This window comes from Larus michahellis, chromosome 8, assembly GCF_964199755.1.
Source record: "Larus michahellis chromosome 8, bLarMic1.1, whole genome shotgun sequence".
NCBI lineage: Eukaryota > Metazoa > Chordata > Aves > Charadriiformes > Laridae > Larus > Larus michahellis.
The window spans coordinates 26,209,023-26,327,360 of record NC_133903.1 but is presented as its reverse complement, the minus strand read 5'-3'; the positions used below and the strand labels follow the sequence as shown (position 1 = coordinate 26,327,360).

Genomic DNA, 118,338 nt, shown 5'->3' with positions numbered 1-118,338 from the left:
CAGTAATTAGTGCTAATTGAGGGGGAGGGGGGGTGGGTTTATTGACCAACTAGGAGAGGTTCTTCCTGTCTTTTCTGGAGAACGTTGAATGTAAACAGAGTAGAGATCCGGGCGGCTTTCCAACGAAGCCGGGGGTAGGGAGGGTCTGCAGTGGGATTTTTATGGTGGAATCACCTGAGCTGGGCAAACAGTGATGCTGGGGAGCACCAGGCTATAAAGGGCAGCTCCTCTCCTCTGCCAGCTACCCACGAGAAGCCATTATTTCTCCCGATCCCCAGAGAAGCAGGTGAGGAAGGGGACCCTCGTGGGGTGGCGAAGGCCCTTGGACGCTCCAGAGTGGCTGGTGGGCGAGCAGGAGCCGGTCCCATCCCTGGCAGCTGAGCGCTGGACGGGCCAGGCTGCGATGGCACAATTTTCAGCCCCGCGGTGACTTTTGTTGCTGCTTCTTTGAGGGGAAGAGGAGCTGAGCCCGCGAATCGGCCCCGGTGCCTGGGGATTAGCCCGGATAAAGGGGAACGGCGCTGATGTGGCTGATTTGCCTCCCCCGGCCTGGCTCTGGCAGCGCTACCAGCTTCGGGGGGGGACGGTGTGTGGAAGCTATGCTGTGCACGTAGTCCCTGCAGCCCCCCCGGTCCCCGCTGCTGCTGCCCGGTGCCAGGGCAAGGCTGGGGTCCCCGTGCCCGTGGCAGCGCTCTCCCCATGTCCCCTACAAAGCAGCTTGGATCTCCTGCCGTAGACGGGGACTGGTGGGGCCGGGGGTCCCCACCGCCAGCGTGGGCTGCGGCTGGATGGTGGGGTGCAGCATGTGCCAGGGAGGGGAGGGGGTGGCGCAGCCCCCCGGTGCTGCCATCTCCTCCCACTGGCTGAGAGGGGGCCTGATTCAGCCTACAGCAGGGTGGGTTTGCACCCTCTGGGTGCAGGCAGCACCCCCTGTCCCCGAGGGACCTGCTGTGACCCTCCCCGAGCTCTCGCAGGGGATGCTGCCGGGAACAAGGAGGATGGTGGCAGCAGCCAGACTCGCCCTCCTGCTGCTGGGCTGCGCTGGGCTCCTGTGGCCGGCCGGTGAGTACCACCACCCGGGGGGCAGCCGCTTTCCCGGCGAGGCCGGGAGGGAGCCAGGCTCCTCTCCAGCTAGCCATGCCGCCTGTCCCCCATCCCTCCCCGTGTCCCTCCCTCCGCAGGTGCCCGGTACATAGACTACTGCCCTGCGGGCTGGTCCTACTACAAGCTCAGCTGCTTCAGGTACTTCAGTCAGCTCCGGACCTGGGACGAAGCTGAGGTAAGCCCGCTGGGGGATGTATATGGTCGGGGACACCCCCCCTGTCTCCCCGGGGGTGCGCCGGCACTGATGGCTCTCCCCGCAGAGGCAGTGCCAGGCCAGCCACGCCGGCGCCCACCTGGCCTGGGTGGAGGAGCCCCGAGAAGCCACCACCCTGCAGAAGGTCATCTCCTACTACCAGCGTGCGCAGCCCGTCTGGGTCGGCCTCTACAGGCGTGAGGTGAGGCAGGGGGTGACGGGGCTTTGGGGGGCAGCGAGGCCGTGCCTCTGACCCCCCTCTCCCCGCACAGAGCCAGGCCTGGCAGTGGGCAAGTGGGGACAAGTACAGCATCACCAGCGGGCTGGCCGGGAACGGGGCTCGAGGGGGGACCTGCGGCATGCTGACCCACCTCAGCGGTGAGTGCCTGGACACCGTGTCTGCTGGCATCCCCCCCCCACCTCAACTCTTCCTCCACCTGCGGGGCTGGTGCCACCCTGGGGACTGCGGCTGGTGCCTCTGTCCTCACTGTGGCCCCCGCCGGCCCCCGGCCCGTCTCTCCGGCAGGCTTCACCGTGTGGTCCAGCGCAGACTGCGCCCAGCAGCATCACTACATCTGCAAGTTCACCCCCTCGCACTGAGCACGGCCCGCGGGGGGACCCCGGGGAGGACCCCACGCCGGCGATGCTCCTTCCTTGCCGCCTCTGCTCCTCTCTCCCCCACTCCTAGAAATACATCTATTAAAAAAAAACCCAAGCATGCAAGTGCTGCGTGACTTTGGTGCTGGTGCAAAGCCCTGCTACAGTCCACTCGCAGGCGTCTGGGTGACAGCAAGTGCTGCCATGGCTTCCCAGGCTTCCTGGCTGCCGGGGGCTTCCGTGCTGCCCATGCCTGTGGAGCCATTTGGGAGCTGCGGGGCCACCAGCTCCGCCGTCTGGGTGCTCGTGTTTTACTCATCTCCGGCCTTCTGGTGCTAAACAGGGCAGGAGGACGGGATGTTCCTGGGGTGCAAGTGTAGGGGATGTTCCTGGGGTGCAGGTGTAGGGGACAGCAGCGTCCCCAGCGTGCAGGCATGGAGGAGAGCGGGGGCACAGATGTGGGAGAGGATGGGAGCTGTCATGGGTGTGCAGGTGTGGGGATGGGTCCCCCCCCGCCAGGTGCAAATGGGTCCACGGGGGTCCAGGGGCTGTGATGCTGCCCTGTGGCCATGTTGACAGCAGCACTGGGGCCAAAGGTCCCTTCTTGTGTCACCGCGGTGTTGCCACAGGCATCACGTGTCTGTTTGCTCTGCTGTTTTGAAGATGGCTCTGCCCCTACCCAGCTCGTGGGGTTTTTTGCCCCCCCGGGAGCCATGGCACGTGATGGAGGTGGACCACGTCCTGGACGGCACGGATGGTCCTGGCACCAAGCCCCCGGCTGCCCTCTGCTCCCTTCCCAGGGCCGCGGAGGCAGTCGGGGAGGCCACACAGCACCGCGTGGTGACCGCAGCTGTGCCGGCAAGCCACGGGCACGAGACCTGCCACCATCCCCTGGCATGGGGGGCCAGGGCAGTGGGAGAGCCCATCCTGCTGCCCAGCCCCGGCTCCAGCCAAGCACGTCCCCAGGCTTTGGGACACAAGACAGAGACGTCTCGCAAGTTGTCCCCCCCTCCAAAGACAGCGCTTGCTCCGCTGTCGTGTTGGCTGGCGCTCGGTGACCTTTGAGCGCTGGGGTCCAGCGTGCTGATAAGCACCGGGAGGGCTGTGCCGTGTCGCCCGCACAGTTTATAAAAGCACCAGGCCCATCCTGCTTGTCCGGCTGTCCGTCCCACTGTCCGTCCCGCTTTTCGTGCCGTGGCTGGGGCGAAGATGCTGCGCTTGGTCAGCCGTGCCGCACGCTGCTGGGGGGCGAGGAGGGTGCCGCCGGGGCCGGAGCGGGCACCCTGGGGGGCCCAGCACCCCATGGCCGTGCAGAGGGCATGGTGAGCACCCACGTGGATGGGATGGGGTGGAGGCACAACCGCGGGGGGGTTGGGGACCTGGCAGTGCTCTTAAACCTTGCTGGGGAAGGGGATGCTCTCCCTCCTCCCTGCAGTACCGCTGGGCATAGGGAACCAGCGGGGATTTGGGGTGCTTGCGGCCTGGGGCTCTTGCTGGTGGCATCTTCCTGGGGCCACCGCCTGTCCCCAAGGCTTGGGGCCGCCGTGGGACCGTTGCTGCTCCCTCTGCCCTGCAGCCTCTCCAGCGCTGCTGGGACGGGCACCTGGCCCAAGGACGTGGGCATCCTGGCGCTGGAGGTGTACTTCCCCGCCCAGTACGTGGAGCAGGAGGAGCTGGAGCGGTACGATGGCGTGGAGGCCGGCAAGTACACGCGGGGCTTGGGCCAGCGGCAGATGGGCTTCTGCGCCGCCCACGAGGACATCAACTCCCTGTGCCTGACGGTGGTGCAGCGGCTGGTGGAGCGTGGGCGCCTCTCCTGGGACTCCATCGGCCGCCTGGAGGTGGGCACCGAGACCGTCATCGACAAGTCCAAGGCCGTCAAGACCGTCCTCATGCAGCTCTTCCGTGACTCGGGCAACACAGACGTGGAGGGCATCGACACCACCAATGCCTGCTACGGGGGCACGGCCTCGCTCTTCAACGCGGCCGCCTGGGTGGAGTCCAGCGCCTGGGATGGTGGGTGTGGGCAGGGACCATGCCGCGAGGACGGAGGGGCTGGACATGGGGTGGGTGCTATGGGATGGGGGAAGGAGGTAGGAGGTGGTCTGAAACGTCAAAGATGCTCTGGCAAGTCTCAAAGGGAGCTGCTGCCCTTCCAGGCTCTCTCCATCAGCCCTGTTCCTTGCCCGCCTTGGCTGTGACACCCAGCAGTGTGGGGATGGGAGCACACCAGGGCCACGGGATGGAGGGTCCCACCCGCTGACAGCCCTGCCGACCCCTCTGTCCTCCCCCAGGTCGCTACGCCGTGGTGGTGTGTGGGGACATCGCCGTCTACGCCACGGGGAATGCGCGGCCCACAGGAGGCGCCGGTGCCATCGCCATGCTGGTGGGACCCAACGCTCCGCTGGTGCTGGAGAGAGGTCGGTGTCGCAAGACCCTGGGGATGGTGAGCTGACGGGCCCTGTCCCTGGGGCCATGCCTCCGTGTCCCTGCCCTGGGCAGAGCTGCTCAGCTCTGGCAGCACCTGCTCTACCAGCCCCAGTGGCTCCGGGTGCTGGCCACCCCAGGATGCTGGGTGGCCACATCCATGTGGGCACCACAGAGTGACTCAGGGAGGCTAGCAGACGCCAGGGCTGGCATGCCAGGGTGCTTGCCATCCAGCTGCGATCCCCCTCCCCCAACCCCCTACCCCGACAGCCATCTCTCCCTGTGCCCCCAGGCCTGCGGGGAACCCACATGGAGCATGCCTACGACTTCTACAAACCGGACCTGGCCTCTGAGTACCCGGTGGTGGACGGGCAGCTCTCCATCCAGTGCTACCTGCGGGCACTGGACCGCTGCTACGCCGTGTACCGCCGCAAGGCAGAAAGCCAGTGGCAGCAGGGTAAGTGGTGGCACCCGTGGGGCGCCCATTGCCACCCCACCGGATGCCAACAGCCCCGCGTTGCCTTCCAGCTGGCATCCAGCGGCCCTTCACCCTCGACGACTTCAAGTTCATCATCTTCCACACGCCCTTCTGCAAGCTGGTGCAGAAGTCGGTGGGGCGGCTGCTGCTGAACGACTTCTTGGCCACCCCCAACCCTGATACGGCCGCCGGCCTCTACAAGGGCCTGCAGCCCTTTCGGTGGGTCCCCACGCTGTGTCCCCCGTCCCTCCCAACCCGGCCGGGGACATGCCCATGTGGGGTTTGAGACAGCCTCTCTCCACGCAGTGACCTGAAGCTGGAGGACACCTACACCAGCAAGGAGGTGGAGAAGGCATTCCAGACGGCCAGCCAGGAGATCTTCAACCAGAAGACCAAGCCCTCCCTGCTCCTCTCCTCCCGCAACGGCAACATGTACACGCCGTCCATGTATGGCTGCCTGGCCTCCCTCCTGGCACAGTGAGTCCACGCAAAATCTGGCTGGGGATGGGGGACGGGCTCGTTTTGGGGAGGGCAGTCCATGGCTCTGGGGGCAGGCACCAGCACTCATCCCCCTTCCGCTGCAGCAGAGGCCGGACGCTTTCATCGCACGTAACCCCCAGCACGCTCACCTCCCACCCCGCGCTGCCTCCCAGCCAGCCTTTTCATCCCGGTTGGCTGGAGCCCTTCTGTCAGCGCCGGGGAAGATGAAAACCCCCATGTCATGCCCTGGAGAACGGCTGTCCCCTGCCGCCGGTGGTGGCAAAGGAGCCACGGGAACGGCCAGGCACCAGGAGGGGACAAAAAAACCTCATCCCACCGCCCCTCCTTGGGCAAGCCCTGGTGCTCCCTGGCCCTGACCCCCCCCCCACACAGGCATCCCCATCACCCTCGACGACTTCATCATCTTCCACACGCCCTTCTGCAAGCTGGTGCGGAGGTCGGTGGGGCGGCTGCTGCTGAACGACTTCTTGGCCGCGTGGCCATGAGTTGCCATTTAATCCAGCCCCAAGCCCCAGGACGCTCCTCTGTCTGTGAAGAGGGCGGGAGGCAGCCCCTTACACCGCCCCGAAACCCCCGCATACCATCCTCCCCCCAGTCCCTTCGAACCCCTCTAATCCCTCCCTGCAGATCCTCGGCGCGGGACCTGGCTGGCTCCCGGATCGGCGCCTTCTCCTACGGCTCGGGGCTGGCCGCCAGCATGTTCTCCCTCCGCGTCTCGCAGGATGCATCCCCCGGTGAGCCCCGCGGGAGAGGGGGACCAGGAGGAGAGGGCGGCGTGGGGCTGCAGGGCTAGGACCACCGGCAGTGCCGTCTCACCTCATGGTGGGGGGGTGGTCCCTGCCAACAGGTTCGCCCCTGGATAAGCTGGTCTCCAGCCTGGCCGACCTGCCGGCTCGCCTGGACGCCCGCAAGCGTGTGGCCCCCCAGGACTTCGCCGAGATCATGAAGCGGCGGGAGGAGACCCATCACTTGGGTGAGCGGGGACGGGGGGACACGATGCCTCCCCCACTGGTGGCCTACGCTGAGCATCACACCCCCCTCTCCCTGCAGCCGACCACGCTCCTCACGGCTCCCAGGCGGATCTCTTCCCGGGCACCTGGTACCTGACGCGAGTGGATGCCAAGTACCGCCGGGAATATGCCAGGAAGCCCATCTAGGGAGCGGGGGAGGACCGGAGTGGTGAGCCCCGGGAGGGGGATGCTCTCCTCCCCACTGGCATCCCTGCTCACCCCCCAAATCCGGGGCTGGCCTCTGCGGGAAACCTCACCTCGGATGGCCGAGAAGCAGCCGGCAGCACCTCAGGCCCTGGAGCTGGCGGAGATGGTGGCATTTTCCGCATACACCCCGGCGGCGCCGGGGGGAATAAACAGGTGGATGAGAGGGGGCAGCAGCCCAGATCTGGCTCCTGGTCACGAGTGGTCCCCTCCCACCCCAGCGCCCTTCCCTCAACCACCGCGGGGCTGGATCATGGTCCCTGACAGGCTTTATCCCATGGGCACCCCATGCAGCCGCCTGCCCCTTTGGACACATGCCTCAATAACCCCCCCATTCCCCCAGGATGGCAGCGTGCCCTGACGTTTTGGGGGGAGCCAAGTAAACCCCAACTCGCTGGTCTCCGGTGTGGGGGGTGGTAAGATGCCGTTTTCCCTGTGAGGCCGGTAAATGGAAAGATCCCCATGGAAAAACCCAGGCGGGCGGGAGGAGGCGGCAGGCAATGCGGGGGCTCACGGGAGGGCTCAGCCCCCCTTGGAGCATTGCCTGCTCTCTGGGCCATGCCCCAGCACGGGACCGCGGCCAGACAGGACCTCGGTGAGGCCACAGTGGCCGTGGAGGCCTTTGCACCCTTGAGCAAACAGCAGCGGGGCCAGGGCGGGCAGGAGGGGCTGGGCTGGGGGGGACGGAGCCTGCAGGAGCTTTGGGGTCAGGGACCGCACAGAAAAGGCATCAGACGTTCTCTCCTCCTGGACCCTTTATTGAGCACGGGGCCACCCCAAAGCCCAGCGTGGGGGTCGGGGGTGGCCACGTGTGATGCTCCCACAACTTGGCCGGGGGGGGGGCAGGGGAGGAAGGGAGGGAGGTCCAGGTGCTGCAGCCATGGGGAGAGTCCTTGCCGGTGCTCGGGGACTACAGGTGGAGCTGGAAGACCTCCGTGACGCGCGGCTTCAGCTCGCCAAGGTCGGACAGGGGGGCCGAGAGCCCCACCAGGCTCCACTGCTCCCCCGCCACGATGGCAGAGCTGTGGTAGGACTGGAGCTGGACCCCCACCTTCCCCAGCATCCCTGGAGAGGAGCAGAGGGGTCAGGGGGCTGCAGGCTGTCCCACCACCCCAGCACCCGGCAGGTAGCAGGGCTCTGCCCGCTCCAACGCCCCTCAAAAGGTCCATGATGCCATTTCTTTCCCTCACCCCAAGTCCTTTGCTCCGAGCCCCCAACCCTCTGCCCAAGCCCCCTCATCCCTGTCTCTCCATGCAACATCTGCCCCCTCCCTGCTGCAGCTGGGGGTCAGCTCTGGGGTGGATGCAGGGTCCCCCCCAGGCTGCCCCCACCCTGCTCGGGGGCAACACGGGGAGCTCACCAGCAAGTGTGGGCAGCGCGCTGGGCTCGGAGGCTTTGGCTCTGTAGATGAGGACGGGGCCGGCCAGCGGGGCCGGCTGCTTGAAGGTGGCCCCATTGAGCTCCCGCAGGACCGGGGCACTGCCCTGCACCGTCCCCGTCGCCCGGTACGGGGTGCCCTGCAGGGCCACCTGCAGCAAGCCGGTGCCGCCATCGGGCTCGGGGGCCACGTCGCTGTGGGTGGTCGTGACCTGCCGGAGAGATACGGACGCTCAGCACCCAGGTGCTGCACGTGGCAGGGCGCGGGGAAGGGATGTCCTCAGAGGCCGCCCCCGGGGATGTCCCCCCAGCCTGAGAGGTGCATTAGTAGCCCCACAGGGTGACCCTGGGCTTGTGCTGCTTGGCAGGGAAGGATGGGGTCTGGGTGCACCAGGCTGACGTGTGGAGCCCCGGGTGTCCACGCACCTTCAGCCCAGCCTCCTGGGCCAGCAGCTGGGCATTCACCAGGGTCACCTCCTTCTGCGCCCCGCCGGACAGCATGCCCGCGGCCACGGCGGGCGCCAGGTAGCTTCCGGCTTCCTGCAGGGGTGTCCCTGGGGTGCAGGGAGGAGGCAGGGGGTGGATGGGCCGGCAGCAGAGAGGTCAACCCCATGCCAGAGCAGCCTGAAGTTGTTCCTTCCACCCACCCACCCATACAACCATCCCTACTCCCATCCTCCCTCCCATCTGTGCACCCATCTGTATACCCACCCGTCCCCCCAACACCTCCATCCTCCCACCAGCCTCCCCCCGCCACCATCCAACCACCCTCTCGCCCACCCATCCCTCCTCCCACCCGCTCAGCCCAGCGGGTCCCCCCGCTCCCCTGTTTGCCCTCCACCTACTGGGGTCCCTGGGCCCGGGCATGGGGCACAACGGGGCACAATGTGCCCAACTCACCCAGGGTGCAGACCTGCACGCTGCCCTGCGCTTTCTTGCCCACCGTGCGCAGCACCGTGCCCAGGGCCCTGGCCAGGGCTATCCAGGGCTTGGTCTGGGGCGCGAAAGCCTTGCTGAGAGCCTGCCCGTTGACCTACGAGGAAGAGCAGGATGTGTGATGGGAACCCACCAGCGAGCACACAGGGTCACTCCCATGCTTTAAAGACAGGGAAACTGAGGCACAGAGGTCAGGTGCCCGGTGCGGGGGGGACTCACTACGCCAGCCAGCCCCTTCCCTGTGGCCATGTCCACGATCTGCATGGCAATCTCCTTGCCGCAGCGGCTCTGCGCCTCCCGCGTGCTGGCGCCCAGATGCGGGCAGGAGATGACGTTGGGGTGGTTCACCAGCTCACGGTCCTTCGGGGGCTCCTGTCAACACAGCCCCATCCCATCAGTCCCTGGCATCCACCTGGGAGCATTTACACCCTCTTCCCACGCAAGGAGGGGAGCTGGGGAGGGCTGTCCCCGGCTCTGTGGGGTTTGCCAGGCTGCCCTGGGCCGGCTTGGGCCAGAGTTAAGGCGACGCTGAGCCGAAGCCGAGCTCAGGGGGACCCCGCGGACCCCTCACCTGCGTAAAGACATCGAGGGCAGCCCCGCCACACTGCCCCGACTGCAGTGCCCGCAGCAGCGCGCCCTCGTCCACGATGCCGCCGCGGGCACAGTTCACCACCTGCACGCCGCGGCGGCACTTGGCGAAGGTGCTGTCGTTCAGGAGCCCTGCGGAGGGAGGGAGCACCATGAGTGGTGGGGGGCTGCCCTGACTCCCCTTAATTCCCCCCCACCCCCCAGCAATGCCCAGCCCGTACCCGTGGTGGAGGGCAGCAGCGGTGTGTGTACCGTGATGAAGTCGCAGCGGGGCCAGATCTGCTCCAGTGGCAGCTGCTCCACGCCAAAGGTGGCCGAGACTTCGGGGGTGATGATGGGGTCGTAGCCTATGGTCTGAGGCAGAGCAGGCGCTCGCTCCTGCAGCCTGGCACGGTGCCAGTGGCTGGGCTGGGGGGATAGTCCATGCTCCCCATCGCTCCTCCCTGCCCTGGCTCCTTACCTTCATGCCAAAAGCCTGCATGCGGGTGGCCACCTCCCTGCCAATGCGCCCCAGCCCCAGCACGCCCAGCGTCTTCCCGTTCAGCTCCATGCCCATGTACTAGGGTGCAAAACACAGAGTGAGTGAGCGCACCCCACACGGGCAGCCTCGTCCTGCCTGGGGCACTGCGCCCGCCTCCTACCTTCTTACGGTCCCACTTGCCCTCCTTCATGGAGGCAGCTGCCTGCGGGATTTGCCTGCAAGGGGAGGTTGCCATCAGCATGGGGGCAGGGGGCCGTGGGGCTCACCTCCATCCCCATGTCCTGCCCCACGCTCACCTGGCCAAGGACAGGATCATCCCACAGGTGAGCTCGGCGGCACTGAGGCTGTTCCCAGCGGGCGTGCTGGGGATGGAGAGTGGTGTCACTGGTGTGTCACCCCCCAGGCTGGTGGAGGTCTGCACCCCATGAGGATGGAGACCCACATGGTGGTGCCATGGGAGGGGGGGAAGGCACCCTGCTGAAGCCTGTCTCCCCAGGAGCGCAGGCAGGGATGTCCCCATGCTCCTGCTCTTACTTCATGACCAGGACACCTTTCCTGGTGGCTGCCTCCACATCGACGTTGTCCACGCCGGTGCCCGCTCTGCCCACCACCTGCAGCCTCTCCGCCGCCTCCAGCACGTCGGCCGTGACTTTGGTGGCCGAGCGGACGATGAGCCCATCGCAGTCCTGGGAGAGGGGGGACACAGACACCGCAGGTGGGACCGGGGTCTGGCAGTCCCGGGGTGGCCCCAGGGTGGGGGGTGACATGTTGGGGACAGCCGCTTGCCCCGGGGGCCGGGATCCACAGTGCGAAACCGGCCAGGCTCTTGCATCAGATGGGAGGCGGGGACCGGCCAGGCTGGGCGAGGGGGGGACCTGGGGACAGCTGGGACCCGGGGACAGCTGGCCCCCGGCTGTGGGCCACCCACCCCGCCGTGGGTGCACCCCGGCCCCGCCGCGCTCACCCGGATCTCCCGCAGCAGCTCCTCCTTGCTCAGCCCGGGCTTCTCCTGCACCCGCAGCCCGCCGGCCTGCAGGATCTCCCGGCAGCAGGGGTCCAGGCTGTCGCTGATCAGCACCTTCTGCAGCTTCCCCAGCGCCATGGCGGGGCGACGGGACGGGACGGGACGGGACGGGACGGGACGGGACGCCGGCTCTCTCCGCCCGCCGCCGAGAGGCCGCTGCCGCCCGCCCGCCGAGCTAAAAGGGCTGCGAGCGGGGCACGTTTTTCGGGCTCATTGGGTCCCGTCTCCATAATCCCACCTCCTTTCCCCTCCCCGCCCCAGCCCGCCCGGGCAACCCCCCCCTCCCCTTCCCCCCACCCCTCGGCCCCCCGCCCCCGTCCCTGGAGGGAGGGAGGAGGTGGAGAGGAGCGGGGCCGGGGTTGTGCCGGCCCCCCCCGCCCAGCAGCCCCAGAGGGAGGGGAGGGGGTGTTCCGGCAGGAGCCCGCAGCCCCCGGGCTGGGGAAGCCACCAAACCCCGGGAGGAGCGAGGGGCGGCGTGTCCCCACCCCCGCGGCCGTGCCTCAGTTTCCCTGCCCCGCACATGGCGCCACGGGGAGGCAGGAGGGGGACACTGGTGGCAGCCACGGTGGTACGAGTGGCTCCCCCAACGCCGGGTGTGCTGCTGGCAGGGGAGCAGCCTGGCCCCCCTACCCATGGCAAGCCCAGACCTGTCCCCCCAGCTCGCCCAAGAATGGGGGTTCCCCAGGCCCCACAGCCCGAAGGTGAGGCAGTGCCATGGCCCCTGACAGCCACCGGCATGGTGCCCACGGTTGAGCAATGCCTCCGATAAGGGGCTGGGGGCATGGGGCCAGCCCTGGCCACCAGCTCCCAATGACATGGGGTGCACGGGAGCCTCCCAACCAACGCCCTCCATGGGGCAAGAGCCATATGGCCACATCCAGTGACCTCATGGGGGAAAGTGCTGGCCCTTGAGAAGGGAGAGTGCAGGGAGCCCACGGGGCTGGGCACAGCCTGGCATGGCGGATGGCAAGGGATGGAGGGTGTCCCCCTGCTCATGGGGCCAAAACCTCACAGCAAAGCTGGACGAGACGGACCCCAGGTCCTGCCCATGGGGGTGCCAGGGTCGGGGCCTTCCTTGCCCACCACTTTCCATGCACTGGGGGTGGGCAGCGGGGACATGGTGCTCCCAGGCTGGATCCTGATGGGACTGAGCCCTTCCCCAGACTGTGCGTGCCCCAAGCAGCAGCACTGGGTACCAAACTGCCCCGTGTGAGACCTGGGGTGGCCCCAAAGGCTGTTAAACCCAGCAGACCTCAAGTGACAGACCTGCCCCAGCAGCCAGGAGGTGGCCGGGACGGCTGCTCTCACCACAGGTAGTGCTGGGGAGGTGGGAGAGCCCAGCACTACGTACACCCCAGCGCTGCATACACCCCAGTGCGATGTACGCCCCGGTACTACCTGTACCACGGTACTACATACACTGCAGCCACAGACAGGGAACAACCGTGACGCCAGAGGGGGGAAAGTCCTGGGCAGCCAACACAGGGTGAGAGATGGGGTCAAGGGCAGCTGGTGAAATCAGTGAAGCAGTGGGGTGCCGAAATGGCCTTTCGGTGGGGCTGTGTGACCCAGGGACAGGGACAGGGCTTCCTCTCCACAGCCTTGCACGTGGCATGGGCTGGGGGCACCCACACTGTGGGACATGCCGTGGCTGGGACACAGCCTGCAGCCCCCCGCCCCTTGGCATAGCCCTGATGCTGGACCTGGCCCCCGTTAACCATTAAGACCTTGCTCAAGACACCAGCCAACCCGTCGTCTCGATGCTCTGCTCCCCGTGCCGGTACCACCTGGGTTTGCCCAACGCCTCCGTATGTCTCTACGGTCCCTCTCCCACACCTGTGGGAGATGCCACGCTGTGGGCTTGCGCGGATGCCATGCGTGGCCAAGCCACCGCTGCTGCAGTGTCATATTTGCTGGCTTTTCACGGCTGGTTGGTGCCCTCTCCTGGGGAGCAGGGCTGGAGGCACAGCCCCACGGCACCCCAGCACCCCATCCCTCGCCGGGGGCCTGACGGGACTTGAGGGGTGCTGGCAGAGCGGTGGTGCTGGCAGGCATGTCCCCCCCACTCCTGGCCCTCCAAGCTGGAGAAACTTGAATCTGGTCCCTGCCTGTACCCTGAGGAAGGGTACCTCAGGCTGGCAGGGACCCCAAACTGCAGGGCCAGTGGGATGGCTCCCGGGAGATATGGGCAATGGACCCCAAGATGGATTTTGGGGGTATGGGGACATGGCACCCCGCTGCTGATCCCGTTAACACTGGGTCCTGCATGGGCTCTGCTTTGTGGCAGGTGGGGGGGCCACAGGAGAGAGCTGGCCCAGGGGCCATGGGTGCAGGTTGGAGGAGGGTGTTGGGGGGGGGCGGTCCCTGCAGAGGGGATGGGACTGGGGGAGAGGGCAGGGACAGCATTGGGATGGGGGTATCAAGCAGGGAAAGGAATTAGGGGGATCAAAGGGGACTGGAGTTATTTGGGTCAGGATGGGGGGTGGCAAAGGGGAGGCAAGGGTGGGGGAGATTGGGGGCGTTAGGTTGGAATGGTGGGGGTTCAAGGGGGGTTGGGGTGATAGGGTCATCAAGGGGGATTTAAGGTGATGGGGGTGTCCCAGTAGAGTACTGGGAAGTCATGGAAGATTAAAGAGCAAGGGAGGGTGTTGTGGGGCTGGATGGGTACCCAGGGGACTCTGTGGGTGACAAGGAGGACTAGGGATGTCTGGTTAGGATGGAGGCACCCAAGGAAGACTAGAGTTGTAGGGGATGACAAGGAGGACGGGGGGGGGTGGTACCTGGAGTGTCAGGATGGATGGTTGGAGGTGTCATGGGGGATATTGGCTAATTGTGGGCCTTTTGGGGTGACTAGGAAATTGGGGGAAGGACTGGGGGGTCACAGAAGGATCAGGGATTGTGCCTGGGGGTCTGAAGGGTGGGGAAGGATTGAGGCTCAGTGCAGAAGGGCTGGGGGAGAGGACGGATGGGGTGGGGGGTAGCTGCGTCCGCCGGGGCAGGCTGGCTGCTGGGCAGGGGGACTGGGGAAATGAAGGGAAGGACGGAGAGAGGGAGCAGAGAGGGCATGGAGGGAGGGATGGAGCGGGGAAGGAAGGATGGAGAGGATGGAGGGAAAGAAGGATGGCGGGAGGCAGGGATGGATGAAGGATGGAAGCAGGGAGGAGGAGGAGGAGGAGAAGAAGAAGGAGGAGGGGATGCAGCGGCGGGCGGAGCCGGCCGGTGCCGCAGAGCCGCCTCCCCGCCGCACGCTGGGGCGGCCCGGCAGCGTCTGCGGAGACCCGCCGGCCCGGCCCGGTGCCGCCCGGTGCCGCCCGGTACCGCCGGTGCCCGGCCCGGTGCAGGATGCGAGCCCCGCGGCGGAGGTGAGGAGCGTGTCGGTGCGGTGCGTGTGTCATCCGCGGGTGCGTGTGTCCGTGGGTGATGCGGGTCGGGGGTGTCCCTGTGCCCCGGACACCCGTGGGGGCTGCGGTACCAACCGGCATCAGTGCGGCCGGAATGCGGCCGGGATGCGGGTGTGCTGGCTGTGTGGGGCTGGACACTGCCTGTCCCCAACCCTGTCCCCCCTGGGCCGTGGGTGTCCCCTGCCCGCTGCGGGGGTCCGGCGGGTTGGTGCTGCCGCGGAGCTGTGGGACACCCCGCTTCCAGCCGGGCTGTAGCTCGCTGGGCCCTGCATGGGGGCAAGGCCGGGAGCGCTGCTGGGCATCCAGGCAAGGGGTTTGGGGGAGCTGCTGGTGTGCGGGAAGGGAACGGGGGGCCCTCGTCTATCACTGGGGGCACACGGGGACCGGGGGGTGCCAGGGCTGCGTGTGCTGTGCCAAGCGAGAGGGCAGGGGCAGTAGGGTCCTGCGGGGCTGGGCTGACACCGGTACCAGCACTGGGCTCTCCTGGGGGCACTGGGGAGGTGGGGTTTGCTGGGAGGTGCTGGGGCCAAGGGTGGCCATGCAGGAAGGGCTGCGATTCGGGGTACTGGCACGGGGAGCTTGGTGTATCCCATCTCCCCAGCCCTGTTTGCATTCTCCCTGCTCTTCCCTCGGCTCTGCTCATCCCCAATTCCAGCCTGGTAGCTGCTGGCCAGACCGTTTGTACCAGCACCCAGCTGGGTCTGCCAGGCCGCGGGAGCCATGCCGGCTGCCACGCTCGCGGTGCAGCACCGGGAGCCGTCCTCACTGCCAGGAGCGTGGGTAACGCCGGCCCCCGGCTCCCCCCGTCCTGCTGCGCTCAATGGAGACCTTGTTGCCGTGCCCTGTGTGCGGGTGGTCGGCGGTCGGCCGTGCCGTATGCCGTGTGCCGTGCACGCAGGCCATGCACACCCGCCCAGCCGCGGCCGTGGCTGGCTGTCCCCAGCTCCACCTCCCCCATGGTGGCACTCAGCCCCCGCTGAAACATTTGTGCCGACGAGTCAGTGGGGAGCCAGGCTGAGCCACGCTCGGCATCTCATCCCCGGCACCGCGCCGCTGCGCTTGCCCTGGCCTTGCCTGGCCCTCGCCACGGCCCCTCTGCCAGCCCCAAGACAGTGGCTGGCACCCAGAGTGGCTGTGGCTGAGCTGGGGGCTGCCGTCCGTCCCTCCATCCATCCCTCTGTCCGTCCACAGGAGGTGATCCGGCAGCAGGAGGAGGTGAGTTGCCATCTCGGTGTGCTTGAGCGGTGCTGGACACTTTGGGGATGGGGCAGTTTGGGGATGCTCTCCCACGGGGCAGCGGCCACCCTCACACAGCCCACATGCTGTGGCCCTGGCAGCCACCCCTGTGCTCTCCCCTGGGGTGCAAGCAGCCGTGGTGGCCCTGCGGTGATGCCGTGGAGATGCTGTGAGTCAGCGGGTGCTCTGAGTCAGGGCCGCGTGGCACCCCTCGTGCCAGGGCTTCAGGGGACATCAGGGGTGGGAAGTGCTGCCCGGCGGTGGGGGCCCCTGGGGCTGTGTCCCCCTCCGGCTCTGCGCTGTGCCGGTGGCTCTGCTCCGCGCCCCGGGATGGCTTGGCCGGCATGAAAGGGCTCTTGTCCTCCTGCAGCCCCGGCTCAACCGCTGCGGCCTCCCCTTCACAGGAAACAAATTCCCAGTGTTGGGCACACGGACGGGGAGGGGGGAGCCCCCACGCAGCCCAGCTGACCGTGGATGTGGCAGAGCCCGGGGCTCCTGCTGGCCCAGGATCCTGTCATGGGGCTTCCAGTCCTGGCGTTGAGGGGTGCTGGCTGGGCTTTGCTCATCCACCCAGAGCCTGTGGCCAACCTCAGCGCTGGGCTGGCCCAGCCACAGTGTGGCTCCAAGGAGCCTCTGTGGCACAGGAGCTGGTCACCCTTCTCTCTGGGTATCACCCCTCTGGGTGCTGCGTCTCCTCAGGTGTTGAGCTTCCTTCAGTATTGCATCTCCTTGGGTGTCACACCCCGGGTATCGCACCTCCTTGGGTATTGTGTCGTGTCTCCGTGGGTATCGCGCCTCTGGGTACTGCGTCTCCTCGGGTATTGGGCATTTGCCTATCGTGCCTCCTCGATTGTTGTGTCTCCGGGTGTCATGCTCCCGGGTGTTATGCCTCCGTGGATGTCATGTCACTGGGTATTGTGCCTCTTTGGGTGTGTTGCCTCCTGGGATATCATGCCTTGGGATATCGCGCCGCTGGGTACTGTGCTTCCTTGGGTACTGTGCGTCCTTGTGCACCTGGAGTCCGGCTATTGTGGCTCCTTCGATGTTTTGCCTCTGGGTATCGCACCCCTGGATATCGGTCCTCCTGGGGTGTCATGCCTCCAGACGTCATGCCTCCTTGGATATTGCCTATCTGGGTGTCGGGTCTCCTCAGGCGTCGTGCTTCTGGTTATTGTACCACCGGGTGCCTCCCAGTGTCACACCTCTGGGTCCATGTCTCTGGGTACCACACCTCTGGGTACCACACCTCTGGGTACCGTGCCTCTCTGTACCATGCCTCTGGGTATCGTGCTGGTTATGGTTCCAGGCAGGGCACAGGGCCATGCTTGGCCAGTGCTGGTGTCTTTAGAGCCATTGTGCCTCAGTTTCCCCTCATGATGGGTTGTTGCTGCAGGGGCTGTGGCACCCTGTGGCTGCCTTCCCCTGCCCCCTCCCAGGCCAGCAGTGCCGTGTCCCCTCCCTGCAAGGTGCTGGTGCGGCATGTCCGGCTCTGGGACACGGCCCCAGGGTCCCTACCATGGCCCACGCCATGGGAAGGTGCTGGCCCTGCCTGGCTGTTGGGGCTCAACCTCGTGCACGTGGGCAGGGCACTGTGCCCACCGTGGCCCTGGGGGTGGATGCCCGCCTCCCTGCACACGGAACCCCACCAAAAAGCTGTCATGATGAGGTTAGAAAATAAACAGTGTAATTTTGTTTAAAAAGGAATAATAAAAAACAAAACAACCTGTTTTTTTTCTTTTTAATTTGTGGGTTGTTTTTTGTTTTTCTTTTTTTTTTTCCCCTCTTTCTTTTAAATCATGAAATGACTCACACTTCGCAGCTGAAAATAAACCTGAGCACGGCTGCGGTGGTGAGCTGGCGAGACATGTTAGCAGGGAGGCATGGGGCCCCTCGGAGAGCGGCCAGGGCCAGCCCGGCCTTCGGCAGCCCCTGCTCGCTGCCAGCACCCAGACCCCCTCCCCGGGGCCGTGGCGGGGGGGCTGCTGTGGGGCTCAGGTGGCCCTGCCAGGGCTGCTAATGGGGCTAAAGTGCTCCTAAAGGGGCACCGCCATCTGCACGGCCCCCGGGGCCTCGTGTCTCTGCACTTAGAGCAGATGCCTCCCGGCTGCGGGAAGACACACGGGTACCCCCACGTGTGCACGGACACACAGGGGTGCAGTGCCCCCCCCTCAACATGCACCCCCACAGATGTCCAGGGGTTTTTCCTTGCCTGGAGTTCGCCCTCACTCCCACCCTAGGGAGGCTTTTGCGTGACTTTTTGGTGTCCGCTGCCCGCCCTGTGCTGCACCAGCTGCCCACGACCCCCCCCACACACACACCCCGGGGTGGGGGAAATGCAGCATCCACCATGCAGAGCCTTTGGGAAAACTCCCCCCCCCCCGGCCCTCCCCCGGCCCCTCTGGCACAGCAGCTGGGTGGTGCATGGGGGGCCCCGGGGCAGGGGGTGGACCCCCCTGAAGCCTTGTGTCACTCAGCCGTGTGCTCCTCTCCGCAGGGACCCCTGCAGCGGTGACGGGCCGGCCGTGCTTCCCCCAGCCAGCCGCATGGCGGGTAAGGTACCCCCAGAGCCCCCCCCCCGTACCCCGCACGCCCCAGCCCCAAGCCGAGGGTGACGTGCCCCGGCAGCGTGCATCACCCCAGGGGATGGCCCGGGGCTCCAAGGCTTCCTGGTGTCCCCCCCGGTGACATCCTGGGGGCAGGCGGGGTGCGGAGCAGCCGCTTTGCTCGCCTGACTGCCGCTTGCCCTCCATCCCTCCCAGCTTCCCAAGACGGGCCGTGGGGTGAGGGCGACGAGGACCCCGCGCCAGCCGAGCCGGGGGGCTCCCGTGCCCCTCCAGGTGCTCGGCCCCAGCCTGGCCCCTTGGTGCAGACATATCTCCTCCGGGACCTGGAGATGGGTCCCCTCGCCCAGACGCAGACCCTGCGGGACTTCGAGCAGGTGAGACTGTGGGGTGTCTGGGAACCTCCCCCCCGCCCCCCGACCATGGCACCACCAAGACTCCCCTATGGCATTGCTGGGTGCTTGCAGGATACGTGCCGGATCCCCTGGGTGCACCAGGAGGGGGACATGGTGTGGGATGGGGAGAGGGACCTCAGCCCCCTCCCCGGGTGCCGCGCTCCCCCTCGCCGCCCTCCTGGCTGAGGCGCGCGGGGGCTGCCGGGGCTCAGGTTTCACCACCCTCCCTCCGTCCCCGCCGTCCCGCTCCGGCGATTCCTCAAATAGCTCCGGGAGGGGATAAAAAAATAAATAAATAAAAAGGAAAGGGGCCGCGGCAGGGACGGCGGCGGGAGCTGCGGGCAGGCAGGGACCCCGGGCCGTGTCCCCGGCGGCGCCATGTGAGGGGTGCCGGGATGCCCCCGCCATGGAGCGCCCGCCGGCCATGGCTAACGGGTACCGCACGCTCTCCCAGCACCTCAACGACCTCAAGAAGGAGAATTTCAGCCTCAAGCTGCGCATCTACTTTCTGGAGGAGCGTGTCCAGCAGAAAGGCGAGGGCAGCCGGGACGATGTCTACCGGCGGGTGAGCGCCTGTGGGGCAACGGGTGCCCGATGGGGGTTTCTTTCCTGATGCCCCCTCCCCCCAGCTTTACCAGGAGGAGATGGGGCTGAGGGAGGGCAGCTGGTGGGGATGGCGGGGAGGGCATCGGGCACGGCACTGGGGCTGGGGGAGTTGCTGTGCGGGAGTTTGCCACTTGCTGCCTTGGACTGGAGCGGGGAAAGGGTCAGGGAGGGTGTCCCCAGCCTTGGGGGGGTGCCCGGGGTGGGTGGCAGTGCCACTTTGGCTGTAGACAGATGGAGCGGGTACACCCCGTCTCAGCACCGGTGGGCTAAAATACCACCCGTGCCGCTGGGTGCCAGGAGCACCCGGATCCCTGCCGTGGGGTGGGAGACCCCCCCCATGCCACCTCTGTTGCATTGCCATGGGCAGTGGTGCTGGGGGAGGGGGGGGTCTGGGTAAGCATGGGGGCATCCTCCCCACCTCCCTCCTGCCCCGCAGAACATCGAGCTGAAGGTGGAGGTGGAAAGCCTGAAGCGGGAGCTGCAGGAGAAGCAACAAGCGCTTGACAACACATGGTGAGTGGGGCTAGCCGAGCCCCCCCCCGCCCAGGGGTGGACATGGCACCCACGCGCCGTGGGCACGGGGGGACAGGGGGTGTCTGCCTGCACCCTGGCAGCGGAGGGGTTTGCAATGGGGCTGGGCCCCTGCGGGGCTCCTCTTACAGCCCCGGCGCCAGCCAAAAATACAAGGCAGCACCTGTCTGGCGGGGGAGGGCAGCGCTGTGCCCGGGGGCTGTGGCATGGGTGTCCCGCAGCGGGGCACTGGCAGGCAGGGGGCCGGGGGCAAGGCACCAGGAGCCCCTGGTTTTGGGAGCACGCAGGGATGGATTTGGTGGTTCAGAGCCCAAGCATGAGGTGGTGCCACCAGAGCAGCCATGTCCCCAGGGCAGCGGCACTCGGAGGTTACAGTGCATCCTGCCCAGGGGTCCTGCAGAACGAGCACCCACGGCATGGGGGGAGCTGGGCTGGGGGCACCCGGGGTGGCGCGGCTCACCCAGCCCAGCCGGTTTGGGGTGGGGGCTTTTGCAAAGGGAGGCCATGCCATGCCATGCCATGCCATGCCATGCCACGCTGTGACACACTGCACCCTGCCAAGCTGTGCCATGCCATGCCATGCCATACTGTGCCAGGCTATGCCATACCATGCCATGCGCCATAGAGTGCCATGTGTCATGTGCCGTGCCATAGAGTGCCGTGTGTCATGTGCCACGCCGTAGCGTGCTGTGCCATACCGAGCTGTGCCGTGCCATGCCGTGTTGTGAGATGTCATGCCATGCCGTGCCATGCCATGTCATGCCACATTGTGCTGTGCCATGCCATGCTGTGCCATGCCATGCTATGCCATGCCATGCCATGCCATGCCATGCCGTCCCATGCTGTGCCACGTTGTGCTGTGCCATACTGTGCCGTGTCATGCCATGCCATGTCATGCCACGTTGCGTTGTGCCATACTGTGCTGTGCCATGGCATGCTGTGCCACGTTGTGCTGTGCCATGCTGAGCTGTGCCATACCATGCCATGTTGTGCCACATTGTGCTGTGCCATGCCATGCCATGCCATGCCATGCCATTCCGTGCCATGCTGTGCTTGGCAGGGTGGCGGCGGAGAACCAGACAACCCGCAGCCAGGCAGCGCTGCGGCAGCAGTATGAGGAGCGGCAGCGGGAGTCGGAGCATGTCTATGAGCTCCTGGAGAACAAGATCCAGCTCCTGCAGGAGGTGAGCCCAGGGATGGCAGGGGGGCTGGGGGATGGCGAGGGCCAGTGACTGGGGGCTCACCCCGCTGCCATGCAGGAGGCCAGGCTGGCACGGAATGAGGCCGAGCAAGCCACGGCACTGGCCAGAGCCGAGGCGGAGCGGTGCCAGGAGCTTGCAGGGAAGCTGAAGGAAGCCGCGAGGGCGAAGGAGGAGGACAGGAGCAATGACGGCTGCAATGCCATGGCCCAGAGGTGGGTGCCCAGGATCCGTCCCCTCTGTGCTGCCGGTCCTTGGGGACTTCCGAGGGGCTAGTGCTGTGCAGGGCTGGGGGGCTGCGGGCATCTGGAGGGATGGAGGGGTCACCCCAAGGGGAGAGAGCTGGGCTGTGGGAAGGAGGAGCAGCCCTGAGGCTGCTCTGCTTTGCCCCAGAGATTGTCCCCCGCCAGCTGTCTCCAGTGCCATGCCGGGGCCATCCCCGTGCCTGAGCGTCCCCTGCCCTTCCCTCCCTTTCAGGAGGATCGAAGAGCTGGCCCAAGAGCTGGCCGCCAGCAACCGGCTTGTGGAAACACTGTCGGCTGAGAAGCGTGACCTGCAGCAGCGCCTGGAGGAGCCCCCAGCTGTGGGGGGGCAGGTGGGTGGGCAAGCGTGGGGTGACGCCAGCCCAGCACCCCAGGGTGGGAGGAGTGCGCCCACCCAGGACTCGGCTGGCGGTTGTCACGTCGAGGCTGGCAGCATCCCGCATTTGCACAGCTGTGCCTGGGAGAGCAGGGGGGGCCGGCAGGACCCAGTGCGGGTGTCGGGGGAGAGGCCACCAGTCCTTCTGCGGGTGTCAGTGCCGCCTGCGCCCGTCTGCCATTTAAATCCCGGGTCTTAAAATACCCACCGACAGCCCGGCGTGGTGCCAGGTGGGATTTCGGGGCCAAGAGGGATCAGAGCAGCATGTTCCTGGCAGACGCATGGCTCTGGCCATGCTGCGCCTTGGTGGCACAGCGCTGTGCCCAGCAGCCACGGGCCATCGGTGCCTGAGCTGCCTGTGTGGTGGCCCCGCTGGGAGACCCTGGTGTGTGCCCGTTGGGTGGCATGGGGTGCCGGGCAGCTATTGCTGCAGGAGTGCTGTTGACCTTGTGCGGTGGGGACACGTGCTGCCTGCTGGCGCTGGCGCTGGGACATGGTGCTGGCACTGGCCCTGGAGTGGGGATCTGGCGCTGGGGACAGGCACTAGTGAGGGGTGCTGGCACTGGGGCTGGGCACTGGCATTGCGGCTGGGCCCCAGCACTGGCCCTTCACTGTCCCTGTCGCCGTCACTGTCCCTATTGCCGTCAGTGCCAGCCCCACGTGTGCCCGGGGCGGGCCGCGGGCAGCCACTGCGCATGCGCGACACCTCCGGGTGCGAGACTACAAATCCCGGCAGGCCTTGCGACCGCCGCGCATGCGTGAGGGTGGTCGTGCGCCGCCATTTTGAAATCTGAGCCACAAGCCGGGCGCCGCCGTGGCAGGAGCATCTTCGGCGGCGGCGGCGGCGGCAGGGGGAGGCGCAGCGGCGGGGCCTGTGGGGCAGGGGGCCAGCCCGGGGAAGGGGGGCAGCGAGGAGAGAAGGGGGCAGCCTCAGAGAAGGGGGAGCTGTGAGGAGAAGGGGGGGCAGCGAAGGGGGGGGGAGGGAGGGGCGGGTAGCCAGCCAGGAGAGGGAGTCGGCCCAGGTGTGGTCGGGCTGAGATGTGAAGGAGATATTGTAGGGTGGGATGTTTCTGTAGCGCCAGGAGTCCCAGCGTGTCACCCCCCCCCCCCCACCCACCTAAGAAGGGGGAATTGGTGTGGTGAGAAGTGCTGGTGGGCTCGGGGCTTGAGGGAGCCGTGCCCCGGGAGATGTGCTGAGTGAGCAGTAGAGGCCTCAGGAAAGTGTCTTGAGAACCTGCAGAAGTAGGTTTGGGTGCTCGTCAGGAGGGAGGATGAAGGAAACCTGCCGGATCTGCGGCCGGGAGCTGTGTGGCAACCAGCGGCGATGGATCTTCCACACGGCGGCCAAGCTGAACCTCCAGGTGCTGCTCTCCCATGTCCTGGGCAGGGAGCTGTGCCGGGATGGCAAGTCCGAGTTCGCTTGCAGCAAGTGTGCCTTCATGCTGGACCGCATCTACAGGTTCGACACCGTCATCGCACGCATCGAAGCCCTCTCCATCGAGCGCCTGCAGAAACTGCTGCTGGAGAAGGACCGCCTCAAGTTCTGCATTGCAAGTATGTACCGCAGGAACAATGAAGACTCTAGCGCGGATGACAGAGCTGGGGATGGGACCGTGGACCTTTCTAACCTACCTGATGTACGGTACGCTGCCCTCCTTCAGGAGGACTTTGCTTATTCTGGATATGAATATTGGACGGATCAAGAAGAGCACAGCTTGGAGCCACACAGCTGCCATGCTTCAGAGGGAGTGAGTAACCGCCCACGGCGCTGCCGTGGCTGTGCTGCGCTGCGCGTGGCCGATGCTGACTATGAAGCGATTTGCAAAGTGCCGCGAAAGGTGGCCAGAAGCATCTCCTGTGGGCTGTCCAGCCGGTGGTCAACCAGCATGGGCAACGAGGAGTCGTCCGTGTGCGATGTGGCAGAGTCCGCCAGCACCAGAGGCCCTGTGGATGGGGAGAGCATGGAGGAAGGCACGCCTGCCTCCTCCGTTGAGTCTCTGGACACAACTGTGGAGGCGAGCGCTCCACTGCAGAAGGATGAAGATGCAGATAAGGGAGTGAAAGGGAATGGGAAATGTGACGATTTCTCAGATGACCGAATGACCCCAAACTCTTCATTGAGTGGGAACAGGCTGGAGCTGGCCCTCAACTTGATCAAGGCTTTGGACTACAAACCCCTTCAGAGCCCCCGAGGCAGCAGGCTACCTATTCCTGTGAAGTCCACCTTGCCCCCTCCCAAACTCAGCCGTGACTTGGCAGATGGCAGCGCTTCTACTGGCTTAGCGTCTGCTGGTTCTGCCTTCCTGAACGCAGACAGAAAATCTTTTTCCAGAGCTCCTTTGGGTCTTTCCCTGGAGATTTCTGAACTGCAGGAGCTGTGGGACGACCTCTGTGAGGATTATATGCCACTGCGGGTACAGGTAGAGGTCATTGTGCCGCTATTCAATTGAGCAGCGTCCCTGCAGCCTGATGCTGAGCCCGCTAGGGATTCTTCTGTGCTGAGATAATACAGATAGCCACGTGTCGCTGAACCCAGCGCTAAGAATAGGCAGATCGGTCCTTTTTAGGTGTGCTGCCTCTCTCCTCTGTCATTCTTCTGTCGTCTGCTTCCTCCTTGTGTTCTGGGAAATTAACCTTCTCCCCCCACCCCCCCCCATCAGCTCTTCCTGTCAGTGCAGTTTGCTAGATGGGTCTAATGCATGCTTTGTCATTTTTCCGCTGAGAAAACACCAGTTTCACTTCACCTTTCTCTTTTAAGGTGGCAGCGTGACGCTTACCCACAACCAAAGGGAGTGTTTTAAGCTTCTGGGCATGTGTTTTCCAGCAAATGTGTTTTCTTTGTGCCAGGGTAATGGTTCAGTGTCAGGAGCGTCTGCTTCCAGAGCCCTGCCTATGCGGATCAGGCCTCCAACCTGCCTAACATGCAGATCCACACAGGGATCTTTGGTGCATGCCCTGGGGAAAAGGTGTTTTCCTCGCAGGTGGATTTGTGCCAGAGGATGACTTTAGGGTTGGTATTCTAGATAATTGGTTTATTTTGTGATCCTTTGAAAAGGTTCATCAATTAACGGCAGGTGTTGCTGAGAGGCGATGAAAGCTCCTGCTTTCACGGAACTTCCTGGTGCTGTTATCTGCATCAATGGTAGGCCTCATGTAGCTCTGGATTGCTTCTGTTTTGCTGGCTTTAATGAAATCTTCATTACTATGCAGTCAAAAAGCTGAACTTGTAACTCCTTTACCACTTTCTTTAATGAATAGAAGGCTTCAGTCAGCTTCAATTCAGGAATATCCATGTCAGCCTAATTGCATTCCCATTAGCAGCCTTAGTGCTGTCTAATGCTGTAGGTAGCCTGGGGGATTAGAAAAATGCTTGTTTATTACTATGGCAACTGTAGCTGTGCTGAATTACGCTTCCTATTTAGCCAGCGCTGCTTGCTGCCCCATCTGCTCGGGCATTTTCCAGAGCTGTGTGCTTTTTCCATAAAAACCTGCTCAAAAGATGATGCTAGGAATGAATGTAAGAAAACCAAATTTTCATCTAGCGCACGAAGACATCGCGCTGGCAGGCAGTGACTGAAGATGTGAAGCAGGGCATTGCTGCTCCTGTAGTCTGTGGTGCTTGCTACTAATTTTCACTGCTAGGGATATATTTACAGGATAAAAATAGGTTTTCTCTTAACAGAACGTGGCACAATCAACGTGGCGCGTTTACGGCTTGGCTTTGTGTCATGCCTCGCCATCCTCTTCTTGGAACTGTTGTAGAGGAGTTTCTCCAACCTCCAGCCTTTGCCATCCGATCGTCCCTGCCAGGAGTTAATCCTGCGGGATTTTTTTACTGCCTGTTTCTCGCCATGGCGGCAGCAGCAGTTGTAGGCTTCGGTGCAGGGTCTGGCAGAAGGGGGAAAGCGCTTAATCCCTCGGATGGCTTTAACAGCAAAAATAGGAAATCGTATGCAGCTAGTGAACTAAATGGTTCTTATATAAATTATTTTTCTTTCTCATTGTACGAGCAATGCTCTTTCTTAAAGTCAGGTACTGCTGTCCAGCAATTCCTATGCATAAATGCTGTTCTGGTAACATAAAAGGAATGTATGGGATATATAGGACCACAGTTCCCTTACTGCTTTTGGGAAACTGCAGTTCTCCTTTAAATTTACTGCTGTAAGCTACAATGACCGAGAGATCTGGTATTGGGCACATGATCTTGTAGGTGCTGTCGTCTTGGGTGTTTTCTTAAACCAACAATTCTTCCTCTTCATTGCCACAGCCCCAGAAAAATGCCACCAAAACCAGCCTCTGTCAGACACACTCTTGCGGTGCTGTGCTCCAGCAAGGGAAGCCTTGTCCGACTGACAGACGATCTTTTACCCGCTGTTCTGGGCAGATGTGAGCTTGGCAGGCTTAGATAATGCCACAATTATTATTATTGTTTTTTAAAGAAGCGTTCTGTCTAGGTTAGTGTGTGCTGACATTGCTCGAGCTGTACTGAGGAGAGAGAGTCACTAAAATGCTGATGTAGGAGAAACTGCTGGGGAGCCGTGCTCCTGACATGGCTGCAGTGAAGCAGGAGGGAGGCAGCTTGGGCTTTGGGACTTCGGACTCTGGAGCTGGCTCTGTCTTTCCCCTCCCTGCTCTTTGCTCTTTGCAGGCTTTCTGCTTATTTTTCTTTGGAATGTGTGAATTCTGAGGAAAGGTGCTTCATGACAGGTTCCAGCAGTTTTCCCTATCTGATCCGATGCCTTCTGTCTGGGCAAATTTTTCAAATTACTTGCTATGGCTGTTCAAGTTTTCACTAAAATCTTAATAAAACATCACGGTAAAGGGAAGCATTGCTTCTGTATGGAAGCTTCAGTACGTGACAGGCAATGCACAGGCCAGGGGGAGCTCCCCTGCGCTGCCTGCCTTTCTCAGAGACCGCGTTTCTATGGCTGCTGAAGGTGAGGATTCAGCCTGATAGGGCTAATCAGAGCTGGGTGTTGTTCTCCCTGAGCTGTGCTGCCTGGAGCTGATGCTCCTGTATGCCCTCTGAGAAGCTCTGCCATGTTCTCGTAGCCTCTGCGCTGTAACCCGGTGCTTGCCAGGGCTCCCATTTGAAACAGACACCAGTACTATTGATCTCATATTGCTGGTAGCATTCAGGAATACTCGACGAGTCCTGTGAGGGCTGGGGTGGGTGGCTGGTTTGGATGCTGCTCTCAGGAGTTAACAATTCACTAGGCGGGAGGTAGCGTGAGGATAAGAAGGGATGACAAGGGATTAGTGTGTGCTCAGCCAGCAGGGTCTGGCAGGCCATGCATCAGAAAGTAGGCCGTTTTCATTCTCAATAAACGGGTTTGTGTCATGAAAAAAAGTCTCAGCTATGGCACTGAATTTGCTACAGCTTGCAGAGCTGCAGGGAATCACACACGGCATGGATGCTGGAGCACGGGGAGCTGTGAAGGAGAGCCCAGAGAATCACAAGTGGAGGGGTTCAGAGTGGGGGAGTGGGACTGCCAGGTCACAGCAGGAAGGTAGCTGTTGGGAAGGATTGAAGGTTGTGGGCTTGATTAAGGAAGAGAAGCTTGGGAGAACATGGGAGTGAGTTTGATTTGGTGCTGGCTTTGTTTTGAAGCATTTTGAAGCTGCTAGCAGGGTACATAGTAAGGAGAGAGGTTGCAGGCATGTGGCTTGGGTGTGGGGAGCAGATCTGTCATCAGCCTGCAGACAGTGGTTAGAGCCAGACAAGCTGCTGGGCTCACAGTATGGGAATGAGGAGAGACAGGGAGCCCAACCAGAGCCTCGGGACAGAGGGAACTTGTGGCAGGTCAGGCAGAGAGCTGCCAGGTGCCAGCCTGCCACCCAAGTGAAGGGAGACATGGGCAGCATCATGTTTCGGACGTAGTTAGAAAAGCCCAGTGGGGCATATTAAGCCCATGCTGCAAGGGCTGACAGCTGAGTATAAGAAGCCAGTGCAAGACTTTAGTCATTTCTCTCATTTTTTTTCTTCTTTTTTTCTTTCAGAATTTGCAGGATGAACGTCAGCAGCTGGCTCCAGGTGACCCTGCAGCAGGGGAGCATGTGTCCAATCTGTGTGCTGCAGAGCTGCAGAGCAAAATCCAGCAATCTGAAGCTGCCAACAAGGTATTTCTTCACAAATAGCAAATTCAGTGCCTAGTGAGTCCGATGTAGTTAGTATTGGAAGGTACCTCCTAGTCTGGCCAGAGGCAGGCATTTGCACCTCCGTTCCAGCAAGGCTGTGTGTGCTGACACACTGATTCTTGGTGCTGTCGTCTGCCAGCTTGAGTTAAAAGCATTTACTTTTTTCTGCAGCTGTGCTGTATAAATTTTCCATACTTATTTTTGCAAACCATTATTTTGGAAGAACTTCCCACTTGCCTGGTGAGCCTTCTGGGACCTGGTGAAGCAGAGATGCACAGGGCTATTTCCCTGTCTCTTGGATTTGCATGGGCTGAGCCTGGTGCAGGAGAGGAAGGCACCTGCCTTTTGAGACAGCTGCCGCCTTTTTTGCAAGCAGTAAGGGAGATCAGCTCGGGGGGGCCCTGTTTTCATTTAGATTTAAAGGCTTTCTTAGGAAGGAAACATGCATCTGAGTTGTCTTGAGACAGATCAAATTTAACACATTGTGAGGGGTAGATGTTCTTAGTTATGCTCTTGAACTCTAAGGTAAATTATACCCGCTGTGAAAACAGAGGGGTCAAACAGGAAAAAACATTGGGATGGGATCTTTATTTAAATCTGGGGACAGGTGTGAGCTCTTGGAGCTGCCTGGACCTCAAAAGTTGACAAGGAAATCAAGAGGCCCAGGGCCCAGTAAATGCAGTTGGAAGTGTTTAAGCAGTTTAGGGGGAGTGTCTGTTAGAGAAGAGATAACGTGACAGGTGTGTAAACTAATGAGCAGCAAAGGGAAATCATGTGGTGGGCAGCACCAACTCCTTAAGAAATTGAGGCTTGGGTAAGTTCTGAGGAAGATGCATATCATCCAGGACTAAGAATGCAAACAGACAGCGTGTTTAAAAAGACTAACAAGCAGTTGCTTAAATGCACAATGTGCACTGCGTCGTGAATGTTATGGTGAAAGCAGAGAACCGTCCTAAAACTGTTTGAGATGATAGTCTCTTTAAGGTGAAAATGTCAAAGGCAAAAGTTTCTCAGGTTCTAAACCAGCTGTGGAGAGTAGTGAGACATTCCCCTTTGCTTTGTGGCCGTGCTGTTGGCATGCTGCCACTGGCAAGACTGTTGTGCTGAAGCCAGAACTTGAGGCTAGATAAGCCTCTGATCTGATCAAATGTAGAGTTGCCTAGCCCAACAGTTGTGGCAAGAGTGCCTAGGTGGTCAAAGGAGGCAGCAAGAGAAGGGGCTGGAAGACTGTAAAGGGGCAGCTTCAATGCTCTGGAGGACCTCAGAAGCAAAGGGGACAGTTTTTAGGATGTGTAGCTTCTCCATGTTGATTTTTTTTGTTCAGATCTCTAGGGAGGTTCTGGGGCTGAAGCAGCTCTTCCTTCTTAAGAGAACAGAAAAAAATGATAGAAACTGGGAAGGCTGCTGGGCAGTCTGAGCAAGGCTGTCCTGGAGTATGTGGGAGGCAGTAAGATATGTGAACCCAAGCCTGGAACATCTGCCCTGCTTGTGGAGGCTGCATTGGAGGAACCAGAAGCATTGGGACAGTCCTGTGGAGGGAATGAAGGCTTTGCGTTTACTCACTGGTTTTCACCCAGCTCAAACAGTATTTACAGACTCTAGAGAGAGCCACGTTGATCTTGATCTGGTGAATACCTGGGCTGTATGGACTTGAGTAAGGCGTGGAGGGAGTCCTAAGGGTGTTTGTGTAGAGCCTTAGGGAGTATTAACAAAACAACATATTTCTGTCTCTAGTTGTTGCAGGAAAAGCTGAATGAATTGAATTTTGAATTAAAATCTGTCCAAGAAACGTCGCAGAGGCAAGATCGTACAATTCAGAGTCTGAATGAGGCCCTGAAGAGCAAGGAGAGTAAGGTAATAGTGTTGGGTGGTGCTCCCCAAAAGAAGAAGGTGTACTAGCCCTGTAGGCAGTGACTGAAAAGGAATGCTTAAGCCATTGCTATGCATTCTGGATCTCATTATATTATGTCTTGTGAAGCTCTTGCTTTTGTATGGTGCTGGCAAGTGTCGTACTCCATGCTGGAGGCTTGGGACAGGAGGGTTTGTGCTTGGTTTGCCAATGACTGGGCTTCCTATCCTTTGCCTTGTAGACAGAAGAGCTGTACCATATCATTGAAGGGCAGAATGAGACAATGGCCAAGCTGCGGGACATGTTACACAGAAGCCATCTGGGACAGTTGCAGGTATGTCCCTAGAAAGCCTCAAATACATCAGGCTTTGTTCTGCAGGGATCCTGATCTTTAAATCTCTCTCGTGAAGGGAATCTTGAGTTTCTCTGCTTCCCACTCTTGTTAGATGTCAGAGAGCCCGCTCTCATCCCAAGAGCAGCAAATGTCACTGCTAGATCTTCAGAACACGCTATTCTGCACCAAGCTGGAGGTGCAGAAACTGAAAAGAGCTCAGCGCCAGAAAGAGCATCAACTGGCTGAAGCCAGGAGAGCAACCCAGCTCTTAGAGACCACGGTGCATGAGGAAGAGCAGCAGAAAGAGGCAACCTGGAAACACAACCAGGTATGACAAGCACTTAGCTTGGAAGTCTCTGGATTTACATGACTTAAGAAGCACTGATGTAGTCAGTACTCCCCTCTCATTCGTCGTTTCTGCCTGTATCAGTCTGGGCATGCTTGGCAAACCCCTTGTTACACATGGCAGGGAGCATTATCCAGCCTCCTTAGCTTCGTATCTGAGGATTTAGAATCAGCAAAGACAGTTGATAGTGGGTATGTTGTCACTGGTATGTCTTTGGCAGGTACAAATGTCCCATCTTTTTTTGCAATGTTACAAAGTTAATGGTCACTGCTGCACAGGTTAGCTCTGACTAAAGCTCTGCCTGTGGCCAGAGCAAGGGGTGGATACCTGGGAAATGGAATAAATTCAAAGTCATCACCATGGAAGTGTATTTTGAGCTGTAAAAGCTGTAGTATTGCAGAGCATTTTTGGCTGCCCCCACAGCCCTTGGCTTCTTCAGATTGGCCTGCTGTTTGCAGGTCTGTTGAGACTGACTGCCAAGATAGGTGCTTTTCCCTTGCAGGAGCTGCGTGCTGTGGTACAGCAGCTGCAGGCAGAGCTGCAGGACAAGGCTCAGCAGCTCCAGACCGTGGAGTGGGAGAAATGCCGTGAGCTGCAGGCCCAGGAGCAGAGAATTCAGTGTTTGAGTCAGCATCTGGCTCGCAAGGAACAGCTTCTGCAGGTGAGATGCAGAAAGATGCAAATTGAGTGTAAGTAGTGAGTAGTAAGGAGGCCCCTGCTCTTTCTTTGGTATTTGTCAATGCAAAAGTCAGGCTGTAGCTTTCATGTGTGCCCCTTGAAGAAAGGAAGGAGAGAGGGGCTTCTGGGCTCCCAAGGTGAGGAAGGAGGCACAGGTGTCAGAGTGCCTCAGCCCACAGCAGTGCCTGGCAGGTGCCAGTCAACCAGCCCCAGGTGCTGTGACTCTGCCACCCTTTAATGTGGGGAGTATACCAAGTGTAGGGTGGAGGTAGGTAGCCCTGATTCTCCTGTGCTGCTCTCTGGAGGGTTTCTGGACTGACAGTTGTACTGTGGGGGTGTTTGTATGACCTCTAGGAATCAAGGGAACTTCTGCAATGCCAGCAAAGCTTGGACAAGAGCCCTGCAGCCATGAATGCCATGTTGGAGAAACTGCAGCAGCGAGTCAGCGACAGGGATGCTGCTTTGGAGGTGAGCACAGTCTGTTGGTGATGTCTCCCTGCTTTCCCTGTGGCTCAGCCTTTGAGTACCATCAACGGTGCAGCCCCACGCTGACCCAAGGGGTGATCATGTCTTCTGCGTGCTCTTCATGGCTCAGCCTTCCAGAGGAGTCCTCTGAAAGGGAGAGCTGAGGTGCTCCGCAAAGTGAGTGGTGGGCTGCAGAGCCCTACTACCCCATTCTGAGCCATCACCTCCTCTCACCCTAGCGAGCAGTAGATGAGAAGTTCTGTGCCCTGGAGAAGAAGGAAAAAGAGCTGCAACAGCTCCGCCTTTCAATAAGGGAGCGTGGAGGCGACCTGGAGAGGCTGCGCAATGTCCTGTCCAGCAATGAGGCCACCATTCATGTGAGTACTTGTACCTGGGCATGCCAAGTCCAGCCTGGTTGTGGTGTGGTGTTAGACAAACTTTCCTGGGAATGCTCTGGTTGTTGCTGGAGAGAGCACCTGCAGGGTGTTGGCTTTCCTCTGGCCCTGCGTGCAGGGCAAGTTCCTGGGTCACTCGCATTTCTAGGCTGGGTGTAGAGGTGAGTGCGTGATGTCTGGAGAGGACGGGGGTGAATCTGTGTGATTCCACTGGTAGGAGAGACTGGTATTTCCAGTTCTGCTTAATTTCAGTATAAGGTTCCTGTCACTGGTTGAGCTGCTTCTGTTGTGGTCCCCAGAGCCTGGAGAGCTTCCTGAAAGCCAAAACCCTGGAACTGGAGCAGGTGTCAGCAACCTGCCAAAACCTCCGCTGGCTGAAGGAAGAGATTGAGGCCAAATCCTGCAGCAGGCAGAAGGAGCAGGAGGGGATCATCCAGCAGCTGCAGACCTGCCTACATGACAGGAACAAGGAAGTGGAGGTAAGGCCTTAGCTTGGCTTCCTGAGCCTTCAGCCAGTTTGTCTGCAGAGAGAGAAGTCCCAAACCAGAGCCTCCTGGCTGCCTGCCTTCGAGGAAGGCACTTGAGGAAGGCTGCTTTTGGCACCTGTAAATACCTGTGCTTGCTGAGACACTGCGCTCTCAGCTACACCCAGGCTGAAGAACTCCTCATCCTTGAAGAGCTTGCAGTTTGATGGTAGCAACATCTCTCCATTTCTCCCTTCCTCCCCTTGTTCAGGAGCTTACAGCAACTCTGCTGTGCAAGCTGGGCCCAGGGCAGAGCGAGGTAGCAGAGGAGCTGTGCTTGCGTCTCCAGCACAAGGAGAAGATGCTTCAGGATCTCCTCAGTGACAGGAACCGTCAGACCATGGAGCATGATGCTGAAATTCAGGAGCTGCTACAGACCATGAGCACCAAGGAGCAGCAGAGCCGAGTAAGTTGTATGCAGTGCTGCAGTGGGGAGTCTGGGGTGGATGCCTCTGCCTTGCATTAAGCAAACAGAAACCGTTCTCTGGCTGCTGTTGATGTAGCCTGGTGGAGCTGCTGAGTGTTGAAGAACCATGTGAGATGCCATTAGCTGTTCCTAGGTTGGTCTCAACACATCATATGGGAGCAGTTATGAAGCAGCACCTCTTGTAGCAGTGTTCAGGTCTCAGGTCCCTGTGACTGAGTGGACTGGGTGGGGCTTGTGTATGTCATGCGGAAGGAGGTGTGGATCTTCCTAGATGTCCATGTTCCTGGGCCTAGGGCACCAGAGGGGCCGTGGGATGGTGGGTGGTACTAGACCAGAAAGGAAGACTCTGAGCTGTTTCTTGCATAGCGCAGAAGTCTGAGGAAGCTCTCTTCATTGCCTCTTAACTTACACATTAGTCAAACTAGTGTGTGGTCCTGGGCATATAAATGGCACTTAAAGAGCCACGGTTCCTACTTTTGCACACTGTGTGCAGTTCAGTGTTACCCAGGATTCTTTGCATTGAGTTTCCTTTCATAAAAAGAAGGCTAAAAGGCCAAGCACTGTCTCCTCCTCTTTGTCTGTCCTCTGTCTTTCTCCCCTCCTGAACGGGGTGTGAGAAACTGAGGAGCTTGTTCCTCTGTAGGCAGAGGGGCCGAGCCTTGCTGCAGCTGCCTGGCAAGCAGAGATGGGAGGGCTATTGTGGAGTCACTGTGAGTGGCCAGGAGCAGTAGTTCCCAGGCTGGTTTGCAGATCACTTCCAGTATCTAGTGACAGATAAATATTGAGATGGTTTCCCTTAGTCTCCAAGGAAGGTGAGGGACAGGGATCCTACCGCTGATCACAGCCCTGCCTTTCCCTGTTTTTCCTGCTCAATCAGATGGCTGCTGAGAAGATGGCACACGCTTTGGCTGAAAGGAGCTGCGAGTTACAACTCCTACGCCAGCAAGTGTTGGGAAAGGAGTCTGTCGGGACCCAGTCTGCTGGTGCCAGGCTGTTGAAGAATGACAAACAGCCCATACAAGTAAGAATCGTGCACTGCATTGCTCTGCCTGTATCCTCGGGGCTCCAGAGAGAACTGATGGCAACAGGAGGAAATGGGAGAGAGGGGAGTACCACAGAGAATGATAGAAATGAAAGTGGGATTAGGGAAGAGACTTCCTATAGGAGGAAAAGAAGAAACTGAGGAGCAGAAATGCTGCCTGGCTGTTCTGATCGTGATTCCACCAGCCTTTGTCACTCAGTGTCTCCTTTCGTTTTGATCAGGCAGTATATGAGTCCTTAGGGCACATGAGAGTATGAAAGAAATTCACCCTCTGACCTTCCAGCTTTGACCCAGTCCTTCCTTGGGCTGGGCTGCCTCGCTGTATTGTAATCCCCTCCCTGACATTGTCACATTCTGGAGGGGACGAGAGAGCTAATTTTAGGTCCCACTAATTCTTGGCAGAGCCTGCTGGCTGTTTGCTGTCTCTTCCACAATTGGAGTTGGTATTTTTAAAGCAGCTTTACTAAAAACCCCTTTGAGGCTGAACACAACTTCAAGGCTACATATGCCGTGCTCCTACTTGAGCAGCTGTTAATGGTTTATTGGTGAGCTGACGTGTTGAATGTTTTAAAGCAGCTGTAAACAGGTTGCTCATTTCTATTCCCAGGATCAAAGTGAGCTCTAGAGACTTCCAGGGTTGTGTATATGGGCCAAGCTCTGTGTTTTCCTTCCTGCACGGTCCCTCTGGGCCACATCCTTCAATGAAGATGTAGGTCTTTGTAGAGTCTCAGCTGAAAGATGGGTTTGTTGTAGTGGAGTGAAACCTGTTTAATCTTTATTATAGTAAAGACGCTTACTGCTAGCACCCTCCTAGTGCCAAATAAAACAAGGCCAGAGCCCTGTTGCCCACACACTTAGCTTCTAGATTGGGTGCAATTCATTTGTCCCCGTGACCTGGCTAGATCCCCATCCCTGGTTTCTCACATTTCAGAGGCATCAACAAAGCAGCCAGCAGCTTTGCTGCAATCCTGGAGCTCTGGGGAAGCTGTGAGCGCGAGGTTCACCATAAAGGTGCAAACCTGGAGGCTTTTGTGTTTTCAGGAAATGCTGCAAAGAGCTTGTGGAGCTACAGCCATTGCCGGACCCCCGCAGGGGGACAGCAGCTGCAGGACAGAGGGAGGTGAGTGTGGTGACAGCTTCTTTTAAGGTCCCCAAACAGGACCAGAGCTTTCTGCTGTGGGAAAAACATGGTTATACGAAATAGAGAGTAGAAGCTTTGAGCAAGAATGAGTGGTTTGAAATAAAGCTTTGCCTCTCCTTTGGGTGATGGTTCAGGGGTGGGAGTATGGGGAAGAGAAAGATTGGTGTCGGCTTTCACTGAAGAGCTGATGCTGTTCAGTGAAGGGGTTTTGACTTTATGGTTCAGACTGGTTTGGGACAAGTGCAACTGTGTTGGGTTTTGCCTTGGGGCCGGGATGTGTGAACTTTGCCAGGGGTGGGACAGTGGGCCTGGGATGTTGTGTTGCTTTGGACTGCTGTTTAAGGATTAAGGAGGGAAGAGTGTTCACTAAGGGGCAGCGTGATGGGGAGCGCAAGCGTTGTGGACCTGTTTGCCAAAGAGGGATTCTGTCTGGTCCTGGGGTCGGAGCTGGCACACAATAACCCTGCAGTAACCAAACTGTCTTGGCAGTTACGATGTCAGCAGCAGAACTGGAGAAGGATCTTGTTAATGCCAAAGAGGAGCTGGAGCTAATGGTGAAGAAGGAAAGGGAAAGCAGGGTAAGCTTGGGATGGAGGCTGTGCTGATCTCCCTTGCTTACAGGAGACCACTGGGCTGCCCCTCACTGGAAGTTTTGGACCCCCCTATTGTGAGGGTACCCCTAGTGAGAGAAATGGAGCAGCAGCTTGCAGTGGGGTTTTGGCTTTCTGAAGTCTTTCATGGACTTCTCTTCCCTCCTTAGCGGGAGCTTGCTGCTCTCCAGTCTGTCGTGGCCACGCAGGAGGAAGAGCTGCAGGTGCAGGCCTCAGATATTGAGTCCTTGACCAGGACGATCCAGATCAAAGAGGACCTCATCAAGGTGAGATAACACGCTGTGCTGGAACTTTCTGCCTGGGAAGACTGCAGAGGAGTCCCTTCTTTCCCCACATCCTCAGAGTAATGTGGCTGTCTGTCCATGGATGGTATAACTGCTGGTTTGCCTACAGCCCCCTGTGTTACTTTGTCCAGAAAGCAAAGGTCCCAAACCCCCAGAGACTCGTTATTTGGCTTTTATCTCCATGTGTACCAAACACCCTTCTTCAAGTCCTTTAAACAGAGTGCGCTGTGTCCCTTCTCAGTTTTTGCTCCAGGCTGTTGTCTGTGCTTAATACACTCTGGGTGCTTTGACATTACTTTCCTAGGAGATCTGGGTCTTTCCAAACACTGGAAACTTTTAGCAGTTGTGCCCTGGGGAGGATTGCGAAGGTCCAGCTGTCCTTGTTACTGAGCCCTCCTGCTGTTGGTTTTCAGGATCTGCAGATGCAGCTGGTGGATCCCGAAGAAATTCCAGCCATGGAAAGGCTTACACAAGAAGTTCTGGTTCTTCGGGAGAAAGTGGCCATAGCAGAGTCACGAGGACAAGAGGCTACTGGAAACAGAAGGCAGCAGGTAGTGTGCCATGTGGGGCAAGCTTGGATGTGTTTATATTTCTGCTGGTGCTCACGTTTTTTTTTTTTTTCCAACCTTTGGATGTGCTGGGATGCGCTTGTTCTTGGGAGCTGGCTGTGTATGATGGGGGTAATACAGATGAGGGGATGGGTTCCCTTTAGCACTTGTCTCAAGGGCAGTCTTCTGGGGAGTCCAGGGGTGACAGTGGTCAACTTAACCACTTGGACACAAGCAAGAGAGGAAGGGCAAGCCCCTGTTTCTCTGAGGTAGCCAGGTGCCACCTTTTGATTTCTGTCTCTAAGTGTTGTATCTTGTTTGTTCCCTCCAACCAGTTGTTACTGATGCTGGAAGGGCTGGTGGCCGAAAGGAATCGGTTAAATGAGGCTCTCCAGGCAGAGAGGCAGCTCTACGGCAGCCTGGTAAAGTTTCACACGCACCCAGACAGGTAAGCGAGGCTGCCTTGGCTCCATGCTGCCCTGCCCCGCTGCTGGGGCAAGCGTGGGTGGACCACCTAGACCAGTGATCATTTTGCAAGTCTGAGAGCCCTCAATGGGAAAGAGGAAGTCTGAGCAAAGAATCGGACAAATGTGGCTTTTGGAGTCCAAGTTTTAGGCTGCCTTCTTCCCTTGAAAAGGCTGCAGTGGCCAGCTTTAAATGCTGTAAACTCTCCCTATTGCCACCTCTTGTTCAGGCCCTGGGATTTCCTTCTCTGTTCCCTGGCTTATCCCTTCCCGGCTCAGTTTCCCACCCATACTTGGCCACCTTTCAGAGGCTGCTGTCAAGTTCCCAACCAACTGTTGGGTTGATAAAGATCTATGTAGGTGCTTATCCAGGCGGTTGTCCTGCGGCACAGTATGGCCTGCATTCTCTGTCCTCCACACTAATCTCCTGCCCTTCATGGGGCTGCAGTCTCTGGGATATTTGAGCTACCTGATAGCAAGAGAGCACATAAGTGGAGTGCTTGGGTAAGTACTGAAGAACAGCTGTTACTAGGAGTCCCCTGCCATGGGCTGGAACCTTTTTTGGGGATGGCTGTGCTCTGGGGAGTTTTAGAGGTGAGGCAGAAGGTGACCAAGCTGCCTGGGGAGTGTGCAGGGCCTGTGTCTGGAGTTAAGTGACAGTCCTGGATGGAGGGGCCAATTTGGTATGCGCTTGCTGCAGCCTGTCTAACCCTCTTCCCTTTTGCGCGACGTGTCCGCTTAGTGCTGCGAGAGACCGCACTCTGCAGGTGGAGCTGGAGGGGGTCCACGAGCTCCGGGGACAGCTGGAAGAAGCTCTTGGAAGAAGCTTGGAGCGTTTGAGCAGGCTGGAGACACAGGGCGCCATAGGAGGTGGGGAACAGGAGCGTGTGAGAGTCCTACCCCAGCATGCCTTCTGAGCACTGGCGCTCGCCCGCCTGCCACGGAAATGGTTCACTAACCGAGCCAGCCTATCTCACTGACTCTGGGAGGGTTGCTTTGGTACTTAGTAATGGTACGATAGAACTGGTGTGGGGCTTTTTTTCATTTGTTTTTGTTTTTTGAGCTGCTTTGGAAACGGCGATCAGTGCAATCCACCTGTGTCTTGTGTATGTTCCTGTCTGACCCACCCTGGTGGCTACTGATGTATTTGCACATTCAAATCATTCCATTTTAGTTGATTTCCCTCCATCTCCCTTCTCCTCCCATCCCCGTGGGCCAAATAAAGATTCCCTTTCTCTGAAGGAAACAGCAAATGTCCTCTATCATCTCCCAAGTGCATGAGTGTGAGTTTTTTTTTTTTTGTATTCCCTCACCATTTTCTTTTTTTTTTTTTTTTTTTTTTTTTTACCCAGTGACATCCCCCGCTTGGGTTGATGGTGGCTGGCCCAAAAGGAGAAGGTGTATATGGAAAAGTGGGTTCCAGAGCCAGAGGATTTGAGAAGGGTTGCAAGACCTGTTGGCACTTGCCTAGGGCTCTTACACAAGTCTGAGTGTAGAACTGCAATTAACTTTATGCTTAAATCAAATCCTATTCCAGTATCGATGATTTTACTGACTTCCTCCCCCCCGCCCCCACTAATTTTAAGTTGTCTCAGCCTGGCTTGCGAGTGCCTTCAGGGGAGAGCTTCCTCCTCATTTTGACACATGATTTGGGGTGACTGAGACCTGTCCCTACTCCCAGGGTCTGGGCTGGGTCTGTTCTGTCACTTGTATGTGCACATCTCACACTCGGGCTCCACGTGCGTGACGGGCAGGGGCCTGTTTCTGCTTTGCTATGGCCAGTCCCGCCTGGCACCACTGCATACCTTTTCTAGGGCATCTTTCACCTCCTCTGGGAGTGACGGGGCTAGTGTGAGAGCTGAAAAACAATAGCAACAGCTCGCTGATGACCAGCACTTCCCCTGCGCAGTGGTCTATGGATCAGCTGCCTCATACTCAGTCACTTCCCAAGGTGTCAGGAGCAAACTTTGTACCTCTGAGCATCTGAAACTGGAGCGGGTAGAGCAGAAGAGCTCTGTCTCGCTGGGCTGCGCCACGTGGACCTGTGACTGCTCTGCTGCACGTCTCCTTGTGACCGCATCACGTGGCACCACCTATCCCATGCCTTGCACCTGCGCTGAGGTCTTCTCTTCCCTGCCTCAGAGAGGGATAGGAGGCAGCACAGCTCTCCCTTCACACGCAGTAGGTCAGCACTGCTCCTCTGGGTCCGTGCCTAGCTGCGTGGTGAGTTCAATAGTTCTCATGCAGCCTGAAGGGACACAGCTGGTGGCTGCTGGGCAGCTCTGGTACTTGGTTAGCTTTTCCTTTCTTGTGTTTAATCTCATTCCCTTCTTCTCACTTCTCTCCGTAGCACCATCTTCTCTTTCTCCTTCTGCCTCTCACTTTGTAGGAGCCTTTGTGTCCGTGTCCTTTCCACCTTCCCTCCTCCATCCTGGCTCTGATGCCTGTCTGGCTCCCTCGTCGCTTGGATACCACGGAGTCCAGGACCCAGCACAGGCTCCTTGGGCCTGAGGGAAGCCTTGGCTGGTGTTCCGGCAGCTCCCATCTCTTCTTGTGCATGTGTCTTGCTGCAGATCTGTCCCTAGCCTCTGTTAGCATCACAGCTGTAAAGCGCCCCATTGGGGAGCGTTATCCTAACCAGAGGGAACCCAGCTTTTCCCCTGTTCTTTGGGGCTTCCTTTCATCTCTGATAGCCCTGGCTGTGCCCTCCTCTGCCCTGCAGAAGGACCAGCCTGAGCATCCCATGCCCAAGAGCACCCTCTGTCGAACTGTGCAGTGCTTTGTGCTGTCTTGTAGCTCTTTGTGGAGGTCTCTCCTTCCCCTCTCTTATTCCCCTGGGGACCTCTGCTTCTCTTCCCTTGTTACCAGCAGTGTGAAGACTTCCAGGGCAGCCAATGCACCTGGGGGTCCCGTGCCTGTGAGCCGTGTGCCATTTTCAAGCCATGCAACCAATTTTCTTTGCCTTCAGGCTAGGTGTGAAAGGCAGAGGAGTCTGTGAGAAATAGTGCTGGGGTTGCATATCTTGTCTCCTTTGCCGGTAATACACAGAGAGCCGAGCAGCCCCTGTCGCTTTGAATTTGCACGCTGGTGTGCTCCTGCTGCGAGGGAGGGTTCAAGCACTTGGAGAACAGCAGCTTGGGCAGAGGCTGACCTATATGCACGTTCTTCTGCTCCCCCAGCACCAGCTTCCTCATCTGGGTTTGGTGTTTTGTATTGTTTTGTTTTTCCTTGAGATTTGCACTCCCTTTTTCTGTCCCACTCCTGGAACGCTGGAAGCCGCGTGGAGCAGTGGGTGATGGCAAGAAGCAAGGTGCGGTGTCCTGGCACGAGAAGTGGTTCTCCCACGTGCCCAGAGCAGCTGTGCTGGCTGGGAGCCACCCTGCCCCGGCCTCTCAGCCATGGCCACTCAGCCCGAGACCCATGTGCCCATGGCCCTCAACACCGCACCCCGCCCCCAGCAAAACCTGCACCTGAGGGTCTGCATCCCCTCACCCTTTGGGGCCTGCAGGCGTTGAGCTGTAGCCCTGGATGGTTTGTCACCCGGCAGGCTCTGTCCCCAGGGGTCACAGGGCTGTGCTTTGGCTATGCTGAGTGCCACCCACGGGAGCTGGTGCTTCGCTGGGATGCTGCTGCCACTTCCACCTGCCTCTAAGCTTTTTTTTTCACTCCCAAAATAGCGCTTTTCTGCGATGACTGTCCTTGCTCCCTGAGGTACAGTTGCTTCGGTGAACAGGGCAGTGAGGTGCCCCTGATTTTTGCAACCTCCTGTCAGTTTTGTGATGAGCGGGTCTCCTGAGCGTGCCACAGCGTGCTGTGCAATGCCTGTCCTGCTGCAAGGTGTGCTCCTGGCTGGTCCTCGGCTCTCCCTGCCAGGAGCAAATGCTTCCCTGCTGGCTTCTCCACCCGCGATGTTTGCCCTCTGTCCTGCCGGGATTTCTTTGTGTTCCCTTGCTCTGCGTTCAGCCTTGCCTGGGCGCTCCAGACCTGATGGTGATGGGTTTAGCTGCAGGCAAAGCAGCTGCATCTCCTGTGGGGCACAGGCATCTGCGAAACCTGGTCCTGCACCGCGCTGGGGGGCGGTCTTGGGCCCTGACCAAGCTCCCCTCTCCCTGGGGAGAAGAGGGATTGGGGATACACCCATGTCCCAAGCCTGAGCAGGGCCCTGCAGCTGGGCGGGAGGAAAGCTGCCCAGACAAGGGGTGCAAACCCTCGCCCAGGGCTCTGCACCATGGGGTCAGGAGCAGAGCTGTGCGCGAGCAGAAAAGCGTGCCCCCAGCTCAGCTCTGTGGGGCAGGGTGGGTCCCAGCCCCCCACGCACTGCGGTATGGGATGCAAGTGTCCCTTTAGCTCTGCTGCTGCTCTGCGAGGCCAGCGCTGGGCTTGCCAAGAGCCCAGTGCCATGTATGATGGCAGGGCTTGGGCGATGTGGGCAGGGTGGCTGGTGGTGCTATCCTGGAGCTGCCCCTGCCCTGGCAGGTGATGATGTGGGGTGCAGCCCCACACCCCTGCTAGGTTGGGGCAGCCCCAGCGAGGCTCCCTGACAGAGCACCCGCTGCTGGCTGTGGCTTGTGAAGCGGCTGCAGGACGGGTGGCACGGATGCGTGGGGGCAGCAAGCACAAGGTGGTGTGAAGGCAGAGATGGGGATGGAGTGGGTGCCATCCCTGGGGCTGCGGGCAGCTGGGGCTGTCCCCTCCCATGGTGCAGGGCCACAGGGTGCTGGACTGGAGCTCCAGCATGCGTAGAGGGGGTGGCAGGGCACAGGGACAGAGGGGAGACCTCAGTTCTGCTGGGACTGCCCCAGCACCGGGTATGTATGAGAGCGGGCACCTGCCCCGGGGCTGCCTACAGGCATTGCCAGGGAGGAGGAGGCAGAGGTAGTGCCACCATTGCCACTGCTTTGAGTGCCTTGTTGTGCTGTGCTGTCCCGTCCCCTAGGTCAGGCCACGGGCACAGAGGCTGAGAATGCCAGCACCAACTTCACCCACAGCATCAAGGAGGAGGCAGCCCACGGCGCGGCAACCCAGCACGTGAGTCAGGGCAGCAAAGCGCCGGGAACAGGCACAGCAGAGTTGGGCACTGCGCTGCTGCCATGCCGTGTCCTAGCCCCCTCGGGAACGTCCCCATCACCCTGTCTTTGTCCCTCTAGAGCAGCCCCCGGCCCCCTAAGGAAAGCAGGGGCACTGAAAGGACCCTGATGGGGAGCACGGCACCCACCGTGCCGGAGCGGGAGCTGCGGGCAGAAGAAGAGCTGCGGGAACTGAAGGCGCAGCTGGAGGAAGCCGGCTTCTCCTCTGTCTCCCACATCAGGCAAGAGCCCTGGGACGTGGGAGCTGGTGGGTGGCAGCAGCTCGAGGTGGCATCCCATATCCCAGCCACTGCTTTCCCTTCACGGCGTTGTGTGCCCCTAGGAAGGCGATGCTGAGCCTGTGCCTGGAGAATGCGGAACTGAAGGAGCGGATAGGCGAAGCCACGTCGCTGCTGGAGAGTGGGGAGCAGGAGGAGGCTGGGTTGGGCAGCCCCCCGGCCCCCGAGCCCCGCAGGCTGCAGAGGAAGAGCCGCAGCACCCTTGGTGGCAGCGGGGATGGCCAGGGAGTCCCGGCAGAGAGAGGAGCTGTGCCCACCAAACGTCCAGCGCTGGAGGCACGATCCCAGGATGATGTGCCCAAAAGACCCTGCCCTGGCACCTCAGGTGGAGGGGACGGGAGCCACGTAAGTGCCCTGGGCACAGGGGACTGGGATGGTGACGGCGATGGAGGTGGGGAGCTCACAACCCGTGTCCCCTCTGGCAGGTGGAGGGCAGGGTCCCCAGCGGGGGCTGGCCGGGGCTGGACGCAGAGCTGCACTCCCAGATGGTGCAGGGCCACAGGCAGTGCCAGGAGCTGCAGGACAAGCTCGCCGTCTCGGAAGCCACAGTGCGGGCACAAGCTGAGCAACTGGAGAAGTACCACATCCTGCTCCGTGAGTTAAAACCCTGGGTGGGATTGGGGGTGGTGGTGTCTGTTTTGAGCCTAGTGTGCCCTGCGTATGGTGCTGTACGTGGGGCAGGGGAGGTGAATCCTGCCCAGAGGAGGACCCTGAGCTGATGAGGCTGCCTGGCAGGTGAACCCCATGCCCAGCAGCTCAGCAAGCAAGTGCAGGTGGACTTCCAGGACCTGGGCTATGAGACGTGTGGGCGAAGCGAGACTGAGGTGGACCGGGATGAGACCACCAGCCCCGGTAAGGACAGCCAGAGGCTCCGTGAATCCCTGTGCCTTGCCCACCTGGCATGGAAAAGCGACACTGTGCCCTGTTCCCTCCGCAGAGTGCGAGGAGCCAGATGTATTCAGTGAGCCCAGCCTGGGCGAGGAGCTGGGGTCCCCATGCCGGCCAGGGATGCCCAAGGTGGGCAAGGCTGCCCGGAAAGCCATGGCACAGGCAGATGTGGGGGCCCTGCACCAGCACATCCAGGACCTCAAGGCGCAGCTGCTCAATGCCAACAAGGTGATCCAGAGCCTGCAGCGCCGTGCCCGCTCCATCTCCGTCACCAGTGGCTACACCTCGGGTGCCGAGCGGCCCCCGCCGGGTCCCGTGGCCCTAGCCTCCCCAGCCCACAGCCTCACTGACGAGGACGAGGGCTGGCAGTCAGACGGCCACAGCACCCTCTGCCCACCTGCCCTGCGGGCACACCGTGACCTGCAGCACCTGGTGCACCGCGTCGCCCTCCTTGAGGCACAGCTGCCTGCAGCCAAGCCTGGAGGCGTTTTGCCTAAGGAGCTCCAATCTGCCACTTGGCCGGGGTATGGCTGTGGGTACTGGGACGAGACAGGGGGCTACTGGGAGGTTTCCAGGGGTTGCCCAAAGGTGGTGGCTTCTTGTTGCATGCTTTCCCCGCAGCCAGGGGTGTTTAACGCTGCCATCCTCTCTGGGGGCGTGTCTGGCAGCCCCATGGATCCCCAACTTGCTGATCCCTCCTAGGAAGTACGACTCGCTGATCCAAGCGCAGGCTCGGGAGCTCTCCCACCTGCGGCAGACACTGCGGGAGGGCCGTGGGGTGAGCCGCAGCCTGGTCCAGCACCTGCGCGATGCTCTGCGGTCCTTTGAGGACCTCCTCCGCGGCACTGACATAGACTACTACCTGGGCCAGGGCTTCCGGGAGCAGCTGGCCCAAGGCAGGCAGCTGGCTGAGAGGCTCAGCGACAAGCTGGGCACCAGTAAGTACCTTTGGGAGCGGGGTGGGCACAGGGACTAGATATTGTGGGGTACAGCGGGATGGGAAGGGATGCTTTGATGGGTTCTGTGAAGGGCTGGGGACATTTGGATACCTTGTGCCACTTGGGCTACCTGCTCTGAGCTGGGTTGTTCTGCTGTGGCTCTGTTTGGGGCCAGGCAGCCTGGGCCATGGAGACACTGACTGGCTCCTCTCTGGCTTGGTTTTTCAGGAGATCGACAAGATGGGGAGGATAAAACCAGCCATGAACTCCTGGCATTGAGGTACTGGTTCCCAGAGAGGGCTTGGGGGACCTGCTCTGCGTGGGCAGCCCAGGGGCTATCATTGCTCTTGGGGTGAGGGTCTGAGGTGGTCCCAAGGTCTCTGCTCCAGGTGGATGCTGTGTGGTTGCCTCTCCTCTGGGGATGGGGAGCCCCAGGCTTGGGCTGGGCGCCCCATGGCTCCAGGCAGCCTTGCAGCATGGGTGGGATGTGGCGTGTGAGGTGTCACACTGGAGCATGCACAGCACAACGGGGAAGGGGTGGAGGGGGTCACCCTGCCCTGCTGGCTCCAGTGATGGGCCACCTCCACAGGCTCAGCCGGGAGCTCCAGGAGAAGGAGAAGGTGATCGAGAGCCTGGAGGCGAAGCTGCAGGAGCGCTGTGAGTCCCCAGGCAGCAGCCGCCCGCCCTCCGAGTCGTCCCGCTCTGCCACCAGTACCTCCTTCGTCTCCGAGGGGCTGGAGCCCTGCTCTGACGGGGACGCGGCCAGCGAGTGCAGCCAGTGCCACGAGGAGCCCGCCCGACTCACAGGTGCCTGGGGGGCCACCGCCGCGGGACGGGGACATGCAGCCCCTCTGTATCCCGTGGGTCCCTGCAGCAGTAGGTGCCCGTCAGGCAGGGGCTGCCCATGTGGCACCGTGTCCCAGTGCCAGCTCTCTGTGTGCGCACACACAGCACCCAGGGCTGCAGGGGGGTGTCTTGGGGAGTCCTGCCATGGTTCCACAGCCCTGCAAAGCTGGGACTGGCCTCACATGGGGTGTCCCAGCCTGCAGCACCTGCGGACTTGGCTGATGGGGACGTGCCAGGGTCCCCAGTGCCCCCAGGGAAGAGGGGTCCCTGCCAGGCTGAGCCAGAGCTGCCCTGACATTTCTCTCTCTCTCCTGTCTCTAGGCCTTCACTTTGACTCCTTGTCCAAACCTGTTACTGCCCCCCTGCCTGCCTTGGTCCCCGGGCTGCCCCCCTTCTTACCTGCTGGCCCCCCGCCCCCCGCAGCCCCCTCGCTCCTGGGCTGCTGCGGGACCCACGTCTGCTCCCTGGCCGAGGCACAGCAGGAACTACAGGTGCTCCGGAGGCAGCTGGGAGAAAGTGAGCACGTTTCTCAGGCATGGGGTCGGTCCTGCCTGCCCTGCATGCCGTGCCGTGCTGCATGGCCCCCCCACCCTCTCTGACCTCCCTGTCCTGCCCTGGCCCTTCTGCTTCCTGGGGCTACTGCTTCAAGGTTGGGTCCCATCAGTCTGGCTGGGGCATGATGGGGACATGTGGCTCTCGTGTAGAGAGGACATAGCATGTGGGAGGGACACAGCCTGAGGCAGCACCAGCCCTTGGTGCGGGCACTGGCACGTCCCAGGGGCCTCTGGGAAAGGGCTGGTTCGCTCAGTTGTTGTGTAGGAGTGGGGCTGAGACCCTCCAACTCATCTCACATAATTAGCAAGCCCTGGGTGAGCCCAGAATAGGTTTGATCGGGTCACGAGGTCAATGATGGGGCATCACCATGGGGGGACACTGGGCTGTACTGTTGGGCAGAGCAAGAAGGAGGCAAAAAGCACATGGCAGGAGCGTGTTACACCCATTCTTCCTCCCTGCTCATTGCCCTCCTCCTCCTCACCGCTTTGCCCTGTGCATGCAGGTGTGACGCTGCCCGTGGCACCAGCAAAGCCCTCAGCACCACTGGGGCCCTTCAGAGAGGGCAGCAAAGCCCCCGCATCGCTCTGCCGGCATGGTGCCCTGCAGAACCTGGCTGACATCCCTGGGGCCACCGAGACCCGCACCCTCTGGGACGCACCCCCTCCTGGCCAGCCGCTTTATGGGGCCCTGCCATCGGGGTACCCCTCCAGCCAGAAGCTAACAGGTAAGGTCCGTGTTGCAGACCATGGGGGCAATCCTGACTGGCTGTAGGGGAACAGGGAGGAGACCCGGCACCAGAATGGCTCCGGGACATGGCTCTGGTATGGGGCAGGGTAGTGGGGACAGCGGGAGGCAGGTTGCACATCCATCCCTGCCCTGAGCCGTCTCCTCGGCTGTGGTAGGGGCAGACCTGCTGGAGGAACACTTGGTGGAGATCCGCAGCCTGCGCCAGCGCCTGGAGGAATCCATCTGCACCAACGACCGGCTCCGGGAGCAGCTGGAACGCCGCCTGGCCTCCACGGGCAAACCCAGCGGTACGGTGCTGCACTGGGGCCAGGGCTGCCGGGGGTGAGGGGGTGGGTGTCCAGGCTTTGCGTGCCCCATTGCATGAGGAAGCGCTCTCCCTGTGCACGGAGGGGTGTTGGGGAGAGAGATTCAGCGCCAGTCCCCCTTTGCAGGGTTGCCCAGCGATGTCTATGCCCAGACTTCAGAGCCAGGGCTGCAGCTGAGCGGGGAGAACCAGGCTCTGCGCGAGGACAACCGGACCCTGCGGCTCCAGCGTGACCACCTCTCCCAAGGTTAGGGCTACCAGCATCCCATGTCTGAGTCTCAGAGGGCACTGGCTGAGTGGGATGGCGGCGACACCTCCGTGCTCTCTGTCCCCAGAGCTGGCGCGGGTGCAGGAGGCGCTCCTGGCTGCCTGCTCCCGGACAAGGGAGGCTGAAGCAGAGCTGGGCCAGAGGCGTGGGGAGCAGCGGAGGCTGGCAGAGGAGCTCACCGAACGCCAAGAGAGTGTCCGGCAGCTCCGGGACGAGCGGCGCTCTCTGCAGGAGGACAACAACAGGTAAGGTTTTGGGGCATTGTGGCTTTGGGGCCAGCAGGGCTGAGTGCCATGGCTGGCACCGGACCCACGTGTACCCCCTCTGCAGGCTGCAGCACACGGTGACGCTCCTGCAGCAGCAGTGTGAGGAGCACCGCCTGCTCCTGAAGACCCTGCGCGCAGAACTGCATGTCTACGAGAGCCTTCCTCGCCCCCCTGCCGAGATCCGTGCAGGTATGGGACCCGCGCCCAGCGCCCCCAGCTCCTCCTCTTGGTGTGCCTGGCCCCTCTGCAACCCTTGGGTTGTCCCAACCACCTCTCCTGTCGTGGCAGCAGGAGGAACATGGTGGCCCTGTTGGCAGGCAGAAAGCGGGGGGCAGGACCCCAGCAGCCCCAGGCACAGAGCCACAGCCATCCGCAGGGGCTCAGACACTTCTTGTTCCAGGCTGCTTCCCATCTCCTCCGGTGCGGGATGTTGGCACGAGTTCGGCAGCTCCCCTCTTCTCCCCGCCGCCCTCTGACACTTCGGTGGCCCGGCAGATGAAGGGTGGGTACTAGAGCCTGCCCCACATGCATACCTCAGGGGCTGCTGTGACCTGACAAACTCGTGGTCGAGTTTGCTCCGTGCTGAGCAAGGATGGAGAGCCCAGGGCAGAGCCAAGCACCCGGGATGGGACGGGGAGGGCCACAGGGGGAGCAGGGACTGGTCCTCACCTAGCCCTGCTTGTTCCACAGAGCCACGGGGGGCAGACCCACTGGTGAGGAAGAGCGAGGGACTGACAGGGGCTCATGTTGTTGGCCACCTGGACACTTACCGGGCCCTGGAGCAGCACATCCTGGAGGGGAAGACGCTGGCCTGCGAGCTGATGTGTCTCACGCGCCCAGCACTGGGGCTGCCTAACTGCCCGCTCCCGGGAAAGGAGGTAAAGTGTGGGCAGGACGGGACCGGAGGTGGCCGGGGGCCAGACCCTCTGTGGACCATGCATAAACTGGCTCCTGAGCCCAGTATCAGCCCCAAGGCTTGCAGGGCTGGCAAGCGGCAGGTAGCCTCTACCCTGGGGGCTGTTGCCGGCACTATCCTGCCATGTTGGGGTGGGCACGGTGGGTCCCCGGGAACAGCGGGATGCAGGTGCCCCGGCAGCACCCGCTCCCGCACCCTTCTCCCACAGGCCCTGGGGTGGACGGGCGCGGGCCACCTCTGGGGCAGCGCCAGCACCCTGCACCGCGTCCTGGAGGAGTGCGCGTCCCTCCTTGCTGCCTTCTGGAGCACCGTGCTGCCCGTCAGCCTTGCCCAGCACCAGGGCAAGGTAGGCAGTGGGCCGGGGGCTGGCAGGGCGCTGGGGCTGGATGCTCGGCTCATCCTGCTCAGCCTTCTCATTTCGTCCCAGGAGCAGGCGCTACAGGGCGAGATTGCGGCGCTGCGGGCCCAGCTCTCCGAGAGGGAGGATGCTCTGCAGAGCACGGCTGAGCGGCTGCGCAGCACAGCCCAGCTCAAGGACAGCATGGAGCAGTTCATTGTGAGCCAGCGTATGTGGCCTGGGTGGCATCCTGCTGCAGGGGTGGCACGGCCAAGCTGGCCTGGTACCCATGTGCCTGGGGTGGCTCCATGGCACAGGGACCTCACCAACCCCCATCTCTCTCTCTCTCTCTCGCAGTGACCAGGACCCACAACGTGCTGCGCAAGGCCAGGACAAACCTGGAGGTGAGTTTGCCCTGATAGCCAGCACGGAATAGGGGTGGGTGCCTCTGCCCTGGTGAGCCCTGATGCCCTGGGGACAGGCACAGACGGCAGCAGAGTGGTGGCTGACAGGGGGTGCTGAGGGGCCAGTTGGGTGCAGCGTGTGCGTAGGAGGACATAGGGACCCATTTCCCTTGGCTGTCCCCAGCCTTTGTGTCTTTGTCCCCATGGCACATCAGTCCCTGGCACAGGCCTGCCCTGGCAGTGCTCCCCCTTAGTGCCATGTGTGTTCTCTCACCAGGTGAAGGCCCAGCAGGCCCTGCCCGTCGTGTGAGCCCCAGGCAGGGCAGGGAGCAATGTCCCCAGCCCTGGAACAGCCTGCTCGCTTCCGAGCTGTGTCATGCCAGAGGGCTGGAGCAGACCCTGTCCCCGTGACTCCAAGAGCTGGGGTGGACAGAGGTCTGGAGTGCCTGGTGCTACACAGTTAGTGGGTTTGGGCTGCTGTGGTGGTCGCATGCCCTCCACCTGCTCTTGCTTGCCATCGCAGCAGCAGCTGCTGGCTTGGGCTTCGCCTGTCCCATGCTTCAGCGCTCACCCCTTCCACCCACGGTGCTTAGAGTGGGGCGTCACAGCCCTCCACGCTGAGCACCTCTCGCCCTGGGACTTGGTCCCATCTGTAACCCTGCTGCGTACCCATCCCTGCTCGTGGATGTATGTATATGTATATAGCTAGTGGTATCGGAGCTGCGTTTTTGGGGGCTTCCCGGTCACGTTGGGGCCCCAGCGCAGGAGGAAGATGTAAGAAATGCCATGTTCTGTTCAGTGCCCGCAGAGTCCCCAATAAAGGTTTCCTTTGGGTTGTGGTGTTTCTGGCATGCCCGTCTCTGCAGCTGTGCTCCCCCCCTCCCAAAGTTACCCGCAGCATGGGGTACCGGTACCATCTGGCCCCAAGGGGGTGGCTCCAAGTCCCACCCCAGCACCCCCTTCCCTCCCCTCGCTGCTCCACAGTTCCCCACCAACACCAGGCCAGCAGCACCGAGAACAATAAATACTGTAATAAATAAGAGAAAACCCTGTCACATGGCACTGCTCTGGCAGCAGGCGGTGTAGCTGGGGGCCTGGGGTACCTCGCCGGGCTCTGCTCTCCCCAGGCCCCCTCCAGCATGGGCGTGCGCGGGTGCCCCTCTGGCTGTGACGGTCAGCCCTGCCCCACAGAAGCACTCCATGTTGGGGACGGAGCAGGCGTTCAGTCCTTGATGGTGCTGTCCCAGCGGCAGGTAAGTGCGGCTGTGTCCAACTGTATCCTCCCTCCCGCTGGCTCCACGCTGGACCTGGCAGAGGGCTGGGGCCGCAGCCGGGAGCCTTCCTCGAAGCTGGGGAGCAGTCCCACACTCAGGGCTGTGGGACAGGAGGCAGGCTGGCATGTCTCAAAGCCCCTAGGGATCAAGGTGGCCTCAGAGGCTCATCACCAGGACAGCACAGCAACCTTCAGCAGGTAGGACACGTTCCTGGAGGCGTGGGCTGGGGACAGTGCCAGGACCGCCTCAGGGCCCTTGCAGGCTGGAGAAGACAGGTAGGGTGAAGCCCTTTCTGTGTCGGGCACGAGGAAAGGCTATTCTGGTGAGCAGCAAACACAGTGGCCTCAGAGACTCACAGAAGCCAAGGGGAGCTGTAGGTGGGCGGAAACCAAGGGTTAAATCAAACCACACCAGCAGGATAGGACAGTGTCACAGGCCCCAGCGGCCCTGGGCTCATCGCCGAGGCCTGTGTCCCTGCCAGGTTCGAGGCTGGAGCCAGCGGCCAGTCCTCACGCAGTCCCGTGGCCCAGCGTGTGCAGACAAAGCGGCGTTTCGTGTCCTGTGTGGGGAGCGGGAGAGGCCCCAGCTCAGATGGGCTTGTACAGCAGCGTGGTGACGTACTTCTTCTTGTAGCGGTGCGTGGCACTGAGCACCATCACGCCATCCTGCAAGAGGCACAGCGTCAGCGGGAGCGGGTGGGAGAGCTCGGCACCGAGAGCTCAGATCCGGGAGCATGGCACACCCAAGCTAGCTATCGGGAAGAGAGCTCTGCGGGCTCAGGGAGCAGCCCCAGCCCATCCCTGCTGTCCCAAGCCCCACAGCCATTGAGACACGTCCAACACCCATGACAAGGAGCCAGGGCAGAGCAAAGGAAGGGTCTGGTACACAACAGGAGAGCCCAGGGCTGCTCAGGTCCACCACACTGTGGGGAGGCGGCTACAGGGAACTGAGGGCTGCAAGGAGACCACGACCTCCATCCCTGCCTGTGCCATGCTTCACGGGGCAGCCAAGCTGTCCTGTGGGTCCTCCCAACCCTGTACCACTGTCTCCACCCCCAGCTGTCCAGGTTCTGCTCCCTGCAGGCGCTGCAGGCTCCTGGGAGCCACCACCACTCCTGGGAGCTCCCCTTCCCTCACCCAGCGGCCTCGGGGGACCTGCCCTTACCTTGATGGAGAGCGCGTAGAGGTGATTGAGCATGACGTGGTTGGGTTCGGGCAGCAGTGCTGGGTCACACTAGGAGAAGAGGAGTGTCACAGCGGAACAGCAGAGCCCTGACCTGCCCAGCCATGACAAGGAGCTACCACCTCAGGCAATATGAGCTGCTGGTGTCTCTGTTCTGAACAGGAACAGAGCCCAGCTAAGCACCAGGCAGAGCAAGGGGCCAAACCAGCGTGGTTATGGGAAAAGTGAGGCTTTTCTCAGGAAAGGGCAAGGTGCAGACACCAGCCAAGGAGAGACCCGGCTCCCAGCATACAGGACTCCCCTTCCAACCCCAGTGTGGGTCTCCGTATGCAGGCAGTATGCCGGTACCCACCGAGATATTGGTGTCCTTGTTCAGGATGACCTGAAGGAGGTGAGGCGGGAGGATGGGTGGGGATTTGAAGCGCTCCTCGGGCCGGTATACGTACATCTCTTGGCCGTAAGGACCAGGTGGTGAGCTTGATAAGTCTAAAGGGAAGAGACAAGAGGAAACATGAAATGGCTAAAGCAGGACTGGTGATCACAGAGCAGGTCCCAAGATGCTGAGAAGGACCCAGCAGGGTGTTTCAGGCACAAACATCTTCCATGAGCCATGGCTCTATATCCTATAGCAACAGCTCAGCCTTTTCACAGCCGAATAAGCAGCCTGGCGAGCCCTGGGCATTTCTGAGCAGGGCTGTAAGCTGGTACGTGCACTGACACAACACAAGCACCTTGTGGTGTCCACCCCAAGATCCGTGCACACAGCCCTCAGCACAGCTGGCCCCCCTCTCCCTGTAGCAAGCAGCTGGCTTGCCCCAGAGTTGTACCCCTTGCAGCAGGGGCACGGGCACAGCAAGCAAGCAGCATGCCTGCACGCTCTCTGTACTGCAGAACTAGAACTGCCTGAGGAGGTCCCAGAAAGGGCAGACGGGAAGTCCAGATCGAGCAGCTGCTCAGACCATGGGAGCTTGTGATCACTGGAGGCTGGACTGGACGTATCTCCCAGCCACATCTGATCTGATCGCTTTGGAACAGCCAGCACACGGAAGGGCTCCCTGGAGCTGCTGCTGCTTGCCAGCTTTTTTACAACGACGTATCTCCCGCCAAGGCTGGGCGAGGACGTGGAGCTGAGATCTATCCGAGATGGGATTTGTACGACTGAGCTACCTGCCAGCATTACACACTGAGCCAGCACTGCCGATGTCTGCGCGGTAACCTAACCCGCTGCTGTAGCACAAGTGGAGAGGGAGGTTTCTGATGTGCTAGCACTAGTACAAATTACCTTGGCATGAAAGCTGAGAGTAGCTCCTGAAAATAACCTGGATCCTGCTCTCACCTGGCTTGTACCCCAGATCAGATGACTTACTCACAGTTGAGCAGACAGAAAGGGATGATGTTCCCAGCATTCACCAGTCTGAAATGGCTGCCTCAGCCGCGCACAGGCACTGACCCTGCTCTGAGACGGTGCTAGCATGGAACAAGTTACACTAGCACAGCCTGTCCATGGAGACGCGGCCTCAGCTGTGGGCTGCTGAGTACACGCTGATAAACACTACTCCTCCCAGGTGCAGGCCCACCCCTCTGCTCAGGGGGTCTGTTCACCCCCAGAGCAATGAGTCTTAGAGCCGAGGAGGTGGAAAATAGCACATGCAAAGCTGTAATGCCACAAAAACTCACCCCGACCTGAGGTTTCTGAGCTCTCCAGGGAATCCACCTTCAAAGCATCGAACACCTCAAAGTCAGACTTCTTGACGTGAATCAGGTTGTTAATCGTCCCCATCTGGCTGGTGACCACAGGCTGGAGAGAACTGAGGTAAGAGTCTTCCTATGTTCACCTTCAACCAAAGCACACACAACGCTTCCTAGATCCTCCCAGCCCAAGCCCTCTTTGCTGTGCCTCAGAGCACAAGTGGCCAGCATCTAGCTATGCTCTATGCTTGCAGATCTCTATTGTTTACCCTGGGAGGATTTCCCTTTACTCCCAGGATCCTTCATCACCTCCTATTTTCATCCTCCATCCTGCTACATGCCAATGGGTAAGTGTCCTCTCCTTCCCATACTGCTACCACATGATTCAGTTTGGAGGAGAACCTTCAAGTGAATGCCGACCCTGCCCGTCCTCCCTTGTAGTCAATTCTGAATGGAGCTTAAAGGCCTTCTGGTGTCTCACTGTCCCTCAGTACCTCCTGACACTCCCCTGTAGAGCTCTTCTAAGCGCAGAGGAACCAGCCTCTGAAAGGATTCATGGGAGGGAGGTGTCCCTTTCGTGTTGGCAGATACCCTCTGCTCTTCCTGCTCCCCCTCTGCTACAGTTCCATCATGTCTAGTCCCCTGTAGAGGGCAAGATTCTCAGGATTAAAGCTTTGAGAGTTACCTCAGACGGGTCATGGACCCACTGGCCATCCACAAAAAATTTGTACTGGTGCTCTCCTTCCGGGAGGTCCAGGATAGCAACAAAGTCATTGTGGCTGTGCAGAGAGAACAGATATGCAACAGCATTACTCCACTGATGCTCTGGATGCTGCTCTTCCATGGGATGCCAGAAAACAGCACTTTTTCACGCACTGCCCAGCCACTCCACCCCAACACCTTCACTCTTGCTTATCATCAGTGATCTGAGGCATGGACACAATAGATGCAAACGTTCAGAGCACTGTTGCGGCTCAAACCCCTAAGAGTCCAGCCAGAAGAAGCGCAGGAGGCAGTCCAGCTTGCAGACTTGCCCTGTGTGCCCAGGGAAAATCAGCATGGCAGACACCCTGTGCAAGACAAACTGGAGAGGATGCATGGGCAACACGTCTAACCCAGCGCTAGCACCGCAGGATGGGGCAACAAATGTAGCTGCTCTCTTATGCCTGCAATTGAGATAAACCCATTCCAAATGATTTGCTGGGATTATGCCCAGAGTCCTACACAGTATTTCCACGGAAATCACAGATGTATTACAGAACAGTGAGAACATCATTAGGGCAGGGCACAAGCGTGAGGGACAAATAAACAACACCCGCTGGCAACAACACAACTAGGCATGGGGTAAGGCCACAGCCAAGGGAAGAGCTGACAGCTTCCAGGGAACCGCTGCATACCTGGGCAGGACTCTGCTGCCAGGACTAGGTGCTGTGTGACATCCAGCTGGGCAAGCAAAGCGGCCCATCCTGTCCTGTTCCTCCGTTTCACAACTTCCCATCACCACACAGCACCACCCAGGGAAGAAGCTGACTACATATTTGTGCTCAGACCCTCCAGCTTGGGTGAACTGAGAAAAGCCAGGCGAGCAAAGGGACCAGCAACCAGCACAGAGAAGGGAAAACACTCCTTGTGATGGAATGGAGAACACAGAGTGACCTGAGGGACTGGCTACCTCTTGATGAGCGGGATCTTAGTGCTCCAGTTGTTGAAAGATCCAGAGATGAAGACCTCTTTGCCTCCATCGGCCCAGCGGATGACAGTGGGACGAGCCTGTTGGGATGGCTTCACTGACTCCTCCAGATCTGGCTGCCATGTCACAAACTCCTTGTCCCCAGGAATCTGAGCAAAGAAAACCAGAGCCTGACTGAGACCCACAGACGATTGGGACCACATTCACTTCTCCCTGGACTGTGCCCATCTGCACATCCCAGACATGAACATCCCAGAGCTCCTCCAGCCTCCCAGCTGTCTCCAGACCCCTCACATGGTTGGGAGCACAGCCCTGCACAGCCAGTGAGTTGAAGTCCCAGCCAGGGCCCCAGAGCGCACGACAGGGAAGGCAGTGGCCAGCCCCTACCTTGGAGTCATGAGAGCTGAAAACACTGGGGTCATCGGTGCTGCCCACCATGATCTTGTGCGGGTGCTCCTTGGTAGGGTGGGGGGCACCGGAGCCGTCCGAGCGGTGGGACTTGGAGCCATGGCGCTCCCCAGACACTCGCTCGCTGGTGGTGTTCCCCATGATGGCTCAGCAGCCCCTGCGAGAGAGAAAGAACAGCAGTGTGTCTGTGCCCATGGGCTCCGTCAGAAAGGAGAGGAGCAAAGGCACTGTTTCCCAATGCTCTTTGCCAGGGAAGACTGACAGCAAGCCTAAAAAAGGCCCAAAGTTCATTCCCACTGCCAAGTTTAGGAGCTGACGGGGAATTTAACAAACAAGACAGCTTGACCTAATTATAGCCATATCCTTATGAACCATCACTCTAGTTAAGCTGGTAATTGTTATACTCCAAAACAGATACTAGTTACACTGTGTCGCACACAAGCCCTCAGCAGCCGGCACAGTAGAGGGGCTGATGGGAAAAATAAAGCTAACCTTTATTGGCAAATCAATTGCTTGGCATTAACAGAGCCTCTTTCACAATCCCATAGTCGGGCTCTGCAGACAAATCCCCTACATCCAGCAAGAAAACAGCCAGAGAGTGAAAGTAGCAGCTGTTTAACAGCTCCCAACAAGTCTCCATGAGCTTGCGGGCAGAAGAGCAGAGCCTCACGCCTGGCAAAGGCGACAGGGAGCATTTAAAGTGTCCGAGTGGAATCGCCCAAGCTGGAGCTTGGCCAAGGCGTGGGGCTAATGCCGTGGTGTCTGCAAAAAGCTCAGCTCTCAACGGCATTCACTTATGATTCACCAGGCGAGCTACCATGTCAGCTGCAGCACAGCGCAGCGAGGAGGTCCGCTTGTTGTGATCCTAACCTGCAATACCACCCCGAGCACTCCGGCATCTGCCCGACCATCCGGAAGCACACGTCGAGGGAAGGGCAATCTCAGCCACCTCAGTGCCACTCTGCAGCTGGAGATGGGCTATCTTTCCCAATCTCACCCAGCTCAGAGAAGGCAAAGCGGAAGAACTGGCCACATCCTGCCAAGCCATAAGCAGCTACACACCTCTCAGGACAAACAACAAAGCCACCACAAGCTACATGGGACTCTTCAGGCCTTACCCAGTTTCCAGCAGCCGAGATGGATTGGGGTTCTTGCCCCCTTCTCAGGGTTATTTTGCAGCTTTCAGCTTACTGCGCTGATCAGAGGCTCTGCAGGGCAAGGCAAGAGGACGGACAGCCTTGCTTCATGCACTTAGTTGTGACATTTGGGGATTTGTTTAGAAGATCAAGTTATACAAAGGGTGCCAAGCAAGGCCGCCAGCCAAAGCCAGGCTTTAGAACATTACAGAGCAATTACTAAAGTATTTCTTAAATCCTGAGGGCTAAAAGGCAGCTTGAGAGAGCAGCTAACCTGTAACGCCCACCCCTCCCAGTGAAGATCAAATGTACCTGAAGATCCAGGTCAGATGAGGTGCACCACTTGCTCTGACTTCTTCCCCCACTGCCCCGGAGGAGGCTCAGACAGCTCCTCACAAAACCTGTCCCTGTGCTGCTAGACCTGCTGTTGAGGAGCTTCTTCCCCAGTATCTCTGCTAAGGCTGCCTGACTTCTCATCTACAGGGAGGAAGCTAAGAAGGGCTGAACAACCTCTGGTACCGAGACAGACCTGAGAGATGTGTGCAGATGTTGACCGATGTGAAAGCTCCCCTTTCTCTTCTCTAAAAGAAATCCACTCCCTCTGGCTGTCCCTTACCGGTTGCGCTCTCCAAATGCCTCCTGAGGTTTATCCCAAGCGGTGGCTCCTTTCTGGCATCCGAAATCCCACACAGACAAGACCACCCCACCTCCTGCACTGTGCACATCGGCACCCTGCTGCGGCGGGACAGCGAGCCCCTGGAGCACAGCCTGTGGTACTTGGGCTTTACAGAATTAACTTCTACAACGCAAACCCTCCTGTGTTCAGGCAAGCCCCCCTGGCACAGCACGCTGTGACAGTGTGGCACAAGTGCATCCAAGTCACTAATGGAAACGCTGCCCATACCAAAGCCCAAGGAAACCTCGGCAGCTCCCAGCATCCGCTCCCTGCATGGCAGCCGCCAGCCGCACTGAGGTGGGTGGCCCGCCTGCCGGATCACAAGGCCCCTTCAGTTTCACCCAGCCCCGTGTCCCCACTTTGCTTCTGAAAATGAGATGTGAAATACACCCATTCCCCCCCGAAATGTGCCACGCTCGCTGCCTCTCCCACCCGTCCGATGCCCCGTACCGGGAAACACCGGCCGCCAGCCTGAGAGGGTTTGTTTTGGAGAGATGGGGTCTCTGTTCAGCACCCCTCGGCCCGCAGCCTGCGTGGCCGACACCTGCAGGGAAGGCCGGTTCGCCTGGGCTCTCCTGCGTCCCTCTTTCGGCAAAGGGAACGGGAACTCAGCCGTGAGGCGGCCGTAAGGTTAAAGGGATGAGCCGGGAAAGGCAAGTCTCCTTTCCCCACGGCCGGGACGAGGGCTCTGCAAAGCGGAGGCGGCGGCAGGGCTGTCACGGCTCGGCCCATGGCCGCCCGCTCCCCTTCCCCGCCAGCTCATGGTGAAGCGGCTCCTGCCCCGGCCCTAAGGGGGAAGCGGGCCGCACCGGCAAGGGGCCGGGCCCTCCTGAGGGGCTCCGAGCCGCTTGCAGGGCACGACGCCACCGTTGCCCACCGCAGTGTCACCCGCGGGGACGCCCAGCCGCGCCTCACCCACCACCTCCCGGACGGCTGCCACCCACCCGCGGCCCGGCCCAGCCCTGCCCTGACACCCCGCTGCCACCCCCCGGCCCCGACCGCGGCCCCACCTGGCCGCCGCCACCGCCGCCCCGCTTCTCCGCCTCCGTCCAAAATGGCGACACCCCCCCCGCCGCCACCGCCAGCCTCTGCGGGGCGCTCTGGCCCGCCCCCGCCCGCCGCTCTATGGCCGCGCCTCCCCCCTCCCTCCCGGCGCGGACCCGCTTCCCCGCTGCCGGGCAGCCGCCATGTTTTTTGAGGGCGGCTTTGCCCATTGTCGCTTAAGGGCGGGCGGCCTGGCTTCACCCGCCATGTCGGTTGAGGGCAGAGGGCCCGGGGACGGACCCCCCCCGGGGTAGCTGTGGGGAAGAGGGTCGGGGTGGCGGTGGGGCTGGGCGGGCGAGCCGTGAGGTGGGCTGGCTGGGCGGCTAGGGCGTGAGGAGGCCCGCTGTGGGGTGCGAGTGGCCAGGGTGCTGCCCGTGGGCCGGGCAGGACAGACACGGAGCCGCAGACTGAGACAGCCCACGCGGTCCCTCGTCCCCTCGGTGTGGGGACAAGCTTTATTGCCCTTTTCTTGAGGTGCCCTGGCTGGGCAAGTTCCCGGTTTCCCCATCACCTCTGCACCGACCTAACCCACGGGTAGAGCTTGTGGAGCTGCTGCGGGGCAGGATTTAGGGAAAGGGAGTGATCCATGTCCTCAGAGCAGCTCCCGAAAAGACCTGTTGTGTGTGGCTCCGGCGCGGCAGGAAGGTGAAACAGACCAGGCTGCGTCCTCCAGGAACCCGCTCCCTCCGTGCCTCCTGCCCTGGCAGCGGACCTAGCAGGAGACCACAGAAATACCCAAGCCCAAAGGAAAGCAAGAAGATTGCCGGCAGGACCTGCGGGCAAACCTTCAATTTTAGGTTAAGGAGAGAGCGAGATGTAGACGGCGGTGGCCGCAATCAACCCGATGCTGAAGAAGACCTTGAAGATGTGGGGCACGGTGCTGGAGCGGGCAGGACGGGCCCTGGTTCTGGTTTGCAGGGGCCTGACGACGCGCTGCCGCTGGGTGAGGATGGCTTCCCTGGCGCCCGACCACTTGCCCGGGCCCCGGAGGCGGTACTGGTACGGCGTGCAGGGCCCAAAGGCCACCTCCAGCGCCAGCTTGGGGTCGGTGAGGAAGAGGGCGAGCAAGTTGGGCTTGACCCCCACCTGGCAGGCGAGCTCGTCCATGTAGGGGATGTAATCCACCTGGATGGTGTGCCGCTGGCTCTTCACGTACCTGTGGGCAGGGAGGGTTTGGCGCACGGGGCATGGGGGTAACGGTGGCAGGGGCGATGCCTGTGCAGGGTCCTTACCGCTTGGCCATTTCCTCCTTGGCTTGTGCGATGTCGGCCAGCATGTCAGCGGACGGCGGCAGGTCCTGCAGCCCTGCGGAAGAGGAGGCCGAACTAGAGGGAGGGCTGTGCCCCTGCTATGGTCTGGCTGGCTCTGCACACAAAAGCCTCTGGGGCTCCGGGGACGTGGCACCACAACAGGAGCAAAGCAGGAGGCAGAAGCGAAGAAAGCAGCAGCAGGAAAGGAGAAGAAGGTGGTTTGCAGGCAACAGGACCTGTCAGTTGCCCCCGCAAGAGAAGATGAGCACGAGGCTCATTGCAAAATGCAACGTTGGGTTTTGTCCCTATAACTAAGCAAGAGGAGGGCAACAAAGGTGGGTGGAGGGAGGTGGTGTGCGAGGGGATGGCGCCAGTTGAATGGCTCAGCCTTGCTGTGGCCATGGGAGCAGGCTGCATCCCCCCACCCTGCCTCACTTACCCTTGAAGACACGGGTGGCCCAGCGACACTGGAGCTCAGAGACAGGCATGATGGCTCCCAGGGGCTGGATGAGGCCGATGAAAGCCAGTGTTGGCTTCTCCAGGTCAGGGGGGAACATGAATTTGTAGAGGGGGATCTGGTTCTCCACCACCTGCACACAGCCCTCGAGGAAGGGGAAGGAGAAGCTGTATCCTGTAGCGAAGACCACGGCGTCGATGTCTTCCTTGGTGCCATCCACAAAGACAGCGGATGTCTCTGTGAACTCCTGGATGTTCGGCTTCACCAGTACTGTGCCTGAAATGATGCGGTTGGGCAGGTCGTCGTTGATGGTCGGGTGCTGGTCAAAGATCCTGGAAGGCACAGACAGACCTGTTGGGGTCCTGGGCAGTGGGACGGGCAGTGCTGGGACAGGTGCCAGGGGTGCTGCCAGGGTGCTCACCGGTGCTGGGGCTGGAGGCCATAGAGTGCGTGGTCAAAGCGGGCGTTCAGCTTCCTCTCCATGAAAAAGCTGCTGACGTTGTGGGGTAGCAGGCTGCGGAAGAGCTGTAGGAAGCGGTTGATGTAGGTGAAGTCAAAGGGGTATCCACCGTCCGCCACCCGGTGCATCACCCAGGTGCCACGCTTGGTGCTGAGGAAGACCTGGGAGGAAGGAGAGGAGAGGTGGTGGCATGGCAGCATCCTCGTGAGTGGGCTGGGCCCCTGCTGTGCTCCTCGGACAGGGGTGCTGGCACGGGTGCTGGGACCACAACAGCCACCCCCATCAAGAGGGGATGGGGTGCTCGTGGCTGGGTGCTGGAGGGAGGGGAGCCCATGGGATGACGGGGGTTGCGTGGTGCCCGCCAAGGTATGACTAAGAAGCACCCGAGCCCCGGGGGCTCTTCCCGCACACCTGCTTGGCTGCATGGCTCAGCTCCACCGCGATGTCGATGCCTGAATTCCCGGTACCAACCACGACCACCCGCTTCCCCAAAAAGGACTGCGGGCTCTTGTAGTCCCGGCTGTGCAGGTACCAGCCTTCAAACTTTTCCAGCCCTGGAAGAGAGAGGGAAGCCATGCTGGGCAGGGACGTGGGTGGCTGTCCCCCTGCTCAGGCTGGTGGTGTGTTTTGGGAACGCTCTGGGAGCAGCGTGACCAACAGGAGTGTTGCAGCCCTGGGATGGTGCCCAGTGAGGCGGTGGTGTCTCCAGCCAGGGAGATGCTCAGTGTGGCCCTGAGCATTCTGCTCTGGCTTTGGGGCTGGTGTGCCTTGGAGCAGGGCTTGGACTGGAGACCCCCATGCTCCCATCCCAAAATCCTCCTTCAGTTCCTGCCCAGTGCCAGGTCTTGGGGCAGAAGAACAGCAGGGATCTGTGCCATCCCACCAGACCCTGGTGACGCTGTGTTCCAGCCTGTTCCCCAGCCAAAGAGCGTCTCCACAGCCGAAAGCCCACCAGGAATTTTTGGCAGGCACCCAGAGGAGAAGGCCACCACCAGCGCCGAGCTCTCAAGCCTTGCCAGGGAGTTGGAGAGCCCAGCGGGTGCATGGCTCGGGGACCCTGTCTGTGGTGGGAGCGGTGAGCTGGCAGCGGCCAGCAGGACACTTTGGTTGGGCGCTGACGGCACGGCAAGAGCCACCAAGGACAGACCACCAAGATGGGTGGAATAGCAGCATGCTCATGTAATCCCACCTGGTATGTTAACCTGCAGGCGCATTTTTGGCAGCAGCCAGAGAAGGGTGGGGGCTAAGCTGGAGAGGAGGGTGGTCCCAGCAGTGTCAAAGACCAGGTGAGCAGCCTGCGGAGTGGTACCTGGGAAGGTGCTCAGCGGGAGATGTGCCTCGGTGTGGTGCCCGGTGCACACCAGCACGGCGTCGAAGACGGCCGCCTCCTGCTTCCCCTCGCTCTCCGTCACCACCTCCCACTGGCCCGTGGCGGCGAAGTCGGGGCACTTGGCCACGTGGCACACGCTGGTCTGGGTGCGGGGGGAGCGGGCGTCAGGCACCCTGTGCCCCCCGGCCCCACTGCCGCCGCCCCCCCAAGCCCCCCCCGGCTCTCACCCTGAAGCGGATGTGGCGGAGCAGGTCGAAGCGCTGGGCATACATGCGGAAATACTCCATGATCTTGGAGTTGTGCATGTAGTTGGGGAAGTGGTCGGGGATGGGGAAGTCGCTGAAGCACATCATCTCCTTGGAGGTGTTGATGATGACGGAGCGGTAGATGCTGGCGCGTCCCTCCTCGGGGTGCTCCTGCGGGAGCAGGGCACGGCTCGGCACTGGCCAGGGACCCCATGGCTGTCTGGCTGCCTGCTGCCTCACCATGCTTGTGAGTGTGGGATTAAGCCACGGGTGGTCATAGCACCCATCCCTGCCCCCAGCACCCTCCCACAGCTGCAACCGCCCACCCCACCAAACAGGGAAGAGGAAGCTCTGGGTTGGCGTGGGCCATGCAGTGGTGACAGCGGGTTGTGGGGGTCTTGTGCCTCAGTTTCCCTGCTCCCACCCCTGGCCCTGATGAGGCGGCACGTTCCCAAAGCTGCCTGTGGTGCCATTGCCCCGGTCTTGCTATGTCAGGTCTTGCCATGTCAGGTCTTGCCAGCTGCCAGCTGCTGAGCCAGCTCCGGTGCTTCCAGCTGAGTGGCCACTTCTGCTCGCCAGGTCTCAGCCCCGGTAGCCTGGCACTGCTGCTGTGGCTCTGCTCCCCCAGCCCTGTTTCTGACCCAGCGTGGGCAGAACCTGCAGACTGTAACCGAGCCACCCCAAACCCCACGATGGCGTGGTGTGGTGTGTGTCCCCGCCCGGGCTCTCCCACCCGCCTGTCAGAGCATGGTGGAAAGGCTTGGCTTCTTCTTGGTGCCTCCTGGGAGAAAAGTCAGCAGCCTTACTAGGTGGGGGCAGAAATGAGCTCCGGGACTTCCCTCAAGGCAGGGAGAGCCAAGGTACAGGTGAGGCAGCACTCGGCGCCTCTGCGTGGGTGAGCGGCACAGAAGCAGGGAGAGAAGCAGCTGGGACTTCCAGGGAAGAGCTAGGCAGGACGGAGACTGGGACAGCCAGCGGGGTCAGGTGGTAGGAAAGGATGGGTAGGAAAGGGCTGGAGGGGACCAGGAGCAAAGCAGCAGGGGAAGGGATGGATGAGACTGGGAAGGGAGGGGTGGGAAGGGGGAAGCCTGAGCTGGGGGAGCTGGGTCAAGTCCTCGCGGAGGATCTGTCCTGCTGCTGGTGGGAAGGAGGTGGGTCGCATGTGGCCGGCACACCAGCTGGCACCACAGGGATCTGCCGCTTCTGCAGCAGTGTTTATTTCCTGTGGTTTTCCTTGGATGCATGCAAAGCAGGGGAGTGGTGCTTCGTTAGCTGCCAATGACCGATCCCAATCCTGTCTGTGCGGCTGCTGCAGGGCAGGCTGGCACAGCACAGCGCTTACCTCGAAGCGCCAGAGCCCCCCGATGTCTCCGCTCCTCTCAAAGCAGGTGGGTACCAGCCCCTCATCCAGGCAGCATTTCAGGGCACACAGGCCAGAGGCACCGGCCCCAATGATGGCTACTTGCTGGGCAGCCATGTCCCGTGGTGCGGTTGTGGGAGGGATGCTGGAGAAGCCTCAAGCCAGGGGTGAAACACGCTCGGGGCGGGTGTGCGGAGCCTGGTGGGTCACAGCAGGGGAACACGCAGTGCCGCTCGGTTGGGGATGGCCGTCTCTCTGCTTCCCGTGGGTGACTGAGGTCAGCTGGGGTGTCACAAGATGTGTTTCTTCCAGACATGATCTACAGGTTCCCACCGCCGCCGCGCCACACCTCCTGCCTGCAACCCGCCCTCCACAAGGGGCTCATTAGGTTCTGTAAGCGCTTAACGATGCCGACACTGCCACGGGACTTCCTGGGCGCGGGGGCCAAGATGTGGCCATGCTCCAGATTTCGGCAGGTCGTGGTGTGGAAAACAAAACTAAGGGATGCTCAGGGCACTCGTGGCTGGCGTGTGGTGGCCAGGACGCCCTGTCACTGCTCCATGTCCCCAGCCCACTCAGCCATCCTCTGGAGGGGCTGTGTGCAGGTGATGAGGGTGGCGTTGAGCCATGCTGCTGGGACCACCGTGACCTGCTCTGGTGGTGCACACCCTGGGCGCGGTTGTTTTGCTGTGGGTGCACCCTGTGCATGCGTGTGTGTGTGTGTGTGTGTGTGTGTGTGTGCATGCAGCCTGTGCTGCCATGGAGCTGGACCTGTGCCACTGGCACAAGGCCGACCTCAGACCTGTGTGCCTCCCCCCGCCGGCACTGCATGGTGTCAGTAACAGGACGGACGCCTGGCTCGGTTTAACACATTTATCCAGTTAGGAAGCCTGCTGTGCTCGTTAGCTCTTGTGTGAGGGTGCCAGTGGTGGCACGGCTGCGTTACAGGTGACCGAAAAGCCCGGCGTGTCCCCGCTGGGTCAAAAGTGCTGGCTGAGAGGGACTGGATTTTACCCTGCGAGTGAGCAGGTTTCTTCCTCCGTCCCCAGTAGTGGCTCCCCGGGGGGATTCGCAGAGCGGGCACCGAAGTTTTATTTTGGCAGCCGGGGAGGCTGTGTGCATCCCAAGCTCACGGTGTGGCCTCAGCGGGGCCATGCCAGGCAGGAGAAGGGCTTCTGGCAGCACTGGGGGGCATAGGTTGCTGCGGGGCAGGGGGTGGCCAGCCAGCCCCCCCGGTGCATCACAAAGCCACCCTTCCCACGCTTGTAGGGCACCTACAAGTAAGCAAAAATGATGGCAAGGACAGCCACAGCCCCAACCAGCTTGAAGACGAGGGGCACAGCGGGGGCTGAGGGGTGCTCCTCTACGTGCCGTGTCTGCAGAGGCTTGATGATGCGCTGCCGCTGGGTGAGGATGGCTTCCCTGGCACCTGCCCACTTGCCTGGGCCCCGCAGGCGGTACTGGTACGGCGTGCAGGGCCCAAAGGCCACCTCCAGCGCCAGCTTGGGGTCGGTGAGGAAGAGGGCGAGCAAGTTGGGCTTGACCCCCACCTGGCAGGCGAGCTCATCCATGTAGGGGATGTAATCCACCTGGATGGTGTGCCGCTGGCTCTTCACGTACCTGCGGGCAAGGAGGGCAGGTGGGTGCTGGCGGCAGAGCCAGCAGATGCCCCGAGTGCCGGCAAGGTGGTATTGGACGGGTTGCTATCGGGAAAGATCAGCGGGGTGGGAGTAGTGTGGCCAAGCGCATCCCTGCCGTCTGTTGGCACGTTCCAACGTGCCAGGACGCAGCCACAGGACAGGACAGGTTGCCGCGGGACAGGACGGGTGCCTACGAGTAGCCATGCCCAAACCATCCCCTTCCCTGTTCCCTGTGGGGGTGGGTGTCTTACCGCTTTGCCATCGCTTCTCTCTTCTGCTTGATGTCATCTTCCATGTCGTGCCGCGGGGGCAGCTTGTTCAGCCCTAGGGAGGATGAGCCACAGCATGGGGGTGCTGCATCCCGCTGGCAACAGTGGCTGCTGCTGTGCTGCCCTTACCGGGGTGCTGTGCCCCTGCCAGCACCACCGTGGCAGGCGGTCTGGTACCCGAGGCATGTCCAAGCTCCTTGGGATGGGAAGGAGCAGCCACGGGGCTCAGGGTATGGATGTCCCTGAGCTGCTCAGGCAAAAGCCCGGCTTACAATGATGGCTGCAGGGTGGCCATGCCATTGCCCATGACCAGGATGGCACAGCCAGCTGCTGGCTCCCAGACATGGCTGGCCACCTGCCCCAGCTCCGGGGGTGCAGGCTCAGCTGCAGCCATGGGGGAGGTTTGCCTCACTTACCCTTGAAGACACGGGTGGCCCAGCGACACTGGAGCTCAGAGATGGGCATGATAGCACCCAGGGGCTGGATGAGGCCGATGAAAGCCAGTGTTGGCTTCTCCAAGTCAGGGGGGAACATGAATTTGTAGAGGGGGATCTGGTTCTCCACCACCTTCACACAGCCCTCGAGGAAGGGGAAGGAGAAGCTGTATCCCGTGGCGAAGACCACGGCGTCGATGTCTTCCCTGGTGCCGTCCTCAAAGATGGCAGATGTCTCTGTGAACTCCTGGACGTTCGGCTTCACCAGTACCCTGCCTGAAATGATGCGGTTGGGCAGGTCGTCATTGACGGTCGGGTGCTGGTCAAAGATCCTGGAAGGCACAAGGAGCCATCAGGGTTCTGGGTTGGGGTGTCTCTGCTCCATGTCCTGCTCCGGCCACTGCTCCCTGCTCCAGGGATGGTCATTTCCAGGGATGTTCAGCCCTGAGGATGCTTATCACCAATAGGCATGGTCCCCAAGGATGCTTGGCAGCTGCTACTGCACTGGTGCCACCAAGGCTCCCCAGAAGGGGCAGTGGTGGCTCTCTCAAGCATTGACTGGGCCCACCACAACTATTATCTGGGTTTCCAGGGCTGGTGCCTCAGCCCTAACCTGGGCACAGGGAGCACGGAAATGGCCGAGCGGGGCTGGACACAGTGGGAGCCAGGGGGGTCCCCTCCTGGGCAGGGGGAGCTTTTGCTGGCACCTGTGCTTTGGCTTCAGGCCGTAGTGTGAGTGGTCAAACCTCGCGTTCAGCTGCTTCTCTGTGAAGTTGCTCACCATGGATTGGCTCAGCACCGCCTTCAGGAACTGCTTCATACGTGTGGTGAAGATGATGTCGATGGGGTAGCCCTGATCTCCAACACGGTTGAAGATCCATGCACCCCGGCGGGTGCTAAGGAAGACCTGGTTGAGGAAGGAAGCACTGTCTCCTGAAGGCTGTGACAGTCCTGGGGGGGCTGCACCAGGGGGGCATATCATTTCCCTGGGATCACTCTTCTTCACACTGCCTGGAGAGGTAGGGAAGAGCTGCAGGGGCAGGCCCAGCGCGGGACTTGGGGATGGAAATCAGGGTATCCGTATGGGATCGAGTCTTGGCTGCCACTGCTGCCCGACAACTGGAATTGCTAGGTACTGGCACTGTGAAATGCAGCACGTGCCGTGACGGAGTGCCAGCACCTTGGTTTTGGTGTCCTTGTGGAGCTGGCAGCGTCTCACAGGGGGCTTCCCTGCCCACCGGGACCCCACTCCCGCTCCTCACCTGCTTGGCCGTTTGGCTGATCTCCACAGACAGGTCTGACCCTGAATTCCCAATCCCGATGACAACAACCCTCTTGTCAGTGAAATCTCGGGGATCCTTGTAGTCTCGGCTGTGGAGGTAGCGGCCCTTGAACTTCTCGATGCCTGCGGGTGGGGAGGACGGATGCTTGGCTTCCTGGTGCCACGCTGGAGGGTCACCTCCTCAAAAACTGAAGTGGGGACCCTCCCTGGCTCCACCAGACCCTTCCTGGGGAGAGTGGGAGCGCTCATCGAGTAGAAGCAACGCAGGGGAACACCGAGGCCAGGAGGAAGAGCAGCAGGGAGAACAGGGGTTCCCCTGGCCGAGCTCTCTGGGGCGGTACCTGGGAAGGTGCTCAGCGGGAGATGTGCCTCGGTGTGGTGCCCGGTGCACACCAGCACGGCGTCGAAGACGGCCACCTCCTGCTTCCCCTCGGTCTCTGTCACCACCTCCCACTGGCCCGTGGCGGCGAAGTCGGGGCACTTGGCCACGTGGCACACGCTGGTCTGGGTGCGGGGGGAGCGCGCGTCAGGCACCCTGTGCCCCCCGGCCCCACTGCCGCCGCCCCCCCAAGCCCCCCCCGGCTCTCACCCTGAAGCGGATGTGGCGGAGCAGGTCGAAGCGCTGGGCGTACATGCGGAAATACTCCATGATCTTGGAGTTGTGCATGTAGTTGGGGAAGTGGTCGGGGATGGGGAAGTCGCTGAAGCACATCATCTCCTTGGAGGTGTTGATGATGACGGAGCGGTAGATGCTGGCGCGTCCCTCCTCGGGGTGCTCCTGCGGGAGCAGGGCACGGCTCGGCACTGGCACAGGGGCAGCAATGGGGAGGGACGGACGGGGATGATTTGGTGGCCCTTTTTGTGGACCACCTGCCCTCAGCCTCTCCCCTGGGACCCCGCCGTGGCTGGCTGCGTGCCACCCTGATGCTGTGGCGGTGCTGACCCCCAGCAGGACATGCGGCCAGCAGGGATTACCTCAAACCTCCAGAGGCCTCCGATGTCCCCGGTCCTCTCGAAGCAGACAGGCTCCAGCCCCTCTTGCAGGCAGGCTTTGATGGCGCACAGCCCGCTGCTGCCCCCTCCAATGATGGCCACCCTCTTCGCCATTCTGGGTGTTTGCCTAGGGACAGTGCCAGGGAGCGTGGTTGAGGGGCAAGGGGAGCAGCTGTGCAAAATTTTGACCCTGTGCGCCAAAGGGGACCCAAACTGAGAGCCAGCCCCCCAAAAAGTTTGTCTGGGGCTGCGAGGCAACTGCTATTCCCCGCCCCAGCAGTGACCTGGCTGGTGCTGGGGTTTTGCACCACCGCGGTGTTGCCTCTGGACGCCATGGGAAGAAATGCTACTGGGTGCCTCGAAATCTCCCTGCCCACGCCAAATCCTGGCGATGGAGGTGTGCCGGAATGCCATGCCCCGCCTTGGGTAGCGATGGCTCCCTCCCGGGTGGGTGACAGCCCCTCCGCTTGCACTTTGCCCTCTCCCTTCCCCGGGGAAATGTCTGTCCTGCCAACCCGTCACCCGCTGTGTGCCGGCAGCCCGCGGGGAGGCCCTCAACTGACCTGCGGCAGCGGCAGCCCGGGAAAGGCCGGCAGCAGGCAGGGAGCTAGACGATGGTCTCTACCGGGTTGCCCTGAGCGGTGACGCAGGACGCCGGATGGCCTGGGTTTAGGGTGTGTAGCGGCAGCGAGCGGAGCCTCCCTCTCCGTCACTCCTCCCACGGAGCTGGCGGGGGGGAAGGAAGCCAGCGCCTGGCTGGATCCTGGCCACCTCATCGGCTTTTCCGGCAGCAGCTCTCACCACAGCCTCGGATGGCGGGGTAAGGAGCCGTCCCAAGCACCCCGCCAGGAACCCCCGTGTGAGAACATTGTGGGGGTTGCAGGAGAAGCAGCCAGTCCCCATGGTGTGTGTGCCGGGTAAACAAACACTGCCCTGAATTTTTACCTCTGGGATTATCAGGATCAGCCCAACCCTGTTTATGCTGATACCCAGCGGCACGCGCAGCTCCGGCTGCTCCAGTGGCACCCGGCACCGCGTTGCTCACGTCCCCCATGCCCCGGGCTGGGCATGTCAGCACAGCATCGCCGTAGCCACTGTTTACTCCTGGGCCATCGGAGTCCCGGGCCCAGCGGGACCCCTGTGCAAGGAGCACTGTGCTGCCGGGGTGTCCCTGGTGCCGGGGTGGTGGATCCAGTTAGGAAAAGGTTTTCCACAGCAGCAGGAGGCTCAGGAGCACGCTGCTGGCTCTGGGGACACTCGCAGCCGGACAGCCCCTGGGGGCTGCAGGGGAAATCTGCTCTCCTGCGTTCAGGGAGCTTCAACCCAGAGCTGAGCAAGGCGCAGGGTTGCGGAGGGGCTAAGCTCTACAGCCGAAACGGTTTTAACCTTTTAAAACTCATAGTATGTTTGCAATAAGTGTGATAAAGCTCTTTCTGTCCCTCATTGTTGGCAAGGGCTAATCTCTGCCCGGGGGCACAGAGGCGCCGAGCTGCCAACCCACGCTCGGTGCCTGCGTGTCAAAAAGCATTGAAAGTATCTCTTACCAGGCAGGGAGATCTGCACGGGGACGGCGAGGAGGCAGCACTGGCAGCACTACCCTCCCTGCTCCGCTCTCAGCTGGCTTCTGGCTCTTTTGGAAGCTCTGCAGGGACTGCCCAAGGGCTACCGGCACAGGGGACTTCTCCCAGCTCTCAACCCCACCGCTGTGATACGAAACCTCTGTGCAGGTTGCCTTCGAATTTGCCCTTCTGCCTTAGTGGCTACGAGAGGCTGCACAGCCCTGGACTTTGTCCCCACTGTGCTTGGGCTCATGGCCCAGCCAAACTGCACCATCAGGCACAGAGGACAGCAGGAGCGCACCAGGGTCAAGACATGGCATTTCGGTCAAGATAAGCTTGTTGATATCTGCGGGAGAGCCACGGTCCTCTGTGCCTGGGACAGACAGTATGGTGGGCAGTGCACACACACACGTCCACTCTGGGATTTCGCAGTGGGCAGAGGTGATGTGGCACAAGGCGAGCAGAAAGCAGCCATCTCCTCCTTCCTATCACCCATGCTCGGAGGAGCAGTGACAAGTGACAAGCACAAGAGGAGACCGGAGGTCTTGCTGGTGGAGGTGGGGAGAAGCAGAGCAGCGGTGAGAGGGTGTCAGGGCAGCCCATGACCCAGCGGGGCTGTGCACTGGTGGTGGTGGGTGCCACCAAGCACCTCGTGGAGGGTCCTGCAAGTGATCCAGGAGCAACTTCTGGCACGCACATGCATATGGGAACAAGCCACAGAGACACAGAGTTGCGGCCGTACTCCTCTGTGGCCTGGAGAGGAAGACACCGACGGCTGTAAGAACAGCTTGGATGAAAAGCACCCCGCGTTTGGCAAAAAATAGAGCTAAGATGTTTTGGCAAGCCCTGATCACCCCAAACGCTGACCGCGCTGGAGTGCGCCGCCTGCCCGTGATCCTGCAGCCACCGCAGAGCTTGTCTCTGCCTCAGGGCAGGAGGGCTGGCCGCAGTGGCCGGATGCTGCCATGCGGATGCCGGACTGGCCCAGCTGGCTGTCCGGCATGTGGTGTAACCAAGGGGATTTTTTTTTTTTTTTTTTTTCTTTGGAACACTGGAATGCAAACCCACAGCTGGTGGCTTCACTGGCTCACCATGCCAGCAGGTCAAGGCTCAGTTCTGGGGGAGCCTTGTTCCATTGAGCACTTTTGTTTCAGCCCCTGTGTAGGTGACAGTGGGTGACAGACACAGACAGGGTGCTTGTACCAGCGGCCCTCGGGCTGCTCCTGCACACTTCAGCCAGAGGAACAGCACACTTAAACACTGCCTGGTTTTAATACAACTTTATCTGTGCTTTCCAGGGCTTTGTGTGCACTAATAGACCTTAATGGCCACCATGAGCCGCACCTGGACCCACTCACACCCACCTACATGCCAGGAGCACTATTTAAGCTCAGCCCGGAGCCCTCACTCCCTTCCTGGTTGTGGTCTCTCTTGATGTGGATCCTGTGCTCTTCTGGCTCGCTCTCAGCCCCATCTCATTACAGAGGCTTATCACAGTCCTCTTGGGCCAAGGACAAGCGGTCTTCTAGGAAAAAAAGCCTGCCGGGACCAAGAATGGCATGGTAGGAGAGCCAGCCTGCCCGGAGCGCTGGGAGCTGTGGTGGTGGTGGCTGGCAGAGCTAAGGCCTCTTGCTGCAAGCAGCGCAAGTAATGCTTGGCTCCTGGGGCTGCCTAGCAGCCTGGGTGAGGGTCTACGGCTAGCCAGGGCTACGGGGAAGAGGTTTGCTCTGCAGTGTGTTGTCAGCAGCACCGGTAACCTGCCGACAAACAGGAATTGCTATGAATGCACTGTCCTCCCTGGGAGACTGAAAATCCTGAGGAGGGGGAAAAGGAGCTGTGACGCTCCGCACAAGGGCTCCAGGAGCAGGCTGCTGCTGGGAGCTGTTTCCCTGCTTACCCCCACTCTTGGAGACAGCATGAATGGACAAACCCCTCAGTTGCACCATCCTTTCCCCATGGCATTGGGAGTCAGGTGCTTGTGCCTTTGTTCGCTGAGATCTGGCCTCAGTGCAGTGCTTAAATCAAGAGCAACAGGGCAGAGACACACTGCTTAGGAAGAAAGAGCTCTTTATAAACCCAAGGACAGACCCCAGTGAGTCCCCTCCAGACAGACATTACGGAGCAGGCTGTGCAGGGCATGCTCACAACGGCAACACGATCAGTGTATTTACAGCACACAGATACACGGGCAATCGCAGACAAACCTCTGCAAAGCCACAGCTACCACATACACCATGGGCTAACGCAACAGGTGCCCAGCAAGGGCACGCCGATTCACAGTATCAGCAGCGAGCTGCCGGATGAATGTGCTGAGCCCTTCCCGGGCTCTGCAGGGACTGTTTTTTTCATGGGAGAACAGTCAGCGCAGCTGCTTGGCCAGCGCGCACCCTGCCTGACAGCCCACCACGTGGGCAAGGCAGCACCAAAACATCTAAGTGTGGGCCCAGGAGCCTGCAGCACGGATGTGAGTCCAAGTCCCAGTATCCCCTCCCTTAGAAAACCGGGTGCGTACCTCCTCCTTTAGGAGGGACCCAGCCATCAATGGCTCCAGAGTGCAAAGAGGGCAGGCGCGCTGAGTGGCGACAGCCAGCAGTACTCCACCACGCTGTACAGCGCGTAGCCCAGCAGCAAACCGAAGAGCACGTCTGTCACGTTGTGCCTGCCCAGCATGACCCTTGAAACGCCGACGATGAGAGCCCAGAGCACCACCAGGACCCGCAGCGGGACGGCGAGGACCAAGTGGTGCAGAACGAAGCGGCAGACCAGGGCGGCTCTGGTGGCGTGGCCCGATGGAAAGGAGTACTTGTCCACTGAGATGGTGACGAACATGTCCATCTTGTTGTGGGTGGGCCGCCGTCGCTTGACGATCCCTTTCACCACCGCCACCAGCACGAGATCCAGCAGCAACGCTAGGAGACAGTAACAGTGAGTGAGGAAGGGCTGGGTGGGTTTTTTTGGGTTTTCTCCAAGGAAAACTGGGCAAGAATCAAAGCCAGAGCCATTAGCGAAGAAGAAAGCACTTGGCTACCAAAACCTGCTAAGAGAAGGCAGTATTCCCCATGGCTCCAACGCCCCCATGGGACTCATCCCAGTGCCTGGCTTTCTCCGGCATGAGCATATCTTCAGTCTGCACTCTTGCTGCATGCAGCCCTTGTGCAGTGTCAGACCCTCTGCCTGCCACAGCCAGCAATGGGACGTGGCCCGGCTGGCACCCAAGGACTTCTTTTTCTGCGCAAAATCTGATCTTGCCACCGCTCACAGCTCAAATTGACCCTTAATCTGAAGGCAATGGTGGGGTTAATGTTCCCCACAGCTCCCTTCCTGACAGCCTGTGCTGACTCAACCTCCCTTTGCCTACCCTCGTGGCTGGGGGTCAAACTGACCCGGGTGAATGATCAACTTACTTCTACCACAGCTCAGGGATTGAGGGGCTCCGAGCTCGCCTGGCGCTGCCAGGGCTCCTGTGGTCTGGCTTCTCCCTGCTGCTGGGGGGGGATTAATGCCAGAAAGTTAACTACGCTTTGGTTTTTAAGAGCTGGGTAAAGGATGATTTAAATAATAGTGGCTCGCCCCCAGAGAGATAAAGGCTGTTGCGGTAGGAGTCAGAGGCGTAGCACCTGTGAGAAGTGTTCAGCCAGTATTTGGCAAGAGCAGCTTCTCAGGTAGGGCAGAGGGTGCTTTCTCCATCCCCGTTAGCCCAGCGCTCGCAGCCAGGGCTACTTCTTCCGAGCAAGTCTTGTGTGAGGGACTGGTTTCTGCTCGTCCTTAGGCTTGTTCCTGGGCACCAAATCTTTCAGTCACGTCAGTTCACTCCCTTTGGTTAATAATTTATGAAGAAATATTTTTTTTTCCCCATGTGTAAACCTATTTTGATTGCCTTTTTTTTTTTTCCCCGTATGGTTTGGAAGATTCAGCTTGGACATCAGGGAAAACCCCTTCCCCATGTGGGTGCTGCAACCCTGAAACGGGGTCCCAGAGAGGTGGGCAGCTCTGGCCCAGAGCGTTGAGGACAAGGTCCTGGTTCTGGGACAGACCTCCTCAGAGCAGAGGTTAGGTTGGAGGCCCTCCAGGTGCCTTCCCACAGCTCTGCTGTGAGACTGTAATTTAACCATGTGCTACTAGATGAAAAAGATGCACAAAACTGTATGTTTCCCACTAAGAAAACTTCAATTCAAATGATAAGTGTGAATTATTTGCAGCTTAATGAAAGAGTAAGAACTAGGAATCCGAAAAGGTCTGTTGCTCTGGAACTACTAGTTTCTGAACGAGCAAAAAGGAAGAATCCAGGTGTACCTAATAGGACAGGATGCTTGAGGGGGTGGGGGAATATTACACCACAAAAAATTAAAATGCCGGCTTTAAACCAAGTTTCCTCACTGGCTGCTACGGATCAGTCCACGCAGGTACTGCCTGCAGGGAGCCCAAGGGTGCAGACATCTGTGTGCCAGAGCAGCTTTTCAGGGAAAAGGGCTGGTGTCTCAACACTAGGAAGCTGTACCTGGAATGCGCTGTTCTGATAAGCTGAAGAACTTAAAAGAGAGTTCAGCTCCCTGAAAGTTTTGTGCAACCGCAGGAGCGCTTCAGCTGTCAGGAGTTTCGCAGCGCGTGGTTGGAGCCGTGACAGACGAGCCATCTCCATGCCACCACGCCCTCCAGCTGCAGGGTTACTCACTCTGCTACCAGGCTCCCCAGATGAGCCTGTACGGGTTACTCAAAATCAGCCGGCGCCCTCGGGGCTGACGGAGGCTGAGGTTTACTCAGCTCTGTCCCATCCTACGGGTCCCATCCTCCCCCCTCGGCTCCAGCCCGCGGAGCCCTTTGGTGAGCCCCCAGCCTCACCGAAGAGCAGGTTGAGCAGCACCTCTCTGGCCGCGGAGCTGTCGCTCTGGCAGAGCCCGTAGAAGGTGCCGAGCAGCCAGGGGATGCCGTGCCCCGAAACCTCGATGACCTTCATGAGGGGCCGCGCGCTGCCCCAGGCCGAGCCCTCCCCAGCGCAGACGCCCAGGCGCTTGGAGGCCCAGAGGTCGATGGCGAGCAGGGAGCTGAGGGCGATGCCCAGGAAGGAAGGGTTCAGCTTCATGCAGTCCTCCTCGGGCAGCGGGGCCGCCGCCGAGCTGCCGGACTCCTTGCGGCGTGCGGGGCTGTCCGGGGGGCCGGGGCTGCGCTGGCTGACGAGGGACAGGAACTCCAGGCGGCTGCTGCCGCTGCCGGCGCGTCGCTCGCGGCTGCTGCGGGGGCTCGGCATGGCGACAGGAGGCGGCCTGGGACAGGTAGGGGCCGGTCATCGGCTGCCGGGCATGCTCTGGGACCGGCGCCCGGGCCAGCCGCGCCGGGAGCCCCCATATTCCCCCCACCCCCGACCGGGCCCACTTCTCCCCGCAACCCGCCACGGGCCCCGCCGCCTGCCCGGCACCCCCGCCTCCCGCTAGGCACCGCCGTGACCCGGCCCCCCCGCCCTCCGGTGTGTCCCCGGGACCCCCCCCAAGGGCACCCCGGCTCCCCCCGGTACCAGGCGGCCCCGGCGCGGCCCCGCTTCCTCTTCCGCCGCTTCCCGTGACGCACACGGTTGCCATGGCGACAGGACGCGCCTCCCCGGCCGCGGCGCCCCCTGACGGCGGGGAAGCCCGTCCGTCTCCGCCTCCCCGGGGCGGGGATGGGCGGACGCGCCCCGCCTCCCCGCGCACGTGCCCGCCCCGGCCGGCGTACGGCAGCCGGCGAGGGCCGCAAAGGGGCGGCGGCGGCGCCTTCGCCCTGCCGGCGCCGGTGCGGGCGCCGGTGCGCGGCGGGCGGCGATGCGCGGCGGCGGGCGGGCGGCGGCGGCGGGGGGACGGTCCGCCCCCCCGGCCCCGCGGCTGGGCGGCGGCGGCGGCGGGTAACGCCGGCTTGGCGGCGGCGGCGGCGATGGGGTGCCTGCAGAGCGTGGCCTGCAAGGCGCGGGTGCGTCGGGAGCAGATCGTGGTGTCGGACGTGTCGGCCACCATCGAGCCGGCGGCCACCGCCATCGAGGAGAGCTCGCCGGTGGTGCTGCGGTACCGCACGCCCTACTTCCGCGCCTCGGCCCGCGTCCTCATGCCGCCCATCGCCCGGCGGCACACCTGGGTGGTGGGCTGGATCCAGGCCTGCAACCACATGGAGTTCTACAACACCTACAGCGACCTGGGCGTGTGAGCACCCCCGACCGCCCCGGGCTGGGGGGACACACGGCTCCCGAGGGTACCGGGGGGAGCAGCCGGCCCCGGTGCTGCCCGCCGGCCTCCCGGCGTGGTGGCGGAGCCCTTCGCCCATGGCACCGGAGGGTTCGGAGGTCGTCACCTGCCAGGGGGATGGATGGCGGTCACCTGTCCTCTGCTGCTGCCGGGCAGCGCCGGGGCCCGGATGGGTTTGAAGCCAAGAGCTGGGACTGGACAGGAGGCGCCACCACGGCTCCTCGCTGGCCACAGCCACGAGGCAACCATCTCTTGTGCCGTGGCCACGCGGGGTTGCCGACGCAGTCGGTGTCCAGGGTTTGGGATGCGGTTTCCACCCCCCCAAGCCGTATTGCAGGGATTTCATTGCACCAGTGGCAGGCATAATTGTGGCATTTAATTACTGTATGTGCCTCTGTGCAGGCGCCTGTGTTTAGAGGCACAAAAATTGCAGACTTTTATCACTGGAGGGGGCTGCGGAGGGGCTTGGCCAGCACCGCGGTCAACGGGGAATGCTGGTCTCCTCTGGCACAGGAGTTGATTAAGGAGAGAGTGACCCCAGGGAGGCTCAGCAATGAGTTTTGGCCCAGTTGGTTGGGGTGCAGGTTAATTAAAATAGTGTCGTGCTGATAGAGCAAAGGCTTCCGCTGGCCATGAGGAACTCGGCAAAGGAACTGAAGCCGAATGTGTTCTCGAAGGAGGTCCTTGGGGGATGGCTGTGGGCGGGGAGGGGGTCCCCGTGCTGCTTGCCTCCCTGTCCCTCGCTGGGCGCCGTTGCTGCCATTTCCCCACTAACTTGGCCTTTTTCTTCCCCTTTGCTAGGTCAAGCTGGGAGCTGCCCGACCTGCGAGAAGGAAGAGTGAAAGCCATCAGCGATTCGGATGGCGTGAGCTACCCCTGGTATGGAAACACCACAGAAACAGTGACCCTGGTCGGGCCCACTAACAAGATCTCCAGGTTCTCGGTGAGCATGAATGACAATTTCTACCCCAGCGTGACGTGGGCTGTCCCTGTCAGCAACAGTAACGTGCCGCTGCTGACCAGGATTAAAAGGGACCAGAGCTTTACCACGTGGCTGGTGGCCATGAACACCACCACCAAGGAAAAGATCATCTTGCAGACTATAAAGTGGAGGATGCGGGTGGACATTGAGGTTGATCCCATGCAGCTGCTGGGGCAGCGGGCACGGCTGGTGGGGAGGACTCAGCAGGAGCAGCCCCGGATCCTCAGCAGGATGGAGCCCATCCCACCAAACGCACTAGTGAAACCCAACGCCAACGATGCCCAAGTCCTCATGTGGAGACCCAAGCGAGGGCAGCCTATAGTCGTGATACCTCCCAAGTAGAGCAGCGCCCAGGCGTGCGCGCAAGGACCTGGGTGCTGCCAGCCCGCTGCAAACGAATGGCGTTCCTGAGCCAAAGCAGACCTCTTGGGTTCTCCTGCCTTTGTAGCTGTGGTGGTTGGAAACACAGTTCTTCCTTAGTCGTAAAGAGAGCCTGGCCGGCGCGGGGGCACGGAAGAGGGATCGCTGAGCCGGAGGATTTCCCAGGAAGCGGAATTGAGTGCTTCTAGAGGCTTGTGGCTGGCAAACAGGCTGTCTGACCTAAACAACTGGTCTTCCCTTGCAGGGCCGTGCAAGGAGCATGAGTATGATCGAACCGTGCCTGTGGCAAATGCTGCTTTCCACCCAGCTGGAGGCAGAAATGGAGACCGTGCCTGCTGGATGCGGAGGGTCCTGCGGTGACCCTTCCCGCCGGGGCGTGGGTGTCCCTGTGGTGTCTATACCTATGCATTTCAGATTGATAATCGACCCCTCGCTCTGCTCGCTGGGACTGGGCAGGAGGGCCTGGGAGTGGAGCAGGAGCTGGCAGAGCCAGGGCACTTATCCGGAGCCTGGCACGAGCTGTCGCTACTTCCCAGGAGGGGTTTTTCGCAGCCAAGGGGAAGCGTGATGTTTTGCATGCGTCTGGGTGTGTTTGGAGTAGTTGTGAGTGTAGGAGATGCCATAGCTCTTTTCCGTCTTGGAGTGAGATCTAAGGGCAGGTTAGATGTCCTTTGGTTTTAAGGTGCACTAAGTCTTCGCAGTTCCTCAACCTTCCCCCCCTCGCCTCCCAAATCCCGCCGGCTCCTCTCTTAGGGAGGCAGCAAAACCGATTCTCAGCTGCACGAGACATCAGGAGTGATGCCCATTCACCCAGCGCAGGGCGAGCAGGCGCTTGCTGACCGTGGGGTACCCAAACCTGCTTGAAGGTACCCCAGGACTCACACGCTTCCGCCGCAGACCCAAGTCCCTTGTGAGAAGCTGGGTGCTTGCTCATTTTCCATGCAAATACCGTCTCACGCGGAGACCCTCCTCCTCCTCCTCCTCAGCCACCCACGGTGTGGGATGGCTACAGGTGGGGATGCCAGTGGAGGGGATGGCACGGCTAGCGGTAATTCCCCAGGCTCTGCAGGGCTGGGGGTCGCCTCTCCGTGGGTTGAAGGCCATGATGTGAGCAGAGGCTGCACGGGGAAGGCCTGCATTTGCTGGGGAAGCAGGAGGCGAGCATGCTGCCTGGGCGTTTTGGGGATAACGGGGTTTTATTTGCCTTTCTCCTCACCCCTTGCTGCCTGGATCGCTGGTGTTGTCTGGTCTGTGGGGCAGTGCAGTGCTGTGGGCTGTGATCCCCAATTCCTGACATCTCGTCATTGGGATGCAGCAGAGGCAAAAGCCGCAGCTGCACTGCTGATATCCCAGGGGCCCCGTAGCATCTGGGCAGATGGTTGTGGCTTTCACTGCTTTCTCCGCTCCATCCTCTGCCCCAGCGTGAGCCCCGCGGCTCCTCCGGCTCGTGCCCCTGCCTTCACGCCGTGGGAGGTTTGCGCTGCCCTGGGGATGTGAGTAGTTCCTGCTGGGAGGGTCCCATCTTTTGTCCCGCTGCCAGGAGAGCCTGGGAAGGGTCGCTGTGTTGGGCACTTCCATGCAAAGCCTTTCCTGCAGTATTCGCAGCGCTGCCCTCAGCCTGGCTGTCGGGATGCCCAGCCCAGCGCTGCTTTGCTCCCCGCGGTGTGCTGGCACATCCCCGCGGCATCACTCCTCAGCGCGGCCGAGCTCTTGCAAAATTTCCTCCCGCTTTTCCAGGGCAGGATGTGCACTCCCGTCCCTGCCGGCAAAGGGGCTCCCCAGGCATCTTAGACCAAAAAACCCTGTGAAATCCCTGTGCTACTTATTATTCTCAGTAGTGTTTGCTGCTGATTCGATTCCTTATTTATTTTTTCCTTTGGGAGCGTTGCATTTTGACGCCTCGACGCACATTTCCCCATGTCAGGGCCAGCAGTCCCGCTCCTCCTGCTCGGCCTCGTGGCTGGCTGGGAACCTGCTGCTTTTGGTGCCTACGTCTGGGTTTCACCGGGGGCTACAGCCTTGCTGTAGGTGGGAAAGGTTTGCAGGGAGAGGGGGCTCTGAGCTTTGGTTTGCTGTGTTTTCTGGAGCAAAACTTCTACTGGGAGCTTGCTGGCGCGGGAAGGTGTCCCGCTCTTGTGTCCGCCCGTGGTTTTGTCTTGGTTCGTGACCGTCGGCAGCTTTTTGCCATCACCTGTGTTTTATTTTTCAAATAGCTTGTGTGGAAGGGGGTTAGAAACTTTAAATACAATTTTCCTTAAGATTTGGGGGAGGGGGAGGAGGAGGGCTAAGTACCTTTCAGTTTGAAATAAGGCAGCTCTGTATTTTTGACCCCCTGGGACAGAAGCGTCCTCTGGCAACATGAGAGCTAAAAAGCCGGAGGAAAGGATTCCCTGCCAAAGGGGTAGCCCCGAGGTGGGCTCCCAGCTGGGAGAGGATGCTGCGCGAGCCAGCGCCCCGAAACCCGCGGGGAAGGTTTTGGGGCTGCGCTCAGGGGCTGCGCGCCGGCCGTCAGCCCCGGGGACCGTGGTGCCAGCTGGCGGGGAGGGAGAGCAGGGATGCTGCTGCAGGGATGCCGTCGAATTCGTTGCCGTCTTTTGGGATGTGCTGGCCGGCTGGAGCCTCGGCACATCCTCTGCTGCGTTGGCATGACACCAAGAGAGCAGCGGCCGCTGTTTCTTGTCCGTGTGTGTCTGCAGCATCCCCAGGGATGTGCTTGGTGCCGCCTGGTGCTGGTGTCAGGCTCGGTGCCTGGCCGCAGCCATGCGCTCCCAAGGTTTCCCAGCCTGCAGGCAGGCTCCGGCTGAGCCCCGGGGCCGTGCCCGTGTTCCCCTCTCGGGGCTCCTGTGCTCGTTTCTTCTCCAATGGCTGGATTTGATGCGCTTAACTTGGTTTGACGCATGGGTCGTCTTTATGGGCATTTCCCTGTTGTTTTGTTTTGTTTTTTTTTTAAAAAAAAAAGTTTGTAAAAATTGTTTGCAAAAAAAGAAAAAATTTGCAAACGATGTTTACAAAATTTTGCAGGCATTTTTGCATGTTTGCAAAAGGTGGGTGCTCGCGCTGGAATGGAGGTGCTGGGTGAGTATCTCCCTGACCTGGGTACCGCCGAGCCGTGGAGCTGGCGATGCTCAAGGGCAGGGAGGGAGGCGGCGGGCGAGAGCTCCCGGCTGCGGGTCCGGGCTCAGCTCACGTCCCTGTGGCCCGCAGCCGTACTGATGGGTGCCCCGAGCGGGAGCCCTTCCCCACACCCCTCTTTTGTACCAGCACCCCGTTGTCTCAGGGAGGGGGAGGTCATGGAAATGCCCACCCGCACGCTCCCCTCTTGCCCTGAGCCTTGGGGTGCCCCTTCCCCTCCGCTCCCATCCTTGGAGGGGGGACTTATTTATTTATTTATTACTTATTTATTTAAGCTTTATTTATTTATTGGTATTTATTGACGGCTGGAAGTCGGGGGAGGTCATTTCTGCTGCATGGCAGGGGCAGCTGGGTCGTGTGTCCCCGCACCCCCCAACCCAGCCCCCTGTATTTTGGGGTGCTGCCACACGTTCGGGAGCGCCGCTGGGTAGGGCTGCTTGCGGGCCTCCACGCTTCTGTCCCCTTTTGGAGCTGGGGGTGGGGGGGAAGGAAGGGGAATCCCATCGGTGCCTGCAGGGAGGACACCCGGTGCCTGTCCCCTTCCCGCAGAAGCTCGAAGCCCCCGTGCCCCCTCCGCAGGCGCCGTGCTCGTGCCCGTCCGTATTTATTGACCCGGCCTCCTGGCGTTTCTCCGTTCGGCTCCCGCTGGATTCGCTGTTGCCAATTTCCGGAGATGGTGAGGAGAGCCAGGACGTGTGGGTGTCGCTATGGAGAAAAGACCAAACCAGGTATTCTGCTGCCGCGTGGGGAAAATCGGAAGGAGGAGAAGAGGAAAGCTGGTTTTGCAGAGTGCCTTAAACACAAATGACTCTACTGAGTAGGGGGCTTGGACTTCTGTCTCTGGATGTTGTTACCAACTCGAACAAATGTTGCATTTCACTTCTCTGGGATTAAAAGAAAACCACTCGAGCTGTACTGGAACCAAACCCTGTATTTGCTTGAGTCCGTCTGGCTGCCTTTTTATCTCTGGGGCCGCGGGGGAGCGGGCAGGAATGCGTGGGCTCTCGGTCGTCAGCCCCTGCCTGGCTCAGCAGTGGGACCAGTGGCTGCCTCCGCTGGTTTTAAGGGCCCTGTCTGGTGACAGGACTCATTCCCCCTTGTTCCGACTTGCAGGTGGCTTCGCTGGTGTCCCAGAGAGGTGGTGCTCGCCCCGCAGTGCCCCTTCCCTGGCGATGCTCGGCGCAGCCTGTTTGCACGGAGCTTGCCCTGGGGCTGTGTCCCTCAAGCTTCCAGAAAATTGGGCAGTCAGTTGGAAAACTCTGGAGCGGGTGGGAAGACAGCACTTTTTCCCTTAGGAAACCAGATCAAGGCCAGTGTGCTGAGGGACCATCAAGAAACCCAGGAGCTCGTGCAGCCCAACTGTGGGGAACTAGGGAAGCTGCCAAGCTTGGTAAGGCTGAAAAAAATGACACAGAAAAGGGATGTTTCCCCTTTGAAATTGCTCGTCTCCCTCCCACTTCTTACAGAGTGAAAGAGGGAGAACAAGAGTCCACACAGAGACCAGGGTTTTGCTTCTTGCAGTGACAATAATACGTGGGGATAATGCAGATTTTCATAATGCAGGTTCATTTAAAAGGCATTTGGGGAAAAATACAACTATTCACTGCATTGTTCCTGCAGGCAATTAAATATTAATATATATATTTTTTTGATAATGAAAGAAGGGAGGTCTCTGAAACGCAGCCATGTTTGGGGAAGGATGTTCTCAGCGGGGTGTCCTGGCCGGCAGGCTGGGGTGAAGGACAGCCATAGGCGCTGGGAGAAGCCAGTGGCTGTGGCCATTGTCCGAGGACTAAGGGGCCACGTCGCAGGTGGCTGTGGGTGCCACCCCAGGATTAGGCCCTGTGGGGAGGTGACCTCATTGCATCCAACGCATTGCTTACCACAAGCATCAACCCTACTAGTCCCCGCTTGCTGTGGGGGACATTTGTGCCCTGAACCAGCCGATTTCTGTAACGGCCGCTCGTTTTGAGCGTTGCTGATTGCAACGCAAGTTGCTGACTGATGCTCGCAGGCAGCCTACGGGCTACTCGGTGAGCGGCTTTCTTTCCTAGCATTGTATTAAAATATGGCTCATCTCTTGGCAGATCCCTAAGGTGTAGGTGCGGGAGAGCAGGGAGGAGTTCAGACGGCTTGTATCATGCCCGCTCGTGCCCTGGGACGCAGGGGAGAACCCCCCCACCCCGCAGCTAACAGCAGGCCAGGCTGAGGCACGGTCCCTAAGCAAACATCTCCTCCTTCCCACCACCGAGGCTCTGCCACAAAGCATGAGCAGCACGGCTGCTCTGGGCCCGCTGCCTCGTCTGAAATGATGTGCCCTGAGACAACCTGTGTTTCCAGAGTGTCTTATTTACAGAGAAAAACCCAAGGGCAACCTGTGCCGCTGCCACCCACCCGTGAGCATGGGCGCACATCCCAGCTGCGCGGCCCAGGGAACAAAGTAAACGGTGCAGGGTGCCGGGGACATCAGCAGAGGCAGGCGAGGGATGCTGCAGGTAGTACTGAAGATCAGTTTTATTTGCTCTATTCCCTCTTCCATAAAACCTGAAAGCAACCAACTTCCAGCAAGAGATGAGAAAGCAGTAAGAAGTGAGAGATTTGGCTCTGCAGCTCCTCCCCTACGCACTACGCACGGGACCAGACAAAGGTGCTAACGCGTTAGTGACGGCTGCTCCGAAAGGCACGCAACAGTTTGGAGCCCCCAAAAGCTCTCTGATGGGAGGCGTGTGAGCCCAGCAGGACACCCCTCCAGGGCCTGGCTGCTGACACCACGCTTCCCACCGTGCCTCCGGGAAAAGCCCGGCAGGCGCCAAACAGGAGACTCCCCAGCGTGAGCCCTGGAGCCCCCGCTGGTCTGCTAACCTCTTCCTTGCGGGGCTGATTCAAGGCAAGGAAACACCCAGGGTTTTAATTTTGAGGGAATGTGGGGGATGAAAGGGACGGGGAGGATTGGTTTAGTATTGTGATGTGCCATCGGCATGACAGTACGAGGCTGCCGATCGTGCGGTGTCAGGGAGGCAGGAGGCTGGCCACAGGGAAGGCTCCTGATGCCGAACGACCTGCAGCCCAGCAGGACAGATGGGCAGACCCGCTCACTCCGGCTGCGGGGTGTAACGCAGGTACTTCTTGCCCGACGGGAGGTCCTTTGTGAAGACTCCTTTGGGAAAGAGCTTCTTGGCTTCCTCGTCAGGTAGGGTGGGCACGACCATGACGCTGTCACCAGGCTGGGGAGCAAATGGGAACTGTGAGAGCAGCAGAGGAGCTGGCAGGATTCGATGCAGGTGGCATGTCCCTGCTGGCAGGTGACAGTGCCTCCCCGTGAATGCTCAGCCCCACGCACATCCCCTGCAGCTCTGCCTGGAGCAGGCAGCGAGGACTGAGCAGGAGCTACACCAAGAGGTGGCGGTGATGGCAAAGGGAGAGTTGTGCTGTCTGCCAGCCTTGCCAATGGGATCCCACAGACCAGCTCTTCCCCACAGCACTCCCACGGGAACAGGGAGTAATGAGAGGGGAATTTGGGCATCTCTACGACGCAGGAGGGAGCACAGCTTGCTCCAGTCTGCTCGTCCATTCCTATTGCTCAGGCGCCCCTGGACAGGCGGTGCTGGCTCCCCCTTGACATGCCAAGCCCCGGGGAAAGGTGTGCTTCCCGGGGAGGTGGGCTGGGGGGTGAGCTGTCCTGACACCTGTCCCGAGCTTATACTGCGGGAGATGGGAGTCTTCAGAGGCAAGGCTGTCTCCATGCCCTGCTTCGCCCCAGGAAGGGAAGGTGCTGTTTGTTGTACGCTCAGCACATGGACACTGGTGTTGATGGGGGGGGAGGCGCAGTGAAGGGCACCGATACCCCAAGTTACTCAACCTCCGAGGCTTGTGCCTACGGGGCCTTCCTGCCCAGAAGGAGCAGGTGTTTCGAACAATGCTCTGGGAGCCTGGTCCTGCCTCATAACACAGGGGGACTTCTGTGGCACACCACGGAACAGCGGGCGTGTGTCCTCTGGCTCCAGACAGGCAGGCTTCCCCAGTAACGGCTATCAAAGCCAGCAGCCGTACAGGTCCAGGAGCTGAGCAGCTCTGCTGGGCTAAGGAAACACCGGCTAGCTAAAGCAGCCAGACTGTGCTGCTTGTTCCTGCTTTATCTTGGCTGCCCAAACTGGTTTTTGGGGAGTTTGAAATAGTGCTGCTGAACAGGGATGGCCACAACTAAGCAACTTCAAGTTGTAATTTTCCACAAGGAGAGGACTCCGTTGGGTACGTGCTGGACAAAGTTGGGCCGTGCCCATACTGGCCCTTCCTGGCTCAAAGGCAGGAGAGCAGCAAGCCAGCCCAAGGAGGGGTGTCCTGTGCTTGCTGCTTCGCTGGCTTTGAGTGGACTTTGGTACACTGACATCAGGTAATGCCCTCCCTTATCACAGACAATGACGGCAGGACCTGCCTTGGCCCGAAGCTGATAGCCAGAAGGGCCACTTGGCCCCAGGGACCGAAGGCAGGGAAGGGAGGTTCCTATGGCTGACTCCAGACTGCAACAGCCCTGGGGCCTGGGCTGGGATCTAACTCATATCCCAGGACCTCAGCAGCTTTCCCCACCCCATGGGTCCCCCTCCAAGGGAGGCTGGTTGATGTTCCACTGCATGTTTTCAGTGCCCAGCTGTGAGCTTTGCTCCCCTCCTCACCTTCCAGTCCACAGGGGTAGCGACCTTCTTGTACGCCGTCAGCTGCAGGGAGTCCACCACTCTCAGGATCTCGTCAAAGTTTCTCCCGGTGGTGGCTGGGTACAGGATGGAGAGTTTCAGCTTCTTATCCGGGCCAAAAATGAACACCTGAGCACAGGGAGATAGGGTCAGGGGCTAGGCAGAAGAGGTTTTGTCCACCTGAACTGCTGGATCTGCTCAGCCCTGCTGCTCCTCCCTTTCTTGGGAGGCTGCCTGCTTGATTGCAGGTGTTGGGACAGGGAAGATGCCATGGTGGGTATCTCCTAGAGCAACAAGTAATGCCCAGGCACAGAGAACACGGTGTTTGCTCTGGGAGCTTCTGTCTCCAATGCCAGCTTGTTTTGCTATGGGAGCTGCTGCATATTGCTGCATGTTTCCTCCCCTTGACCTGTGCATTTCTGATGAAAGCATGGGAGGAGAAAGGGAAAGTCCGGCAGATTAAGCACTTTTTGTCCCCTCTGTGCTAGGACAGGCGCAACCAGGATGAGCTGGCAGCAAGATGGAGCTGTTGCCAGCAGGCTAGAGCCCCTTCCTGCAGCGCAACCCACGGATCTAGCCCAAGGAAGTCAACCTAGTTCCTGAAGATGGTCACGTCCATCCAGGTAAGCTGCCCCCAACTTCAAGCCCAGCCCCACAGACAGATGGCAGGATGGCAAGCAATGCCAACTGCTGAGAAGGCTGCCGTGCAATGGTGCTCCAGGGCCAGGTACTCACCACGCGAGCAGTCAGGGGCATGCCATCCTTGTCCCGCTCATCTGGGTCCAGCATGCCCAGCTTCACAGCAAGCTCCCGGTTCGCATCAGCAATTATCGGGAAGGGGAGTTTCTCCTCGGGTTGCCCCCCGTTGTACGCATTGATGTCCTGCAGGGACAAAACCATCAGCATGCTCATGCTCTCTGTTGTGGGTTCCACCACAGGAGACAGGGGCCAGGCAGGGAGACCTCCATGCAGGCTTTACATGTACGGGGCAAGCTTCTGCAGAGGGGCCATGCAGAAACATGTTCAGCAGCTGCTCTGCAGGAGCTTGGGACAGCACAACCAGGGGCTCATGGCCTTCCATGAAGTTTCTCTGCTTTCAGAAACCAGGTTTCAAGAAACAAACAAGAAACCTGTGTGCCAGGCTAGACTCTGCCTTGTTCTTGGAGACGAGTTGTTAGGCTGTCTGCGCGCACACCCTGTCACTCACCTCTGGAACTGCCCATGGACCAGCTGCTTTGCCCAGGCAGTGGGTACAGAGATATAGGGAAATCCTGCCCGTGCTGGTGACACAGGGAGATTTACCCACCCGTTCCCTGAGAACAGGTGTCCCTCTTCCAACCCTCTCCCAACTTGACCTGCTTCACAGGGAAACTGTATTTTGAGTGTTTCTGAATCTGGTCTGGCCTTGACCAAAGCATTCAAGTTTCCTTGCAGTTTGTGGTACTACCTGTACGGGTCACACTGAGCCACGGCAGGGTTGGGAGGAGCCTGCTCAAGGCAGCACAAGCAGAGCAGCTCCCAGCGTTAAAGCAAGCTTAATCCAAGGTTTCTGCCCTAGAACAGAGCTGCCTGTTCCTTCCATCCCCTTTATGCTACAAGGGGACAAAACTGACTCCAGTGCTGACACCAGCCTCCCGCGCACCACTGTGGTGCATTATCAGCTGAGCTGGTAAACCAAATGTGCAAGTCTCTCCGCCTTCCCTGGGCTCTGAATGCTGGGGAACAGGCCACGTCGTGCTCAGAGGGAACTTGGGGAGGGCAGGGCTGGAAATACTGCCCCTTGGCACTGCCCACTGCTGCTCAGAGCACGCCAGAGGCAGCAACAGCAGGCAGGCCCTACACCACTCCTCAGCCCCCCCAGGCTGACGGTGGTGACATCAGGGGCTGTCACCCTGCCCCAGCTGCTCAGGATGCTGCAAGCAGGTCAAGTGGTGCACACGTGGCAAGATGTTTCCTTTCCAGCTTTTCTCTTCACTTGCTTTCTCCCCCGGGCTTCCTGAGTCAGCGCTGCGCTGCAAAAAGGGGCTGTTTTATCTCAGCTGGGTTGTGGTCAGGCCTGCCTTGGAAGGAAGGAATTGGTTCTGTTCTCCTGCAGACCTGCCTCGTCAAAGCAGAGCGGGAAGGAAATCAGAGCCAGAGAGGCCAGACCAGGCAAAACGCTCGTGAACGCCCCATGGAGTTGCAGGAGGCTGCAGATGAAGGTTTGACAGTGATATCCCCCTGTCTCTTCAGAGTGGGGGATGGAGGATGAAGAGAGCTTCTGAGAAGCAATATCCAAATGCTATGGACTGTAACTCATTCCAAAATGCACGTAATTTCATGACCTGGGGATCTCTGCACAAAACAGCCTCATAAACCCCACCCTATTTTGCAATAAGACACCCAAGACTTACTCACTTCCCTATGAACTATTTTTCTTTCCAGAGTCCCAGATGAAACCAGACATCACTGGAGTGATTTATTCACCCCGACTCACCAAGGCGAAGGTGTTAGTGGCCAAAGAGAGCATTGAAACCTCCTCTGCCATGCCAGTCAACCCTGCTTAAGGAGCTCATGCATTCAGCCAACCCCTGGAGAAGCAGTGCACAGACTGGGGAGGAAGGAGAGTAGGATCAATCCCTGGGTGAATTACAGGCTTGTTCCAAGTCCTGGAGCAAGCCCCTGGGTCTCGGCTAGGGATGGCTAAAACCAGTAGTGACATCTTCGGCTGGGAAAGCAGAGCTGAGCAAAGTGACACGAGAATTATTGGCTCTGCTCTGGTCCCACCTTTCCAGGCCCCATCTACCCACTGAAATTCGGCAGCAAAGCAAGCAGAAGTCTCTGTTGTTTCATACAGGATTTCAGCCATCCCTCCTGCCCGCTTGCTTCCTCACGGCCTGTGCTCCAGATGAAAACAGCTTCATCCTTTTAGTACTGCTAGGAGCCTCATCCAAAGAGAAAGCATAGGCATGTAAAGGAACGTTGCACAGAGAGGTCTGCCTGCCCAAAGTTTTGCTCACTTTTACGACTTCTCTCTGAGTTAAGATTTAGGTAAGGAAACTGCAGTTTCTAGATCCCAATCTAGACTGCTTTTGCCCAGACAGGCAGCTTCTGCCAAGGCTTGGTATCTGTTAAGCTCTTTTTTTGCCCAGGGCTGGGCAGGAGAACCTTTGGGACACCACCCCTGGTCTCAGACTTGCGGCAAGCCTCAACAGCCACCTTCCTAGTTCAGCTCTTTGGCTCTCCGCATTATCTGAAGTTCTTCTCTGCTTTGTCAAGGACTAAGGAAAAGGATCACGTGTACGGGCAAGGTCTAAGAGCAGAGCAATCGCATCCCTGTCCTCTCTTATGCCCTCCATGATGCACACATGCTGCGTTCATTGCTCCTCCGTGCTCCTTGCACCACTCACGGTGTCACAGCCTGACAGGGTTAGCCTGTTCCCCGGCTAAACAGCCCAGTTTCTCTGCGCTGAAGCAAACCTGCCCAAATCTGCAGGCAGCTTTGTTCCACCTCTGCACCTTTTCTTGTTCCCTTGTAGCCTGCAAGATGGGCAATTTCAAACACAGGCTGCATGGAAGAGTCCAGTCTGCTACGGATTTGCCCTCACCAATTGTATCTTCTGCTCTGGATGATCTTCAGAGTTTTCTTTTTGACAGGTGCTGAGCTGACGTTTCCAAACCACCCTCTCTGAGGCCTCTCCCAACCTGACAGAAAGCTCACCGCAGCTTGGACTGCTGCCTTCTGCCTTTCTCCGTGTTCATTCTGGAAGGTTTTCCAAACGTGCTGCTCTGCCTCCCATCAGTCAGCGTCGAGAGGCTGTTCAGCAGCTTCTGGTTTTACCCCAGGTTGTGCTGAATACCACAGCATCAGCAAAGTCAGCTCGTGGTTCATCTCTTTTCTGGATCACCCAAGTATGCTGAACCCCACTCGTCCCTGCAGAGCCTCAAGGCTTTGCTCCCTTGACACAACCCATCACTTCCTCCTGTCTCCCTGCAGAGAAGAGCCTGCCCTTTGCAAAGCTGATGTCTTTGAAAATCTTCTTGGAAATTTGAGGACTCTGTAAAAGTCAGCCATACCCTATAGTTCTTCAAAGGACTCTAGCTAACCAGGACATGAGACTCCCTTACAAAAGCAAAACCCAAAATTTCCATTATATTTAACGAGATGTTATTTGCTAATTCGACTGGTGGTTTCAGTCAGTTTGATCAGCGCAGACACCTCGTTAACTGGTGTGGTATTTGTATGCTGTTTTTCCAGGCCCTTCTGAGGTTCGGTGGGACATCGGCCATGCACCACTCGGCTACAAAGGTCAATTTAAGCAATGAGGCAATTAGGTAATTTCTGAAGCCAGTCAGACATGAAACAACTTTTGAGTGTGGAAATTTCTCACCTTTACTACCTCTTACTGCATGCGTGTCTCAACTCTGGAAAATGCATGAGAACAATCCCAATTTTAAGTGGCAGGTTATTCACCCAGGGATTTTTACACTCTGGCCATATCTGTCTGAAATTCTTATTTTACACCCCTACCACCTATTAGCCCTGGAGCCATACTCCCTGGCAGCACCCCATTGCTGAGGCTGCATTTGAAGTTCCTTTTATGTTCCTTCAGCAAGCTATTTTGTTCCCATCTTTTTTTATACTCCCTTGTGACGGTTTTATATTTAACACAATCCTAGTTGTGGTTTTATGTTTAACATGCCCCTGTTTGTTCTCTGTTTTCTTTTCCCTGCCTGGGCATGAATCACACCCTTTGAAGACTGCCTGTTCACTTCTGACTCCTTCTTTCCTTTCCTGTTATATTACAGAACTTTTTGAGGCTCTGTGGATAAGATTGCCTTCCTCTGAGCTTCACATACGTTTTACCCGTTCAGGTGTTGGTGGGAGAGCCGTAATACTGTTTTCCTCTTGTTTCCAAGTGTCAGTGCACAGAGTGCTCTGGACTTTGTGGAATGCTCCATGAAGATGGAGCAGACCTTCCTCCTCCTGCTCTGTGTTTTACCACCTCCTATCCTACATGCTTTGAGATTCAAGTGTCTTACAATGTTATCCTCAGCAGATATGTAGTTCCAAGACCACGCTCTGTTCTGCATGGGCTTTTCCTCTGGCCTTCAGAGCAAGGCAGCAGCACAAGCTCCCCTCGCACCTCCCCACAGCCCGTACCTTGCTCCAGGAGAGGTGGTCTTGGACGCTGTCAATGGAGAGGGCGATCATCTTCACGTTGCGCTTGCTGAACTCGGGCGCCAGCTTTGCTGCCCGGCCAAGCTCTGTGGTGCAGACGGGGGTGAAGTCCCGGGGGTGGGAGAAGAGGATGCCCCATCTGAAAGATGAGAGCAGGAGATTGCATTAGGGCGAGATGTCATTCCGGTTTGTACTGCAGACGAAAAGCTGTACGGATTGCACTGCACGGAGACTAGTGCGGGAACAGCTCAGCTCTCTGCTAAGTGGAAATCCTGTCCTTGAGAACTCTTCCTCCCCTATTGCTAGAAGCCTTCACAAGATGAGCCCTCTTCATCATGCTCTGAGAAACTCCCTGTGCCTCACTCCCCCTCTCCCTCCAGGATCCCCCAGGGAATGCTGGAATAGCCCACTGTTCCCGACGTGGAGGTGGACACTATGCCGTGTGGGGAAGTTTTGGGGGAGCCACACGTACACTCTGTACCCCAGAGACCACACGTGCGAGGGCACGTAGACACCAACCTGCCATCCACGTTATTGCAGAGATCGTTACTGATTTACAAGGCTATTCACGACCCTGTACACCTCCTCATCAACCGCTGAGAGGAGAAACACCCCTGGATATCATGCAACTTAAAAGAATGGGATAGGACCAAACCTTAACCACAACTGCTGCCGCGAGCTGCTGAACGTACTTCATGAAAAAATAAGAATTAATCAACTAATGCGGGAGGTCAGAAGTTACCATAACGTTATGGCTACAGTTACAACACCACCACCACCTGTGCTTTTGCCCACCGCTTCCCACCAGTGGATTTTGCAGTCTTTAGAGCAGGCAAATACAAGCCGCCCCACTTTATAGGTAAGGCAGCCAGGGCACAGAGACCAGCAGCAACGCAGCCCAGCAGCGAGACGGGCTTATGGCAAAACAGCTCCCAGGTCGCAGGAGTTTCCAGAGGCTGACAAAAAGCCACCCCCATCACTTAAAATTCCCCACCAGGGACTTGTTGCATCATTTCTCAGCTCAGCACTCACAGGGCGTACGGCACTGGTCTTCACCTGGCCCCCAGCGCTCAGTAAATACAGCCGCATGCCACAGCATCTGGGGAAAGTCCTGTCTTAGAGATTTGGGAAGGGAGTTGAAGGGATGAAGAGAGCATCCTGGAGCTCTGACAGAGCCATGCGATTGCCACGGCTCACCATGAAGTTACAGAGCAGCTACCTGGCCACTGGTGCTACAAGTCTCTTTATACGATAAGTATACTACTTAAATAAAAAGGCAGCAAACAACCGAGTAGAGGCTGGCCAAGAAAGCTGCCATGGGGGTGATCATGCCAGAACAGCCAATTTTAAGAACCCTGCAGCTTTTTTCTTGCTAAGAGTGTTCGTTTTTCCCCATTTGCCCAAGCTCACAACACTGACAGAAGCGGACTCAGATGCCGATTCAAGCCTGCCAAGCGCCGCCGGGAGCAAGTCCCAGACGCGCCGTGCCAGCACCCTCCTGCTTGTGCCAGAAATGGAGGAACAGGCTGTGCGGGAAACAGCGCCTGAAGGCACGTGGCTTTCCACCTCAGGCTCAAACAGGGCTGGAGCCCTTTGCCGCTGCTCGGTTACACACCTTTGCCCACCCGGGCTCACTCACAAGGGGCGTAGGTGACACATGAGCTGATCTCTGGGACTGGCCTGGACCGAGCGCTGCTCTGGCAAGCCTGGCTTTGCCCTTCCCCAGGCTCCGACATTTTCAGAGCAGCTCTTCCCTCTCCTCGAGGGCTCAGCTCACCCTCTTGCCATAGGAGATGGGGGATGATGGGGAGAGGTGTCTCTGCCCACTCGGAGGGGTGCATGTACGCCCTGTTGTCGTGCCCCCCTGGAAAACCGCAATGCCTGGCTGGCCGGCCTGGGTGTAGTGGCCTCCCTTGCCCCCAGAGCACACCCGTGAGGGCTGCTGCTGCGGCTTGACGGGGAAAAAAACACTTTTGCAACAAGGCCGAGGCACAGACTGGCCCAACTCTGCCTCCTGACGCTGGTCACGTCCCCGTGGGAGGCTCCCACCCCGGGTCGAGCTGGACTCCCACACGTAATCATAGAATACTTTTGGACCTCTAAAGGCCATCTAGTCCAACCCCCCTGCAGTGAGCAGGGACGTCTTCAACTAGATCAGGTCGCTCAGAGCCCCGTCCAACCTGACCTTGAATGTTTCCAGGGATGGAGCATCCACCACCTCTCTGGGCAACCCGGGCCAGTGTCTCACCACCCTCATGATAAAAAATGTCTTCCTCATGTCTACTCTGAATCTACCCTCTTTTCATATAAAACCATTACCCCTTGTGTTATCACTACAGTCCCTCCCCGTCCTTCCTGTAGCCCCCTTTAGGGACTGGAAGGGGCTCTAAGGTCTCCCTGGAGCCTTCTCTTCTCCAGGCTGAACACCCCCAACTCTCTCAGCCTGTCCTCACAGCAGAGGGGCTCCAGCCCCTGCAGTATCTCGGTGGCCGCCTCTGGCCCCGCTCCAACGGGTCCAGTGAAAAAAAAACCACCCCACAGCCACATAATTCACCGTCGTGCTCGTCTGGAAGGACACCCTTCCCCCTCGGTGCCCGGGAGCCAGGCCCGGCTGGGCCCGCCGGCGTGGGGGGGGTGTGGAGCTCCCCGATCTCCCGCTATGCTCCCTCCCCCCCCCGCTCCAAATCCCCCCTCCTCCCGGCGCTCACGAGTCTCCCAGGAAGTCGTGGAAGCGGATGCGGCCCTGCGTGGTCTCCGCCTCGAAGTTGGGCGCCTCGTCGCCCAGCAGCAGGCCCGGCATGGCTGTGGCTACGGCCGCGGCTCCCGCTCCCTCCGCCGCCGGGGCTGCCGCCGCCTCTGCGCGTGCGCGGGGGCACCGCCCCCAACCCGGAGCGGCGGAGTGTCACGTGACGGGCGGGCCGCCGCGCTTTACGGCTGCCGTCGCGCTTTGTGGCGCTTTGCGGCGCGGGAGAGGGAAGTGGAGCGTTGATCCGTTGCTTCGCCCCCCGCCCCCGCCGCTTCTCTCCGGTGGTGGCGAGGATGGCGACGTATGTGAGCGAGTTGGAGGCGGCCAAGAAGAGCCTGAGCGAGGCGCTGGGCGAGAACGTGAAGCAGTGAGTACGGTGGGCTGGGTGTCGTGCCGGGCCGGGCCTGGCCTGGCCTGGCCTGGCCTGAGAGGGCGTCCCACCTGAGAGAGCGGCGCTAACCGGGCCCGTGTCCCTGCGGAAGCCTCAGCGCTGACCTGGTCCCGGGCCGCTTTGCGCTGTTGTAGGGGAAAGCAGTGGATTTAGGAGCAACGCTTTTTGTTTGGTGTCTGCACCTTCCCCGCTCTTCCCTAGGTACTGGGCCAACTTGAAGCTCTGGTTCAAGCAAAAGATAAGCAAGGAGGAGTTTGACCTGGAAGCACGCAGGCTTCTCACGCAAGACAATGGTAAAAAGCCATCTTGTGTTTGTTTTCCTGCTGGCTCTGCTGCTGCCTGGTCCATGCCAGGCCTGCAGGGATCTGCTGCATGGTTTTTCCTGAACAGGGAAATTGCTGTGAGGGAAATAAGAACGTCTAGGGCTCTAGTAGCAGTTTAGTTACAAAGGTGGGAGGTGCCCTGGCTTGCAGGGGGAAGTCCCATTGTGGCCCATGTGCTGCCAGGCAATTTGGCCTTGTGTAAATACGGTAAGCAGGTAAAATATGCTGTCTCAGCAACCAAGGAGATGTTTTCTTATGTCAGCGTAGAGACCCCGTCCTTTCCATACTGCACACTCTCTGTTTGGCTGGGGCTAAACTGTACTTGTGGCTGAAGTGGGGGAGGGAACGCCTGAATTCACCACAGCTTATGCAGCAGGCAGATTTCTTTCCTGGCCTTTGTGGGTGACAGCTTGGAGTGTTGAAGGGTGAGACTCCTTTGTGCTCACCTCAGTGTGGGTCTGCAAATATTGGTGGGCATTGCTGAAAGTGTTGCGGGGTTTCCTGACTTCCACCTTCATGATCCCTGTGGGGAGGGGCAGGGAATTTCTCAGTACTTGGGTTCAAAGGCCAAAGAGGTTCCTGCAACCCTCTGACCCTGCTTGTGAAGTTTGTCTTTGCTCTTTCTAATTTGTGGTTACTTGCTCTGCATTTCAGTAACCCTTCTGTAAGAGAGCTGCATTTTATCTAGAAACTATTTGACTGAACTTCACCTTCCTGGGTCTGGTTCTTACAGGTCCTTTTCTAGCAAAGCCAAAAGCCCTGCTACTAGAAGCCTGTGTGACAGGAGGGACAGCTGATTCTCCTCTTGCTGGCTGAATACACCAGATATTTCACGTTGAGGGCTGTAGGGCTGGATTCGTGTGTGTGGCACACTGAGAATGACCTAACTTGTTTCCGTGGCATGTGTAGTATCCTTTCTGTTAGTATGGAAGTAGCAGATTCTGGGTCCAGTAGAAGAAAACTCTCAAAAAAAACCCTTCAGTTGTGCCTATGGAGCTAAGTACGTGTGGAAAACATGAGATTAGAAAGGCATAGCAAGCTACTTAAAGATTACTTTGGGGGGGGGTATGTCTCTGGGCACTGAAGTGTTGCTAATGAACTGTCTGTCTTTACGCAGTCCACTCTCACAACGATTTCCTCCTGGCTATTCTTACCCGATGCCAGATCTTGGTTTCTGCACCAGGTAAGTCCTGAGAAGCCTCATTAAAAACAATTGGGTAATGAAGCTTTGCCATGTGGGTATTTGGTGGGTTTTGTACAAAGGACTCCAATTTTCTGAGCTTCAATATTCATGTTATTTGTGCCACACAGGCAAAAGATAAGCTGTGTGTGCGATAAGCTGGTTTTATTTCTGGATAGGGTGCGTGCTGTGAGCTGAAGTGTAGAGAGAGGTGCTGCTTTGCCTTTGATCTGCTTTGCTTACCGATTCCTCTCTCTCCTTGACTTGGTGATGCTCTCTGCTCTTACCTCTGCTGGGGATATTATCTTGGGAAGTTGAATTTTCTAGACTGATCTTGAAAGCAAATATGTATCTGATAGAAAAATGCTTACAGTGAGTCCTGATTGAGCTATGGGCAATTAACCCAACCTTCTGCAGGTAGCTCACTTTTTAATTTTGTAAGCATTTAGGCTGCAGTCAGGATTGCAAAATAGGTTTTGCTTGGTCTTCAAAAGAGCTCTAAAGCCAGAGATCTGATAGGAAGGACAATTGAGCTACAGTTCCAGATAAGAAACTGCTGTGTAATAAGGGAAAGAAAATTGTTATAGCTCTGATGGGCTGACAGCTGAGAGATGTGCTTTTTGAGATAAGAGAATACCTGTTACTAGAGTACCTGAAGGAAGGAAAAAATGCAAAATTTATGGATTGCCCACAGCTCTTTGTGTCATAGCTGGTCATTAACTATACCAGCTGTGCTAATTAAATACTAACCTCCCCCACCTCCAAACTTGCTTTGTTTGCTCTTTTCACAAACACCTTTTGAGTTCCAGACTAGTCCACCTTAGCTGTCTTGTAATTCAAAATATTTATGTCTAAATCTTGCTGCTCCTTCCTTTTTGACTTACTTAGAGCTGGACTATAAAAAGAAAGCACAAGAACAGTGATTCCCCTGTGAGTATTGCCTGAAGCAGCTGAGTCTAAATTAGGAGGGGAGGGAGAGAGTGCCTGTGTTCTCTGAGCTCAGCCCTGGGCTGATGTGAGTGTTGAAGCAGAGGTTGTAGCCCAGAGGTCTTGCTCCTGAGTGGCTGTAGTCAGGGTAGAGCCTGTTGTTGTGTGACTAAAATTGGGGTTGTTCATTCCTGTGTGCACCGCTCTGTGCTTAACTGTATTGAATTTCATTTGTCACTTTACCCAGTCGCTTAGCCTTGTGTAGCTCTTCTGCAGCCGTCTGGTCAGTTTTCATCTTCCCTGCCTTGAAAAGCTCAGATCTGTCAGCAAACTCTACCAGCTCCCCAGTACCCACTTTTTTCAGGGCTGTCTAGGAATGTGTTAAAAGTATGTGCCCCAGCATAGAGCAGTGTGGTGCTCCACAGGTGTCTTCCATATGCTCGTTATTTCCTGCCTGACCTTTTTAATTTCAAGTCCTTGCCAAGGGCTTTTCCTCTTGTCCCATCGGAGCTTACTGTCTTTAAGAGCCCTTGAAGAACCCTTCTTTGTAGTGCTTCAGCTGACCAACTGGATCACCTCCAGTGCTTTCAGGCAGGCTTTTGTTGTCTCTGTCCACAGATCTGCATAAGCCAGATTGAAAAAAATCAGTTTAATCGCGTGTGTGTTCTTAAAGACATAGTTTAGTCCTCTGCAGTTAACAGTATGTGCTGCTAGTCCTTTCTAGAGTTTCTGTTTTGTTCTCCTCAGATCAATGCAGAGTCTCTCAAGGATTTTGGAGCTAATCTGTACTGAGATACCTGTTTATGGGCGCCTGACTGGTAGATCTATTATATGTACGTTTTTACTTGGCAGTCTGCTGTGTGTGTTGTAGGGGATTGTACATGCAAACCCAGGAAAGTGCAGTATGAGTGGAACACTAGATGTTATGTCCAGATTTCTTTTTCTCCCCCTAGATGCCAGTCAGACGCCTACTAGTTTTTTTTTGTTGTTGTCTTTTTTCTCTTTTTTTTCCTCATGTAAGAATGGAAAGCTAACAGGCTTTTGTCTCCACCACTGTTCTGGGTACAGGGTGTTGACTTCATGTTTGATGGAAACAAGTAACTTTAAAGAAGTGTGCTTGATGCACTTGGCACGCCATCACAAGGGTTACTGATGCATGCACTTTCCACCCCCGTGTGAGAGAGACAAGGTGGAAAGAACCATCTTTAAAATGCCAGTTTGTACTTAAAAAAAATAATGGTGTGATCAGCATTAAAAGCGTACTTGATATTGCGGCATTTGGAATAGGAAACCTTGGGGAAGGTATCTTTAAGGAGTGCTTGTAACACATGTTGAACCATGCGAACAAACCCATCTGATCCAAACTTTGCTGCCTCAGTAGAAGTGGTTCCCCTGGGCTTATAAGGGAACACTAGGTGAATGTGAGAACACTTTCCACTTCCCCCCTCTCATCTACTTAGGCCGTTGGTCACACAAACTTCAAATCCCAGTTCAACACCCTGTGTGGCATGGGATATTTAGGACTCGGTGGAGAGGGAGGAAGGCTCAAGTCTATTCCAGTGTGAGGAATGACCAGTTGCTTAAATTCCTGCTGAGCTCCCACTGATGGCACAGCAGGATCCTGGGCAATGCTAAATTGGACTTCTCTGCCCTTTTTAAAAATGGGCGGTGGTGTTCCCTCTGGCAGCCGTGTTTGTGAATACACCAATAAATGCTGGAGTGGCACCCAGCTGTAACGTAGCTGGGAAGCTGTGAAAGTGCCCGGAGAGAGGAACTTCCCCAAAACGTCCTATCCAAAATACTAAAGAGTGACTTAATGTTAGTTTTAGGTTGGCTATACCCGCCCGAGTGGTGTGGTGCACTTCCCATCACAAGAAAATTGTTTTCTTCAGTATTGTCTTTTTACCAGTATTTTCAGAAGTGCTTTTCTGAATTTTTATGTCTGGGTGTTTTTTTTTTCCCAAAAAAATTCCATCAGGAGGAACTCCAGTTTAAAACCTTCCTTAACCTTGCGTGGAGTTGCTTATTGCTTATCTTACTTGTTGGACAATTGCAAGCAATCAAGCTAGCAAGGTTTCTTGAGTTAATACATACCTCACTTGAACTCTTACCCTCCCTTCCTTAGCTAAATGTTAATAAAATTGAGACAACTGCAAGTGTTTGAGTTAGTGGTGTAAGGATTTAATTTATTTACGAGTGATCTGGAGCCAACTAAGAGATGGTTCAGTGAATTAGAACTCTTGCTGGGATAGCAGGAGCATTTTATTTTATCGGGGTTGCCCATAGGCTTTGCTCAAAGGGCTGCCAACTGTGAGATGGGCTCAGGTTGCTCGTGTTCCTCTTCTTTCCAGAGAGCTGGGAAAGGAGAAAAAGGAAGAAAATGGGAGTGTGAGTTGTTGACCGAGGAGGGTCTTCAGAATATATTTGACTAACCCCTTGTCCCTGCAGGAAGATTAAAAAAAAAATAATAGTACTGAAGATCAAATAAATGAGAGTGGGCAAATGCGTGTTTCCTGTGCCTGGCTACTTTTCTGTGTCGTGACTTTCTCTGTTGGTATCTTTGTCCTTTCCTCCTGTGCGGTGCTGGTGCAGCACGTCAGGAAAACCTGACGCACTCCGGACTGGCTGGTGCCATCGCTGTAGATGTGAGGCAGCTCTTAGAAAAGCGTTCTTATCTGTTGCTTATCTTTTGAAGGTATATCAGCAGCCATTGCTGTGGCTTGTTAGCATCTGATTCGCTTGCTAGCAAGATTAAATAAGAACTGCTAACATCTCTGAAGTTTCATGCCTGAGCCACCCTAGCCTTGTCATTTGTGGCCAGGAAGACAAGTACTGGTTTTCTTAGAATACTGAAGGGAAATTTTGCTTTCTTCATCTAGTGCAAGTCAGGCTTGGTAATATGAAAACCTGGAAAAGGAGCCAAAAAAAATATCTGCTCTGGGCTCATTATAATGGGGAACAGGAGATAATATCTCGCCTTTCCCTTGTTCTAAGATAGGTCTGGCTAAGTTTTTGTTAAGTGTGCAGGCTGAGAGTCGATTAAGCTGCATCTTTCCAGGTCTACTGTCAAAGCCTAAAAATTTAGTTGCCATTTAGTTTAGAAGTTACTACATTATTTTTTAAAAGAAGACATTTTGACAATTCGGACTCTGCTATAACCTGTTCATCTGTAATACATTGTCAGATAAAAGGGTGTTGTTTGCTTTTTCTAATCTGTTCCACTTTCTCCATCTAACTAAGGATGCATTAACTGAGAATACTTTGGTAAGTGAGGCTGTGAAGGGGCTGTGTGAGACTTCTGACAAGGAGGAAGGGCCTAGGGTGGGGTGATGTTACAAGCTAGAGAGATGTGCTTTTATTGAGAGCTTTAAAATGGGCCAGGTAATTTCTGCGTCTGTCCTTAACACACATAATCCCCCCTGCCTAGAAGGGATCTGACCTGTTATGGAGGGGAGGAGGAGGAAGAGGAGGAAAGGACTTGTCTGTAAAGAGCAAAATTCTGAGAGAGAAATAGCGTTATATTGATAGATCCTAAGGTGTAAGTACTGAGATATCTCAGTGAAGGGCAAGAGTGGTCCTTGAGATGATTGTCCATGGTGCTTTCCACACACCCCTTTGTTAGGCCTCTGCTGCAATGTTGTAGTGGTGAGTAATGACACCAGCTTTATGATTCTTGGAGAGGGTTTGTTTATTATCTTTTAATTTCCTATAATTGACCAGTGGATTTTGGCAAGAGGGTTTGTTGTAGACTGTTGTTTTTCACCTCACTAATACAATGTAGCTACACTTTTTAATAAACTTTATAGTGACAGTGTCATCTCTGTGTGTGTAGGTGGTTTCTAACCCCTTCTTAGCAGCTGACCATTCATAAACTTCACGTGAATCCCCTGGTTTAGCCTGATCCTTAAAGTCATGTTTTAGGTTTTTTTCATGGTAGAGGACACTGTGCTCATGCTTCAGCCATGAGTCTGGGAAGCTCCATGTATCCAAGGACTTCCAGCCAGCTGCCTTCCCTATAAGCAAGGCTGTAGTAAACTGTACTTATGAATTCCTGAATTACAGCAAATTAAACATAGTTGTGAGAGCTAGAGGTAAGTGTGCTGCTTGATGTGAGGCTGGTGTTGAGCCGTGGCAGCCTGCGGTGACAGGAGAGAACCAGAAGTGGTTGGTTGTCAGTACTCGGCGAATGGGCCTGAGGCTGGCCGAGTTGTGGATGGTGACTTGTGGGGTGGCTGCTGTCACTTCTTGCCTGAGTCTAGAGGAAATGTCCAATTCTGGTTCAGGTGTGCCTGGGGAACATCGGAGATGTTGCTGTGCTGTCAGCACCGCCTGGTAGCACAGCTCCAGCCGGAGGTGACTGAAGTACCTCCAGAGCGGAGTTGTCCAAGCTCCCTGGAGGCGGGCAGGGACCCTGGCACAGGGCATGCTCTGCTCCAAAGGAAAAAGGCTGCTCGCTTGCTGTGCGAAACCAAGGGAGGAGGGTACCAGTGACACAAAGCAGAGGCTGCCTCTGTAGCCACAAGAGGGCTGTCCAGTCTTTGGGTTGCACTGCTTGTTGACTGTCAGCAAGTGCGTAGGCATCTAGTGCAACCATGTCTTAAGCCCGATGTACCTGAAGGAATTGTGCGTGGATCCCATGAACCAGTCAGCAGGAAATCTGCCAGGCTCTCCTTGCCAAAGTGGTATGATTATCAGCACCTGGTTTGGCCTACTGTAGGTGTAGCTGTCAAACAGCATAGAGTGGACTTTTGAACAGTCTCCTCAAGGTGATGTGGCCAAATGTATGTATGTATTGGTACTACACAGTAATCTCTCTTCCATCTGCTTGCCAGTTCTGGTCAGTCACAAGCTCACTGCGCACGTTGGTGTTGTGCTGCTCCTGGGCCCAGTGGCCTTTGCAGTTCTTCCCCCACCTCTCCTTTCTTATCAGCGTAACAAGAACGATCAGCTGTGATGTTTAACAGGGTTCCGAGACAAAGCTTGCTAAAGCTGATGGGGAACTGTAAAGGGTCAGATTGCTCAGTTCTGCTGATTAACATCTGACCTGATCCAGGAGTTGGTGGGAGGAGAATTCCCCTCCAGGCAAGCTCCTGTCATCTTCCTGATGGAACAAATGGTTGTTTCTTCCTTACAGCTTTCCTTGGATGCTGTGCTCATCTCTGCCCTTCTGCCATGGGTTTTTGTGTGATGTGTGGACAGAAATTTCTACTTAAGTAATGGGTCATGAGTTAGTCAAGCTGGCAGGGGGCTGACAAGGGAAGGGCTACCACAACATTTTCCCTGAGAAGCCCTTCTTCTGGGCCATGGCTGTTGGTTTTGGGTAAAGGCTTAGCTGAGGGCTAATTATTAGGGGTTTTCCTGTGTGGACAGTTTCATCTTGGCCCTACATCAGCAACATCTATTGAGTGTGGGTTGTTTTTTTTTCTTTCTCTTCAATTTGTAGAGGGGGCTGGATCTCTGCCATGGCCAGGTGGCTCTGCAACTAAGCCTGGAAAACCCAAAGGAAAGAAAAAGATTTCATCAGTTCGTCAAAAGTTTGATGTAAGTGTCCACAGTCATATAGTGGTGGCTCTCTGACATTGTGTTGGGGCTGAAGAGCTCTGGCACAGATGTAGTTTTTATTACTGCCAGGGATGATGGAATCCATCACATGCAGTGATGTATGTTATTTTTGTTTTGAGTTCTGGTTTGGGGCAGAAGCTGGGGGTTAGTAGCTGCTGCCTCTCTCGTGGAAGCCTCTTGGGAGAAAGGCTACGGTGTGACCTGGGTTTGTTAGACACCAGAGAATCCATGGAAGTACACCTAAATGTCAAAGTTGTGTTCCAGGAATCCACATCTGCTGAATTCTTGAAGCAAAAATTTCTATTTATTCGGGCAGAATTCCATGATTGTATGGTCTGTTCTGCAGAACTCTGCAATCCAAAGTACTAGTAGTAAGATGTTCCTCGGGTGGAATGTTTTTTAGAGGGTCAAGTTGTTTCAGAATTAAAAATGCTTTGCGAAGGTGCTGTCTCGTGGTATGTGGCAGAGAAATGCATGAGATGGGGTTGATTTTTCAGTGAAGGCTCTGTATGTCCATCTGGTGCTGTCACATGTCTGTTTTACAGATGTTTCTGTGCTGCCAGACCAGTGGTGGGGTGGTGGCCTGGTGTGAAAGAGGATTAGGATGGGGCACTGTCTTCCATGGGTGGAGTTTGATAAGATGGTTCAAACTGAATTAACAGTTTGTTGAAAGGGAGAGTGGCTGTCTCTTACTGAGCCAGATTTATCGGATGTCTCAGCACATCGTGGTGAGACAGTTCTGTGACAAAGTAGAAAACAAACCAAGCAAAAAACATCCCAAACCCTAAGTTATTCTTGCTGGTTTATTCAGCTGGATCAGCACTCCTTGCCGTCGGATGAATGCTGAAGCCAATGCAAAGGCGGAAGGGGCAGCCGTATGGCTGGGGATGGGGGAGAAAGGTGGGCGTGTGAAGCCTCCCGCTCTTACACTGTGAGAATTTAGCTTGGCTCAGCCAAAGTGCGTACCGTGCTTCTGGGGATTGTAATTAGGCACCATCTGCTGCAGAGACTGGTGTTTCAAAGGAGTGCGAGTCCAGCTGAAGGCTCGTTGTATTTGCAAACTGCTGAAATATTTTGCAGCATTCACAGCTGTGACCTGAATTCTGATGGTGGTCTGTGTTATCTTTTTTGTTTTAAAACTTCACCGTAACTTTTCAGTGGTGAGTAGAGGAGAGTTTGAGAAGCAAGTTGTGACATAGCAGAAGTCTTGGAATTTGGTATAGTCGGATACCCCTATGTTATATTACATTTCTAGTGTGTGTTTATTCACATGTTCCTGGAATGCTTTGTAGTAAGTACTGTATGAAGTGTATGTCATGATTAATGGGCTTGTCTATTACCAGTGGAATTCCTGAGTAGTGTGAACTTGAAGTGCCTTGATATATCCAGATGTTTCCCTCATTGGTCATATAACAGCTGTGAATGACCACAGGTGCCTTCCAGTTGGTTTCCCCTCTCCCAACACACATTCCTTTTGAGTCGCTTACATTTCAAAGGTCTTTTTTTTTTTTTTTCCTGGCATGCAGTTTTCCTGTAATGAAAGCATAAGTCTTCAGAATTATGGGGAGGGAAACCTGCTTTCACATCGTTAGTGGGTGGATTGGTTTTTCACTCTGAGTTAAATGCCATACTGTCCTTTGAATAAAGCAGCCCCCCTTCCTCTCCAGAAACTAAGACACGAGAAATCCATTTTGCTGCATGTTCATTGTTAATATTTAAAGTATGCGTTTGTCTTGATGCAGCAAGAGCCTTGTGGCACTCTTTGTTCCAGAGTCACCAGATTTGCAGCTTGGAGAGCTGAGGGACAGGAGTTGTGGGAGTGCTTGATGAGCTATGGCCATGTTGTTCCCTTGTGGGCTGGGGCTGGGCCAAGCACATGTCTGGGCACAAGGATCTGTCATTTCCGTCTGCTTTTTTCCCCCCCTTCACTGGGGGACTGAGACTTCCTGGGAGCCACCACAAGCACTCAGAGCTTTAGACACCAGCACTTCAAGGAAATTGTGCTGGAGTATGTGTGGCCTCGGAAATGAGGGTTGCCACCTTCAGGTATAAATTCCTGTTCTGTGATGTTTTTCTTCTAAATAATTGAGTCAGTTTTGAAAAATAGCCGTAATCCATCTCAGAATCAGTGGGTGCTCAGTAACACAGCTCTGCTTAGAGTATTGAAAGTGCATGGCGAGACTGGAGCATGAAATTCAGAACTGGGATTTGGCTAAGCTGTTGCACCTAAAACTTTAAAGAAATGTAAGAATCACATAAGCTTAGGATCATGGTGTTTAATCTTGATGGAAACTGTACAGTTAAGTAATAAAAATACACCCTTCTGTACAAGAAATTACTAAATAGACAAGAACTCTTCAGCGTAGAAGGAGGTGGCTGAGAAATGTGAAAGTCCATAAAATCATCGCTGGCCTGGGTAGCATGAACAGAGATAAAAGGGACAATGACTGACCACATTTGAGACTTAAAGGAGAATCGAATTAATCCAGCAGGTGGGAAGCACGGAGCAAACCAGAGGTGACTCTTCATGTGGTGTGTTGTTACATTGTAGGATTTCTTGCTGCAGGATGTTGTGGATACCCAAAATTTAGGTGGTTCAGGGTGCTGCGGGAGGAGTTGATGGGCTGTTTAATAAAAGGACACTAACACTGGCTGAGAAATTTCTTCAGTCCCAAATTGTTGTGGGTTGGGGAGGAATATCAGTCTGCTTGCCCCACTGTGATACCTTTTTGTAGGTGTTTGCTTTCTGGTTGGAGAAGGGGTGTTTGGCTGGGTGAACCAAAGGATCTGACCAAGTATTTATCTTCTTATGCTCTCATGTTGTTTTCATAACAGCACCGGTTCCAGCCTCAGAATCCGTTGTCTGGAGCCCAGCAGTTTGTGGCAAAGGATCCTCAGGAGGATGACGATTTGAAGCTGTGTTCTCATACCATGATGCTTCCTACACGTGGCCAGTTAGAAGGAAGGATGATTGTAACTGCGTATGAGCATGGGCTAGACAATGTCACAGAGGAGGCAGTGACAGCTGTTGTTTATGCTGTGGAGGTGAGACCGGGCTGGGCAGCAGTGGTGTTCTCGTTATAACAGCAACAAAAGGCTCCGCGTGCAGTATCTCCCCTTAGCAGGGAGAGGAAGCCTGCTTCTCTAATTGCCCGTTTGCCTTGGGAAGAATAAGATGAGAATCGGAGGGCTTCCAGATTTGTGGCATCATCGATGTAGAGTCTTGGATTTCTGCCTGCATGTGTTAATTTTGAAGCACTTGCATATGAAGAACTCCAGACAGGCTTAAGTAGCTGTTTTGGAGAATGCTGTTCCTGTCACTTAAAAGCAGAGACAGAACAGGAGCTCCAGTTAAAAGTTCTATAAAAAAGAATCCGTTAGAGGCACAACTATCTGGCATGGAAGTGAAGTGATGGAATCAGGTAGTGCCTGCAGGTGAAGGGCCTGCTGTTGGTGGTTTTGGCCATCGCTGGTGGATTACCTGACACATCCCAGGAATGATATAGCCATTACTTGGAGTGCTGATGTGTGGGTGGTTTTCTGGAGTCAGAACGTGGAGGCCAGCGTGAATTCCCCGACAGGGAGTGAGGGCAAATTAAGAAGCAGTTGGCTGCTGCTTTTTTCAGACAGTTTTTTCTCCAGCACTTTCCAGGCAACTGAATGGTCTGAAAAAAATCGAGTGGCTTTTCACTGTAGTTTTATGGCCAGTATTTCAGTACAAGTGTAACATCTAGTGCTAATTATGAAGTCTCTTAACTCTTTATCAAAGGGATCAGGGGCTGGGAATTTCCTAGCATTTAAGAAACCTCTTTGACATTTGAAGCAGCACGTCACATATTAGAGTTCACAGGCTAATGCATACGGTACTCTCACACAGTGCCACGTTCTCTGTATCCAACTGTATCGGTGAAAACATACTGTAACTTGTCCAGATCTTGGTTCCTTACAACCTTTAGGTCCTTGTGCTCATAGCAGCGCTACTTTTGTCTTGCCAATTGGTGAAGCACTTCTCCTAGCTGTGGCTTGGTAGGGCGAATAAATTGGCATGTGGAATAAGACTGTTTTTCATTGCAGAACCACCTTAAGGATATTCTGACATCTGTGATATCCAGGCGGAAAGCCTATCGCCTGAGAGACGGCCATTTCAAGTATGCCTTCGGAAGCAATGTTAACCCTCAGCCATACCTGAAGAACAGTGTTGTTGCTTATAACAATCTAATTGAGTGGTAAGGAGCTCTCAGCGCACTTCTAATTTCAATTCAAATGCAGTCCCAGAGTCGCCATGTGGTGCGGATTCTCTTTTTACTTGGTGGAACCCGTTAATAACGGTGTTTAGCTTTCCCACGCTAAGGGAGGTATCAGTACAGAGGACTGTGCAGCTAAACAGGGAGGGAGAATATGGGGATTTCTCAGCAGTAGAGTTCAGGACAGCGTTAATCTCTCTTCCTTGCCTGTGCTCAATTTATGAAAGTCACCCTTGGCCCTCTGAATATTCTTAGTAATTATTGCTTTTTGGAAGGTGTAGTGAGTGATACAGGAATTTTGCTGCTCCTGGGGAAACTGCCCCTGGGCAGAAGAGCCCTGCCTTCCTGGGGGAACCTCTGTTGTGCCACTGGAATGAAATGTCAGTGAAGACCTGTGGGACGCTGCCATCCTGTCACTTCTTGCATCCAAATGTGTCTGTGGTTTCTTGGCAGGCCTTTTCAGTTGGCAGAGCTTCAAGGTCATCTTGTTTTTCGAATTCTCAATGTCAAACAGCTTGTGCTGTGCATCTGGCAGCATGTGTGTATGAGAAGGCAGTTGTTTGTCTATGAGAGCTTCTAGAAGTTGACAGGAGGTTGTGGGTGTTTTAAGATTTGATTATAGCACTACAAATGCTAGAAATGCAATTCCCTCCAAACAACTCTGCCTAACAGCTAACATCTTTCAATTTAATGTTGTGGGTGCCTTAATCTTTGTGCTGGGTAGAAGCTATTGGCTGTAAATAAAAAAAGTTGCCCAATCGAGATCAGTTACAAAGCAGGTTTGAGGCATGCTGAGGATTGGTTTGCGCTGTTTTTGTTAAATTGGAATTTTAAAGAGATTTTAATTACAGCTGAAATAATTTTACCTATGTAAGTGTTAAGTCAACTGATACAGAAAAGCAAACCCTGCGGCCAAGCCCTCCTGTGTGACTTCCAAAGGTGGTGCAATTTTCTCAACTGGAAGGTTTTACTCCCTGCTCTGTCTACAGCCCTCCAAGCTCTGCGACGCCTTCTGCGGGTCAGAGTCTAGCTCCCCAGCCCCCGCCCGATGATGCTGAGCAGCAGGCAGCTCTACTCCTCGCGTGCTCTGGAGACACCTTACCAGCATCCCTCCCGCCGGTGAACATGTATGACCTTTTTGAGGCGTTACAGGTAAGCTGTTCACGTTACATTGTCATGTCACAGGCAGCACTGTCCTGAGTACCAGCCACCTGTCTTGGATTTGGCTTACATGTGTGGAAGGAGACTTAATTTCTCCTCCTACAGTCTGTTTCCTTTCCCTCTCCAATTTATAGTTCTTTGGCTTTTGATTTGTTCCAACTCTTAGGTAACTGCTAACATACAGTCAGCTCATGGCTTAATGCCTCTTCCGCTCCCTTTGGTTAGAGAGTTGATGAGGAAATCCGTGTCTCTTCTGATAGCTATGTAAGCAGGGTGAACTCTTCCTCTGTAGCAAGACTGCAGTGACTGTATCGGGACTGAGATTTTTGACAGCGATGCAGCAAAATGACTTGCCTGGCAGGTCCCTGGCTCTTTGTGTTCCACCTGGGCACTTAAAAGGAATACTTAGTCCTGGCATGGAGGCTGCTGCCATGGGTTAGCTGTGATCACCCTGTTGAATCATCCTGTGGAGCTGTGCGCCTGTGCTTCCCTCCCTCTCTGGCAGCTCTGGGGACATTCAGACTACTTTGAATGACTAAAGTTAGCTGCAAGAAATTTCCCTTCCATCTCTGCTATTGCGAACTCAGGGCTGTGGAGGCAGACTGTTCGGTGTAAGAGCTGTAGTCAAGCACTTGTCTTGTGTATTTGGTCAGATAGAATTGTTGTTTGTAAGACTTTTGATGACAAACTGTTGTTTGTTGTTGTAAGAGCAAAATTATGATTTCCTTACCATGCTGCTCTCTTTAAAAAAAAAAAAAATGGCATTGTTCTGTGCTGGCTGATGTGGCAGTGCTGGCAAGTTGCAGCTCTGCTTGTGTGTGACAGCCTGCCTTCTGCTCGGCGGGGCTGGCTCTCTGCTCATCCTGTAGGTAGTGGGTGGCTTTTCTGTGGACAATATGAGGAAATGCATATGAAAGCATGAAACTTGTTTCCTAATGTGTATCTCCAGGTGCACAAAGAAGTTATTCCTGCGCACACTGTCTATGCTCTAAACATTGAGAGAATTGTCATGAAACTCTGGCATCCAAACCACGAGGAGCTACAGCAGGATAAAATCCATCGCCAGCGCCTGGTGGCGAAGGAGGGCCTTCTACTCTGCTAGAGCTAGGCAGCCGTGTCAGGCCTCATACGGCTACAGTGCTGTTCCTTGGACTTGATATTCAAACACGTCTTACAAACCTGTGTCAGCATTTCAAGGATGACATAAGTTATGAGTCAAATTTTCCTATGGAAATATGACTGATTTGCGGTACACTTTCTCTGCTTCCCGAGAGTCATGTGCCATGGAGTACTTGCAGCAATCCCACTGAATTGGAAAGGAGAAACAAGAGATTTGTTCGCAAAGACTGTTTTTATTAGGAAGAATAAATGTGAGGGTGGAAAGAATTGGTTTTAAATAAGGTGGATTTGTGTTTTCTTTTGCGAGCGTGGGGAATCTGCCTCCTTGCCCTCCCCTCTCAGGTAGTTTCCCTTCTGAGCTCAGTCTCCAGGGGTCTGTCCAACTTCTGTTGCAGTTGGTGGGATCCTTTTCCATTCATTTGACTGGAAACAGGGTGGGCTTCTGTGAAGATGTGCAATTCTGTAAGCTGACATCGGTCCTCTTCTACCAGGGGAACTACTAATTAGAAACTCTGAGAAAGCCAGGCAAAAAGGGAAAGGTCCATTCTAGCCTGCCTTTTGAACTGATTTGTTTTGTGTTTTTTTTTTTAAACTGCATCACAAAACAGGAAGGTGTGCACTGTTGTAGGACTCTCTTTTGCTAGTTACCAAAATACACAATAAAATCAGGGTTGTAAGTAACATTTTTCTATCAGCCTAGTCCTTGACTCGCCCCCCTCTTGTAGTTGTGATCAGATGTCCTAGGAATTGTTGGATCTCTGTGCCTGTCAGTACAGCAAATTATTAAGTCATCCCAGCAGGGTTTGACCATTCCTGAGCCAAGCCAGCAACTCCCAAATATGTATACCACTTCACTGTCTTTTAGTCTTGCAGACTCCTTGGATTTGCAGCATGAACTATTGTCTCGTGTGACTTCATCATAAAAATACACAGCCTTGTATTCACCGTAAAAATATGCAGCCACTGCTCTCCACATGGAGAGCAAAGCGGATCACTGTGTGAAAGGGGAAATTCCATCTGCTGGGTTTCAGGTACTCCGCTCTATTCCTGAGCCAGCGGTCTGCTTCTCAGATGGTGAAGGGAACATGCTTATTATAACATAAGAATTGTATTACAGTGTCTTAATTACTACATTACCTGTGTTTAACCCCACCCGTGCAGGCACCTGCTGAAGGATGACTTGGCTTATTGTGCCTCCAGATAGTGGAACTGAAACAGCTTCTGCTGGGGCAATGTGAAAGTGTAAGCTTGTGTTTTCCCTCCATTCCACTTCTCTGTTTGGGAAGCTTTTAGATAGGAGAGCTGTCATCTTTCCTGTGCGCATTCCTTCTCTACTGTGCCCTCAGGGTGCAGTTCCCTCATGGTTCCTCCCAGTTATCTTTATTTTTTAATAACTTCCTTTCTTGACGCCCATCAGTCTTCATGTTGGGCCAGAGTTGTAGCAAGGGGCTGTGCCCTGTCACTGTTCCCAGCTTTCCTGCATCCCTTTGTGGGATGTGCTGTGGAGTTTGGCAGTGCCCTTGCGGATACCAGTGGCCCTCTTCATGAGAAGACCATTTCAGGATTATGAAGAAGCTGGAAAAGGCAACAGGAGAGAACTACAGCCGGGCCTGGCAGGATAAGAGCGGTTGTACTTTGTAGGTCATGTCTCTTAAGGTATGGCAGTCTGTGGTTAAGAGGGGAGTGGGAGAGAGGTGGTGGAAGATTTATTTTGGCCCCTTTTGCCCAACTGCCATTTTTTCGTGTATGTAAGCATACATCGCTGTTCAGAGGGAGACTTAGCTTAAAAGTTGACCCCAGTGGCTTTTACATGACAGATTTTAAAAGCAACATTGAACCTGAGTAACTGTATGTGGTGAGATCAAGTCACCCAGAGTATGGAGTCCAGGGTGTGGGAGGGGGATTTCCCAGATAATTGTTATGCTTCTGGTGTAAAATGAAAGCGTTAAGTTTGTTTGCTAGAAACTTTGGGGCAGCTCTGAGGATTTCAGATCTGAAGAAAGCACGCAGCCTCCAACGGCATCACAAGTGAGTTCTGAAACAAAATACAAAGTATGGCACGAGAAGTGCCTCTTTCTTCTGTTTGCATGGGCTGGGGGAAGGCTCTGCAGACAAAGCCTCATATTCTGAAGAGCTGAGTCATCTATTCCACACTGAAAAGAGTGGGTTAGCTGGGACGCCTGCTAGACAACAAAGGCTCGAGTAAGGAAATCCCGTCAGCCCCAGTTCACAGATCGGAAAACTGAAAGGCACATGTTCTCAATGCACTTTCCCACAAAGTGTGAGGGCTTGTGAGAAGTGGTGCTTCATAGGCTTCTGGGGTAATTCAGCTGGAAGGGATGTCTGAAGGATGCTTTGTCCATCCTCCTGCTTGAGAGAAGGGCTGAGTTCAAAGTTTGAGCAGGTTGTCCATCTCCAGAGATGGGACCGGGGAAATGGTGGCCATACTGAGGATGAAGGTTGTCCATGCATCTCATGAGAATTTCTTACGTTGTGCCTGTTGCCTTTCAGCTTTTCCTGTGTGTCTCCTTGTGGCTCCCCATCGGGGAGCAGCAGATAATAGCAAGATCTCCCTTTTGCCTTTTCTCCAGGCTGAACAAACCCAGTTCTGTCAGCTTCTCCTTATGCATCGTGCGTTCCAGCCCAAACCAGCTTGATAGTCTCCACTGAACTTGCTCTGGTATGTGACTGTCCTCGTGCTGGGGAGCCCAAACTGGACCCATCTCTCCAGATGGTCTCCCAAGATGCAGGATCCCTCCCTGCACCCTGCTGACTGCGGTCCTTTTAGCAGTTGGCCTTTGCAGCATGGGTGCACTGCTGACTCCCGGGTTGCTTGTCCACCTACACTTCCAGGTCCTCTCCTGCAAAGCTGCTTTCTTGCCTGTTGTCTCCAGCCTGTTCCTTGCAGGGCGTTACTCCAGCCCAGTGGCAGGGCTGTGCACTTGCCATTGAACTTCTTGAGGTTCCTCTCAGCCTATTTCTCCAACCTGTCTAGGTCCCTCTAAAGAGCAGCTCCGCCTTTCAGTGTGTGAACCACTCCTCTAGATTTGGTGTCATCTGCAGACTTGCTGCTCATATGCTCCAACTTAACATCCAGATCAGCAGCAAAGATATTAAAGCGTAAGCAGCCCTGGTGTTGGGTGCTGCTAGTAACCAGCGGCCAGCTGGACTCTGAATCACAGACAGCTGCTCTTGAAGACCTGCCCTGAGAGCAGGGTGATGGCACTGATATGTATTGCTGTTAGGCTAGTGGTTTTCCCTGTGATATGATACACATTTGTCTTTGCTATAGTAATCAACCCTCTAAAATTAGTAAGATTGCTGAATTTCAAAGCAGCCGCTCAAAGTAGCACTGAAATTAGTTTGGCAGGGTCTACCTTCTGCCCCAAGAGCCACCAAGAACCTGCCAGGTCTATGGCAAGCTTGAGCTTGCCCAAAACTGTTCCTGACAGATGTTAGCTGAAAAACTTAACAATGGAAGCTTTCAGAGTTATCTTAGGCAACTGTTTAGTGGTCTTCACCACTGAGGGATTTTTCCAGAGTCCTGTGCCTTTTGCTGCAGCTTCGGCCTAGAACTTGTTGTATTTATCCCAGTGCATTGTATGGAAAGGCAGAAGGGAAGGGATGAGATGGCATCTGTCACATCCTGAATAGTGAGAACTGCATCCTCCGTTCTTAATCCAGTAGGAACTGTGCAACATACTGAAAGTTGCCACTTTTAGAATCATAGAATGGTAAAAGTCGGAAGGGACCTTAAAGCGTTTCTAGTTTCCACTTCTAGTTTTGCAGTGGAAAACCATTAGCTACTACATGAAGAGGGGGGGGAAAAGTGCTTGAGAGAACCGGGCTCGCTTCATGGCCTGAGTTTGGGCAAAGATGGCCATCTGACCTCGGGATGCGGTCAATGCCCCTGGGAGTGTGGGATGCAGAAATAAAAAAAAGTCTCTTATTTTTATTTTTCTGACAGTTCTGGCTGCCAGGCCTGCCTTACGTCTGACCAAGCTTTTCCAGCTGGGTGCCAAGGAGGATCCTAGAGATTTCCTCAACGCATCCAAATAACCAAACTTTTGCTCCCAAGACTGGTGACTGGGAAAGATGATTCTCATTGCTGGTTCACAACAGAAACCTGGAGCATAGCTCTGTCTTTCTCTTGTCTTAACTACCCATATATCCCCTCCCAGCCCTCCCACTCTGTCTTCTGCAGCTGAGATGGACTTCTCTGGTTGTTGCCCCAGTTATTCCTTCCCAGCATAAAAATGCCCCTGTTGCAGAAAGGTGGGATTTGGCTTGATGCAAAGAGTGGCCCCTCTGTTTGAGGGCCAGAAACTCTGTGCCAGCAGCGCCTAAAAATGCAGATTCTCATTTCTCAATAGAGAAAAATTTAAAATAGTGACTTTGTACTACTGCCTTCCTCCTACTCGACCTCTAGAAAAATTCTGGCAAAGAGGGAAAATGAGGAAATAAAACTGCTTGCATTTAAGAAGAAAGCACATGTGCTGTATTTGTGTCCTTAACTGTGAACGCCCAAGAGCCCCAAACTGGGGTTGCAGAAATCCTCTGCTGTCCAGCCAAGTGAAAATAATACCAAGAAAGGAGACCTCCTCTGGTGCTCCTGGGGTGGAAGGAAGTGTGTGACCTATTGCTGCAGTCCGATGGCATCAAAGAAGAAAGTCTCCGCAGAAGAGGGGCTGCCTCCCCAGTTCTGAGAAGGCAGCTGCAGAGAGGGGTGGTGGCAGCTGGTCCCTACCAGGAGCTCGTAGGTGATGATGGATGTGTCTTGCTGGCCTGAGATGATGTGCAGAAGGGGTTGCAGTGGTGCTGTAGCAGTAGCATGATGCCAGCAAGCTCTCCTCCTAGTGAGAGGCCCAGCTTGTGCTGCTAGAGCCTTCAGGCAGCCTTCAGCAGGCTCCTAGAAGGAAATAATTTCTCAGAGCCAAAAAGTTTTCTTATGGCCTTGCCTTTCTTCACCAGTATGGTTACTGGTGTGGTCTGGTTGGCAGGAAGAGAGGAAGAGTTCAAAAGACAGGCAATGTGAGGCAAGTGCACCCTCGGTGTCCCCAGGGTCAGTACTCACCAAACCTTGAGGCAACTCTATGTGCTCTAGGCACCGGGCTGAAGGGACCACCATGGGCTTGGCACCCCTTGGACTTCTTTGCCCAGCAGCAGTGTGCGAAGTCAGGGTGCAAACACTGGTGTCCACCTTCCTCAAGCGTACAGAGAACGTAGTTCATGCTGAGACCAGGGCGCTTCAGCTCCCTCCAAGGCTTTGCATCCTCTGAGGAGTCCTATTAAGTGTCCTGGGCTTTCCCGTGCAGCCACAGCTCTGGGTGGGCTTGTGTAGTAATGACAGAAACATGGTGCAGATTTCTGCTGGTCAAGCACAGGCTGCTGGCCACCACCGAGCTGCCGCTGTAATCTTCCTCCAGCCTTGCGTTCGATTACGGTCCAAGGGCCTGATTAAACTATTAGTTTTTTTTTTTCTAGATCACAGCATTGAGATATATATCTAACTGGACAGAAAACTTGTGCAAGAATAATTTATCGCCACGAAGGGCACCCAAGTGAAGTTTTTTGTAGCACTTTTGATTCATTTCTTGCCAGGAAATGAGTTTGTGTCTCCAGATAACATCTGGCCAAGGCGGGGGTTTATGACTGCAGCCTCTCCTCAGTCTGAGGATGCTCTCTCTGGTGGAGTAGTGGAGGCTCTTGTTCTGCCTGTGGGCCATTTAAGTGAGGACAAAAAGTTCCTGCATTGGAGCAGTACGTGGTGCTTCTGGGGCTCTGCTCAGAGCCTTGATGTCCCTGCAATGGGTACATTTGTGGAAAAGAACTGGCAACTGCCACCGCAGCGAGTGTTTGTGGCCCCCTCACCAGCTCAGGGGCGTCTAGCGGAGCCATTCCTCTGGCCCAGCCTGTGAGCAGACCCTTTGCCACATGTCTGTCCCGTACCCTCGCCCCGTGGTGCCAGCTGCTGGGGAACTGTGCCCAGGAGCAGGACTGGATCATAGAATGGTTTGGGTTGGAGCAGCTTCTTCTGCTCCATCTGGATATGGTGCCCAGGTAAGCCCCAGAGGAATCATCTCTGAAGAGATCTCCCTCAGAAAGATGGCAGGCATCAGCTTAGTGACTGCCTCTCTGGGGGTGTGTTGTTGGTTATCATTAAAAGGTATTGTTTCCATTTGAATTTCTGAAACCAGTTTCCCGTTGGTGGGTTTTGTTATGTCTTTGTTAAATTTAAAAGCTCCCACAATCAGATAGCTGCTTCTGTGCAACGACAGCCACTTCTGAAACTCCACTTCGATAAGAAGAAAGAGAAGGAGCTGGGGTTGCTTTTATCTCACAGGAAGGGCTCCCGCTCTTGGCATGGAGCAGCCCATTAGCTCCTTTAAACCCTTTGAAGGTTTTTAGAGCTTTTTTGGAGTGGGGAGGCAGTGCTCCTGTCCAAGTCCTGGCAGCAGTGCATGCGGGCAAAGGCCTGGTCCTCTTTCCCTTCCTTACTCCGCCATCGCATGCCCAGCTGGCCAGCTTGCTCTTGTATCTCTGGTGGTTGGCCAGCAGTTCTCAAAGTTGTCATCCTGCCGCAGGTAACTACCGAAACGCCTCTTTTAGCTCTTTCCGTTTCAGTGAGGGGCTGGACTGCAACAGTAAAGACACTTGTAGGGAACGGTCCCGGATGGTTTTATTTATAGCTCAGAAGCAGATGCTCCATGTGAGGTCTGGCTGAGTCTGTGTGCTGTAGGAGGTTGCTACAAAGCCTTTCTGTGAATTGTAGCCTTGATTTTTCAGATATTAATATTTTGTTATTAGACTATATGAAATGCTGATGGTAGCAGATACTCTGTTTTGCTCTAGGGAAGAACAAATATTTCAGACGTTTTTCCTCTGAAACTTTCATTTCTCACTAAAAAGCTATTTTCCTACCAGAAAGAAATCACAAAGCAGCTCACCCTGCTTTACTGTTGCCCCTGCCCCCAGCCAGAAGATTGTTGTGAGGTATCAAATCTCTTTTTTTAACTCTATAATAAATAGACTTAATAAAGAACTCCATAATAAATGGCTTCAGAATAATGCTTATCCACCAACTTCTCCTCTGGCCTCATCCACTCTCTACTGTGCTTCTTAAAGGTAGGAAAAGACGGAGGAAGAGCATGGCTGTCTGTCAGCTTTCCTGGCAGCACTCGGTGGAGGTTGTAGCCCTGCCGTTCTGCAGGGGGCCAGTGGCTAACCTGGCGTTAGCAGCTTTTCTCCTTTCTCCCGTGTTGGAGGTTCATCTGTATGAATCCCTCCTGCCCTGCAAAACGTCTCAGCTGGACTCCCCAGCTTTCCCTGGAGCCTGCAAGCAAGCGATGGGGGAGAGTAAAGGCTGGCCCTTCACCGTAGGCAGCAGACGCCACACAGCGTAGTGGCCTTTGTTCTGCCAGGACTGTCCATCAGGAGAGGATGGAGACAAGGTGTGTGTCCGTCCCTCAGCCAGGGCCATGGAGCAGACCGTGGCTTGGCCTCCCTTCTGGAGCTGCCACAGGTACCGCATGCAGCCCTGGCCGCCATCCTGGGGGTCAGCAGCTGCAGTTCAGAAAACTCTTGATATTGGCAGTGCTGAAAAAAGGGGTGAAAAAAGCCCTTGGGACAAAAAAAAAATAATCAAGTATTTATCCTCCTGCCCCGAACACTGTTACACTCCTCGATGCAGTGAGTCATAAATTATGTTAGCAGCAAACCAAAGAGCTGTGTCCTTGCCCCTGGGGCAGCGGGGCCGCCTGTGGCACACCACAGCGTGGGCTGGCTGTGCGCGGCCATGCTCCCCACACTCCTGCTGTGCCTGTGCCGGCTGGCTGCCACTTGCCAGCTACCCCTGCCTCACATCTGCCGGTGGCTGTGGGCTCTCGCCATCACAACTGGGGTATGAAGCCCCGTGTGGGACAGCCTGTGTGTTCCCCCCGCTCCATGGTTTGCCTTGCCGAGGCACGGCTCCCTTCCCTGACCCACATTTGAATGGTGAGGGGGTGCCGCCGCTTGTCCCCACGCCCCCATGTGCGGCTGAGCCCGTACATCCTGGGCTGTTCATACGCGGGCTGCGTTATCCCTCCACTTCAGCTTTCTCAGTTTCACTCCTGCCGGCTGTGAAAGCCAGCGATGCTGACGCAGTCAAGCACAGCTCGCGCCGTACCCGAGCACAGGCATCCTGTTTCCAAAACAGCTGGTGCAACCCTGTAGTCTTCAGCATCCATGTTCCCAAGGGAAAAAAAACACAGGGAGTTCAAGAGCCGGGGCAGAAGGGAAGAGAACAGGAGGTTGGGAATATTTTCTCTCCTTTTTTTTTTTTTCTTTTGGTTGAAAAAGCCAATTTGGGAAGCAGATGTGAAGGAATGGCAGAACCTGGTCTCCAAAGCCCAGGAGGCTTTGGGGGCAGCCTTTGCTCAGCAGTGTGTGGTTATGCAGCAGCTCCTGTGCTTTCCCAGCACTGTGAGCCCCCCCACAAAGGGTGTGGGGATGGCCAGGAAGCCCATCACTACTGTCAAGGCTTCACCTCCCCGCTCCCCTGGAACAGTTCTCCTGCCTTTTCCTGGTGCTTCCCAGTAAACCACAACATGCAGGGCTTGATTTAGTGGGGTTTTTTTTTCAGATGAGAACCAGATGAGGCCAGGCCTCTGCCAGAGGGACGTGATGGTGCTTGGTGGGGCAGATGCACTGTCTGGCTTCACATGCTCCCTGTGGTTTTGTGGGCTCCAGCTCCCCTCGCCCCACATGGACAGTGCCGGGGGTGATTTGCATTATTTGAGTCTTCAGGACGCCCACGGGTGGAAAAAAACCAAAAGAGGCAAAGACAAACACCCAGTAGCACGCACATACACACAAAAAAAACACCTGAGCACAGCCCAACTGCTGCTGGTTGCCAGCTCCTGGTAACGAATGGCCGCCACACTCATGCCGGAGCTGCCTCTCTGCGTTTTTACAGGCTGTCAGCTCAGCCTGGCTGTTCCCTGCTGCGTGGTCGGTGGTACAGCTCACCCCAGTCACTTTCCAGCTCCTGAGGCGTTGGTGTGCGAGGGGTGGATGTAGTTGCAGCTTCAGCATTGTAGAGAACGTGTCCGGGTCCTGGGTCGTCTAAACTGGCTGCCTCCACCTTGATGCTCAAGGGAGGTGCTGGCCCCTGCACACAGCTGAGCCCATTAAAATTAAACCTCTGCACCTGGATCCAAAAAAGAAAGAAAGAAAACAAAGGCTGAAGAGCAATGTTAATACAGAGCAGCCACAGCCACCTGGAGATCCCACCTTTAATTACCAGTAAGCAGGCGGTGGGGCTGGCTTGCACCTAATGGCATCTGCAATGACCCCAAGGGACAAGCCCCCAGTCTGAGGGCTGTCCGGGGCCCACTGAGGTCAGCTCTGTCTGTCTCACCCCAGGGAGATATTGGCATCATTGGTAGCATCCCCCCGCCGTTGGGCTTGCCTTGCCCTCATGTGCTGTGGTCACCCAAGCAGCCCTTGGCTGGTGGCTGTTCCTTCACCTCGTGTGCTGCCAGGTCTGAGCAGCCCACTTCACGGTCGCGCTGGGTGAGCTCCCAGAGGCACCTTTTGCAAGTTTTCCACCGGGGAGGGAGGGGATGGGAGGTGGGGGGGGTGGGGGAGGCACCGACCATGTAGCACCACAGGGACATGCTGCGTCTTGCAGAAATGACACGAAGGCCAAGGAAGGAGCACCATCCCCAGTGCCTAAAGGGGCACAGGCACCCTCCCGGCCTAAGGAGCCCCACAAGCCTTTTCTGGCTCCTGGGAAGGCGGTGATGAGCAAGTGGGGCCAGGTCCCCTGGGTACTACATTGCTGCTGGCTCAGCTGGCCACAGTGGGGACAGGGAGGGAGCAGGGACAAGCCTGCAGCCAAGCAGGCTGCCTGGATGGCGGTGGTCATGTTCACCAGAGAGTAGCATGGTCATACCTGTCTTCCTGGGGTAAATGGGAGCTCCGGGCACCATAACCTCACGGGCACCATAACCTCATGTGCAACATCAAAGCGGCTGAGGTAAGTGAATGATGCAAATGAGCAATACCTCAGAGCTGGCGTTTAACCACAGCCGCGCTTCTGCCTGTGCTATGGGAATAAGATGACAGTTCCTCTTTCTGTATCTTCTTGCCTGACCTCAGGGGTGCTTGTGGTCTACCCCAGGGCTTTAGCCCCACTGTCAGGGCAGGTCAAGGCATGGACCCGGCACTGTGGAAGTGTGTCCTCCATGGTCCTGAGGCATTGCTGGAGACCAGGAGAGGAGCAGCAGAGCACAGCTCCCATGGGCATCTTTGCTAGCATCGTGGCGAGGGCACACGGGACCCTTCTGGTGCCCCTGACGCTTCTGCTCCCCCCGGGCACTTAATGGCTATTGCTTTTGATGCTAGTAAAAAGGACTATGTGAAAAATAAAAGCATGGGCCTGACTGCCCAAATACTAGATCGTCCAGGTGACGGAGAAGCAGCTTGGTGCTCCCAGCAACTGCCCATTTGCTGCCTGGTCTCATTTCTGTTCTTGTAATTGTTTATTGCTCTGCTGTTAAACTTGGAGGAAGCTCAAAGACCATTAGTCATAGCTTCTGTTTCTGGGCTTTTGATTATTTATTCCTCAGTGTTTTCTGAAAACGGCAATGACAGGGAAAAAAGTGCGGTCCCTAGCCAGAGGCAGAGCTGAAGCAGCTGGAATGATCCTGGCCATCACAGGTTTTTTTATAACAAAATTTCCAGTTGCTGCAGAAACATGTTGTCAGTCTCATGCTTCCCTCTCCTGATGTTGATGCCGTGGGGCCAGGCTTGCCCCATGGCCAGGCGGTGAGGGCAATGCGTGCCCGTGCCTGCAAGCCTGGCGCCCTGGGACACAAGCGTGCACTGGCCACGGGTCCACGGGTTTCCTGTCAGTGTCACAGGCGAGAGGAGCTGTAGCTGCTTTTCAAACCGAAACTGGGGAGGGAGAGAAGCACTAAGGATTTCTCTTAAAGAGCAGAGCGTAGGGGCATGTCTGGGGCATGTCTGAGGCATGTCTGCGGCATGTCTGAGGCACATTTGCTCCCTTGGGCCGGGGTAATGACACTGCCCGCCTGCTACAGCGGGGCAGGAGCACATTGCTCCCCAGCTTGTTTAAAGTTTGGAGAGATCCAGTGTTACAGCGTGGCTGGGAAGGGGCTGGGCAGGCAAGAAGGACTGCACCC

The 118,338-nt window shown here is 57.3% G+C and overlaps 11 protein-coding genes across 46 annotated transcripts; 5 read left to right on the top strand and 6 right to left on the bottom strand.

Moving 5' to 3' along the window:
- Positions 1-225: 225 nt before the first annotated feature.
- Positions 226-1,923, top strand: REG4 (regenerating family member 4). The gene is made up of 6 exons (XM_074596349.1): positions 226-286; positions 885-1,062; positions 1,182-1,279; positions 1,365-1,499; positions 1,570-1,675; positions 1,824-1,923. The coding sequence occupies exons 2-6, from the start codon at positions 978-980 to the stop codon at positions 1,895-1,897; spliced, it is 498 nt and encodes a 165-aa protein (XP_074452450.1). The 5' UTR covers positions 226-286; positions 885-977; the 3' UTR covers positions 1,898-1,923.
- A 1,140-nt stretch (positions 1,924-3,063) lies between these two features.
- HMGCS2 (3-hydroxy-3-methylglutaryl-CoA synthase 2) lies at positions 3,064-6,697 on the top strand. The gene is made up of 9 exons (XM_074597338.1): positions 3,064-3,216; positions 3,471-3,910; positions 4,189-4,314; positions 4,614-4,778; positions 4,850-5,018; positions 5,106-5,276; positions 5,928-6,034; positions 6,148-6,273; positions 6,351-6,697. The coding sequence occupies exons 1-9, from the start codon at positions 3,104-3,106 to the stop codon at positions 6,455-6,457; spliced, it is 1,524 nt and encodes a 507-aa protein (XP_074453439.1). The 5' UTR covers positions 3,064-3,103; the 3' UTR covers positions 6,458-6,697.
- Positions 6,698-7,251: 554 nt separating this feature from the next.
- Positions 7,252-11,166, bottom strand: PHGDH (phosphoglycerate dehydrogenase). Its single transcript, XM_074598408.1, has 12 exons — positions 10,861-11,166; positions 10,431-10,582; positions 10,193-10,258; positions 10,057-10,111; positions 9,876-9,974; positions 9,637-9,769; positions 9,399-9,547; positions 9,047-9,199; positions 8,792-8,924; positions 8,318-8,445; positions 7,875-8,103; positions 7,252-7,579 (listed from the first exon to the last, which is right to left on the bottom strand). The coding sequence occupies exons 1-12, from the start codon at positions 10,996-10,998 to the stop codon at positions 7,425-7,427; spliced, it is 1,590 nt and encodes a 529-aa protein (XP_074454509.1). The 5' UTR covers positions 10,999-11,166; the 3' UTR covers positions 7,252-7,424.
- Positions 11,167-14,125: 2,959 nt separating this feature from the next.
- PDE4DIP (phosphodiesterase 4D interacting protein) lies at positions 14,126-49,404 on the top strand. Of its 14 annotated transcripts, none has more exons than XM_074596877.1 (45): positions 14,126-14,282; positions 18,052-18,107; positions 18,317-18,495; positions 18,968-19,078; positions 19,556-19,632; positions 20,711-20,834; positions 20,910-21,064; positions 21,327-21,444; positions 27,489-27,608; positions 29,361-29,480; positions 29,717-29,809; positions 29,922-30,137; positions 30,658-30,816; positions 31,188-31,301; positions 31,538-31,675; positions 31,993-32,172; positions 32,429-32,623; positions 33,522-33,665; positions 34,728-34,806; positions 35,317-35,405; positions 35,588-35,704; positions 36,136-36,273; positions 36,606-36,718; positions 37,477-37,604; positions 38,087-38,146; positions 41,671-41,762; positions 41,882-42,042; positions 42,144-42,444; positions 42,525-42,693; positions 42,835-42,951; positions 43,037-43,511; positions 43,690-43,925; positions 44,154-44,205; positions 44,515-44,732; positions 45,093-45,287; positions 45,829-46,050; positions 46,229-46,360; positions 46,505-46,624; positions 46,713-46,890; positions 46,976-47,100; positions 47,312-47,413; positions 47,602-48,173; positions 48,255-48,393; positions 48,522-48,568; positions 48,846-49,404. In XM_074596877.1, the coding sequence occupies exons 1-45, from the start codon at positions 14,263-14,265 to the stop codon at positions 48,876-48,878; spliced, it is 6,729 nt and encodes a 2,242-aa protein (XP_074452978.1). In that variant the 5' UTR covers positions 14,126-14,262; the 3' UTR covers positions 48,879-49,404. The 14 variants fall into 14 exon arrangements, with proteins under 14 accessions (XP_074452978.1, XP_074452974.1, XP_074452973.1 ...); XM_074596873.1 differs by lacking the exon at positions 38,087-38,146 and having other exon boundaries at positions 14,139-14,282; positions 47,602-47,789; positions 48,036-48,173; positions 48,258-48,393; XM_074596872.1 differs by lacking the exon at positions 38,087-38,146 and having other exon boundaries at positions 14,139-14,282; positions 47,602-47,789; positions 48,036-48,173.
- A 174-nt stretch (positions 49,405-49,578) lies between these two features.
- PRKAB2 (protein kinase AMP-activated non-catalytic subunit beta 2) lies at positions 49,579-57,740 on the bottom strand. 15 transcript variants are annotated; one of them, XR_012588610.1, is made up of 9 exons: positions 57,634-57,740; positions 54,791-54,968; positions 54,386-54,552; positions 53,399-53,492; positions 52,708-52,822; positions 51,377-51,510; positions 51,007-51,075; positions 49,714-50,507; positions 49,579-49,662 (listed from the first exon to the last, which is right to left on the bottom strand). XR_012588610.1 is itself a non-coding variant. In XM_074596885.1 (8 exons), exons 2-8 carry the CDS (start codon positions 54,950-54,952, stop codon positions 50,430-50,432), a joined length of 819 nt encoding a protein of 272 aa, XP_074452986.1. In that variant the 5' UTR covers positions 54,953-54,968; positions 57,634-57,740; the 3' UTR covers positions 49,579-50,429. The 15 variants fall into 15 exon arrangements, 8 of the variants coding, with proteins under 8 accessions (XP_074452986.1, XP_074452981.1, XP_074452989.1 ...); XR_012588608.1 differs by having other exon boundaries at positions 52,702-52,822; positions 57,634-57,720; XR_012588609.1 differs by lacking the exon at positions 57,634-57,740 and adding an exon at positions 55,930-56,067 and having other exon boundaries at positions 52,702-52,822.
- Positions 57,741-58,314: 574 nt separating this feature from the next.
- Positions 58,315-63,016, bottom strand: LOC141747440 (flavin-containing monooxygenase 5-like). Of its 2 annotated transcripts, none has more exons than XM_074597681.1 (8): positions 62,752-63,016; positions 61,392-61,580; positions 61,144-61,306; positions 60,246-60,388; positions 59,796-59,995; positions 59,357-59,706; positions 58,900-58,972; positions 58,315-58,823 (listed from the first exon to the last, which is right to left on the bottom strand). In XM_074597681.1, the coding sequence occupies exons 1-8, from the start codon at positions 62,884-62,886 to the stop codon at positions 58,466-58,468; spliced, it is 1,611 nt and encodes a 536-aa protein (XP_074453782.1). In that variant the 5' UTR covers positions 62,887-63,016; the 3' UTR covers positions 58,315-58,465. The 2 variants fall into 2 exon arrangements, with proteins under 2 accessions (XP_074453782.1, XP_074453783.1); XM_074597682.1 differs by having other exon boundaries at positions 59,796-59,899.
- A 612-nt stretch (positions 63,017-63,628) lies between these two features.
- LOC141747441 (flavin-containing monooxygenase 5-like) lies at positions 63,629-69,069 on the bottom strand. 7 transcript variants are annotated; one of them, XM_074597685.1, is made up of 10 exons: positions 68,932-69,069; positions 67,951-68,050; positions 67,370-67,514; positions 66,984-67,172; positions 66,736-66,898; positions 66,375-66,517; positions 65,820-66,019; positions 65,095-65,444; positions 64,661-64,733; positions 63,629-64,389 (listed from the first exon to the last, which is right to left on the bottom strand). In XM_074597685.1, exons 3-10 carry the CDS (start codon positions 67,499-67,501, stop codon positions 64,044-64,046), a joined length of 1,596 nt encoding a protein of 531 aa, XP_074453786.1. In that variant the 5' UTR covers positions 67,502-67,514; positions 67,951-68,050; positions 68,932-69,069; the 3' UTR covers positions 63,629-64,043. The 7 variants fall into 7 exon arrangements, 6 of the variants coding, with proteins under 6 accessions (XP_074453786.1, XP_074453787.1, XP_074453788.1 ...); XR_012588734.1 differs by lacking the exon at positions 68,932-69,069 and having other exon boundaries at positions 65,095-65,388; positions 67,951-68,102; XM_074597686.1 differs by lacking the exon at positions 67,951-68,050 and having other exon boundaries at positions 68,932-69,048.
- Positions 69,070-70,996: 1,927 nt separating this feature from the next.
- On the bottom strand, positions 70,997-74,576 carry PLPP6 (phospholipid phosphatase 6). Its single transcript, XM_074597698.1, has 3 exons — positions 74,456-74,576; positions 73,786-74,207; positions 70,997-71,855 (listed from the first exon to the last, which is right to left on the bottom strand). Exons 2-3 carry the CDS (start codon positions 74,189-74,191, stop codon positions 71,485-71,487), a joined length of 777 nt encoding a protein of 258 aa, XP_074453799.1. The 5' UTR covers positions 74,192-74,207; positions 74,456-74,576; the 3' UTR covers positions 70,997-71,484.
- Positions 74,577-74,761: 185 nt separating this feature from the next.
- FAM78B (family with sequence similarity 78 member B) lies at positions 74,762-80,585 on the top strand. 2 transcript variants are annotated; one of them, XM_074597697.1, is made up of 3 exons: positions 74,762-75,110; positions 75,954-76,095; positions 80,197-80,585. In XM_074597697.1, exons 1-3 carry the CDS (start codon positions 74,848-74,850, stop codon positions 80,443-80,445), a joined length of 654 nt encoding a protein of 217 aa, XP_074453798.1. In that variant the 5' UTR covers positions 74,762-74,847; the 3' UTR covers positions 80,446-80,585. The 2 variants fall into 2 exon arrangements, with proteins under 2 accessions (XP_074453798.1, XP_074453797.1); XM_074597696.1 differs by lacking the exon at positions 80,197-80,585 and having other exon boundaries at positions 75,954-76,614.
- Positions 80,586-82,143: 1,558 nt separating this feature from the next.
- On the bottom strand, positions 82,144-92,338 carry PRDX6 (peroxiredoxin 6). The gene is made up of 5 exons (XM_074597699.1): positions 92,205-92,338; positions 89,479-89,635; positions 85,071-85,217; positions 84,318-84,464; positions 82,144-82,871 (listed from the first exon to the last, which is right to left on the bottom strand). The coding sequence occupies exons 1-5, from the start codon at positions 92,294-92,296 to the stop codon at positions 82,740-82,742; spliced, it is 675 nt and encodes a 224-aa protein (XP_074453800.1). The 5' UTR covers positions 92,297-92,338; the 3' UTR covers positions 82,144-82,739.
- Positions 92,339-92,358: 20 nt separating this feature from the next.
- TADA1 (transcriptional adaptor 1) lies at positions 92,359-107,430 on the top strand. The gene is made up of 8 exons (XM_074597691.1): positions 92,359-92,609; positions 92,835-92,926; positions 94,074-94,139; positions 100,507-100,604; positions 103,461-103,670; positions 104,700-104,851; positions 105,859-106,021; positions 106,980-107,430. Exons 1-8 carry the CDS (start codon positions 92,536-92,538, stop codon positions 107,130-107,132), a joined length of 1,008 nt encoding a protein of 335 aa, XP_074453792.1. The 5' UTR covers positions 92,359-92,535; the 3' UTR covers positions 107,133-107,430.
- Positions 107,431-118,338: the final 10,908 nt, after the last annotated feature.

Excerpts from the sequence above, each read along its gene's own strand:
- PLPP6 (XM_074597698.1), bottom strand. The coding sequence starts at position 74,191 with ATGCCGAGCCCCCGCAGCAGCCGCGAGCGACGCGCCGGCAGCGGCAGC. Across the intron at positions 71,856-73,785 it reads GCTGCTCAACCTGCTCTTCG|CGTTGCTGCTGGATCTCGTG; the intron begins GTGAGGCTGGGG and ends ACTGTCTCCTAG.
- LOC141747441 (XM_074597685.1), bottom strand. The coding sequence starts at position 67,501 with ATGGCGAAGAGGGTGGCCATCATTGGAGGGGGCAGCAGCGGGCTGTGC. Across the intron at positions 66,020-66,374 it reads TCAGCCAAACGGCCAAGCAG|GTCTTCCTTAGCACCCGCCG; the intron begins GTGAGGAGCGGG and ends TTCCTCAACCAG. Across the intron at positions 64,390-64,660 it reads AGAGAAGCGATGGCAAAGCG|GTACGTGAAGAGCCAGCGGC; the intron begins GTAAGACACCCA and ends CCTTGCCCGCAG.
- FAM78B (XM_074597696.1), top strand. The coding sequence starts at position 74,848 with ATGGGGTGCCTGCAGAGCGTGGCCTGCAAGGCGCGGGTGCGTCGGGAG. Across the intron at positions 75,111-75,953 it reads ACCTACAGCGACCTGGGCGT|GTCAAGCTGGGAGCTGCCCG; the intron begins GTGAGCACCCCC and ends CCCCTTTGCTAG.
- PRKAB2 (XM_074596880.1), bottom strand. The coding sequence starts at position 54,952 with ATGGGGAACACCACCAGCGAGCGAGTGTCTGGGGAGCGCCATGGCTCC. Across the intron at positions 51,511-52,701 it reads CTCAGAAACCTCAGGTCGGG|ACTTATCAAGCTCACCACCT; the intron begins GTGAGTTTTTGT and ends TCTTCCCTTTAG. Across the intron at positions 50,508-51,006 it reads TCTACGCGCTCTCCATCAAG|GATGGCGTGATGGTGCTCAG; the intron begins GTAAGGGCAGGT and ends TGCCTCTTGCAG.
- PRDX6 (XM_074597699.1), bottom strand. The coding sequence starts at position 92,296 with ATGCCGGGCCTGCTGCTGGGCGACGAGGCGCCCAACTTCGAGGCGGAG. Across the intron at positions 89,636-92,204 it reads CACGACTTCCTGGGAGACTC|ATGGGGCATCCTCTTCTCCC; the intron begins GTGAGCGCCGGG and ends CTCATCTTTCAG. Across the intron at positions 82,872-84,317 it reads CTACCCCTGTGGACTGGAAG|CCTGGTGACAGCGTCATGGT; the intron begins GTGAGGAGGGGA and ends TTTGCTCCCCAG.
- TADA1 (XM_074597691.1), top strand. The coding sequence starts at position 92,536 with ATGGCGACGTATGTGAGCGAGTTGGAGGCGGCCAAGAAGAGCCTGAGC. Across the intron at positions 92,610-92,834 it reads CTGGGCGAGAACGTGAAGCA|GTACTGGGCCAACTTGAAGC; the intron begins GTGAGTACGGTG and ends GCTCTTCCCTAG. Across the intron at positions 94,140-100,506 it reads GATCTTGGTTTCTGCACCAG|AGGGGGCTGGATCTCTGCCA; the intron begins GTAAGTCCTGAG and ends TTCAATTTGTAG.
- REG4 (XM_074596349.1), top strand. The coding sequence starts at position 978 with ATGCTGCCGGGAACAAGGAGGATGGTGGCAGCAGCCAGACTCGCCCTC. Across the intron at positions 1,063-1,181 it reads TGGGCTCCTGTGGCCGGCCG|GTGCCCGGTACATAGACTAC; the intron begins GTGAGTACCACC and ends CTCCCTCCGCAG. Across the intron at positions 1,280-1,364 it reads GGACCTGGGACGAAGCTGAG|AGGCAGTGCCAGGCCAGCCA; the intron begins GTAAGCCCGCTG and ends CTCTCCCCGCAG.
- HMGCS2 (XM_074597338.1), top strand. The coding sequence starts at position 3,104 with ATGCTGCGCTTGGTCAGCCGTGCCGCACGCTGCTGGGGGGCGAGGAGG. Across the intron at positions 3,217-3,470 it reads ATGGCCGTGCAGAGGGCATG|CCTCTCCAGCGCTGCTGGGA; the intron begins GTGAGCACCCAC and ends TCTGCCCTGCAG. Across the intron at positions 5,277-5,927 it reads CTGGCCTCCCTCCTGGCACA|ATCCTCGGCGCGGGACCTGG; the intron begins GTGAGTCCACGC and ends CCCTCCCTGCAG.
- PDE4DIP (XM_074596865.1), top strand. The coding sequence starts at position 22,760 with ATGAAGGAAACCTGCCGGATCTGCGGCCGGGAGCTGTGTGGCAACCAG. Across the intron at positions 31,676-31,992 it reads GCAATGAGGCCACCATTCAT|AGCCTGGAGAGCTTCCTGAA; the intron begins GTGAGTACTTGT and ends TGTGGTCCCCAG. Across the intron at positions 36,719-37,476 it reads TTTCACACGCACCCAGACAG|TGCTGCGAGAGACCGCACTC; the intron begins GTAAGCGAGGCT and ends GTGTCCGCTTAG.
- LOC141747440 (XM_074597681.1), bottom strand. The coding sequence starts at position 62,886 with ATGGCTGCCCAGCAAGTAGCCATCATTGGGGCCGGTGCCTCTGGCCTG. Across the intron at positions 61,307-61,391 it reads TCCGCCACATCCGCTTCAGG|ACCAGCGTGTGCCACGTGGC; the intron begins GTGAGAGCCGGG and ends CCCCGCACCCAG. Across the intron at positions 59,996-60,245 it reads TGAGCCATGCAGCCAAGCAG|GTCTTCCTCAGCACCAAGCG; the intron begins GTGTGCGGGAAG and ends CCTTCCTCCCAG.
- PHGDH (XM_074598408.1), bottom strand. The coding sequence starts at position 10,998 with ATGGCGCTGGGGAAGCTGCAGAAGGTGCTGATCAGCGACAGCCTGGAC. Across the intron at positions 10,112-10,192 it reads ATGATCCTGTCCTTGGCCAG|GCAAATCCCGCAGGCAGCTG; the intron begins GTGAGCGTGGGG and ends CTCCCCTTGCAG. Across the intron at positions 8,104-8,317 it reads CCCAGGAGGCTGGGCTGAAG|GTCACGACCACCCACAGCGA; the intron begins GTGCGTGGACAC and ends TCTCTCCGGCAG.